At 41.3% G+C, this 144,179-nt stretch overlaps 9 protein-coding genes across 9 annotated transcripts in view; 5 read left to right on the top strand and 4 right to left on the bottom strand.

Moving 5' to 3' along the window:
• Positions 1-109, top strand: part of wnt9a (wingless-type MMTV integration site family, member 9A) — a 22,459-nt gene extending 22,350 nt beyond the window's left edge. Inside the window, exon 4 of the mRNA XM_028473555.1 lies at positions 1-109. This exon is cut by the window's left edge and continues 2,742 nt beyond it. The gene's annotated coding sequence lies outside the window, so the exon portion shown is untranslated.
• Positions 110-38,840: 38,731 nt separating this feature from the next.
• On the bottom strand, positions 38,841-47,915 carry snap47 (synaptosome associated protein 47). The gene is made up of 5 exons (XM_028473592.1): positions 47,799-47,915; positions 46,097-46,613; positions 43,866-44,362; positions 43,480-43,595; positions 38,841-40,430 (listed from the first exon to the last, which is right to left on the bottom strand). The coding sequence occupies exons 2-5, from the start codon at positions 46,600-46,602 to the stop codon at positions 40,284-40,286; spliced, it is 1,266 nt and encodes a 421-aa protein (XP_028329393.1). The 5' UTR covers positions 46,603-46,613; positions 47,799-47,915; the 3' UTR covers positions 38,841-40,283.
• Positions 47,916-48,792: 877 nt separating this feature from the next.
• On the top strand, positions 48,793-57,244 carry jmjd4 (jumonji domain containing 4). Its single transcript, XM_028473591.1, has 6 exons — positions 48,793-49,166; positions 51,240-51,405; positions 53,337-53,462; positions 54,169-54,436; positions 54,637-54,783; positions 56,477-57,244. Exons 1-6 carry the CDS (start codon positions 48,920-48,922, stop codon positions 56,810-56,812), a joined length of 1,290 nt encoding a protein of 429 aa, XP_028329392.1. The 5' UTR covers positions 48,793-48,919; the 3' UTR covers positions 56,813-57,244.
• Positions 57,245-59,747: 2,503 nt separating this feature from the next.
• On the bottom strand, positions 59,748-63,370 carry iba57 (iron-sulfur cluster assembly factor IBA57). Its single transcript, XM_028472858.1, has 3 exons — positions 62,981-63,370; positions 61,259-61,587; positions 59,748-60,637 (listed from the first exon to the last, which is right to left on the bottom strand). The coding sequence occupies exons 1-3, from the start codon at positions 63,286-63,288 to the stop codon at positions 60,252-60,254; spliced, it is 1,023 nt and encodes a 340-aa protein (XP_028328659.1). The 5' UTR covers positions 63,289-63,370; the 3' UTR covers positions 59,748-60,251.
• A 5,582-nt stretch (positions 63,371-68,952) lies between these two features.
• On the bottom strand, positions 68,953-93,999 carry gjc2 (gap junction protein gamma 2). The gene is made up of 2 exons (XM_028472386.1): positions 93,951-93,999; positions 68,953-70,426 (listed from the first exon to the last, which is right to left on the bottom strand). The coding sequence occupies exon 2, from the start codon at positions 70,395-70,397 to the stop codon at positions 69,147-69,149; it is 1,251 nt and encodes a 416-aa protein (XP_028328187.1). The 5' UTR covers positions 70,398-70,426; positions 93,951-93,999; the 3' UTR covers positions 68,953-69,146.
• A 5,810-nt stretch (positions 94,000-99,809) lies between these two features.
• On the bottom strand, positions 99,810-101,664 carry LOC114478995 (5-beta-cholestane-3-alpha,7-alpha-diol 12-alpha-hydroxylase-like). The gene has a single exon (XM_028472384.1). The coding sequence runs from the start codon at positions 101,625-101,627 to the stop codon at positions 100,089-100,091; it is 1,539 nt and encodes a 512-aa protein (XP_028328185.1). The 5' UTR covers positions 101,628-101,664; the 3' UTR covers positions 99,810-100,088.
• Positions 101,665-112,425: 10,761 nt separating this feature from the next.
• Positions 112,426-116,162, top strand: higd1a (HIG1 hypoxia inducible domain family, member 1A). The gene is made up of 4 exons (XM_028472387.1): positions 112,426-112,537; positions 113,351-113,425; positions 115,245-115,379; positions 115,597-116,162. Exons 2-4 carry the CDS (start codon positions 113,356-113,358, stop codon positions 115,668-115,670), a joined length of 279 nt encoding a protein of 92 aa, XP_028328188.1. The 5' UTR covers positions 112,426-112,537; positions 113,351-113,355; the 3' UTR covers positions 115,671-116,162.
• A 1,371-nt stretch (positions 116,163-117,533) lies between these two features.
• Positions 117,534-128,015, top strand: ccdc13 (coiled-coil domain containing 13). Its single transcript, XM_028472385.1, has 14 exons — positions 117,534-117,959; positions 118,312-118,349; positions 119,481-119,654; positions 119,726-119,874; positions 121,593-121,735; positions 122,569-122,628; positions 122,705-122,818; positions 122,917-123,021; positions 123,103-123,201; positions 123,275-123,451; positions 123,536-123,763; positions 123,853-123,953; positions 126,155-126,202; positions 126,669-128,015. Exons 3-14 carry the CDS (start codon positions 119,515-119,517, stop codon positions 126,670-126,672), a joined length of 1,368 nt encoding a protein of 455 aa, XP_028328186.1. The 5' UTR covers positions 117,534-117,959; positions 118,312-118,349; positions 119,481-119,514; the 3' UTR covers positions 126,673-128,015.
• A 9,914-nt stretch (positions 128,016-137,929) lies between these two features.
• Positions 137,930-144,179, top strand: part of tmie (transmembrane inner ear) — a 15,796-nt gene continuing 9,546 nt past the window's right edge. The window contains exons 1-3 of the mRNA XM_028473348.1: positions 137,930-138,177; positions 140,260-140,377; positions 142,026-142,175. Coding sequence (XP_028329149.1) covers positions 138,082-138,177; positions 140,260-140,377; positions 142,026-142,175 — 364 coding nt within the window. The 5' untranslated portion in view covers positions 137,930-138,081. The remainder of the gene's footprint in view (positions 138,178-140,259; positions 140,378-142,025; positions 142,176-144,179) is intronic.

Below are 144,179 nucleotides of genomic sequence, written 5' to 3'. Positions count from 1 at the left end.
GCCTGTCGGTATAAACAGATCACAGTGACTGCTAAGAATGTATTTAAGTTATTTAACTTCTTTGTATAACAAAGGCCAAAAATCTGAACAATAAATGAATTTTAAATGAGCTTTTTGTGCATTATTTGAAGTTATTCTGTGAATTTATTACAAAATCAAAAGCCATTGAAGCACACATAGAGTAACAACAATATTGTGCCATATTTATACAAACAGTCAAAGAGAATGATCTTAAAAGCATTTAGTCACAAACATCTGAAACTGAACTATATAGGGTTTAAATAATGAATGTTTTCCTATATGACTTCAACTGTGTTAAATCATTCTGAGGGCAGCATCAGATGCTGACGTGCATTAGTCAATGGGTAAATAATCACATAGCATCAGTTTAGGTATCTATAACTTGATATATATTACCTTAAGATGCTTGAAGTGTCTAATAAACATTGAATTATATGTGGAAGTGTTCAAATATAGTGCACAGTAAATGTGAAAGTACACTTGGAAAGAAATATTCCAATATGTATCCTCTCTGGCCTTTTTTCCATTAAGTATTTACAAATCATTTTAGTCTTATAGATATATTCATTTTTTAAAAAGACAATAAACAGTAGTAAACAAACAATTACATGAATACACAATCCATATTTATAAAACAAAAACATATATACACAGTATATACATAAATACATGATATACAATGACCCTATATATAAATATCTCGTGCTAAGCATACTTTGTAATGTGATGCAAAACTAGTCAACATAAAACATATGTCATTTAACTTTAGTTATGGAAAAGTGCTATATTTAATTTTAACATCTGGTCTCAAACAGCAGCACATGTCGGTACTTCTATTTTGGCGGGGAAAAACTTTTAAAAATAATTTTATCTAATAATTTCTAACACTCTTGTTGATTTTTGCAAAAAAAAAAAAAAAATAATGCATATTTGTTAAGAAAAGATTGCACTACATATCAACTTCTTATACATTTTCTGTAATTTAACTTTATATTATCAAATCAATAAATTCTAATTTATTTGACAAAGCTTGTGAAATCTGTGTGATGCAGGTTTTCTATATGTCACCAAAAGAGTTTTTAACACTTTATTTACATGCCCTGCATTTCCATAATCTAGATCAGTGGTTCTCAACTGGTGGGTCGGGACCCAAAAGTGCTTATTGTCTCACATGTTGTATTTTATTTTGAAAGAAACTTTTCTTTTGACAGGAATGCTGTTACACAGGAAAATATATAGATTTATGTTTGAAAAAAATATTATAGATGTGTGTTTTCAAAAGCTATTTTTGAAAAAATTTTGTTGGTTGAATTCTAAAAAAAAAAAAAAAAAAAAAAAAAAAAGAAAAAAGTGGGTCGCGATTTAATGTACGTGGGTCCCAGGGTGAGACCAGTTGAGAACCACTGATCTAGATCAGTGGTTCCCAAACTTGAAAGTCCTGTACCCCTTTAACCTGATGCCATGTACCCCTTTCTAATGCACTTAAAAAAAAACATAATAATGTAATGTCATAAGCAGTGTAGCCATATAATTTGTCTCTGAATTTGATCTATCCTATTGAGAAAAAATATATGATAATAAGAATAATTCTTATTTATTCTTATATCTTATCTAATTAAAAAATTTGTAAGCGCGCAAAATACATTTTTTTTTCCAGTGGGAAACAATCTCTCTTTTTATAGAAAAATAAATCTACCAAATATTTGTTGTGAAATTCGCTCCACGAACACACACACACACACACACACGCAGAACTTCCTTGATTTATTAGAGAAATTATCATTTTTAACTAACAAATCAATAAAATCTAATTTATCTGACTTTGAACTTTGTATGATCTTTTCAAGTTTTAAACTGATTATATATAAAAATGAAACAAAATATTGAAATTCTATTAAAGGTTAGGAAATCAATGAGAACTCATGACCCAACAATAAGCGGCGGCCAACTATTACTCTATTTTAAAACGTTGGAAGGAACTCTGAGGGAGCCGCTCCAAGCTGCTGTGCTGTAATGTTTGACGGCTGCTGGAACGGGATTAATAAAAGTTCACAGGAAGCAAACTGAACAGCTGATGCGATACACGTAATATTGCAAACAGCTTCTCTGACAGTTTTGGTTCGCTGGTATTTTTTAATGCATTTCAATGAAACATCAAAACATCAACGCCCTCGTCTGTTACCACACTCACTAGCTACGCTAACAGACATTGGTCTCCGGTTTAAAAACGTTTGCCACTTAAAACATAACACAGGCCTCCTCACTCTAAAGAGGTGATCGTAGTCTAAACTGTAGTGTCAGTGTCAGTGTTCATGAATCTTAACTTACACCACCCAGTGTTAATTGACACCAGTTTCAGAGTCAAGAAATTGAAGATGAGGTCAATTTACCACTGAAAGACTTATAATGGTGTTTTAATGACCTTATTTACACCAAACACATCATTGAAATGAATAAAACAACACTGCAATCCTTTTTATTTTTCACCAACACTGGAATATATACTTTTGCTGAGTCCGTCACGTCGCGTCAGGACAAATGAAAGCTGTATGGCGCCTTCAGTCACCGCTCTGCTGGCAGTGATATGAGGGGGGTTCACGTCGGGGGGAGCATCCAGCTGTCCACAGGATTACTGGGGTGCTTATGCGATCAGGAGGGACGGCACCACGGCTCGGACAGGTGCCTTTGGCCACAGAGCGAGGAAGCGAGGAGACGGGCAACAGTGGACAGCTGGGAGGAGCAGCACCACAAACAGCAGACATTGAGATTCAGCACGTTGTCCTGCTGTTACCTCGAGGGGGTCAGAGGGAGAGGCCATGGGTTTTTGGATGGGCCTCTTTAAATTTTGACAATTTTCCACTGATTTATTTATGTTCCACATCAATTTTAATAACTTTTTAGGATTTTCTCCAGTAAAAATTGCTGAATTTTCACATTTCCCCATCAATATGGAGACAAGCTGACAACCTCACCTTGAATGAAGCAATCTTCTACAAACTGTGCTGCAGCCTGTGAAATCAGTGTGAGATGTAGGTTTTCTATATGTCACCAAAACAGAGTTTTTTTCCAACACTTTTTTTTTTACATGCCCTGACTTTCCATAATCTAGATCAGTGGTTCCCAAACTTTTCACTGTCCTGTACCCCTTTAACCTGATGCCATGTACCCCTTTCTAATGCACACTTAAAAAAAACATAATAATGTAATGTCATAAGCAGTGTAGCCATATCATTTGTCTCTGAATTGTATCTTTCCTGTTGAGAAATAATATATAATAATAATAATTCAAAAAAATCTGTAAGCACAAAAGAAAATGTTTTCAGTGGGAAACAATTGTAGGAAAATTAATCTACCAAACATTTGTTGAGAAATTCACTCCAAAAACACACACACACGCAGAACTTCCTTGATTTATTGGAGAGATGATCATTTTTAACTTAAAAGAAACAATATAAAACCTCATATTTTCAATGCTTTTGTTTGTTAATTTTCTACTTTCTCTCTCTCATGTACAGCCTATAGTGCCATCGCGTACCCCCATTTGAGAAACACTGATCTAGATGATATGATCCTGTGATCTTTTGCGACATTCAAGATGGTGAAACACAGGGTCTCGAAGTGCTAGTAATCCATATAGAGATCATCCATATACAGCATATGAGAAGAGACTAATGATCCTCTGTTTTCTAAATGCAGGTCAGGTCTTAATAACACATGGAAAGATGCAGCAATATGTCGTCCAAAAGACCCACTAGATGGCGAATCTCCTAGCTTGATCACATGACGGGACCAATGTCTCCGAACCCACTGAAAGGTCAGATTGTATGTGTGAGAGATAGTTCTTATAATCTTGATTTGTACTTGGATTTTTTTTTTTAGTTGTGCACGCCAACGATATTTTACCCTTTGTTATTCCACTAAATAATTTCTTTTTTCCTAAAGAGCTCAGTTTGCTTTTCATATAAATGTATTTATATTGTAAAATGTTGATGTGCACTAAATTGAGGTTTGCTGTAAGCTTGATGTTGAGGTGCCGGTAATTATTAGTGCCCCAAATCTTGCTCTTTTCTTTTTTTTCATATATATTTACTTGTAAGCTTTGTAATATATCACATTGTTCCACAGTTACATGTCACAACAACCTAAACAGCAGCAAGAACAGCAACATTTGGAGGGGTCATGTACGCCGCAAGCAACCTCTGTATCCTCGACAACACTCACAGAGAACAAAGTGTTTCAGGGTTAAGTTTGGTAATCACCTCTTTGTGTGAGGAATATTTCTCACGGTGCCCAAAGAGCCTCGCATCTGTCCCTCTGCAGATTAACGGTGGGTGGTTCCTTTATGCCTTGTTATTGATTTTTGCTAGCTGCCATAAAAATCTTTAGGAGGTATTTATACTTTTTGGGTAGTTTTAAGTCTTCCCCAAGTAAAAAGTCAGGAAGAAGAAGAAATTGTTGCCTAAAACTCTCATAATCAAAGTCAGAACTTGTATGTTCCAGGATTGGGTTACTAGGTTATAATCGCAATAGAATTTTTTTTTGTCATAAAAGACACTTTTTAATTAATGGATGGATCTGCACATGGACTGTAAATACAACTTAAAATAACACCATGCAAAAGTAGATTTTTAAGTTCTTTAAAAATCAGAGCAATCAAGTATTGAATAAACTGCTCAGTTGTGTTTGTCTATGTTTGTAAATCTGATTCTAAAGCGGTCCGAGCCTCACCAGCCGTAAACCTCGCCTCCCGTCACTGATTACTCAGTGTGGTTTCAGGCCTGTCAGAGCTCGGCTGCAGGGTTAAAGTAGCATGTTCCTCGTGCCAGGCCCAGCTCTTCTTTCCTGCTCTCTCTGAGCGGTCATGGATCACAGAGCCGGAGAAGCAGCTCAGCCTGAGCTCTCACTATCAATGGGCTCTTTCTTCTGAAGGCCGCAGCCCGCTGACGGGTGCTCCTCAGCCTGAAACCAGAGCCAGACACAACACATAATACGTGTGTGACCGGCCGTCGTGGGCCCAGTTTGGTGCTGATGATGGCCTGACATCTGCACCGGTCCACTGAGCGTGCTTTCACATCACCAGGGTGCTGGTCCTGGTTCCTGAACCAAACTCTGAGTGAACCGTCATGTTTACACTGCTGAATAAATCTGAACACATCTGTGATAAGCTTTTGGATAAGGTTGTGCTCATGAGTTTACAAACATTGGCATAATTTAGACCAACGTATCTTTAGTCCTCTTTACTTCCTTGGTTTGTTGATTGTCTCGCTCTGAACCTCAGACTCTAGTGCTCATCAACGAATAGAGGAAACTCACTGGAAAAAGAGACGTTAACATCACACTAGCATTCATAGAAAATGGCTGTTTGACTGTGAAGTGACAGTTGCGCAACAGAATAACGTGAATATCTGTGATGTCACAAAGTCACATATAACAAATGTGACTTAATCCTGGTTCACCTTTCATGCCCCTGCATCACAGTGCATTGTATATCGCACTTTAAGTAAATATATTTAAGCGGTGTACAGTAACAACTAACAAGGGAAACTAAGGTTTACACAATTTTTCTTACAAGGCCTGCTTACATGGCTCTTGTTAGCTCCTACAGCATCAATGAGCTACAGTAGGGAGCAGAGGTGCACTACTATAGAGATGCGCTCACTGCTGAAGGCCCAAGATGCAGCCTTCAGGGCATGGGACACGACTGCTCTTCTCTCAGCCAGATCTGCACTCAATAAAGGGATCAAGGCTGCAAAATGCACCTATGTAGAGAAAAGCTAGGGACATCTCTGTCACACAGGAAACACCATACGGATGTGGCAGGGAGTCAAAGTGCTAATGGACTACAAGACCAGGCAGGGGATCGACGATGATGACGCTTCTCTTCCAAACAGGGTCAACAACTTCTTTGCACGGTTTAAAGCAGTGAACTCGACAATCAGAGAGTGGGCTGGTCCTTCTCCTTTATCTGTCGGGCTCTCACCATCAACGCAGCCGACACACAGCGGACCCTAACCAGGGTCAACCCACCAAAAGCAACAGATCCGGACAACAACTTGTGCTTCGGGGCTGAGCTGGCAGATGTCCTAACGGACATTTTCAACATCTCCCTCAGTCAGGCCATTGTCCCCAGATGCTTCAAAATATCTGTAATTGTTGGAGTGACAAAGAAAGTTCAAGTTCGGAGACTATACCACAGTGGTGTGGTGTACTGTGGGAATGACAAATGAACGTACAGGGCCAAAGAGGGCTGGTGCAGAGAGAACAAACTGCTTCTCACCATGGACAAAACGATAAAGATGATCATAGACTTCCAGAGGTCACAACCTGAGCATGCTCCAATCAGCATCAGAGGCTGTGCAGTGGATGGAGCAGAGAAGTTCCTCGTAGTGTAGATCTAACAGGACCTCAGCAGCCGTCAAACAATCCAAGCAGAGACTGCATTTCTGGAGTAAGATGAAACAAGCTTCTCTCCCCACCAGCATCCTCAGGACTTTATACACAGGTGTGATCAAGAGCGTCCTGACATACTGCATTTCAACATGGTGCTCCAGCTTTTATATGTTAGACAGAAAAGCCCTGCAAATAATAGTCAGGGTAGCTGAGAGGGTCATCAGAGTTGCCCTCCCCTCTGCTAGAGCAGGGTACTAAACATTGTCAGAGACTCCTCACATCCTCTCCATAAACTCTTTGAACTGCTGCCAAAGGTAGAACCACCAGACTGATCAACAGCGTCATTCCACAAGCTGTCAGGATGCTGAACAGCTGATCCAGATATATGTACACACTTTGCACCTCAATCTAATTTTTGTATTGTTGGTTTTTAGTTTCAGTATTTAAGATATTTTATTGTTAGTCTCAGTATTTCAATTATTATTCACAAGGTCACTTTAACTGCTGTGCACTCTATATCATTGGCTGCTGCTATTGACAATTAAACTGCAAATGTCAATTCTGCCATCTTGGAAAAAAAAAGACATCCCAGGGATGTTTGTATGTGAGATGGTTGTGAGGTGATTGCATAAATGTGTATCATCTTAACTGGATCCTGGATAAACGTTCTCTCATCTTTTCTGCACTACTGGTGTATGTACAGCAAAATAACAATAATACCTGATTTGGTTTGATTTTTATGACTGTAATGCAAACTAACGGTAGCTACGATGTCCCCAGCATCTCCTGCTGTGTAAATCCAGTCTGTAGGTTCCAGTTTATGTGCTGGACTCCCATCCATTTTTCCCAGAACCTCACAAGGAAGATCTTAACAAACGGTACCAGGGGGTGACCAGGACCAGTAAGATGGGTCAACACCACATGGATGCACACTGCGTGAGCAAATTAATAAATTGTAATTTAGAAGGACGGGACTGAAAATGTCTACGATTTTAATCTTTTTTTTGTCTCATTAAAGAAAACTATTAAACATTTTATTATAATTTCATCATCATATTTCTATTAATTTTTTATATATGTTGTCATTGTTTTCATTGAGCCACAAAAACGTACAGTAGTTGTAGGAGGCCATTACAGGCTGATTGAGTCGACTTTGTGTTATATGCATAAAGATGGTTACAAAACACGTTATATGTTTGAATATTTTAGAATGTGTTATAGAAGTGTCTTTTATTAGTGTTTAAAGTGTTTTGGAGGTTTATTTTAAGGCTTATAAAAAAAATGGCTTATTATATGGTGTAGTCACTTTGCCAATTTCAACCAATTGGTTGAAAGGTATATCCCACGTTAAATGGGGTTTCACGTTACACTGCACCTTTCAGGAGTTGTGGGGGATCTTTCTGCAGCTGGAAGAGCAGTGGCCGGCCTCACGGCCTCATGGGTGAACTGTGAGTGACTCTGTTTGCTTTTGGTTGGAGAACCTGCCCGAGTGCAGATTTCAGATGTGAACCACAGCCTGCTTTCCTGACACGACTCCACAAAAATGTCAGTTTCAGCTCCGTGATTCGGATTAGACCTCCTCTACTTTTCTTTGACCACAATATCGCTGCTGTCCCACCGCAATAAATACATCTTGGTGTCTGCCACTAAACGCTCCAGCAGTCTAAGGCTTTTGGATCGAAGATCAGGATCTGGATGAACAATCGGGAGAAAGTGTTTGCACATGCAGAACTGATCGTCCTACCTCTACAGATCTGTGGAGATCAGGGGCCTCATTTATAAAACTGTGCCTTCTGAAGATCACTTCAGCTGGCATACACTAAACACCAGGAAGTGCATACGCAAAGAAACTGTCAAACTTATAAACGAGGGCGCACGCTCGTCCCACACCTGTTTCCATCTATAAATGACAATCAACTCGAAAGTTGTCGCACATGAGGAAACACCTTGCTCCGCCCATATGGTGCTTATAAAAGGTCCGGTGAATGCCCTTATTGAATATTCACTAATACGAGTTTCATGCTGGACCGAGGGGGAAAACAAGCAAATTTCACTCAATGTGAGGTGGAGGTATTAATGGTTGAGGTGGACACAGAGCTTAATTTGGTGGCACTTTACTAATGATAGAAAGAGAGATTGCGTCGCGTTGCCTCAGAGCTTCAGACTGTGACTGAGATGAAAAAGAAATGATTAGTCATAAAAGCGGAGGAGAAAATGTGGATTACTCTCCATAGGAAATGGGTCTGTTCAACAGAGCGCGTCGGAGCTCAGCCACACACACTGAAAGCTGAAGGATCATTGGGGAACCCTTCTGTGTTGTAACGGAGGTTGAGGGGGACACAGATGCACAATGCTCCAGAAGCACGGGATTAAATAGTATTTCCTTGTTTGAAGCAATAAAAATGTACAGGTAGTAAAACACCTTTGGAACTATACGTAATTCACAATATTCAATTTCAAGTAAAACCATATTTTTCATCCGTCCCAGGGTGTTTAGTGGTCAGTGGTGCTGTGGCTGGGGTGAGTGAGGCCGGGGGCTCCGCAGCACCTCGTCCTCACGGACAGCTCTTCCTATAGGTCTCGCTGATCTCTACCTCGTCCTCCAGCCGTGCCAGATAAGCCATTGTGCGTCTTTACGCATTGAGAGTGTCTTCCTCTTTAAAACAGCTACAGGTGTTGCAGCCAGTTGATCAGCAGTTTTGCATAATGATCATGTGATTTTAATTACAATTATTATTCATATAAAACTGTATTTGTAGGCGGGCGCACTTCACTTACTTCCTGGGGCGTCAGTATAATTTTTTCCTCCTTCATTTTTGCAATAGATCCTTCATATTATATATGATATGTATTGTGAAATGTGCAGTGTTCAGTTATTTTACACAAATGTATTAATTTCACAGAGCTGTCTTTAATTTCATCCTTCTCCTGTTTGGGGCGGAGTTTCCCGTTTGTCATGACTTTGTGTGTACGGCAGGGTCAGAGCTGCCGTGAAGGTGCACACCATGTCTCGCCAAGTCCCAAAAGTTGCTTATAAGTGGCGTACGCTTTCTTTTGTACGTCGTACGCAGTGTTTACACATGAGGCCCTAGGAGTCACAACCTTCACTTTAAGAGCCATTTTAGCTCCTCCTACTAAACAATCTGAGACTGAAATCCACAATCACTGTTAATGAATAAATAACATTCAAAACACACACAGTGACATATGAGCCCCAAAGTTTTTTATAACAGACAGGTGTCCAACATAATCAATAAATGTAAATATTGATGTAGACATTATTGATATATAACCACCAACATACATAACTGTAATCTTCAGCATTGCTGGGTGCTGTTTAGCAGCCGGTTGTATAAGCTCATCATGAATCACCGTTTTTAAGGTCAACATCTATTTTGCAGTGGAAACAAAAAACATTTTCAACTTATCATCTACATCAGAGATGGGCCACTTCTATCACAGCAAGGGCCTCAGACGTGATAATATCTAATTTGAGTACCAAATTATTTAGATTCACGTAGCATTATGAATAATGACCAATCTGAGCATTAATACCATTTTTAAAAATTAGATTTGTGTGCTTTTGTTGCCATTTTTGGAGTCATTTTGTGTGTTCTTGTTGTTCTTTTGTGTTTTTGTTGTCGTGTATTTCTTCTGGCGTGTATTATGTTTATTTCTATTGTCCTTTTGTGTACTTTTCAGTATTTGTGTTTTGTTTTTGTGATTTATTTTGTCTTTTTGTTTATTCATGTTGTTATTTTGTGTCTTTCGGAGTCATATTGTATATTTTGTATAATCCTTTTGTGTGTTTTTGTCATTTTGGGCTGCACTAAATTACACTGAGGACTGCAGTATCACAACTCGTTCATTGATACTATACAATATCATTCACACTGTGGGTCATTTTTGAGGTGAAACACCTTCAGTTGGTTGGAACTTCACCATTCATGTTTTTGGTGAAATTTGTGTCCAGTATGACTGACCTGAGAGCACGATCATCAAACTCTCATCCACCAGTTAACACGTGGCCCCAAGTTATTACTCAATAGTAGGTTTGACATCATCAAACCTGATGACATTGACTTCATCAGCAGAGGCTAAGACCTGTGTTTAGTGGCAATGAATAAATCAAGCTGATTTAAACCAGCATCAAGTTAAACTACACAAATTTACAATGTATATTTCTTTTTATTTGAGCTGATTTCAGTTTAGTTTACTGCTTTCTACCTGGTGTTCTCTTTGACCTTCAGAGCAGGGATTATAGTGTGACTACATCTGTGCTGTGATTGTTGAACTCAGCTACTTCAGCTTTTCCTGAAGACGACAGACTGGGTTCAGCTCACGCTATCTGGGATTCCCACCCTGCTGGAAAGTGCTGTGACCTTCGGTCGGGCACATCCTGAGTGTCTGTCAGTCACTCTGTATTTCCAGGTTTTACACAGACGGGGGGGATCCCTGAGCAGAGCAGAGTGTTTATGAGTGGAGAATCAGACAGATGAGACGTTCCCACGTCGTCTGGCCCATTGTCGGCTTTGGGGGTCACAGTTTTTCTTTCCAGTGCTGCAGCTGGAGGTCAGCGGTCAAGAGGCATCATGTCCAGAGAAGACACGTTCATATATTTAATTTTTTAGCGTCTCACGACTGGTGACAATGTGGAGTTCTCCACCTACTCCCAGTTCCCACTGAGTCATACCAAGGAGGGAAAATTAAACTATAACTTCCTGCTATGCCCGGGGTGTCACCCTCAATTTAGTTCATACATGAGCAATCATCCCGAAATGCAACATTCCTATCAACACACAACTAGTTCTGATAATCTCTATTTATTTCATGGATTTGGGTGAATCTGAGTGACTTGTTAAATTGACCCGTTCATTTAACTCACAGGATGATCTTAATTGATCATTTGACACACACTCAGTTAGTCCGCTACTTAGTTCCTTTAACTGAATCAACTGATTGTTTCCGAGGAGACTGCTACCTGGATTCTACAACCAGTTCTTTTAAATCAAATGAACCAGATCACTACGTTTTCCAACTCTCTATGTTTTCTTTAAACCACATTGGATTAAACCTCCATCAGTCAGTGCCACACAGAGTGTTACAGTAGTAAATCAGTAGTAAATCCACTAGCTGATATGGGGTCAGCAGTAGCTCAGTCTGTAGAGACATGGGTTGGAAACCGGAGGGTGGCCGATCAAATCCCAATGTGGACCAAAATACGGAAATTGCTCTGGTAGCTAGCACTGTCGAGGTGCCCTTGAGCAAGGCAACACTTTCCCTTCATTGTAAAAGCAACCCCACTCTGACATCTCTCCATTAATGCATGTCCACAGGTCCTGTTTGTTCATGTGTGTGATTTGGGCCTGTGTGTGTGAGAAGCATGTCCCTAAAAATAACAGAGTGCAATGTAATTTCCCTCCAGGGATTAGTAAAGTAATTCAAAATGCATATGGGTTCCATTGCTGGTGTGCTTGATCTGTGCTGTTGTCAGTCATTTATGAAGCCTCGAACCGAGCTCTATTGACACCCAACGCCTCTGTGATCGACATTTTGGGAACCTCTGCACTCGATTACACATGTTACACACATATATTACATACTTATGGTTGGAGAAATGTGTAAAGAGAACCTGCAACTTGCTCTAGTTTTACAGTATAAGTATAAGTATAAGTAATTTATTTATAAAGCGCTTTTTGCAGATAAAATCACAAAGTGCTGTACAGAGCTGTGGTGAAAATACAAGTGCAACATCATAGTAGAATAATACATGCCTATACATCATAACAGCAGCATCATAAAAGGGTGAAAAAACATTTAAAATCAAGTTAACTAAAAGCTTTGCTGAAAAGCGAAGTCTTCAACAGTTTTTTAAAAGTGTCCACACAGTTAAGCTCCTGGAGAGACTGGTGCAGGTTATTCCAGAGTCTGGGGGCCACAGCCTGGAACGCCAGGTCTCCTCGGGTTTTAAATGTAGTTTTTGGGGTCTTTAGGAGACCCTGACCTGAAGACCGAAGGCATCGCCCTGAAATGTAGGGGCACAACAAATCTGAGATATATTGAGGGGCCTGGCCATGTAACGCTCGGAAAGTAAGAACTAAGGTTTTATAGTCCATTCGAAACTTAACTGGAAGCCAGTGCAGAGTATAAAGAATGGGGGTGATGTGGGATGTTCTGGGAGCACCAGTTAAAAGTCTGGCAGCAGCGTTCTGTATGATCTGGAGTCTGTTTAGGGTCGACTTATTAAAGCAAGTAAAAACAGAATTACAATAGTCAATACGAGATGATATAAACGCGTGTATGACCAGCATGCAGTGCAGCACGTGAGGCACTCGGGCATCTGCCTCAATATGTGTCTCAACTCCCTATTTTAATTGAAATGCAAAATGAAAGCAATTATTAATGAGGAAATAAATGGAATTGTTGAAATTATTTGTAAACCTAAGCCTTACCAAGCATTGCAAAAGGCGCCTCACCTGACCGCATGTCACTGGTGAAGGAGAAAGCTGACTCACTGCAGACCTACAAGTATAAATAAATGTACTTGTGTGTGTTTGCGTGTGTCTGTGTGTGCACAGCGACTCATGCACGTGTCGCACACTCTGCTCCGAGCCCAGCTGTTAGGTCCTCGGCGTGTTGTTTGTTGAAATAATGAGGCAGGATTTATGACTTCCCGTTGGAAAGGAAACACAGACACTTATTAAAAACCTCATAGTTGGACGCTCTGTGAGAAGACAGAGGAAAAAGCCACCCAGAGAAGAATAGGGGAGAGCGAGTGTGCCAGCGCTCCAGGAAGTCTAATGTGCCGACTCCACCCAGCGCCTGTCGAGGGGCTCCACGGAGGTCACAGCACAGCCGCGCTCCGGAGCCAAGAACCGAGGAGCAGTGAGGAAAACAGATGTGCTCCGTGAAAATGGATGTTTGTTGCTTTAAAAGAAGCACAACTCGGTGCCAGCGCGGACGGAGCAAAGGCTGCTGGGAAAAGCGAGGCTCGGGACGAGTAATTAGGACATCGGATGTGATCGGCTCCAGGGTTCAAAAACACGGCGGTGAATGCTGCTCCCTGATTGTTTGTGTGCGACCGCAGTTTGTCAGGACTAATCACAGATCACATAACAGTGAGATTTCCTCTCCGAGCAGACCTCAAGGAACCACAGAGGAACCGCGGAGTCTCCGACATCGGCCTGCGTTCAAATTAGAGCTCATATAAGTGCATATTTACATTTTTGTTTCAGTAACCACAGTTTGTCTGTGTGTGAGAGAGAGGAAGAGACAGAAAGAGGAGCACTTTTTAACCTCGTCCCATCACAGCTTTTCATGTCGTCCACACAATAGAAACCAAGCCCTTCAAAATCTTCCCTATAATTGAGAAATCCACACAGGAAATACAAAAGAGAACAATTAAACAACTGCAAAGGTCAGATAAAAAAAATTTTGCGACCCAGACTAGAATACCAATGACCTCACCTTAGAAGTTTATACATGTCAACCCCAGGCGGTGATCACCTGCACCCTAACCCAAAAACATCCTGACTTTCCTTGCAATATCCGTAATAACATGTTAGAATATAACTCTTCTTACCTATTCAAGGAAACAACACAAATTCCAAATGTAGCGTACATGATAAGCTTTTAGGTGTACCTCTATTTATGGGTCAATTAAAACTTTATTTGTACAGCACTTTTCATACAAGTCCCATCATTCCCTGACAACCATGAAATAAGACCATAAAACCAGCAGTACTCGATCCACTCAAATTTAAAACACAACACGTGTTTTGGGTAGCAAAAGTAGTAGTAATAGTAACTAGTAAATGCACTGGTATATCCGCACACAAGTCGCTCTGGTCTATAGGTTGCTCACCGGTGTGAACGTAGCACAAATTTTTGTGCCGCGTGCTCCGCGCGAAAGCTTCCGCAGGATTGAAAGACGTTTTCCCTATATTCGCTCCATATGCACGTCTGAAGCGAATATAAAAGCGCTGCCAACCAGACACCCTTTCTTTTCACCATCAACTATGGAGTGTCCCATTAAAATTGCTGCTCTTTACCTTCTGTGGAAGCTGAGGTGCCGTCAAAACGCTTGGCGTCGGCGTTCCTGCTTCAAATTGGCTCTGTGCAAAGCTGAATGCCATCTTCCTTCTATCCATTCATCCATTTTCTGACCCGCTTGCTCCTTTTTTTCAAGGCTGCGGGGCTGCCTATCTCCTGCTCTCATAGGGCGTTAGGTGGGGATACACCTTGCCAGTTCATCGCAGGGCAACACAGAGGCAACCACTCACATTCAGTCCCACGGGCATTTAGGAGACTCCAATCAACGGTGCGCCCTGAGCCAATAGAGCGCCTCCTTTTTACCATAGAGGTTGCGCTGGTGGTTGAAAAAGGTGCCAATCATTAATTGACTCAGCTAAACAAAGCCTCCATAAATTGGTATCTGTTCTCAGAAATTAAATGTCGGATATCAGTAAAAATAGTAAATATGGGATATCCATCAATATTTTGTATGTTATCTTTCTTAACCAATGAACTTGTTTTCAATGTTTGAGAATCTACTTCACTAAACTGTTGGGAATATGAATAAATAAAATAAGGCCATGAAAATAAAACCCTGTGAAGGCAGGATAATCGTTCATGAATTACCAGAATTCCTGTACACACAGAAAACCACTGTGTAATGTTCCCTGTATGTGTATCTAATTCTGTTGGGACCACAGGCTGCTCCACCATCAATGATCAGAGTATAGGGACAGACACAAATGCACACACACACTCACAAGCAGTCGCCAGGAAGGCCATCACTAATTAGAGCCAACGACAGGGTGGACCACTGTTTGGAATAAAAGTCCCCCTCTCTGACGTTACCATCAAACCTTAGATCAGAGACGGGCCACAAACGAGATTGTATCTAAAACGAGGACCAAATCATCTACATTCATGTCATCATTTAGAAAAAATACCAACCTGAGCAATAACACAGGAAAAAAGGGGTTTGTCTTTGTTTTTGAGTCGTTTTGTGTATTTTTATTGTGTTGTTTGTTTTTGGGGTTATTTTGAGGAATTTTGGGATGTTTCAGATGTTTCTTGGTGTCATTTATTGCGTGTTTAGTCGTATTATGTACTTCTGTTGTCCTTCTGACAACATTTGTTATCATTTATGTGTTATTGAAGTCATTTTGTGTATTTGTTTTTGGGGTTGCATGTGGCCCGCAGGCCTGATATTTATGATACACCTCCGAGGAGTCCGCACATGTTCCCCCTCCTCCTCCTTTGCTTCTCCTCCTCCTTTCGCCGACTTTTTAAGTTTTACGCAGTGAAATGAGACCAAATCTGAAGATAAGTCCTGCAGTCCCACCGGGTTGCCAGCCACCGTGGGAAAGTATACAAAAACTTGATGATCTGTCATCGGCAAGTGGGGCGGAGGGGGGGGTTAATGGTTCTGTCCGAACACCTCCCAGACGTCTGCAGTCTGCTGCAGTGTGCGCACTGTCCTATCTTAGATCAAGCTGTATTTGTGTGCATAATCATAAAATACAGGCAGAGATAACACAATTACAGATATGGCTGAATGATGCAAATGCTCTTCCGCTTGTTGTTCTTTTCTCTCTTTCAAGCACAAATGCTCAAACTCACAAAACCAAGACTGGGGGTATTGCATGTTCTCTAAGGGTTGAAGAACAGCATCAGATTGACTTTTGTTGTGCAGAGAGGCACAGATAGCACAGCTCACAAGGAGAGTGACTAGGAGGCAACATCACCAGGAGAACGGCCTCAAAAGTCTCTTCTAAACATGAAGGAGCAAAAACTGTAACGCTGGGTCTCTTTGAGAATCTTTGGTGGGTCATGACGTTCTCTTTGGGCTGTGTTCAGCTTCCAAATACAGTGATGCACACGCTTGAAATGTTTGTGCCTCCTTTTAATGTTGGTGCTTTTTGATTGGTACAGATGTCTATTTCCATGTATCAAAATATATAAAGGATTAATGCTATGACAAGCCATCTGTAGCCATTGATTAATTATTCTTATTTTCTTTTTTGATTTGTAGAAATATTATAATTGATTAATCACTTAATGTATTTGTTTTTTGGCAGAAAATGTATTAATTTTGGGCATGGAAACAAATATAATTTATTTGTATTTTTTAATTTTTTCTTTTATTCATCGCCATCCTTATGGGGTTTAAGGCTGTTGTTTACATCTGTTGTATCTTTTTACGCTGACAATTTGAAGTGGTTCAACTTCAGGTGAATTACCACCTCGTGGAGTGCAGTGTGAACCTTCCAAAGCTCACCTATTCTTTGGTTCTAAGTAAACTTGTTTGAAGATCAAAGTTTAGAGACTTCTGACACAAATCGACCACTGAACCATAACCGTTTATGGATGCTCCAGTATTCCAGAGATCCTCACCCTATCTGAGGTTCATGCCTGTTATTTCAGTGAGTTGTTTTTATGTCTTTGTGATCTTGTTCTTTCCATTATAAAGAGGTTAAAGCCGATCGATGAGGTTTGGAATGTAGATTGAGTGTTAAATAGATCTTCCGTGTTCCTCCACCACATGGACCTCATGAACCCTTTGATCACGTCCTTTCTCAGATTATCCTTGGGTCGCTGCTGAGAGTCGTTGCATGCTTTTCTGTCAATGAGGAGTTTCTGGTCTGACGCTTTGCCAGACCTTGGTCAGACTGTATTGTTTTAACAGCAGACGAAGACTCTGAGAAGATCCCTGCATACCAGACTGAGACCTCTTTAAAGAGCCTTATGGTCCCACAGTCTTCATCGCCATCAAAGGGAAGTTTTTGGATCAGATGTACGACCGACATGAGGAGCTCATTTCCCTCGCAGGGACATCCAAGAAAAGGAGAAACCATAGTTACATGTGTCCTGGGAGAGCCCGAGGGAAGCGTGCAGCCAGCGCAGAGCGGAGCTTTAGGACCAAGGCCTCAGACTTGGCACCAACATGCAGCACAGTCACGGAGCGCAGCGCAGGCAGTGAAACAGTGAGTCACGCTAACTTGTGGATCCAAGCTTCCTCCATTTGGCTCGCCCTCAGTCGCTGCCGTGTCGTGTTGCAGCGGCGAACAGGACGCGCACTGGTGACAGCATGCTGGGGGAATCTGTGGAGAGGCTGCCAGATTTCTTGACACTATGAATCCTCAAAAACAACAGCCTAGGCGTAGTGTTGTCGAACTCTTATCGGACCACCGACATTTCAGGCCGTAAACATTGGGCCGCCATATTTCCCTTTTACGACACGCCTGACCTCACACTCCTCAGGCATGACTGTGGAAACGATATAAAACTAAGGGTGTGATAAGTATAACCTTTTATCACTGCAGTTAAATATTAGACAGCTTTAGAAAGGGGTGGAAAGGAAAGGGGTGTTGCTTTGAATTAAGAAAAACTGATACAATGCAGCCTGGATTGGAGATAAATGATGGAACAAAAAGCCTGCGTGTAAAGAGATCGGGTAATATCGGAACAGGAAGAATTAAGTGTTGGATGACCTCGCTGTAAGTTTAAAGGCATTAAACAGCAGTCATCGATATCACATATCCTGCAGCTGGTGAGGCTATTGGAACACCACAGAAGAACCCGCAGCCAACTTTCTCCATCCTCCCAGTCCTCGGCCTCTCTCAGGGCCTCACCCAATATCATTTCTGTCCATTCTGGGATGCTGTCCTCCCTTCTCTCTTTCTTTTCCTACTTCTCTGTCTCTGTCCTCACACTGTACCCTGCAGGATTGTCTCGGTCAACCTGATGACCTCATCATATGCACTTTGTTGTTATTTTTGGAGTCAGCAGGTTGGAGCTTCACTGGTGTTTTGGTGAAACTGTTGTCCATCAACACAATCATCCAACCCAGAGCTTGCAAGAAGGCCTGGACAGGGACAGGAAATGAATTTAAAAAGAAAAAAAAAGGTGAAATAGTGAGTGGAGGAGGTCAGGGGGGAGTTTGCCCCGTCCCTCTTCCGGGTTGGGCCCCTCTTTCTCTCAGGACGCTAGGGCTATATATAGTATTTTTTATTATTATCTAATTAATTTAACTAATTTATTTGTTTTTATTTGCTTTTTTCTGTCTGTTGTCAATTATTTCTTTATTTTTTTTTTAAGTATTTCTTCTTCTCCCATCCCTTCCAGTTATTGTCTACACACACACACACGCACACGCACACACACACACGCACACACAGACACAGGATTTGTAAATATTGTTTTAAGTGTCTTTTCCGCATCTTACACTGTTGTCTTTGACATTTTCTTGTATGTATTGGTAGCATACTCAACTTTAAATGAAAAAAATAGTGCAGTCAAGGCTCAGCTTGCACTGCTCTCCCTGTCACTGAGGATGTGGGGCTTCACTGCGGCTCTGACACATCCAAAGATTCCTAATGTCTTTCAGTGCTCATTAAAGGTTCTACTCTCCCATGCATGTAAGTCAGAAAAGCCGCGCAGCAGTGCTGTTTTTGGCTGCACGCTATTCTCCCCCTGTACTTAAGTCAGTCACTGAGTGCCTTGATCCCAGTTACGCACTCTGGGTGAAGCGATACGGAAAAGTGGGCGTTCCCATGCAAATCTGGCCTTGCGCGTATTCTCCCGCCTGCTTAAGTTCTTGTCCTCTTGAGCGTTTCTGAACCTGGAATAAGTGCATCGCCCCAATTAGATGAAACATTATATTGCTCTAGGAATATGGACTTAGTTACAATTTAAGCTACACGGACTCATAATATTGCAAAAGCTACTCTCAGAAAGACTCTATCCAAAGTGACACTGTCACAGGGGCGGGAGAGTGACACAAGCACGCCAAAGGATTGACCATCAGCATTTCTAATAGGTTCACATTTACCAGCTCTGGATGGGACAAAATGTGTTACATTTAATTATTTTTTACCCCTTGAGGCTGGTGTGTGCTGCGTCGTGGAGCTGATCAGCGGTGTGATGAGGTGTACACGTCGGCTGTAGCTCATTACAATGAAACTCTGACAGACGTCAGACTGATGGTCAACTATTTTAACACTGCATATAACGTAAAGCCGTTGTTTGATCCACTACAAGAGTAAATAACAAGTGAAACATGACAGATGATGATGATGATGATGCGCACTGATCATTTCTGAATGCAGGAATGTAATAAGCTAATAAAATCAGGCTTTCCACACAAACAAACATTAATCTGTTGTTAGTATGAGGGGAAAAAAAACAGATTTTAACTGTGGTTCGGACAGAAGATTGCTGCCGACATCAACGAAGGCGTTTCAAATTAAAAGTGCGCTTTATTATTTTCATGGATTTCAATGACATTTACAAGCATTGGGAAAACTTCATGTTCCGTGCCAAAACAATGACATCATGGCCCAGTCCGCCTCCCTGGCTTCAGACCACCTTCATTCACAGACTATGCGCTTTTGGTTGATTTATGCTCGGTGGGCGGGTCAGAAACCTGTACAGGAGAATACGCGCAGGACAAAGAAGCGTAACTGCAGGCGCGTGAAAAAGCGCTTAAGTCAAGACTGGAGAATAGGGCCATAAATGCGCATCTCTTGTGTTTCCATGGCAATGACTAAGCTCAATGAAATACTTGCTGATTAAATAGACAATTTGCATGTTGAAAGAGAATGACGGGTTTCTTTTTTCATCAGTGATGAAGCATCAGCTGAGGAGCTAAAGAGCTGCATGTGGCTCAGGAGCTGCAGGGTTTAGATGGATTTCTGCTTCTGTGGGACATCATTTTTATCTGGACATCATGTCATCGTGATATGAAAGTGAGTCATGCCACACAAATGGCTCGGTGGTCCAGTGGGTGGGCTGGGAGGCTCAGCAGCACACAGGAAACAACCCGTGAGCCCACAGAGAAGCTGCTGCACTTTGGATGATAAGAGCGCTGAGGATGTCCAGAGCAACTCTGCTGTCCCCACGCAGATAAACAGCTTCCTGAACATAGCGCACACACACATACACACATCGATAAGTGCCTCGCTAATTAAAGCTTTCCAAGACTTTGAAGCTGCTCCTCTCGGTTTGACCCGAGTCTGTGAAGATGAAGTCCATATGCTGGAGGAGCTTTGAAGAGTGCACAGAACGGGATATTCTTTTCCTTCCACTGAAATGAGACTAAACAGGAGAACCTCAAGCCCTTCACATCACGCAGAGCGAGTCGACGAGATTGAGACCACATCAGAGGAGCCGGAAAACCGTTCCCAGCACTTCTCCTTCCTTCTGTGCTAACGCACGGAGCTGTCAGATGTTCGGTGATGTCACAACAACCATCAAACCAGACGGATCCTGGCGTAGCAGTCAGAGTAACAGAGACACATGTGGACACAATAACCCTGCTCTGCCGCCATGGCTAGTATCACTATTAATAAAAGGTGACATCACGGCATTGTGTGAGAACAGCTGTCAGGCCTCAAAGCAGCCCTCGATCTGATCCAGATGCTTGTCTGATTAAAACACGCACACTGAACCTCTTTCACCCTCAAACGACAACACATGGAGGAGAAGCTCCTACGTTTTCAACAGTAGCTCCACAGCAGCTGGTTTTCAGTCAGAGGAGAACCCTCCAACATCACCTCAACCTGCAGAGCTACTGGGACAACACAAAGCCTTGTGGTCAACAGAAACCAGTATTCCCTCAGAAGCCACAAGCAGGGAGACAACCCTAGGAACGTAGATATCCAAATATATAACTATATATGTATGTATATATATTATATATTGATATTTTAGTTAACTAATAAGAACTACAATTTCACCACATGGGATGAAATCCAACCCGAACCCATGTGATTATGTGATCACACAAATCCGTCTGTGTATTTACAAAGATTAATAACATCCAATATCAGGCTGATAAATTTAATTGAATCTTGAAAAAAAAAAAAAAAAAAAAAACACAAACTGTTATGCTCTATCCTTTAGTCCAGTGGTTCTCAAACTTTTTTGGCTCAAGTACCCCTTTTCTCTTATTTCTGTGCCCAAGTATCCCCTTTGTCCGACTACAACATTTTGCTTAGAAAACTGTTTAAAAACAACTATAGAGCGTAATGATGGAAGGAACGAGTGATAACAAAATATTTAAGAGAAGCTCTTTTTGTAAATAAGTGGAAAGAAACTGTATTTAGTGCAGTGGATCCCAGCCTTTTTTTGCATCGTGACCCCATTTCGATATAAAAGAATATCTGACGACCCCAAAGACATTTTTTTCTCTCGAATTTGTTTTTGATCATGTTTGAGCTGCATTTTAGTTTAACTAGATTTATATTTCACAAAGTAAAAGTATAGAAATACAGTTGTTTAAAATTGCGTTTTAATAAAAAGAAGATAAAGAATGATAATTAAAAAAATATCAAATATTAATTAAACTCCAGGCTACCCCACATGGGGTCCCGACCCCAAGGTTGAAAAATACTGATTTAGTGGCTCCTGGATAGATTTATTTTGTTAGTTTTTATCATTTCTGGTCATCTCATGCCTGGGGTGGGACCAAGACTGACACTTTATTTGTTAATTTTCCTCTCGTACCCCCTTTAGTCGACTATATCCGCAAAATATTCAATGGTTTAAAAATGTCATTTAGTTGACTATAACTGAAATAGTCCTGATGACAACATTTTCAAAAGACTGTGACTAAAACTAAATCAAAATTAGCCGTCAACATTAACACCAATATATATTCAATGAAAATCACTGTTATATGCCAACATTAGCATTTCTGGCTAAAGGTGGATGCAATTACACATCTGAAGAGAGATATTGTCGGACATCACCAGACAGCCACAGTTTTCCCAGAGACGTCAAAACAGAAACGGGCATCGAGAAAACAACAAAAACACAAATCAACAACAAAAACTGAAAATGCACTTTTGAGCCATTTTTGGCTGAAAACTTTTGTGGCAGATTTTTCTGTGCATCAATAATACAAATGCATTTATAAACTTAATTGGGCAACGAGCAGAGCAAAGACCTCCATCCTCCTGCTTTGCTCTCTTCTAACAGGGCAATGTTGAGCAGTCGGCCCTCAGAGTCCTCAGACCATTACCAGACCAACCTCGCCTCGTGTGAAACCTTCAATATTTATGGTAGTAAATGTAGCGTGCTAAATATTGGAGCTGATGTTGGTGAGACAACTACGGAGCGACACAACGAGCGTGTTTACATTCTCCCACTTCTAATCTCCATCTGCCATCCACTTTCCAAACGCTCCCAGTCTATTTCCTCCGTCTGAAGTTTATCTGACTGACCCCGCATTGTTTATTATGAAACAACACCTCGCTGTCCAGGAGGCCGCGGGCACCGAGGGTGGATGACGAGTCCCAGGAAGGCCTTCAAGGCCACCTCGTCGCAGAGGGAACCACACGGACTGTTTGACCTCCGTTTTCAGTACCAAGGAATCCAGGTGGAGACTGTGAAATTCCGCCATCGTTCACAATAGAGCATTTCACTGTCTGAGGATTCTCTTCCTCTGAGACATCTACTTCTCCAACATCACGACATCAGTAAACAGTTGACTGAGAAACAACAGGGTTCTACTACAAAGCTCGATTTACATGCCTAGGATATGTCTCTGTTAGCAGGCTTGACCTAACCAGATCTTGCAATCCAAGGTCAGATGTACTACAAAGCGGGTTATCAAATTTGTTAATTTGACCCAGAGGTTTTCCAATCTGGATTAGTGCACGATAACATAACATAAGTGATATTGGCAGAGTCTGACCAATTACAAACATGCAGAAATCCCGCAGAGCAGCATTTGTTAAATACCATGGAGGAGCAGACAATTATTCTTAAAAAATATGAAGAATTAAAATCCATAATCCATGCCAAAAACAACACTGTGGCGGCAGCAAAGGCCAGGAAGGAATAGTGGAAGAAAATTGCAGACTCTGTTAATGCATATATTTGGGACAATATAGAATAATATGTCATTCATCGGTACACAGAAGTGCTTCTATTTAAAGCAGAGTACACAGATAAAGATAATCGGGTTGTTTTTGTCCTGATTATCCCCCTTCCCGACCAAGGATGCAAACACCAGATATTCTTATGTCTTATAATATTATCTTATAAGATCCTGTGGTGTGTTAAGAGTGAATTTGTCCAGGTAATTGGCTCTGAGATGGTTCAGGTCCAACAATCACAGATTTTTTTCGATATTTACCAACAAGGCCCCTCGTGTGTGGGGAAAGTCGACGACTCCCAACTCATGATGTGGAACTGAGATACACCTACCGTATTTTTTGACCGGGTCTATTTTCATACATAAGGCGCACCGGTTTGTTGTTATTATTATTATTATTATTATTATTACTATTATTATTAAAGCTCATGAAGCGAAACAAAATAGTCAGGGAAGTCATATTTTATTCAACTCATTAACAATAATTCTCAACATTGTTCAGGTTTAACACATAAAATACAGAAAATTACACTCACTTTTTCAGTTCAGTATGTTGAAGCACAGTACTGGTACATATCACTCCACGAGGCGTCTGACTACGGTAGCCCTGAAGCGGCAAAAATCCATCAAGTGGTGCAGCTTCATAGTTTACCAAAGTTGTACTAAAACATTTCATACATAAGTCGCACCTGATTATAAGGCGCAAAGGATTTTAAGTGCGCCTTATAGTCCGAGAAATACGGTAATTCTTCTATCGAGGCAACTCAGAACTCGGCTTTTCCCGGTTGAAAATTACGATATCCGAGTTCATCCGAGTTCAGCAGCAGCACGTCAAAATATATCAAACAAGGCTGATCAGTTTAATAGACTTTTTCCTTACCAAGTAGGATTTCCGACTCCAGGTGGCGTTCTAAATCCCATTTTTAAAGTAGGAGGTGAGAAAATCCTGAATTATAAGTTGCTTGTAAACCAGCATTAGATCATTTGATCACGCAAGACTTCTGGTTTGGAGGAAGATCGTTGGTGGGACAGAATCGTTTTGTGTGTGGTGTGCTGTGTTGACGTTACCGGAGCACACACTCTCGCACGCACGTGACACAAACACACACACACACACACACACACACATACAGTACTATCATAACTGATCCATGCCTGATTTATATCTTCGTGTGAGGTCTATAAATAAATAATCTCTTCAGATTTTGAAAATCCTTATCTAGTCCACTTCTTTATCTGCCATACTTCCACAGATAGAATTTGATGTCATAAAGTGAACATTATTTGTATTTTATATTACCTATATTATCTTACAGGTCCCTCGCCACTTAGTGCTGAGGTTCTCAGGGTCACCAACAGTGTGCATATAAAATTCTAAATCAATTAAGTTCTTGTCTCATCTTGCGACCCATCTCGTGTCAGTTTGTAAGACGCAAGTCTGAATCAGTATAACCACTAATGTGTTAAAATGTGTTTGATATATTAATCCAAACCTGTAATGCACACAGTCTGCGGTACGTGAGCACCCGACCGCGTTACATTTATTATGTAGGCAGCGTTGTACAAAAAACAAACAAACAGGGTTAAAGCTGAAGTTACCTCAAGTAGAGAAAATCCAGCTTTGTAGTACAGGGCCCAGGGCCATCCGTGCAGTGTCTGTTTACACATGCAATATTTGAAGGAATTGCAGCTTTTAGGGATAGTGAAGTTCACACAGCTACAGCTAGAATTAGAGTCAATGTCTCATGTTATAAGGCCTTCCATTTTCCCTTTCAAATGTTCCCACATTTTTTAAATTTTGTGCATTTTTGTTATCATTTACTGCGTTTTTGTTGTCCTTTTGTGCATTTTTGTTGTAATTTGCTGTATATTTTGTCATTATATTATTTTTTTTTTGTTGTGTTGTGTACTTTTTGTGTAGATTTGTTGCCATTTTTTGTGTTTGTTTTTGGGGCCTTACAAAATTAGACTGAAGGGCCACATGTGGCCCATGGGCCACCAGTTGCCCATGTCTGTTTGGGCACTGTCCCACAGGTATTATGGGGTGTGGGGGCTTCGGACCACACATGGACTAAGCTTGTGTGTGTTACATGCTTTGTCAGATTAGCACCTACTGACTCAGAGCCACACACACACACACACACACACACACACACACGGCCACACGCAGCCGTTGTCCTGTGATGGTGTCCCAGCCAGCCGTCTTCCACCTGTCTGAGCTTTGGAGGTCCATGCAGGTGAGGAAGGTGTGAGGATGAGGACACATGTTGTGCTGTCTCTGATGATGACCTCACGGCGATGCCTTCTAAGTCTCCCTGTCAGCAGCCAGCAGGTCATAAATCAGAGGCTGGGACTCAAATGCTGACATTACCGACCGCGCTGTGCTCGTTGACCTCATGATCCGCCTGCAATGTTCTTGCACCACTGCTCAGCCAATCACAGAGAGAGAGAGAGAGAGAGAGAGAGAGAGAGAGAGGGAAGCATTTGTACAGCTGTGTGTGTGTGTGCATGGTTAGCATGGCCATGACCCGCAGTTGCCTTGGCAGCAGTGATTACTAGCAGGCTAATTGAGCTTTTAACGGTCATTAGCGAGACGAGTGCTGATCAGTTGGTGACCTTGCACTCTGCTTTTGATGAATGAGGTGATCCTGTGACAGACGCTGTGTTTCTCTGTCCCCTGCTGGCAGGAATGTGGAATGACAGCGTGATGTTTTCCATCATGTGCAGGTTGATGGACATCCCCCATGGTGTCCCAGTTTAGGCCTATGGGGTCTACAGGATGATCGGCCTACTCAGGCCCTGCTCTGTGGGGCTGCTCTGAGGCTTGATTAGAAACAGATGGGCCGCGCCACTCTACGAGCTAGGCCGAGGCACACTCTGGGCTCACTGCTCTGTCTGCTGCAGTGGAACGTAGGGCGGCCGGCCGCTCCACCCATTTCCTTTCCTTGCCCTTCCCAGGCATGTCAGAGAGGAGCCAAGCCAAAAACATCAAACCTTGCAGTGGCTTTTGGACGCCGCACTCTCCGACTGTGCTGTAATGGCCTAAAGGTGTGTGATGGGGGGTGGGGGGGTTTGCTGCCTGCCAGCAGCTCTAAAAGATCCACAAATGAACTCAGGGAAAACAAACAGGCATGGCAGCAGAGAGCTGACACTCTGCTGCACACCCGGCCTTTCCGGTCCCCACACAGTGCTAGGAGCAGGTTGCACCTGTGCTAAAGTCCCACACCTGCCTTTCCTGCAGGTGTGCATCCACACGTTCTCACTCTGCTATACCTCCAACCTGTTGTAGCCTCATGCACCCCCTGAGGCTTCTCATCCTACCATGAGGACCCTTTTGTTTTGCTATTTATTTTTGTTCAGTAAGAAATGCCATCAGATGTCGCTGTTGTGCAGAAGAGAATTATGCTCTCTGTGTTAGACACAATTATGTTGTTCAGCGAAACTTAAAGTTAGCAAACTGAACTTTGTTCGCCAAATAAAACATTAAAGATGTCATTTGCAGAGTGTATTTCTTCTCCAGACTTGTTTGCAATGTTGTTCAGTGTGGATTTGTCGGTGTTGCTCGCGTGTTTCCTCTCTATGAGGCACAGCTAGAGTTGGCACTCCCTGCAGCTCTGAATCAATGCACTGCTGCGCATGCACACTTCAGCTTGGCCAGTGAGGCCTGACAGCCAGTTCCCCAGACGCCTTCCTATTGGTCGATTTGGTGTGAGGCGGAACTAGGTATCGTGAGCTTGTCATGTATTGACCGTGTGCCGTTTACCACATCCGTGAGTTCTGCATTGTGTCGTAATCGTCAAGTTGTTGTTTGATTATTGATTATTTGATCCTGGCAGAGCTTTAACACTTGGTGGCAGTGGTGTTGATATGATAATAGGCTATTAGGTCTGATTGTTATGTAATTCTAGATGGTATTACAGAGCTGGGATTTGGTCATCAAATGTGTTGTGATCTACTCTCTTACTGCACTTTGTGTTGTGACGATAACATTTAACCATCTACTCATATATGCCTGTTTCCTGTTTTTTTTTTGTGTGTTTTTTTTTTACTGATGTTCTTTTTTTTCTGATTTATATTTCTTTGTTTTTATCACTGAATGTGCTGTTGTTGTTTTAACCTGTAAAGTGTCTTTGAGTTTCTAGAAAAGTGCTTTAAAGTAAAATGTAATATTAATATTATTATATAGAGTGATAATATGTTTTGATTGCCCCAGATTTTCTTGTGTCAATATAGTGAGGCCCCACCAGAATGTCCATACCAAAAACACCATTTGATGTAGCTTTTTCGTTGTGCTATGTACCTTGTTAAACATAGGCCAGAGATGGGCAGCTTTTATCACTGCATTTATGCACTAACAACCAATCTGGGCATTTACAAAGGAAAGAACAAGAGTTTGTGTTCTCAGCTCAAGAGATCAACCAGAATATTTGTTTCATACACGTGGTGCAAAATCTTTTAGCCTGTCAATATGATTTCCTATTAAAAGTTAGCATTAAGCTTATATTTAGCCACTTAACTTTGGTCATGTGGCATGTTTCATGTTTGAAGCAGTGGGTATTCATGGACGATAAGCATGTGTTTCATAGTTAGAGTGAATTTGAGGCACTAAACAAATGATCAACCCAAATTAAAAAGACAGCTGATCCAAAAGAATCATTATATGTAACCTTTATACTAGAAGGTGTGTGAGGCGATTTAGAAGCTGCATAGTCAATAAAAAGCACTTGAAACGCTTGTGAAGGTCAACATATTGCATACTCATGGAAGTGCGATAATCACATAACTCCAACTGGTTTTATGATGTTAATGGCTTCTTATCGTTCCCATCATAGTGTAGACTTTCCTGTTTTAATACTATGTCTTCCTTCAGCTAGAAGGCGTGCTTGGATCAGCAGTCAGATGGCTGGTAGTGATCACCAAACTCTACGCCCACTTGTGATTTCGAGTCCTATTTCTCCTTTTTTTGTGAGTGCAAGGTCAAAATCTGTCCACCGTTATGTTCCTGGTTTTCTTGGACATAACTTCATAACATCAAAGGAATAGGATGACACGTAGCTGAGCGCTAAAAAGTGGGATTTAAATGCATTTTTTCCATAAGCTTTCTATGGTAGCCTGTAGCCTGCAAGTTACGACAATGTTGATTGCCTGAAATTCAAAGGTGTAAAGAGTACTGATACAGTATATCCTACTCAAGTAGAAGTACTGTTACTTGAAGTACAAGTGAGTCATACATAAAGTACTCAAGTAAAAGTAAAAATTAGATGAATTAAATATTACTCCAAGTAAAAGTTACAACCTCCCTTTACGTTCTCGTGTCCAACACTGTGTTATAATCCTTGGAGAGGGTCTATACATTTTTTGCTAAACATTAAATAACGGCATTCAATGCTGTTTTGACACAGTGCATTATGTTAAATCTGATTGGTCGGCTTATGATGTGATGCATTTGACTGATGTTTGGTGATTACATTTTTGTAGTTTCACAATGTCCGTTGATCATTTTAAAACAAAAAATATTTTGAATTTACTCAGTAATGGTTGGGTGTAGAAATGTAACAAATTAGTTTTTTTTAAGCATACTATAAGTACAAGTAAAATTATTGATTTAGAAATATACTCAAAAAAGTACAAGTACCCATAAAAGCAACTAAATAACAGTAACGTGAGTACTTGTAATCAATTACTTTCTCCTCTGCTGAAATCTCCCAAATGGTGATGCCCACATATAAAGGGATATTATGTGTGTTTGAGGCTTAAAGGAGCATAGGGCAGAATCTAGAAATCAAACTCCATAGTGACACCACGATGGTTAGTGTAACCATAGCCGCTGATCTGATGTTGACATTAATAGTTGTTTGTTAATAAAATTGGTGCTTACCACTAAAACAACCGTACATATGTCATTTCTTTGAGTGAAAAAACCAAGGTTTTCACTGTTGGGTCAGACTCGGACGAGGAAATGTGGCCCGATCCGCACTCCATAACTATGACAGTTATTTGTTTACTCGCCGTTCATGTGACCGTTCACTGCAAGACCTGTGCGCATGCCTCTGCATGCATCTGTGGAACCAAACAGTAGTTTAGTCTACTGTGCTTGTCTTCTTTCAGTCTCCAAGCCGTCTTCTTCTCATTCTTTTTTTTTTCCGGGGTATTGTGACGAGCACCAGTGTTATTTGACTTCACCACCAGCGTCATTTGACTTCACGTCTGCAGAACTGCTGAAATTTATCACACAATCTTTTTAAAGCAATACTTGGAAATATTCTCTTTGGTTTAGAGCGCTTTATCACCCATTAGCATACTTTTTTTAAATGGGGATTTTTTTTTTTCAAATCTTGCGCTGTGCTCCTTTAAGGATGCTAAAGATTAAAGACATTTCTGACATAAATTAGTAATGAAGTATTTTTTTTCAGCTGTAGACCGATCATCTAAAGTGGACTCATGTGATGGGTTGTATCTGTAAATGTTTGACAATATTGGTTTATGGAGCATTGGCAATTTAACCTATATCGGATGTCGTTAGACCAAGCCATTTTCCATTGTTGCAGGAGGAGTCATTGTCTGTTTTGTTGGTCCAAAATCTTTCTCTCTGGTTGCGGTGCAGCTCTGGATCCTAACCCTGGAAGCACTCAGAGAAGTTTGTTTTCCTGAGTGGAAAAGTAGCGTGTGGAGAAAGTGCGCTGTTTGCAGCGGAGCGTCGGATGATGTAACGTCACGGCGTGTTGTTTAGGGTGGCCTCGAAAATCCCCCTGAAAATAAAAACAGACGCTGTGGCGGGAAAGCCCCAAACATAACTCACCACTCCACCAGAGGAGTTTCCTCCAGCTGCCATATTTCGCTGTGACATGTCTGCGTCTCCAAAGGATCAGGTTGGAGGAACGCAGGCCAGAAAGTGAAATGATTTACTCTGTTAGCTACTCAGCATTGGTTGGGGGGGGTCTTTGTTTTGTGGACGCAGATTGAGGAAACAGGTAGGACTCAAGGCTGAAAACTAAAACCAGTTCCTGCTGCAGGTCCACGAGTTACTGTCTGTGAGGGACACATGGAAATGGAGCAGAAACAAGTGCAGGCCTTGGGAGAAGCAGGTGATTTATCTGCTCCAGCTTCGTGCTCTGCTGCAGACTTGAAAGATTTAAATCCGTGCAGTGAAACCAAGTCCATGGAGGTTTGTTCTATGTGAGCCTCTTGTCACATCCAGGCCAGAACGCTCAGGTCATCAAGTGCGTCTCCACTGTCCCCTAAGACACTGTGTGTGTGTGTGTGCGCACGTGTTAGGTGTGTTTAAAGTTGTTTTATTTTGAAGGTCTTATTTACAAAATAAAATTAACATCCTGCGCATAAACTGTTAGCACATAATTTAATTTTCACATGTGATTACAGCAAGTGTCCTAACATTATGACCACATTCATAATACTGTGCAGGTCCTTCTGACTGCACCACACCTCTGAAGGTGTGCTGTGGGATCTGCAGCAGCTCCTTTGCATTGCAGACTGGATTCTTAAAGTAAATATATATTTCAAAAAGGTGTTAATCATAAACGGGGCCACGCCTGACAAAATTGGGGCCCAAAGCGAGTTTGGATCCTGGGGCCCCCAACTCACCCCATCCCTACTGGATCATTGGAACAAAATGATCGTATAACAACATGCATTTAACTTGATAACCCTTATTACTATTAATAAATGTACTCTATCTAAGTGTAGATACAGTAATTTGGCTTTTTGAAAAAATAATCAACCATTACAAGATAAATAGATAAACGTTAAATAGACAAAACTTCAAAGTGAAATAACAAAAAAAAATCTGAGTCACAAGTAAAACTAAACAAAAGACTGTGCTTTATGCAGCAAACTATAGAGCAAATGAGGCATGGGGTGGATAAGGACAAAATCCTGAGTTTTCATTGGTTGGTTTGGTCTGAGCAGCCAATAGGAAGCCTCAGTCAGTGCGCACTTTTCACAACTTATCATGATTTTTTGTTTTTGTAACTAGTTAACTAGTGCTTATTTTCCCTACACTGGTAAGTTAGTACACACTTTTACCATCATTACTTCATTAATGCTGTTGCAAATGGCTTTTCTAGTCGTTTCTAATCTTAATTTTACTAATTCACAAGTAAAATTGCAGCTCAGTGCGTGTTCTGCATGTAGGGAGTGGTTGGCCCTGATTGTAAAGTAAACCACCTTCTTATTGAGTTCCAAATATTTGTTACTAAATCTTTCTTTCCACCATGAACATGATCAACCTCATTCACTGTAAAATTGGCAATTCATTTGTTTTATATCTGGCCTATTTGGCAATAAATGAAATAGTTTGTGAGGCCCCTGCTTTGAGTCGTGGAAGTACAAAAGTTAAACCTCCGTGTATCTGACTTGTTTTTCCCCAAACTCACACAGGTGCTGAATCGAAACATCTATTACAAAATGGTAGTAGAAAATAATTATGAATGCCTACAAAAGAAACAAGGCCTACAAAACAGAGACGGAGCCAACCCAACAAACCAAGTTATGTCACACAGAGTTATTAATTCAAAAACAGATAAACCAGAATAATCCAGCTTTATTTAAACATAGGGAAGAAAGGGATAACCAAAGAGATATATGAACTATGAAAAATTAAAACTATCTGCTCAAGTTTTACCATTACATTGTATTTATTTTAAAATTCCTTGATTATGGGTGGGGGCGGGGCTCCTGGAGACGTTAAGACACCCCCAGTCTATACTATTAAATCTCCATAGAGCAATCTATGCTATGCTATGCTAACTACTTACTCAGTACTCACTGTATCTCTCTATTCACAATTCTCTCAATCCAACCTTCTTGCCACAGATTGCAGAGTTCACAGGTGCTAGTTTTTATAGGAGGGGCGGGGCTAACAGTGCTTGTTAGTGACGTAATTAGCCACCGAAACATCACAAACCACCATTCTCAGCCAATAGCACAATTTATCAACAATAGCCAGGTTTCAACCCATAGAGGGCAGTCACTCTTACATTTTCACAACAAAATATGCAAAATGTTAATACTTTGACTAAACGATCTATCAACACTACGACTTCATACCCAAATACATTTGTTTCCAGTAGTGGTTTTGGAGTTTAGTGACTCTTTAATGGTGTTTTCGGAACTCTGTCAGTGAATCAATTCATATGAATCCTTGTAAACCAGCCTAATTTATGGTGAGTTTGCTGACTTTATGTCCTTTGTGTACTCAGCAGCAGGAGCCTCTCAGAGGACTCAGAGGTTCCGGGTGAATGGACACAAGAGATCATTAAGTTCAAAGATTCAGTACAAAGATTTGACTCTTTAACCCAGATCGTTCTTTAACCCTCCACCTCTCGTCATGACAAATACCACTACTTACTGTCAGATAAGAGACCTGTCGCGCTAAAAGCAGCTGAAGCTTCTAAGCAACACAGCTTCCTGTTGTGATGAGTGATGTTGGACGCAGTCCCATGCGGGCTCACTGACTCATCTCTCACTGACTTTTGCTTGACTTATACGAGGTCAAAATCACACTGGACAACCTCATTAGTGTTATCGATGACGTCTCTTTCTGCTGATACCAACACTGCAGCTGCAATCCTGGACACCGAGCTACCACGATGTCAACAATCACTACGGAAATGGACACAATCATTAAGACGTACGATTGGATTAAAAATTTTGAGATATTAAACAAAAACACTACTAAGCTTAGAGCCAAGGTTCATCCAAAGCTGCTGTTATTTGCTCTTTTTTTCTTCACCCTGCTGTGTTTTTCATCATAATAACACAAAGTTTGTTGTAAAGTGACACATCTAAGCTTTCACAAACTCTTACATTTTTTTCCTATAGGGCAAATTTTGACCTAGTTACAATAATTTAAAATTAGCTACGAAACTTTCAATGGGAAACTCGGTGTCCCTTCTAATTCTTCCTAAATGCTGAGAAAAGTAAAGACTGAAACTGTATTTTGGCCTTTTTGTTGCACTGAATTGAATAAAGATGAATGAATCTGATCTGCTTCTGTGGTATAAATAATTTGTTGTGAATTGGTGTGTTGCTATATGGTTTATTGACAGGAAGTGGCTGTTCCCTTTCCTCAGGGCGTGGCTGGAAAGTAGAGGCACCCTGACGTCCAATCATAGGAGGTCGACCGTCAGGTTCTCCATGATGCCTTCCTAGGTGTGGGGAGAAACCACACGGCTGGACCTGGATCTGTGTGTTCCAAGTGATGTGACGTGATGTAAGGCTGAACTCTGGGAGGTTCTGCAGTTGCGGATAACAAGGTTAGAAGGCTTTATGAGACGCTTGTTAGAGAAGGAAAACAGTCAAAGTGAGTCAAACGGTCCTCCGAGGAGGTTAACGCGCCACGCCATCGTGACTGCAAATATTATTGTAACGTCATGCAGAGCAGGCCGGGGACCTCACATCCAACCAGCTGACGTGTGACGCTGATGTCACAGAGAGACGGCCTCTGATTGGACGGTTGAAGCAGAGAAGGAGTAAAGCGTGAAAACGGCTATAAATCATGTTAAAGATGGTGAACACCCAGGGAGGACTGAACATCAGCAAACATGTCAACCTTAGAATTAAATCAACAATTTCCAAATATTTAAGATAATATATTCAGCTGTGATGTAGAGCCTGAGCCTGTGTCTTCCTCATAATCAGATTTGCTAAGATACAGTATATGAAAAATACAGAGTTGATTTTTATTGAATAAAAATATGTTTTTATGGTCTTACATTTACATATGATTGAAGTTCATGTAAAAAAAAAATGCATGACTGCTCCCTAACACGAGGCAAGAGTACTTCACAACCACCAGGTCAACCAGTGTCTTTCTTTGCCCCCATGTTTGGGACTACACTGCTTTGGCACCCTCCACGGCCGTTGAAAAAAACCGACCGCTGACACCCCGGTCTTCGGCTCGTCTCACCACCTACAACTCGACGCTACCTCACGGCTATCGAGCACCGCCCTCGCCACCCCACGCGGTCACCAGGCCCTAGTTATCGGCCCTCTACTATCTTAGTGGCTAGTAGCCACGTGTTTGCGCTTACTAGCTTCTCCTTCCTGCCCGCACCCCAGCACAGAGAGGAAGAATGGAGGGAAAAGCCCCACACACCTGAGGGGCTGGAGGCTTGGAGGCTCGCCTCTGCAGGTGTAGCAAAAAGATGTCAGATGGGACACACATCGCAATTTACCAGGCCTCCCAATCACGGTTCAGAGATAACCTGGTGGAAGGTAACACAAGCCGACAGCGTGTTGGAAGTGCAAAAATATGGCTCGCAACTGTGATAAAAGCTGCGTGAAAGGATATCTGTTCATTGATGGGATGATGCGCTACTACCTCCGAGTGCCAGCAACTGACGGTCCCTAATGAACAAGTAAGTTCTCCTGATAGAGTTCATAATTTAGCCAGAAGGAAATAGAATAGGACTGTGATTATCATTAGTGACATCACAGCCACCCATAGTATCCCCTGTAAGCAGAAACGTAAACTGAACAATTACATCTACAAGCTGCATTAAAGGAGTTTCTGTGAAGGAATTCTATTGGGCCACATCTGGTTTCAGAAATAACTTTGGCTTTGTGCACATTAGCTTAGCCCTCAGATCCTTCTCGTAGCAGCTCAGCTTAAAGCGGTCACCGAATTTCGTCCGAACGCAAACGTTTCAGTGTGTATCCTGTACCGATATTATGGAGTCAAGGTCTGGCTAACTTTGTCTTAGTGTCGTTATTTGGCTTAGGGATGCAAAATAAATGTTTCTGCTATAGTAATATGTTTTACACTCCACCATTGTTCAGAAATGTGACCCAGCGTTGGACGATGACAGGTTTGCGATAGTGCTCTTGTCTGCTCCACAGGCATGACTAACCCTAATTTACTATACACCTTCATTTGATAGAGTTTCTAATTAAAATTCACTACAGGTACCTTTTAAGTGTTTAGGACTGTTTGCAGATTTTACATCCTCTTTGTGCTCAGCAGCAGCTTCTCAGAGGACTCAGAGAAGATCCATGAGTCTTGATTCAGTACAAAGATTCAACTCTCTAACTCGGATCGTTCATTACCCAACCAGCTTTGTGACGTGATGTGGGAGACAGAAGAGATGTGAAAGTTCTGCACACTTCACTTCTTCTTCTCCCAGAAACACAAACATGTTAACCGCAGGTGCCGGCCCTCTTCACCATTCCTCCTCTGAGTCTCTGTCAAAACAAACTGAAGGCACATCCGCGCTGTGATGGCCTTTAATTAAAGACAGCTCCGTGCATTTCCTTTGTGAGGGGAAAACAAGTGAAACCACACGTCATCGTTTGGGCCGTCGTCTGCTGGACGTGTGACAGGCTCTGGGGTCAAAGGTTCACGCTGGTCAAGCACATGTGGACTCAACATCTGCTGATGTGTTTGAGCTCAGCCGCAGGCCGCCGGCTCATCCCATGGACTCCAGGCTCTCCGGTTACACGGCCGCTGGCTTGCTTTACCGACACGCTGACGAGAACGCGGACAGTTTCGACAAAATAGGTGTTGTCCAAAAATTCCTCACAGTTATGGAAATAAACCCGGAGAGGCAGATGGAGGGCGTGTCTGAGGGAGCACGTATCTGTCAGCTGGTGATTGTTTGATCTCATAAAGTATAAAGATGAAAGCAGGGACTCCAGGCCTCAAATACCTCAATAAATAATCGAATTTTTTTTTATTCAAGTTCATCTTTATGAGTATGTCTAACCTTGGCATTTTTTCCAAAACAAATTATTCAAGTTTTTATATTTTGAGATCATTCAGTGTCGGCTCTAAGCAATTTGGCACCTCACGCATGATTTTAGGTGGCGACCATTTGCATCAAACTAAATTTCACTGCCAATTTAGATATTCTCACACAAGAACCTACACATAATCTTTGACCATTTATTATATTTTGAGAGAACAGGAACACAATCAAAATAGTTACCTAAAACTATGAAATAATAGATAATAATAAATGTAGAATAAACAAATAAATATTTAACATTATTTATACTACTGTCACATAAAGACAACTTTTGATCTGGTCCTGTTACATACATTGTGGAGATCTTTTCCCCTTTTCTGTTCTGACATTTAAAGTATAGATCTGTGTAAAAGTGAAATGAGTAAATGTACAAACTAGAACCAAATCCTCTATGATGGCACATTAACGTGTAGTTGTTGAGATGCAGAACACCTCCACATCTTTTCTGACAGTCGGTATAATGGCTGTCATATTCCTTTCAAATAATTCAAATCATTTGAATTTGTTTTCTAGGTGTGATTTTGGAAGTTTGTGTGGAGAGATTTAATGTAATTTTTGTGTGTTTGTTGTGTAGTTTTGTGTATTGTGCATTACTTCAGGGCTTTTTAGGGCGGGCTACCGGACTCAAAGCACCACTCACTCTGTTGTTGTTGTTCTTCTTCTTCTCCTTGTTGTTGTGTACACTAGTTAAAATGGCTACTCCTCTGTTATTCGTGAATGAATCGGGCTGAAATTTGGTAGTTATAATCTATGGATGTGTACGCATCGACGCTCGGAGCCCGATTTTCGATTTGGGGCCCAGGGGGAAAAGAAAAAAAACAAAAAGTTGATTTCTCATTTATTTCCGAGTCAAATATTACGACGGTTGGTGGTACCGAATCATTGGCACATACCAATATATAAATGGAGCCCATTACCCCACACGTGTCAGGGTTCCCATTTTTCAAATGACAGGTTCTCTGTTAGTTCTCGTTAGATCGGAAAGCAGTTTGGTATGAATACTCTATGAATGAATATGATAAGGGGCTCGGAGCCCTTTTTCTGAAATGGGGCCCGGGGGCCCACCCCCATTTCCGATGATTTTTACATTTTTGGGAACATAGTCGTGTGATATATTGTTTCAAAGGTAATTCAACATAGATTACGATTATGCCTCGCACAATTTTATTAGGGGTCTGAGGGGCCCACCCCCCTTTTTTCTGCAATTTCCATTAAAATGTATTTGTGAGTCAAATATTACAGTTGGTGGTACCACATCATTGACACATACCAATATATGAATAGGCCCTATTACTCCTATGTGCCACAGGGGCGCCAGGACTACTCCTCCGTTAATGCTCGTTGAATCGAGCTGTAATTTGACATGGATATTCAATGAGTGGATGTCAAGAGCCTCTCGGAGACCTTTTTTTACTCGTGGAACCAAGTCATTTGACTGAATTCATGGGAACAATATACGCACTATTCGGCACGGAGACGTTTCGCGGGCCCGGACGTAGTTCATCCAAACTTGTTCTGTCAGTCTGTGCAGCAGCTGTTTGATATTTCCACCGAATGTTGGCATGCTGATGGTGTTTTTCCAGGTTAGGGATAAGTTAACTCAAAGTTGAATCTTTACATTCCATGTTCTACATCCAGTAAAGGTGTTGTCTTCCTCTGAGACTGTGAAGGAAATTTATACCAGTAGCTAGTCCCACATTTTGGTTAGCTTAGCATGTAGCGCTGTTGGCTGAACGGGTGTAAAGGTGAAAGGAACAGGGTTATCAGGTGGACTTATTGTAAAAGTAACTAGTAACTTTTACTTTGAGTACTATGCAATTCAGCTACTTTTTACTTGTACTTCAGTATTTTTATACATGACTTACTTGTACTTGAGTACAATTTCAATCAAATAACAGTACTTCCACTTGAGTAGAATATATCAGTACTTTTACACCTCTGCTATTGAGCATGTTATCACAATTTATGTCCGTCCTTACTTCTGGACACTGTGATCAGCATGATGTGGGGTTCAGGTTCAGGTGTTTTGACATTGGAAACAGAGACCACAGCTGAGTTTGGATTGGTCTTAGCCCAACAGAGAGAGAGAGAGAGTGTGAGTGTGTGTGTGAAAACATGCTGTAATGTCCTGGTTCATTTCAGCATCTGGGAAAGTACCGGGGAGCAGAAAGAAACAGACTGAGAGACGGTTGAAAGCGTGACATGACGTCGCGTCCATGAGTTTATGGTTTAACGGCTCATCTGCGATCTTTGAGTTCTCGCGAGCTGCATCAAACCAGCCGCTGATTGCTAGACCGTCAGTGGTGATCCACCGACCGCACCGCCGTGATGTCAACAGAGCTGGAAGTCAAGGCTAGATCACTCCCTATCGTCTCCACGCCATCCACTGGCACAGCCGAGCCGGATCTAATGTATCTGTGGTCGGGGTCGACCGCCACCACTTCCTAATGTTGTGAAGCAGCTTGGGACCGCGCTTCCCCTTTCCCAGCCAGGAATGCAAATACTGATGTGGTGAGCTGCTACAGCCTGGGATTCCCAGTGTTTAGTCCCAGAATCTACTCAAATAAACGGTGTGCTAAGGAGCTTTCTGTCACTCGCAGGCGCCTGGTCATACGGTGTATGCCAGAACATTAGCACCACTGACTGGAGGGAGAGGGAGAACCACACAGTATTAGGCAGGTAGTTCAAAGTGTCAGCCAATACAATACATGAGGAATACTGTGAAGTGAGGAATTTGTGACCAATGACAGAAAACACACAATAAACTCACCAACAAACATACACAGTGTATTTATTCAGATGCTCCGGCCTTTGACTTTGTTTACTGTGCAAATGTGAAATAAAGACACATAAAAGGAGCAGAAAAGCTAAAACATGCCACTTTAAATCAATGGTTCATTGATAAGCAATCAATGAAGTCGTTGACCTTCCACCTCCTTGGCCATTGAAGGCTCTGACCTTTGACCCTGCTGCTGCGTTACATACCACACAATCAGCTTTAAAGCTCCTGATCCGTCTCAGAAAGACAAACTTATCTGTCAGTTGTGGTTAAAACTCTTGATTCTGATTTTACAGTAAAACGAGAACTAAAAACACTGCACATTAAAGATATTGCACACTAATGGCCCTCTTCCATAGCCAAGACCTACACCGCAACACACAGCGCCACAAACGTCGCTTATTATTTCCATTGGCCTATTGTAGGTACTAGCAGGTACCGTCAGGTATGATTTTTACTTGTCAACAGGTTCAGCCGAGGCTAAAATGTAATGTTGATTAGTTCATCACTTCTCTTTGCATCTTCGCAGCAGCAATCACGGTTCTTCTGAGTCAGCCTTGAGCCTCTAAAGAAACATTTGTTTTCGTGCAATAAAGTCATAAAGTAATAAGCAAATAAACCAGTCCTTCTAGTGATTCTGATGTTGGTTGCAGTCATCTCTGCGTGTGACATGTTTAGAATCGTCCTCTGATGGAAAACTGGTGACAGAAGTCGACCTGATGAGTGGAGCCATGCTGTGTGGTGTACGTACTACCAACATGTAACCATTACCCAAATTTTGGGGCTAACAATGTACAATTTGATCTTAACCCTGTCTGCGTCGGAGTAGACAGAAAAACTCTCCATCGTCCCATCAGTGTCTGATTGAGTCTGCAGACTCTCATTTTTTTCGTCTTGAATATACTGATCAAAACCTTTCAAACTCTCTATGACAACCTTATGTATTTGCTGACTAAAGCCTTCTGCAGACCAAAACCTTCAACTATTACATATTAGTGGATGGAAACCATCACGTTATGGAACTCTTCAGAGTAAAACCTTAACTCCTTCTATCTGCACAAACACCAACACCTTCAATCTCTCCATCTCTGCAGACGAAAACCCTAAATCATTCTGTCAGTACGGACTGGAAACTTTATTGGTCACATCTCCGCAGATAAAAACCTTCAATGTTCACGTAAAACCTTCGACTGGTTCGTATTCGCCGACTGAAACCTCCTTCATCTCTGCAGACTGAAACCTCCTGTCGTAACGTCTTTGTCGACTTTAAACCTTGGACTGTCTCATCTCCTTGGTTCTGCACCTCTAGAGCAAAAAGCAGCCCCAGCAGATGGTTTTGACATATTGTCCATTCTTCCACTGCTCCCAGTGAGGCTTTCGATTTGGTTCCCAATCCCTGATCCACTGATAGCTGAACCCCTGACCTCCGACCTCTTCTCTACAGCAGCCTCCTCATCCGGCCCGTCTGCCTCTCGATGCTCATGCTCACACGGTCCGTTGAGCTCGTCAATACGTCCAAAACTTCATCCTGACGCTCCAGTTCTGACTCTGCCTCCAGTGCCAAAGTCCTCAGCTGCATCAACATCTGCACACACGTGTGACGGTAAGGAGTCAGAGAGACAGGTACTGTGTGTCAAAGTGTGTGTGTTTGATGAGGTCGTTTTTACCACAACTTTTATGCCACATCATTTTGTAAACTTTTTATTTTATTTTATAACTTGACAAAATTTTTTGCTTTGCAACAAGGTGACGTTCATGTTTTTGAAATAAGCCCCTTTCCATAAAAAAGAAAAAAAAAAAAGACAATGACGAGGTAAGAAAATGGCAGCCAATTGAAATCACAAGGAATCTGTTTCAATTATCTATAATCCAGTGGTTCTCAAACTTTTTTGGCTCAAGCACCCCCTTTCTCTAATTTTTGAATACATGTACTCCCTTTTTCCAACATTTTGCTCAGAATACTGTTAAAATAAAAATAAAATTTAAGGGCATAATGATTGAATTAAAATAATTAAATAATCTCATTTTGTAAATAAGTGGAATGAAACAGTATTTAGTGCCTCGTGAATAGATTTTGTGTCTCTGCAAATGACTCGGCTTCTGTCTGGAGAGGGCTCAGGCAAATTACAAACTACAAGCCCAGAGCCCCTGCTGCTGCTAACGACCTCTGCCTGGCCAACAGTCTGAATGAGTTCTATTGTAGATTTGACAGACAATGGGACAGACCTGACTCCAACCCCCCTCACACCTCTGACCAGCCTCACTCCAACACCTTCACCCCCCACATCAAAGCTACAGTTTCACCCCAGCTGCCTACAGAGGCTCTCTCCCCTATCTTCCCCCCCTCCTCCCCCCCTCCTACAGAGACACCTTTCTCCATCAAAGAGAGAGATGTGAATAGACTTTTCAGGAGACAAAACCCCCGTAAGGCTTGTGGACCGGACTCTGTCTCTCCCTCTACCTTGAAGCACTGTGCTGATCAGCTGTCTCCAGTGTTCACAGACATTTTTAACACCTCACTGGAGACATGCACCGTACCAGCCTGTTTTAAGGCCTCCACCATCGTTCCTGTCCCTAAAAAGCTGAGGATCACAGGACTTAATGACTACAGACCCATCGCTCTGACATCTGTGGTCATGAAGTCCTTTGAACGCCTCATGCTCTCCCACATCAAGGACATCACCGACCCCCACCTGGACCCCCTGCAGTTTGCCTATAGATCCAACAGGTCAGTAGACGATGCTGTAAACCTGGCTCTCCACTTCATCCTCCAGCACCTGGACTCCCCAGGCTCCTACGCCAGGATCCTGTTTGTGGACTTCAGCTCTGCTTTTAATACAATAATCCCAGCTCTCCTTCAGGACAAGCTTTCCCAGCTGAACGTGCCAGACTCCACCTGCAGGTGGATCACAGACTTCCTGTCTGACAGGAAGCAGCACGTGAAGCTGGGAAAAACCATCTCTGCTCCCCGGACCATCAGCACTGGATCTCCTCAGGGCTGTGTTCTTTCTCCTCTGCTCTTCTCCCTGTACACCAACAGCTGCACCTCCTCTCACCAGTCGGTCAAACTCCTGAAGTTTGCAGACGACACGACCATCATCGGTCTCATCGCTGATGGAGACGAGTCCGACTACAGGTGGGAGACAGACCGGCTGGTGTCCTGGTGCAGCCAGAACAACCTGGAGCTCAATGCTTTAAAGACAGTGGAGATGATAGCAGACTTCAGGAAGAACCCAGCCCCCCTCACCCCCCTCACCCTGGGAGACTCTACAGTGAGCTCTGTAGAGTACTTCTGCTTCCTGGGGACCATCATCACTCAGGACCTCAAGTGGGAGCTGAACATCAGCTCCCTTATCAAAAAAGCTCAGCAGAGGATGTACTTTTTGCGGCAGCTGAAGAAGTTCAGTCTGCCAACAAAGATGATGGTGAACTTCTACAGCTCCATCATCCAGTCCATCCTCTGCTCCTCCATCACCATCTGGTACGCTGCAGCTACGGCCAAGGACAAGGCCAGACTGCAGCGTATCATCCACTCTGCAGAGAAGGTCATCGGCTGCAATCTGCCCTCCCTCCAGGACCTGTACGCCTCCAGGATTTTGAGGCGTGCAGGAAAGATTGTGGCCGACCCCTCCCACCCCGGTCATAAACTGTTTCAATCTCTCCCTTCTGGTAGGAGGTTTCGGTCCATCAGGACCAGAACCTCCAGACACAAAAACAGCTTCTTTCCCTCTGCCACCATCCACATGAACACACCCCAAGTCACCCACTGAACCCCCCCCCCCCCCACCCGATCACCACCTCCACCAGCTTGATACCTGCTGCACTGTATATATATATATTTATATTTATATTTATCCTATTTATCCTTTATTCTCTATCCTTTATTTATCCCTCATCCTTTATATTTATCATTATTATTATTATTATTGTTGCTGGGTTGTGCTTTGTTGTTCTGTTTTTATTTCTTTTATTTCTTTTTGTTGCTTGTTTTGTGCACCAACCACCAAGTCAAATTCCTTGTACTGTCCTCAAAACTGTACATGGCAAATAAAACATTTCTGATTCTGATTCTGATTTCTGATTCTGATTTTGTTGTCGTTTGTTCTTTTCATTATTCAGTATATTTTTCTCTAATTTTGTGTGTTGTTGGTATTATTTAAATGAGTCTCTTTCTCATTGCGTGTGTTTTTGGTGTCGTTTGGTTGTTTCTTATGTCGTTTTGTACGTTTCTCTGTTATTTGTGTGTATTCTGTAGTGATCTTGTGGATTTTTTTCTCATTTAGTGTGTCTTTGTTGTCGTTTCGTGTGTTGCTGATAACATTATTTTTCTCTCTTAGTGTGTGAGAGTTTGGTGACATTTTGTGTATTTTGTTGTTTGTTCTTTTTATTATTCGGTATATTATTCTCTTATTTTGTGTGTTTTTGTGAGTTGCTGGTAATATTCAGTGTGATTATCATTTTTAACTAAAAATAAACTAAATTATAAAACCCCATATTTTAATTATTTCATTTGTTAATTTTCTTCTCTCTCAAGTGCCCCCTGTAGTGCCATCGCGTACCCATATTTGAGAAACACTGATCCATGAGCTCACACATGAGACCTCACCTGTCTGACCCCACCTTTCTCTCCTTACCTGTTTGAGCTCCTGGGCCTCGGCCTGGCTCACAGTGGGGTGCAGGACCTGCAGTTGGGGAAGCTCTCCCGCTGGTACCTCCAGCAGCACCTCGCTGTCCTGCGTCCTCTGGAGTCCTGAGAGTTTGATAGAGGACAGGTGGGATACAGAAAGACAGATCATTACCGCCACCTGCTGGTCACATAATAACTAAACATGAAAAAAGACAACGCTAACAGTCCTCAACTCTGATAAATCAAAATGGGACATCATTTACACTCATAGTTTCCAATCATCAAAACACACATAGTTCTAGGGAAAGTTAGATTTGTCACTGTATAGCACTGTGTAGCGTTGACTTGTATGAGAAGCTTGATGAGATATAGTGTCAGAGGTGAGTTTCTCACCGGTGCCGGCGCCCGCCCCCTCTGACTCTGACGGAGACAGACGTGATGCGCTGAAGGCGGCATACTCGCCGGTGAACTCCAGCTTCTTCTTGTACTGTATCTCCAGCAGCGGCAGAGCGTGAGGCAGGCGAGCCGACAGCAGCCTGAAGCAGACGTCGGGCCGCCCGATGAAGCGCTGTCTGATGCTGACCTCGTACGGACTGTGGACCCTGACCTCGTCCACCTCGCTGCGTTCGAAGCGGTGCAGCAGCTGACAGCTGGCGTTCCTCACCTCCATGGAGGACACCAGCAGCAGCAGACAGCCGTGCCTCGGCTCCTGTCCCGGGACGGACACCACGGCGGGGATGCTGGCGACCACTCTGTTGCGACCCGATGTCCGTCCGGCTGCGGCCGAGGCTGCTGCTTTGATCGCGTCATCGGCTTTGGCCTCTGGTTGGGTTTTCCAGGACTGCTTACCAAAAGGCCACCAGGAGGGAGACTCTAGCTCTGACAGGAGTCTGTGAGACAGAAATACACCAAGTTACATATTTAACATATTCAACTGGTCCTGCTTCAGGACACACCATCACCTTTAATACCAAACTAGGACAAATAAAGACAGCCCTTGAAACTATCAAAGTTATCTATATCTCGATCACATTTTTGGGCCCCGATCCAATATTTTGGTTTAAAATACAAATGTTCAATAATATTGGACCTCCATTTTTGACCAATCTCAGCGTACAAATGATAGGGTGTTGATAAATACGGTGGCTGAATTTGATCATCATTAACCAACCCTAACCCTCCTAGGCCCCGCTCACTGAGGTCAAACAAAAAAAGAAGCTTTTCCAAGATGAAAATCGGCATCTCACATCTGAGGTGGTTTTTGAACGTGTGAAAACTGGAATCAAAGAAGCACATTTAAACGCTCTGTGGAAGAGGATCCGCTACTGACCAAGTGATGTCTGCCCCCCTGTGTGCACTGCGAGCAACTTCATAACAGAGATCCTGGAGACGCACAGATACGACGTTTATATCAGCCTCAAGCCTAATTTAAGGTTCTGCGTAAAATCCCCCGCTGTAGACGCACGTAGGCTCAGACCCCCTCCCCCGTAACCTTACGTGCGCCTCCCAAAAATCCTGACTACCCGTCAAGTCGACGCCTTGACGCGTAGTCAGCTAGTGCTGTGAATGGTCAGCTCCAAACCTCAGCCCCGGTCACTACCTTTTCCAGTCACACCGCCATGTTTCAACTTTTTGTGTAGTGATACAAGAGTTGTTTCTATAGTGGATTGAGTCAGAGAGAGAACCGAGACGGACTAAAAGTGCCAGAGTTTTATTACTTCCTTTCATGGCTGCAGCACGTGAAACACCGCCAAACGGAGTCAATCCGCACACATTAGGCAATAAATATCACATTAATCGAAATTTATGATTTAAACACTTTAAAAATCCTTAAAATGACTAAATTATGTCCCTTGACTGTGTTTATTATGCCTTCAGCCAGTTTCACCTATAATTTATTACATTAACGATTACTGCAGTGCATTTGTAAAAGTTTAAGGAACTTTTTACATTTAAAAGCATGAATGAGGTGCGTGTGCGTGTGTGCACACTAAGTGTGTTGCTCTGTAGCAGAGTTTATTAGGGGGTTTATACGGTATTCTGTCAAAGGTAATGTGGGCTTTTTTTTTTTTAATTAATTTTACTTTGTTTAATTTGTTTTAATAATCTGATTAGTTCTGTTCTGAATGTGTGTTTGCTTATGCTTAAATGACAGCTGAGGCTTGATTAATACTTTATTTTCAGTCTCAGTCAGATTTATCAGCTGAACCATAAAATCACTCACTCAAATTTGCGTACACGAGCTCAGACCTGACGTGAGATCTGATCGTAGCGTGAGCTCACGTCAGAATTGATAAATACCGAAGCTTGCGTGAATTTGGTCGAACGCTCAGATCTGAATGTACGAACGGTTGATAAATGAGGGCCAATCTTAATGATATTTCCACACTGCAGACATCTTCACTTGTGAGTAGTATGTTGGAAACCAGTAACTTTCACGCCTGCTGACATAAAAAAATCACCTAATTAACGAGCTACTTTTTCTGATCACCGACACCTTAAATTTTCTGATTACCGGCCCTGAATCCGATACAGCTGATGCTAAGGTTGACATGTATGTGATATATTCATACTTTAGTAACGTTGCTGTTAAAACTCCTAGACACATGACATGAGGATGTTACCTGTCAGCCACGCCCAGATCGGAGTCCATTTTCTCCAGTCCCTGCATTGTACTGTCAAACTGCTCCCCCTGGTGGCTCAGTGCCAGCCCTGCATCCTGCAGGCGTCTCTGCGCTCCAGCTACCAGACCGATCAGCTCCCTGCCTTTTGACGATGGTGGCTTGCCGTCCGCGTCCTCTGGCAGGAGCCGCTCTCTCCAGAAGTGCTCGAGCACATTGAAGACTGCCGCCCTGCTGGGCTTCAGAGACCCAAACCAGTGCTTGATGTTCCCTTCCTCCAGTACAGTGAGAACGCCGAAGATGAAGCTGGAGGACTCCATTTTTATCTCCACAATGCAGGATAGACGCAGGCTGGCCAGGACCTCCGACTGCTGTGCACCACTCTTCTTCTGACTGGACACGAAGGACAGCTTGGTCCTGCTGAGGGAGAGGACGCCATATTCCCACCGCCGCTCAGTACTCAGATAGTATGAGCCGGGCCAGCTGTGGATGGACGCGTCCCGGATCATGGTGAACCTACCTGGGAGACAAAGACAGGGAGCACCATGAAAGCTTTAATTCTGTAGTTACTGTGTCTGAGGAAAACATGAGAACTAAAGGTGGACAGATTAGTTTTGTTTAGGGAAGATACCAATTATTTAGAACCAATATTTATCCTGAGTTACCATGACTATCTGTCAACATTGAGCTGTTCTGGAAAGCTGCATTTAAGACAATTTAATGAAATAATATATAAACGGAATCATTGCAGTCCAAACAAATCCGACGTCGCACACCCTTGAACCAAGCAGCAGCCGTGTTGAAAGTCTCAGGCCAGTCTGAGCCTGATTCGCAGAGAAATTTGAGGAACACCAATTATGATTTTGTCTATTTGCACGGTTGCCATGGGGACAACCCCTGGTGCTATTGGTACGATTACCGAAGTACACATAAGTAGCGTTTTAGGGTTAGGTTAAAAACCCAATATTGCAACAATTTTTAAGGTTAGGGTTAGAGTTAGGTTTAGGGTAAGGTTGAGTCTTAGTCACGTGACCTAAACTGGCCAAATAGGGGCGCTGCGTATGGATAGAATGTCGGTATATTGATACGCTAACAGTACAAATAGCCACTGCCTATTATAAAAATGCCTAATTTCGGCCAATATTATCAGCTGTCGATCCAAATCCTTATCGGCATAATATGAATAAGAAGAATAAACATGGGTCTGACTTTGCTTTCATGGATGATTTTCTTCTCATCCCTCCAGGAGGAACTGGAAGGGAATTTCTGGGCTCGTCCTTATTGTCCAACATCAGTGCCTGACCCCATAAATGCTCTGCAAAATGAATGTGCGCAGATTCCCACAGTAACATTCCCACATCTGACAGAAAGTCTTCAGAGAAGAGTGTAGTCTGTCAGAGCTATAGAAAGACACACTTTATACTAAAAAAGATGGATTTGAAAAACATTGTGGTTACACTTCCTGTTGGTGAAACGTCATTAGTCTGAACACCTTCATCCAGATCGTGTTTACATACAACATATATAGACGTGTAAATATACTGCTACTACTACTGCTCAGAGTAAATCTGACAACACACTCAGGTTTATCTGCGGATCGTTCGTGTTCCCAGGTTTTACTGAACATCGCATTGCTTTGTTTACATCTATGTTTACGTCATTGCTGACTCTAAACAACTGAAGCACATAAAACGATCTGTTTTACCTTCTGTTACACGATCAAACGTCACGTCAGGGCCACTCTGTCTTCACCTTCACCCATTTATTACACATTTATTACGGAACCTCACCAAAACGGCATCTGTTACCAGCGGATGTGACGTCGCCCTGAAGCGCGTGTAGGTTAAAATGATAAATAATTATACTAAATTTTGACTGTGAGACCTTTTTATAAGTGTTTTTGTGTTTGTTTGTATGGACCCCGAGTCTGAAATAAAGCTATCTATCTACTAACAAGCAATAACAAATAAATACATTATCGAACAAAAATATTTTTACATTTACATATTAGATTTACAGTATTACTTGACCGTGCTTTGTTAGTTCATATAAAAAAGTAAAGAAAATATTATTATAGCCAAGAATATAGAAGATTTTAAAAAATATATATTCCACTTCATTTGATTCAAAATTAATTAAACAACTTAACGAAACGAAAAAAAAAAATACAGAAAGCAATGCAAAGTTAAAAATGTTTTACAAAAAAAAAAAAAAAAAGGTGACTAATACGCAAATATCACAAATTTCGTTGACAAACAAAAAGCAAACGGAAAAACAACAGTTAGAATGAAGTCAAATGAACCAATTTCTATTTGGGGAAATGATCTCCATAATTAATATTTAATTACACACACACAAAAAAAAAAAAAAAAAAAACTTTAATTTGAATTATTTCTAAAACACCGACGGAAAATTTAATAGCATCTTTCAGTAAACGCGTATTAAAAAAAATAATTTTTGAAAGTTTTACTCCTCATAATTACTCACATAAAAGTTACGCAAATAAATATTATTTTACAAACAAAAAAATCCAAACAAAAACTTTTTAAAGTACTAATTAACTTTATATTAATATTTTATAATATTAACTAATTAACTAAAAAGGAAAAAAAAAAATCATTTGATTTGATTTTAAAAGGTTTGGGTTCGTCTGGGTCGGAAGTGTCCGTCCATGTTTACAGCCTCACTGGAAACCTCGCTGTCACACTGAAAGGTTCCGTTGGTGAAAAACAGCAGCCAGGTTTGGTCCACATCCGAAACCAGAACCCAAAGAGCTGGATATGTGAACCCACGTCTCCTGGTGGTCTCTGGGTCGTTTCAGCTGCCATGGACCGGGAGGCGTACCGAGCCTGCAGCAGCCCGGTCCCGGTCCGCTCCTATGAGCCGTTCTTCTCCTGCCACTTCGTGGACTACATAGACCAGAATCTGAGCTATTCCCGGTTCTTCAGTCGGTACCTTCGGACCAACCACCCGTGCGTCTTCTCCCGGAGGTTCACCGACAGTTGGAGCTGCAGGAGCCGCTGGGTGACCGAGAACGGACGGCCGAACCTCAGCATTCTGCTGCGGGACTTCGGTAATTCTATTTCATCCGATTTTATTTGAATTAGTATTCTTTTTTTTTTCTCACTTGTATTCTTTTTTTTTTTTTAATTAATTAATTAATTAATTAATTAATTTATTTATTTATTTATTTAAAATTATTCCTCTTTCATTCTTCCATAAACAGCATATACAAATTAAATACGTAATATAAAAGGACTGTTTATTCTAAACTAAATCCTCACATAAGAGTTAAACTTCTATTGATAAGAGTTACTTTCTTTCATCACTGCCACTAAAATTAAACAATATATTTATGGAAAGACAATATATTTATGGAAAGGTTTAAACATGGTTTGAATGTTTTTAGGTAGTTCTTGGGTGATAATAATTCTTTATTAACTGATATTAGGGTCATTCCATGTCATTTCAACACATTTTAAGGACATCCCACGCACTTTGGTCTAAAAAAAATCAGATTTTTTAACCTATTGTTCAATAATTCAATAGGCACAGTGTACTTTTTTAGTTTGATCAGATGAATACTTTTTGAGTGAAGAACTTATAAACAACAAATGATTTTAAGACACTGAGGAAAGCTACAACGGCCTCGTGTAAAGGATTTTCAATAACGGCGAGTGGTGAAATAACCCAATGTTGTGGTCCAAAATAAAAACGAAGGAGTCACATAAATACAAATAGTTTAATATCCAAAGAAAAAGTAATATTTATACTCTAAATTAAAACAGAGATCAGATTTTTTCTAATATTCCCACTTTGGTTACAGTTTTTGTATAGCCGTAATGTTTACTGCTCTGGGTGACTTTGAATTGCCCGCCGGGGACAAATAAAGTTTTTTTTAATTGAATTGAATTGAATTGGAGGTCCAAACATGTTTGTGCCTGAAACCCTTATTTCCAGATTTGAGGGGCTGGCAGATAGGATGTATAGCAGATCTTTTTTGTATATTCTGAGATAGTAGGTGAAGCTGTATTACTATACCAAATATCAGTTTCCTATGTGATGCAGTTCCTTAGATATTGGAAGCTGAAAGTGGAAGAAAAACAAGGTCGCTTGAAAATCAACACATACACACCTCACTATTTTGTCCACATCTCAAAAAATATTCATCTTTTACATGTTTTATAGTAAGTTGACTTGACTATATTGTTATTTAATTGTTGGCACTGGTACTTATTAACACTAAATGGTTACATTGCAATAAATGGGCTTAGTTTTGGAGCCAAATGTTGGAGTTGTAATAATTATTTATTTATTTTTTTTTAGAAATAAAAGCCGAATGCATGATAATTTTACAGCCACATCATTTTAGTTATACATTATTTGTTTTGGTTGCTTAAAAACTTAAAAAAAATCTGATTCATCGATCGATAAAATACTAGATTAATTGATTCCAAAAAGATAGCTGCAGCCCTAATCCGATCAAACTGAAAATGTACAGTGTGACTATTGAGTAATTAGGGAACAATTGGTAAAAATGTTGGAATATTTTAGACAGAAGAAGTGCATTGGCCATTTGGGGAATGACATGGAAAGACCCGTATGAAATGGTTTGGTTAAGGGCTAAAGTTAAGGTTCGGGCTACCGTATGAAATGGTTAGGTTTGGTGGTTCTGATGATGAAAGGAACTCTTTCCGTTCTTTGTTAAAGTGTTTCAGGTAACTTGGGAATTGCTTTCAAAATTGTCCATTTATAAACAAAATTATACATTTCCTGTTTTATTCAATAAAAACACAGAAAGAGCTGAAAGTCAATAAGGATGTATTTATGAAATTTGTGACATTATAACTGCAGTGAAACGAGCTGAACAGATTGAGCTGGCGTCCATTCGATCCAATGATTCACTGTTAAACACATGCAGCTAATACTCAGACTCAGTCACTGGTTAACATAAGGCACCGGTTTAGTTTCATCACTTGTTTTACAAGCTTTACTACGATCTGATGTTTTAGCAAATTAGTCACTAGTCAATGGCAGGAGAATAACTTTCTCTGTCACTGAGGGGGTGGAGCTTTTACTGTAGCGCAAACACTGGTCAGTGATGTGGGAAACAAATGACTGACACTTCCTGTCCTGTGGGTCACAGATGAGACGCCCGTTCCTGTGGCCAACTGCAACGCCAAAGAGTACAACGCCAACCCCAAACAGGTGATGCCCTTCAAGGAGTTTGTCCATTACTGGAGGGAGTACATCCAGAACGGACATTCCTCGCCTCGCGGCTGCCTCTACCTCAAGGACTGGCACATGTCCAGGTACAGAAAAGGTTAAAGACTCCCACATACTTCAGAAGAACAGAGACCTGAGTTTTTGTCTTGCAGGCAGGTGTGTCTATCCCCCGTGGGGTATGCGACATTCGTACTTTCATAAAAACAAAAATGCACCCCCCCTCATTTTTTACAGAGGGATTCATTGTTGATCACGTATTGGTCCAGTTAGATTGATTGAATGTTGATCTAGCCAATCACAGCCAGCCATTTGACGAAGCCCTCATTCAGAGAAGATAAACAAGGAGTTAACAGCGATGAGTAAAGTGTCACTAAAGTGACAAAAAATGAGTAACAGGTGGCAAAAATGGTCCAAATGTCACAAAAGTGTAGCAAGAAAAGAGTGAAAAGTGACTAAAATGGGCCAAAAGCAGTCAAGAGTGGCAAAAAAATTGACAAAAAAGAGGAAACGAGTGGAATGTAATAGGGCTGAACGATTAATTGCATTTGCGATATTATCGTGATATCATAAAACACAATTTTCTAATTTTTACATTTTTTTCTCGCCCTGTCTTGTATTGTCCTATTAAGTTCAGCGAGCGTTTAAGAACTGCAGTCCACATGTTTACATGTTTCATGAAACGTGACGTTAGTTTGATACTGTATGTTGAAGAGGTAAAGCCACAGATTTGTTTGCTTTATTGTTGTAACCTGTGCTTTAAAATCTACATTTTATATGTATTTAAAGTTTAAATAAATCTGAAATTGTTTATTATGAAACAAATGTATTTATTGCTTGTGTTCATTGAAAAATACATGACAAGAGGCCCTTGAAAAAATAATTGCATATTAAATCGCAATCGTAATGTTGAGGAAAAAAATTGCAATTAGATTATTTTCCAAAATCGTTCAGCCCTAGTATGTAATGGCAAAAGATAGCTTAAATGAGCAAAATGCGGCAAACAATAGTGAAAAAGGGCAAAAATGTGGAACAAAAAGAGGCAAAATGTAGGGAAAAAGGGAAACAAGTGTTGTTTATTGGGCAAAATGTATCTTATTTGGATGAAAAGTGGAAAAAAAAAGGGTTAAAGAATCAAGAAAAATGAAGGAAAAGGGATATTTATTAGCAAAGGGAAGCTAAAATATGAAAAAACAAAAAAGTGTCCAGTTTTTTTTTTTTTAAAGGGGCAAAAAAGGAAGTTGCAAAATAGCCAAAAAAAGGAAAAAGGGGTTAAAAAGTTTTCTTGGAGAATAATAATTAAAATGAAGACATGAAGAGCCACATGTTGTGTATCACTGACTTAATAACAGCTTTATCATGGTTTTACTAAATTCATTTAATAAACTAAATGGGGAGTGACCCTCACTTTTAAAACCGCTGCTCCGCCCCTGCCTGTAGGTGTGTAGAACGACACTGATGTGGTGAAGTTAGTAAGTAGTTACCAAACCAGTCACAAGATAATATTCATACTCCACAAACCATGACACTCAATGGTTGAAGCATTTTCCTGCTCCCAAAGATACATGAGAAGACCGGAGGCACACATTTGATCTATTCCAGTCGTTTTGATGAGCGCATGTGTAAAATCACACCAATCATTTAGCGTGCATGCACACTAAGGGTGTAAGAAAAAATCTATTGGGTGACATCATGCTATACTTCACTGCATGATAATCGTATCGTTTTTATTAATTGTGTTTTTAAACAGAAAAAAAACATTTTATTGTGCTAACATACGCCCACTACGTCACTGTGTCAGTGAATCACATCAGACCTTATTAATCTACCACACTCCTCCATGCATATTAGCTTGCACTTTATTTTCATAAAAGTTCCTGGACACTTTTATAGATGTATGTGGTTACTTGTAAAAAAAAAAGAATTTAAGAACGTAACAGAATCTGGTTGAGCCATGGGCGGGACAACCACCATCTGCTGTGTGGCTGCAGTGATTGCTGTGACTTTCTGTCGTTCAAAGGGACTTCCCAGAACACAATGTTTACACCACACCGCTCTTCTTCTCCTCCGACTGGCTCAATGAATACTGGGACTCACTGGAGGTGGACGACTATCGCTTCGTCTACATGGGGCCCAAAGGCTCGTGGTGAGACCTTCAGCGCACAAACTGGGAGGCTAAGGAGATGGGTTTGGTAGTGCTGTCAATAGATTAGGAATATTGTGCCATGAATTAATTATGCTCTGTGATTGATTCATTCTATTAGTAATGAATCTATTTTTTAATCTCACCTAAAAATTGCTGAGAAACACCCTCAATTTGAGGTATTTTCATTTAAATTACATTATTGTGGCAGATCAAAACTTTTATGTATAACAAAATGGCTTCATAAAGTTTGTTTTTAGCAGACTTGAACCATTTCCCAAGGGATGCTGACACCTTTAGTTTAGACCATCAGGGGAAATATTGATGTGTACTTTAGTCAATCTACAAATAATAGAAAATACAAATGAAATCAAACATCAGGTTTATATGAAGTGCTAAAAGTTAGCACATCATAAACAGTAAGAACACTTTTATGATCAATACAATTATTGAACACCAAACTTGTTGCTTTTCCTCTCCTTCAGATAATAATAATAATAAGCGATTAACGGCTTTAATTTTTTTAGTGCGTTATTTTTTCCTGTATTCAATTAATCGCATTTAACGCGATAAAGTGACAGCCCTAGGTTTTGGTTAAATGCTGAGAAAAGTCGAGGCTGACTGACATTAAAAGAAATGCAGAATCCTGATGTTGGCAGCCTTAGTAGGGATAGATCGTGGTTCTCATTTCGTCCTCTTTCATGTCCAGGACGCCATTCCACGCCGACGTCTTCAGGTCCTACAGCTGGTCGGCCAACATCTGCGGCAGGAAGAAGTGGCTGCTCTATCCCCCGGGTCAGGAGGATTTCCTGCGAGACAAACACGGTAACCTGCCTTACGACGTGACCTCGGCCGAGCTCGCAGACCGCAGTCTGTTCCCGCACTCCGACGAGGCCTGCCAGCCGCTGGAGATCATCCAGGAAGCCGGAGAGATCGTGTTCGTGCCCAGCGGCTGGCACCACCAAGTCTACAACCTGGTGAGGGGGGAGAGTCCTTTGTGTGTGTGTTTTTTTTTTTTGTGGAGTGAAGTACCAGCATGGTTTGTGTTTTTGTTGTTGCTTTCTGTGTTATTGGAGTAACTTTGTGTATTTTTGCCCAGATTAATGTCACCCAGCAGGTTACAGTCAGAGTTTTTTCTTTGACTTTTATTTCTAAACCCGTCCTTCTGTGTTTAAAGGAAGACACCATCTCCATCAACCATAACTGGTTGAACGGCTGTAACGTAGACGTGATGTGGGCTTTCCTGCAGAGTGAACTGCAATCTGTGCAGAAGGAGATCGATGAGTGGAGGGACACCATGGAGTCATGGCACCAGCACTGCCAGGTAGGATACACACACACACACACACACACACAATACCATTTGACGCTGTTCAGCCAGCAATGCTACATGGTAAGCTAACATAAGCATGTGGAACGCAAAGATTTTATTTTACCCTCACCTGGAAAGAAACAAAACATGAAGGAATATGAAATGGCAGCTGCACAGAGTAAATTTGTTGCAGTTCTTAACTTTATATCAAACACAGCACAAATATACGAAATTGCATTAAAATCACACAAAACAACAACAGGACAACACTAAAAACAAACTAAGGGCCTATACTGCAACGCTAGATAATTATATCCTGGATTGATCTCCGTTAGCGGGCTTCACCTAACCAAACATTCTCCGTCAGACAAAACCTGTCCTACAAATCTCGATTACAACACGCTAAGTTTAGCGAGTTGATTTCAGCCTGCTACGTGCGCGCTCTTGTGAGAGAGGTGGATATTACAGCGTCAGACCAATCACAATCACCGATAAACTGTGCAGAACGATTTACGTCACAATTGAGGAATACTTCTTTTAAAATATGAAGAATTAAAATCCATAATTCAGACCAAAAACAACATTGATGAATGCAGGAATTTACGAGTGTTAATACGTACTTAAATTAATGAGATTATAAATGGAGAATAAACAAACACACTGATCAGTTTCACTTTTACTTTGTCTGTGGCTCTGATGCTGCGTTCATACAGATCAGCCTACATCATAAGGTGGACAATATTTATATTTTATATTGTCTTACAGTACTGATGCTCTCTGCATCACCACAGAATACATGAATTAATGAATTCATTCATTTATCTTTTATTTATTGAAAGTGTCCGATCAGCTGACTAATGTAGGTCAGTTCATCAGACATACTATAGAATGTCATTGGTAAATGAAAGGATTGCATCGATGTCTATATATTTTCTCTCCTGTCAGCATCACATCAGATCCACACAGCCACATGTTCACAATGATCCACCTTTGATTGGGCAGGTCGTTTTCCAAGAGATCTGATTGGTCAGGAGGCGGGACTTTCATACTCGCTAACATCCTAGCCAGAACAAAAGCTGGTCCCGACCAGTTTAGTCGTTCAGCCTAAGTTACCATGGTGATTTAGCCCCATAAGACGTTAGCCAGCTTCGTAGGACAGCACACACCGATTAAATCCCAGAAGTTAGTGTGATAAGAGGAAATCTATCTTCGTAGTAGATGCCCTAAATGGCAGTATAGCAATAGCTAACCATTCGAAACAAAAAAAACCATGCAAGGGAACTTTATTTTGTACATGCGTATTTCATTCACAAGGCAATTGAAATTCCAAAAAAGCACCAAAAACACACAAAGCAACAGCGTGAATACACAACATGACAGACAAAAATACAAAATGACATAAAAAGATACATACAATCAAAGATAAATTCACAAAATGACCACAAAAATAAAACTAAATGCCTCCAAAAATACACAAAAAAACCCACACACAAAACTACAACCAAAACAGAGAATACAACAAATGACACAAGAGGACAACAAAACACAAAACTAAAACAGAAATGCACAAAACAACACTAAAAACACACAGAAGGACAACAAAAATAGGTAAACCCTTTGTTGTTTCCTGCACTAATGATCAGTCATTATTCTAATGTTGATAGTGTGGCCCTCAGATCAGATACAATCATGTGTGGCCCCTCAGGTCATCATGAAGGCTTGCTCTGGCATCGACTATGCCGAGTTTGCATCATTCTTGAAGATCATCGCTGAGAACCGGATGGCGTTTTTGAACTCGTCTCCCTCTGGGGACCTGTCTGAGTTTTCTCGGCCGCTGTCGGAGACGCTGAGCGCCCTGGGGCCGCTGCACGCCACTTTTGATCTTCAGAGAGTGGCTCACATCTTGGAATGTCTCCTCTGCAACGAGGACTTTAAAAGACTGGATCCTTCAGCTCTGAGCCTGCAGCCTGAGAGCCTGCTGCAGCAAATCCACGACACCCTGCAGTCCACCAGGGGGCAGCACCTGCTCTACCAGGAATGAACACAAGTCATGTATCCAGTCCTGGTACAAGGTAATCCAAACTGGTTATCCTTTGCCTCATGTCTCCCAGTGGGATGTTTGAATGTTTTCACCTTCTTGATGGAATTGGAAAGCGACCTGGTCGTTTTTTAGTTTCTGACGGAGCAGGAAGTGAACCGTACACCTCTGTAACACTGTGATGTGCAGGAGCATCAGGCTGGGTGATATAGTGACATGTACAGAATGAGACAATATCACTCATATCAGAGATAAGCAAATAGTGGCTCACGGGCCATGTGCAGTCCTCACCCTATTTTTGTGCAGCTCCTCAAAACAAATACACAAAATGAAAAGAAATATAATCAAAATGACTCCAAACACACACAGAAATACACAAAATGACAACAAAAATACTTAAAATGACTCCAAACACACACAGAAATACACAAAATGACAACAAATATAATCAAAATGACAACAAACACACAAAAATACACAAAATGACAACACACACAAAAATACTCAAAATGACTCTAAACACACACAGAATAAACATGACAACAAAAATACTCAAAATGACTCCAAACACACACAAAAATACTCAAAATGACTCTAAACACACACAAAAATACTCAAAATGACTTCAAACAGACACAAAAATACTCAAAATGACTCCAAACACACACAAAAATACTCAAAATGACTCCAAACATGTACAAAATACACAAAATGACTTCAAACACACACAAAAATACTCAAAATGACTCCAAACACACACAAAAATACTCAAAATGACTCCAAACACGCACAAAAATACTCAAAATGACATCAAACAGACACAAAAATACTCAAAATGACTTCAAACAGACACAAAAATACTCAAAATGACTCCAAACACACACAAAAATACTCAAAATGACTCCAAACATGTACAAAATACACTAAATGACTTCAAACACACACAAAAATACTCAAAATGACTCCAAACACACACAAAAATACTCAAAATGACTTCAAACACACACAAAAATACTCAAAATGACTTCAAACAGACACAAAAATACTCAAAATGACTCCAAACACACACAAAAATACTCAAAATGACTCCAAACATGTACAAAATACACAAAATGACTTCAAACACACACAAAAATACTCAAAATGACTCTAAACACACAAAAATACTCAAAATGACTCCAAACATGTACAAAATACACAAAATGACAACAGAAACACACGCTCCAACCCTTTGTTCTTTTTATGTATTAATGCTCAGATTGGTCATTATTTTAAAAGCTGACATAAATGTTGATCACGTGGCCCCCGCTGTGATAAAAGTTGCCCAATCACTGCTTTGTATGGATGTAGATTTATGTAAAAGTTTGTTTTTTGCTAAAATCCTAGTTTTAAGTGTTTGTTTCTTAACCTAACCCTAACCCGTGTTCAACTGCTGCTGTAACACAAACTGTGGATAATATTGATATAGAGTATGAATACTGACACTTTTAATGAGACATTTGTCTAAAAAGTAAACACATGACCTAAAAGTCAGTGTTGCCCTGACATTAGAGCCTTTGGGTGTTGGTGGAATGTAGCATTTATTCATTCTGCCCACAGAGGCCTGTTGTTTTTCATACTGGTGTATCACTATTGGTGCTTCTCTGCTAACAAACAAAACCCAGTGGTGCTTGGGTCTGGTCCAGGAGAGCTGCTGTTCTGCATGTTTTAGATGATGGTCCCCCTGCTCCAACACATTTGATACCTAGTGATGGTCTAAACATGCAGCAGAGTTAAAGCTTTGTGTATTTTTATTGTCATTTTCTATATTGTATTTTTTTCTTCTTGTTTTGTGTGTTTTTGAATGATGCTGTGTGTACTTGTTTTGTGGTTTTTTTCTCTCCATTCTTTAAGTCCTTTGTTTTGAAGGGCTGCACAAAGTTAGCTACCAGTTGCACACGTCTGATCTAAAAAATGTGGGAACTGCTCAGTGTCCTGTCCTCACATTCGGTGATTATTTCAGGTCCATCAAAAACTGGTCGTTACCACCCTGTCACGTGTCTTGATTTCAGGTAAGGGTTGGGTCGACACACTGGGATTCACTTATCATACACACATTTATCTTTGTCCCTTTTATCTTTGTCCTTGAACCAAACAGTATTACCAAATGTTATCTCAGCATTTGTACGAGTCATGGTCACAGCCGCTCACTGGATTATAATGACGGATAATAATAGTCACCTCACTACAGCTGCTACCAGTTACTATTCAGAACCTTTTCCTGAATTGCCCTCTCATATCTCTCTCTCGAACCGAGCCTCGCCACACACCTTTAAACACTGATGGTACCACAGCCTCTATGTGGGTTTGCATGTTCTCTCCGTGCTTCACGTTTGAGTAAAAAGGTGTGCCTTTCTTCTCTTTTCTCACCCTCATCCGTTTTCCATTTACTGTATTTATTGTTTTATTGAATGTGAGCAGCTGTTTGACTTTCCTATGGACTCAATAAAGCTCTATCACATCTTGTCTTATCTAGTCTTGTTAAGCTGACGGGAAACTATTGAGATCTTTCTTCCCCTGTGTGAGAAACCACTAAATCCCATGCCAGGCCAGTCATCCTAAAGGTGGAGCTACACCAAGCCGCTAATGTTCAAAATAATTAGAATTGACAACAAATCAACCATATGTGCTACAGATTTGCAACTTTCACCAAAATGCCCCAACTATAAAGACACTTTTGTACATTTAAACCTACTGTAAATTATGGAGTCCATCACTGTTTTTTTTTTTCTCGTACCTCAATCTTTACTCAATTGACACCAAACTTGATACACTAAAGGTTCACACAGATTTTTGATTTATCAATAATTGAGCTTACAGTGCATCAAAATGTTTGACTGTAAACATACTTGAAAAATCTTTTTAATTTTCATTAAAAAATGACAAAACTTTAGGGTCAGTGTAGATGTTTGGAAAATATCAGAATTTTATTTCATAAACTGGATTTCTTAGTATTTTGAATTTCATTGTCATGCAATTAATTGGCGTTAATGCAAAAAATGGCATTTTAAAACACCAGTTTTTCACTTATGAAAACCCGAAAAAATATCTCATTATCTTGATGCTGTTCTTGAACATTTCTGCAAACATGCAAAAGCTTATATACCTATAAAGGAAACACTGAGTTTTTATGTGTGCTGTCACATTTAATGACTTTCACTGCTATGAAGTTATAAATGCTGGAATAAAAAGGCCACAAACAAAGAGATGAAATCCTGGCTCTGAAAACTAATGTGTGTGTTCGGATTAAACAGAGTTTAATTCCCTCCATTATTAATCTCATATGATAAATGATGGTATTGGTTTCAGCTCACAGATCATGCTATGTTCCTTTGAAGCACTTTGTTATAAATAAAGTTCCATCACTTAGCAGGGATTCAAACCCAAGACGATTAGCTTAGACTCAGCTGTCCTCTCTGGGCCACCACGGGGGCACCGAAGCCTCCAACGTTACAGCGACTCCGTCCGATGACTGTAAGGTCAGCGTCTCTTTGGCGTGAGCCGTGCGGACAAGGCTCAGACCGAGCCGTCCCATCGACGCTCTGTGCTTCCCGGCCGGCTTCCCCGACACCGTCTGCAGGGCGGCGCCGTCCTCAGAGTCCTGGAGCGCCGACGACAGGCGCACCGGCATGAGGCGCTTTCGCACCACGCCGGTGTGGTGCGTCCGGGCGGTGAGTTCCTGACCGATGTAGCAGCCTTTACTGAAGCTGATCCCCTGCAGGTAGACCAGGTTGGACTCCAGAGGCAGCGCTACTCCTGGAGGGAGGTCCCTCACTCCCTCTGGGACTCCTGCACAGACACAGGACAGTGGGTTCTTTAAATCAGTGGTTCTTTAACTTTTCAGCCCGCAACCCCCAAAATAAAGGTGCCAGAGACCGAGGATCCCCCCCCCCAGACGTACAATAGGTTAAAAGTGACCAAAAATGGTGGAAAAGGTGTTGAAATGAGGTTCTAAAAACCACAGATATTGGTTAAAAGTTGCAAATTAGAGTGGTCAAAAACAGACAGAAAAAGTGGTGAAAAGACAGGCAAATAATGGCCATGACAAATCGTAAATGTGGTTAAATTGGCAAATATCATCATGAAATATGGTGAAAAAGTAAAAAGTTACAATAATGGGTGAACATATTCGACAACAGGTGGGAAAAGAGTTTATAGGTGCCGAAAATGTATTGAAATTGGAAAAAAATAGTAGTAAAGGCATTGAAATTTGATGATAGGAGTAATGTAGCAAAAATGCATTAAAAGGAGCAAAAATATGGCAATAAAAAGTGATAAATAGGTTAAAATGGCAAGTTTGGTGTTGTTGTAGAAAATGGGGTCCCGACCCCATGTTTTAAATGACCAGCTAGGTAACATTTTAAGACTCCAATGTTGGTAGTTTGTGTTAGTCAACCTGCCAGCTCTCACCCAGGGAATAGCGTTGCATGTGGTACTTCTCAGTGTCGTCTTCCTGACAGGACGGGATCAGGCCAGAGGGACGGACATCACGGTGCAGAAGCAGCCTCCGTCCCATCAGAGCGGTGCGAGGGTCGGGCTCCCACGCCACTGCTTGATCCGGAGAGGTCAGCTCGGGCTTGGACTGTGAGCAGAGCACGGCCCACACGCTCACCTCCGGACACGGGCTGATGGACACCTTCCTGCGGATCTTGAAGGTCTTCAGGTGCTTCACGAGTGAATCTGTCATGGTGGCATCACACTCCAGGTAAACTCCATCACCTCCATCTGACTCTGAGAACCTGTTAGTAGAAACAATGATCCTGGATACTCAAAGATCTGCCTGTACGTTTTGTACAACACCTTTTCATCCATCACGTATGATGATATATTTGTGCCACATTTCTACACTATCAAAAACTCATTCTGCGCTCACGTGTGGATTCTCTCCATCATTAAACTCTGCTCAGAATGAGCCACAGAACTGGTTTGTGCTCATGCTTATCCTGATTATCCTGATGGAGATTTGTTCACCTTTATTTTGGATAAAAAAAAACTATTTCACGATATATCGCAATTTTTTGGGTGCCGATTTTTAATTTTTTTTTTTTTGTTAAATTGATTTTTTTTTTTTTTTCATTTTTTATATTTAATCAATATTTTTGTGTATTTGTGCAATACTTCAGTGGTGGTTACAATGCTTTCAATGTGTTGCAATGGTTGTTTGATGCACTTAATTTTATGATGACAGTGTGTAATGCCTGTAATATTTATATATGCATAGACATTTTATTTTTATATAATCTGTTCAGATCCGTGTTTAAACTGATACAATAGGATGAATGATTTTTTTCTTATTTTTGTGCATTATCAATAACTCAGGGTGATTTATCCTTAATGTTCTCACTTACAGTTGTTACAATTCCGTCATTATGTTGTCATGGTTACTTTGAGCCTTCTACACAGTACTTTCAGTGAAAATAGATTATTTTATGATGCCAGTGTGTAACACTGTATTTTCATTTTTTCTGTGAAAATGTGCAAAAACACTAATAATAAATAGGACGTTTTGAAGCAAATAGTTTTGACACAATTTATCCTCTGAATGATCAATATCTTCTGATGAACATATACAGATACTTCATTTTCCGTCTCTGTTTAGTTTTGATATTAACTGTGTGGAATATCTCGATGTATCGTAATAATATAGTATCGTGACCCAAGTATGGCGATACGTATCGTATTGCAACACCCTTGCCAATACTCACCCCTATACAGCAGTTTGGGGTTTTATAATGTAAAATGTAAAGTTCCTTCTAAATGCTATTTATGTTTAATAAATAAATAGACACTTTATTCCTCAGAAAGATAAATTGTTATTTCGAGCAGCTTAACAAGGGTGTGTGGATGCACAACGATGTTCATTGCTCAGCACAATAAAATTAAATCCTGAATGCCTACAAAATAATAAAATTACCTAATAATAATAATATTAAGCTGTTGTTGTACTGTACGTATTTAGGCAGTGTACAGTACTTTGTGTTTTTTCTTTTAGTTGTCATGGAAACATAATAAGACTTATATGATCCAAACCAGAACTTTTTTCTTATTTGAGTCTCTCACTTTTTTACTTGATTTTCTTCATAATTTGTAAAGTTTATTTTATATAAGTTTCACTAAAAGAAACTGGCTTACCTGTAAAGTATGACGTCATAGAGCGTCCGTCCCTGCACGTTGAGCAGGTGAGCGTAGAGGGCCGCGCGCTCACTCAGCAATGTCACGTCGTTCGTCACGAGGCCCTGGAGAAACGCACGCGTGTCCGCGCCGTGTAGCCTCAGCAGCGCGCGGTGCGGGAGCTGGTGACACACCGGAGGTGAATGGCTCGAGTCCCCGCTGCACGCGCGGACCGGTACACCGCGCACGCGCGTCACCGAGCGCGCTCCTTTAAACAGAAGAAGTCCGGCGGCCGAGAGCGCGCCTCTGGATGCGCACCACAGCCCCATGACGCGCACGGAGCGAAAACACTTTAAAAACAGTTACAAAAGCAGTCTACAAGTTGTCAGGTCAACGACGCCATGTTTAAATCCCATAATGCAATGCTCCAAAACAGAGGAGTCACGTGTGTCCGTGTCACCTCAGACCAGCTCCTGATTGGCTGAGAAGTCAGTACCATCAGATAAATGCTTTTTGTAACTTTTGGCTCATGAAAAGGCGTTGTCAAAAAACATTTGTAAGCGAAGTTTTCTTGTAATCTTTCTACAGGATCGCGAGCCTGCCATGTCATGTGATACAGCTACTGTGACATCACAAACTAATTTTGAATTGGTTTGTTTTAAACAAAACATGTCATACGAGAAATACAAAGACCATTGGCGACGTGATAAAAGTCCAGTCAGAAATGTAACTGCTTATTTAACACAATACAAGTTTACCCAACAACATTAGACATAATAATACATAGATTAAATGGTTAGAGGGTTGACTATCAATAAGCCTTTTCACACTCTTGGAAATCTCGCTTTTCAGTTCTTTTCGCGTGTGAGTTTAAAGGTCAAGAGGTAACATTGTCTGCCATTTTGCTTTGGCATACAATGAGTCTGACAGAGATTTAGATTATTTTCACCGTTAGAACACTTGATTCCTTGAAATATTTTTTGCGTAAACGTGGTATCGGTCTTCAAGGCAGAAATGCCGAGTGTGAAAAGGCTTGTAAATATCTGTATTTGTATATATCGAAGTAGCAGCAGCTACTAGCAGCCATATTATGCCCTGATGAGTCCAAATGATAAAACATCGGATACATGTTATTGTTTCTTGAAGACTGCAGAGCAAATATTGTTTGCAAGTGTTAATGATTTTTGTCTATAGGCTACGTTTGTGCATTCATAGTGTAGTTATTGTTATTTATCCTCCCGTTTTTAGACTATTCGTGGTTGTTTCTGCCGGTTTGGAATGTTTTTAGGACAAGTTATTTTCAGACGTGTCTTTCACAGTTTGAAGTTTCTTTCAGGAAAAAAAAACCCAATTGCATCAAAACAATAAATAACTCAAATATGCCATTAAAAATGTAGTCGATAGCCGTACCTTTAATCTATCTGAGCGTGCATGTGTGTGTAGTGTATGCCAGCAGTTGTAAAGCCTGTTGTATCATTTTCAGCAGAAAAGATTATAGTGATACCTGCACATTAGTGGTTAGCACAGTATAAATAAAATAGGCATTCTTAGACATTGTCACCCCGACACACTGTATGCCAAACTGCTATATTTGTAATCAAAATACAATTAATATTCATGCATGCAAATGGGAAATTGATCATTTTAGCACACCTGTCAAGTTTTGGTTTTGAAAATAAGGGAAATTTTCTGGCGCCCACTATCCAGCCGTCCCACCCGCCCAACCAAGCTCCACTATCCCTTATATTTTAATATAGGTGTACATGAAATCTGAAATAGCCACTTGTCAACCACTTACTAAATACAATTATGTGCTTAGAATCTGGTAGGTCAACCTTTTTTAATAATGAAATGCTGTGAACATTCCTACTAGGGCTGGATGATATGGATCAAAACTCATATCTCAATATATTTTCTCAAAATGGTAACGTATGATATAAATCTCGATAATTTTGTCAAATAAAGTCTGACCAGAAAGACAACTCTGGGTTAAATTTGCTGATGCTAAATGCCACACAGGGACATTTATTAACAAACAGTTGCACAATATGTGACACTCATTAATCATCTAACTGAACTTTACATGTTGTTCTGAGAAGTAAAAGCAGCAACTCCTAAAACTAGTATTTTGATACATAATAAGCTATAATATCTCTCTCTATATATATATATACAGTATATATATATTGATATATGAAATATTATAGTTTTCTATATAAAAGTATAAAATTAAAACTCAATACATCTTGAATATCGATATATCGCCCAGCCCTAAATTACAAAACAGCCTAAATAAAAACATAAATGTGTATATGATGAACATGTGTTTATTTAATGGTAAATGGACTTGATTTATATAGCACTTTATCACCACACTGAAGCAGTCTCAAAGCACTTTACATATCAGCTCATTCACCCAATCACTCTCACATTCACACACCAGTGGGACAGGACTGCCATGCAAGGCCCTAGTCAACCACTGGGAGCAACTGAAGGACACTTCAACACATAGTCAGGTACTGGGATCGAACCCCCAACCTCTCGATCAGAAGACAACCCACTACCACCTGAGCCACGGTCGCCCATAATATACTTACAGTTTATATACAAGTCAACACGTTGCATATTTACAGTTAATTTCACATTGTTTGTCTTTAAGTTAGACATTAACATTTTATTTTCATTATATACTTTTTTTAATTTCTCATGCTCACTCATGTGGTTCTCTGGTATTCACTAATGACTTATTAGACACATTTGTTGCAGAATTTGCATCCTATAACACTTTTTTAAAGCGGTTTATATTTATGGAGCTTGTGATTGGCTGATTTTTCATGGTGACTTACATGGTTCCTTCCGCTGTGGAAGACGTTAAAATCTCAGTTATTAATCTAACAGAACATGTAACTGTGTCACATCCTGCTGCTCTTTAGGAAGGTAAACTCTCTGTCACATTTCACAACGTATTTACATGAGTTTTTTGTTTTTTTCGCTGGAACGTCTTCATCCATCATCTTTCTTCTGAGTTGTTTCCGGGTTTGTTGCCGCTGTCAGCACTAATCTAGCGAGAACTGCCACCCAGGCCATTTCAGGTAGTAGTTCTCGCGAGGCTAGTGACGGCGTTCAGTTTAGTAAGGCATCTTTTAATTATTATTACATTGAAATACGGGATAGTTACGGGAAAATACTAATACGGGAAGATGGCGGGAAAGAGGGGTAAAATACTGGAGTTTCCCGGCCAAAACGGGATACTTGACAGGTGTGCATTTTACATACGTTTAAATGTGCCTTACCTTACTTACTCCCTTCCAAATATTGTTATCCAAAAAAGTAGCTGCCCAAACCCACTCAAGAACTTAATGTCACCAGTCACAGATTCTCTAACAGACTTTTGGAGCTTGTTCTGTGAAGGTGGATAAATGTGTGCTGGACATCTCGCCGTTTGCAGGCTTCAATTAACCAAACATACGCTGTCAAAGAGCAGCTGTACTACAAAGCTGGTTACCACATGTTAACTTAAGCCAAGGTTTTCCCTCCTGGATCAGTGCGCACTCAATAAAAGGGGTGGAGATTGCAGCGTCCGAGAATTTTGGTCATGTTGTTGATGTAATGTGTTTGTTGATGATTTTACTGATGATTTTAAGTGATTTTACTGATGATTTTAAATGTTCTTATTGATTTTAAACAATTGAATGTGTTATCATGTAAAGCACATTGAGTTGCCTTGAGTATGAAATGCGCTATACAAATAAATTTGCCTTGCCTTGCCAACCAATCAAAAACACAGAGATAACGTGCATAGCAACTCGCATCACAATTGAGGAACAACTCTTTAAAAATTTGATGACTTAAAGTCAATAATTCAGACCAAAAACAACACTGTTGCTTCAGCAAAAGCAGGAAGGAAGGAAATGCAGGCAAATAATTAACAACTATTAATGCGTCAGTTTGAGAGATTATACAATATTAATTCATCAGAGAATAAATGGACACAGATCAGTCTCACTTTACTAATACACGGACCTTGTCTTTGGTTCTTATGTTGCATTCATATGGCTCAGCCTACATCATAAGGTGGATAATATTGGTTATTTATACAGTCTGTATCTGTATCTTACAGGATTGAGGCTCTCAGTGTCGCCAACAGCGTATATGAGTACATAAATGAGTTAAAAAATGTATTGGGCAGAGAGCGCCTGACGCACGCAGGCTTTCTCAGCTGACTAATGTTGGTTTGTCCAGATTAAAATCTATATGTTTCCTATAGGATGTCATTGGGAACAAGAAAGGATTGCATCAATCCATAATAATTCTTTCTCTCCTGTCACCTGTCAGATCCGATTCACGAAGCAACGTGTACAAAAACATGAACCGCCCATTCTTGGGCAGTTCATTTTCGAGGAGAACTGATTGGTCAGGAGGCTTTTGTACTCGCTAATCTGTTAGCTTGAACAAATCCTTGTCCCGACGTTAGCAGTTCAGCGTAAGTTACGTATTATGGTGATTTAGCCCCGTAATAAGTTAACCAGCGTCGTAGTACAGTATACACTGAATAAATCCCAGAAGTTAGCATGTTAAGATGAAATCCAGTTTCGTAGTATAGGCCCTTAACGTTCAGTTGACCACTGATTGACATTTAGACTGAAAACACTGATTTGCAGATTTGATTTTGTTACAACCACTATACTCTCTCTTTTCCTTTAGTCCATAAACACATGCAATGGTCTTGTGTCTGCATATATGTGCATGTGCATACATACAGTATGTGTGTGGTAGGAAGTTCTCGTTTGTGCACTGGATTCAGACGTTGTCCACCTGAGCCACTCTCTTGCTTGTCATGAATCAAACGCTGTTTGACTTTGGAGGCACTTTGGACGTGTAAGGCAGGAAGGACCAGGACTGCTGAGGAAGCAGAGCAGATCTCGCGTCTGTCTAACAAACTGAGACTAAGAGGAAGGGGTTTCCATGGTAGCCCACAATTATTTCTGAAAGAAGGTACTGTCTAGGTAGTTTCAGACCATGTTTAGTTGTTCAGACTGATAAATGAATTGGTTCATAACCTAAAATAAGGTGATATAAAACTGTGAACAATAGGTTTACCTACAGTGGCATCCTTTTTTAAATATGTAAAATATGTTTTTTTTTATGTAATCAACTAACAAAACCGATGTATTATTAAAAGTCATCCAGACTAAACCGACATACCTCAAATAAAACTACTAATAATGGAAGTGTCACAATATACAAATAAATACCAAAATTCTAATGTCTATTTTTTCTCAATGGTACACCTTCAAAAACATTTACGTAACTGCATGACCGGCAAATAATTTACTGTTGTTTATATTCGCCACATTTGCGTCTCCTACTGATTGTTTAAAGGGTGTTTGACGTTACTGTGGGTTCTTGATGAAAACCTTGGGCCTAATTTCACTATATGCCCCCAGATCCTTCACAATGACAGGCCATGTGTCCTCACAAACGTTATTTGGTGCTATGAAATCACTGTATGTCTCCAACATACTGTTTTGAGTATGACTTTCAATATACACCCTTTAAGTAATGAACGGGCATTTCAACTGTAGTAGATTTATTGCCAAGAAGCATTGTTACAGCAAAGAAATAATCCACCAAACACACATTTGCTTACCTTTTGTGCTACTTTTATTTGTAAATGGGATTCTGATAAAGTCTGTGTCTTACCATACATGAACCTCACCGCATGTTACTCGCACACTCTGGTTCTGCTTAAAATGCTTTGAATGCTGGTTAATTCATTGAAAATCAGCAAGGTTCAGAGATTCCTAAAGCAAACTGGTTCCTGAACCAGATCACTGTCTAGAAAGGCCTCAGACATAAGAGTGGGATGTAGTTGAGGAAAGCTTTGACTGAACAAAGTTGCCCAAATACTGTGATGTAGTCTTTTTATGGTTTGGCTAAAGCTAGAGTCACACACGGTCCAGGTTCTTCAAGCCAACTGCTGTGAAGTCACAAGTTAAAATATTTTAGTTAAGTTACAGAGGAGGGACAATGACACACTATGTTGCTAGGATCGTCCCTCTCCTCCTAATAAGATCCAGGCCTGCTGAGTCTTTTGGAGGTTGTATGGCTAGATGATTGGATTTCCTCCAGCCAGGTTGTAGAGCAGGTCTACAGACTTTTAACAGTCTTTCATTGAGGTTTTACTCTAGATCCACACAGACGTCTTCCCATTTTTCACAATAGTCGAAGTCCTCTCTATTGACGTCTTGGGCCTTGTTCCTTGCTTCTCCTGGACCATGTTAGCCCGGTTCTGCTCTGCCATGGTTCCTGCAGACACAGGACTGCTGCTCCTGGAGGCTTGTTGTGTGGTTTTGGTTTGGTAGGTTTGGAAGGCCATGTCAAGCTGTTCCTGGGCCACCCGGAGGTGCTTGTGCAGGCTAGCCAGGTCGGAGGGGATGTTCTCATCAGGGCTGGTGCACGGCTGCTCCACGGCCGCGTTAGCCATGTTTTGCTCATGTGCTATGAGGCTGTTGGGTATCCTGCTGGTTTTCTCAGTCCTCATCACTAAGTTGTACCCAGGAGGGGAGGCGGGGATGTTGCGAGAAAATGGGAAACCAAACATTGTCCGACTGCGGCGGCTTCTCTTCATACGTAAAGTATCCTTAAAAGTACCGATCCCTAAGTGAAGCATCTCACAGACATTCAGCACGAGGCAGAGGAGGCTCACTATGTACATGATAAGGAGGAAGATGGTCTTCTCTGTGGGCCTGGAGATGAAGCAGTCCACCCTGTGCGGACATGGAATCCTGTTACACACATATGAAGGACTGACTCGAAAACCGTAGAGCAGATACTGACCGCCCAAGAAGGCGATCTCAAAAACTGCTCGCGACAAAAGCTGAAGAACGTAGATCCTCATCAGACCTTCCTGCATTATCCTTTTGCGGCCATCGTGCTTGTTCAGGTCCTTTCTGGTACTACATATGGTTTCAGGCTTTGTTTCCTGCACCTCAAGCGTGGCCTCGTAGATCATGGGCTCAGCTTCATCATCGTCCTCCAACACATCCTCCAGATGATGATTCTCCCTCCATCTGCTATGAGGAGGAGGTTTCCTGCGGACCTTCTGCTGTGTTCGGCGCTCTTCCTCAGAGGTGCGGGCAATCTTGTGAATGGCATAGCCCATATACATGATGGAGGGGGTAGAGATCATGATGATCTGGAAGACCCAGAAGCGAACATGCGACAGGGGAGCGAAAGCATCATAGCACACGTTGTCACAGCCCGGCTGCCTTGTGTTGCATGTGAACTTAGATTGTTCATCAGAGTAGATGGACTCGCCACCAACTGCCGTCAGCACAATGCGAAAGATAATCAGCACAGTCAGCCACACTTTCCCCACAAAGGTGGAGTGGTTGTGGATTTCTTCCAGTAGACGCGTGAGAAAGCTCCAGCTCATGATTCTGCGAGAAGGTTTTCACTTAGAACCTGTGGAGAACAGCAAGAACATAGTTAGATATAACCACTGGAAACACCTCAGTTGAATGAAAGGTGAATGAAGGTGAGCGTAGAGGGCCGCGCGCTGAATACAAGAACCAACGTCATTTTCTAAACAAACAAGCCAACATCATATTGAGTTGCATTGTGTCAGTCTGAGGGTTGGTCAATTTGATTCAGTTAGTTTAAAGTGGTGATATTCTGACTGTGTCTGAGTAAGTCTGACTGAGTCAGGTCAGGTTTCTTTTGTCTGCCTACATTCCCGAATGAGTCAGAGTCAGTCTGTGCTGAGTATAATTAAGTCTGATTCAGTTTGAGTCCATCCCATATTCAATCTGGTAGAATGTGTATCAGATTGGGCATGATATAGCCGAAGTCATTCTGATTAAGTCTATGCCAGTTTGATTAAGTGAGATTCAGTTTGTGTCAACATAATTGAGTCTCAATCCATCTGTAGGGCCCTATAAAATCTGTGTTAACTGAATCGCAGACAGAATCACGGAAACAAACAATGACAACTGTTCAACGCGGAAAGAATCGGCATGAAATACCGTCACTGGCTGCATTAAACAATGCCTAAACCACACTGCCTAAAACTGCCAAAAAACTACGCAAATCATCACTGACTCCTAAATACAGAGCCACCTGTGCCCGTGTAGCTTTGCTGTGCGTGTAAAGCTAATTTTGTTTCTCGTGTAGCGCAGCGGTGCTCCATGAAAACATCGGCAGCTTTAATCAGCCTCACCTGCTGAGTGTTTGATCAACATCTCATCAGAGCTACATAAGGTCTGTGGGGGAAAGTTGCGTGTTGTTATGGACGAGACCATCGATGCCAGGGACTGTAGAGTCTTAAACATTGTAGGTTAATGATAACTTCTGACTCTGGCCCATAGTGGCAAAATAACTGATGCATCCTTCTGTCCATTTATTTTTGCTTAGTCATTACGGTTTGGAATGATGTCATCAGGATCATTTAAATTAGGTTAATTTAAAGTACGTTTATTAAAACTTAATTAATAAACCTGCTCATATGACATATAAATAATCAAAAAGGAGCAGTCAGAATAATCCATGTCACCGCTACCTTTTAATTGGATCTTACTTTATTTTTGACATACAAAATAAATAAAACACAGTTTATAGGGCCCTACATCTGTTTGACTAAATCTAAGTTAGTTTAAGTCAATTTCATTTAGTCTGTCATGTACTGAGTATGACTGATTTTAAACCTGTCTGACTGAGTCTCATTATGATTAAATTGGATTTAATTAGAGTCTGTTTGATTCAACCTGATTAGGTCTGTGTCTGATCTGCTTGTGGCTTAGTCTGAGTTAATCTGTTTGAGTCTACTTAAGTCTGATTCAGTTTGAGTCAATCTAATTGAGTCAGAGTCAGTCAGTTTGATTAATTCTAAATCAGTTTAATTTTGTCTAACTGGCAGTTTTTTAGTCCCTGACTCAGTTTGACTGTGCCCAATTGAGTCCAGTCTAAGTCAGTCTATGTTGGACTGAGTGTGACCGAGTGTGAGTCAATCTATGCAAGTTTGATTAGTTTTGTGTCTAATTGTGTTTTAGTCAGTCCGTTTGATTCATTCTAAATCTGTCTGACCAAATCAGTCGGAGTTGGGTTCATTGTGATTTAGTCTCAGTTACGTCAGAATTATTCTGATTCAGTTTGAATGAGTCTGAGTGTGATTAGGTCAGCTATTGCTTGAATCTGTCTGATGCTAACTGTTTGAGTATGTCTGATCTAGTCAGCTACGGCCTCTGATTTTCCATTTGTAAATTTTCCAAATCACGTTTCAAGCCACGCCCGTCTCACGTTACACTTTTCTGTTTTGTTTCCTTTTCATCATCTTTCATGGGCAATGGTGGTGTAATGGTTAAGGAAGTGGGCTTGTCGTCAAAGGGGCATCGGTTCAAATCCAACAGCTCGTTTTGTACGTTACTTTGGATAAAAGTATCTGCTAAATGAAATTGTAATGTAATCTTTCCTCATTTAGATTGCTGGCTATTAAACTTCACAAAAACTTCACTGCAGGAGGCATTGTAACGGCACAAAGAGGTGCACTGAAACCTGGGCATGTTGACCAGCTTGTGTATTTTCAATAAAATCTAAAAAGAAAGTACAAACTTTCTGCATTTATTTGTTGTTCTAGGCATATACCTCAGTTAAGTTGCACAAAGTCAAAGTTGGTTTAAAAGCCACAGGCGGATTGTATGTTATTTATTTAATATAAGTTGGCACATGGCATGTTAAAGCCAATGTTTTTTGTGTAAAATATGCTAATAAAATATATTTTATACATTAATGTTCTCATGAAGGTGTACACAGTTACAGATTAGATGCTTCTTAAGTCATATATAATTTTTTTTTTTGTTGCATTAATCGCCTTATACTTTTATATTGGGATACATCGTATCGTATCGTGACCTATGTATCAGGATACGATATTGAGAGATGCCAGGCAATACACACCCCTACTATATAGTGTCAACTACTGTCATTGATTTTACATTTTAGGATTACAAAATCACAAAAGATTTAATTGCTACACTTTCGACCTTCAACCATGTATTTATGGGAAAAACACCATGAAAATGCATGATATGGTCCCAAAACAAGAATTGTGAAATCTTTATTTATTTATATACCGGCGAATCATCCTCACGCTTTGCACAAAATTCTGTCCAGCCAAATTATTTAATGCTTTCGCTGTGATGTCTCACCAGGTAAAATGATCACCAGTTTAGCTAATACACCATCAGAAAACCTGTCCTTGTACGGGTGCCTTTTCAGATTTTAATGCATTCAAATGAATCTGGACCAACTGCTTGGTCATTACGACACATTACAAACACACATCAGCTCTGCATTTTTTTTTTCAGTCACAGGATAATAGACACCCACATACACACAAGTACGGACACACGCACACACATGCACGGACACACACTCACACGCACCAACACACACACGCACAGACCCTTAGATGCCAAACTAGTCCAGATGCACAATGACTTGTGCCTTTGTGTTACTTTAATATGTAAAGAATGGAGCGGCTCAAACATCACTTCCCTCCAGCTTCATCTCAAACTAAGCCGAACATCACAAAGTCTGCTGAGGGCATGTGACTACGCCCTGACCACAAATGCACACCCCTCACCTGGTCAAGCTGCACCTGGCTCATGCAGTCCCCTTAGAAAGCACGTCCCTCCTTCATGTTGGAGCTGGTGCCAACTCCTGCTTTCACTTGTTTTCCTGCAGAGTTTGGGTTCTGCTACTGTTTTAAATGCCTCACATCATGCAAAAAATCCACCTCCAGCAAGTGAGCGGGATTCGAACCTCAGGGTGAGGATCTCGACATTAGCACCGACCGCTGGCTGAGACGCCTCACACTGACACCAGCACCCAGCTGAGACCAATCCCCGCCTTCATTCTCCTCCCCATCACTTCTCTCTCTCCGCCTCATGAAGCTTCCCACTGGTTCACATAGGGGAAAGGTCACATGGTCACACAGTGGTTGCAGGTTTGATTGCTCTTATGACAGACACAGGAAAGGTTTAAGGGGCGGGGCCACAAGCTACCTTTTCTGAGATCAAATTTGCCGAGAGCGACATGCTTCAGGGCTTGCTTACATCAAGTGTCATCTTATTCTTAATATTTAGATCCTTCTCCGATTACGCACGCGCACACACACACACACACACAGTGTCTGCTTTCCTTTAATAAAAGGAGCCAGCAATGTGTCACTATGATCACAACATTGTTTGACAAAGCCCTCAGTAACCCTTTGATTATGATCCGTGTGAAACAGACACTAAACAATGGGAGACTGGGAGCCGCTAATCAAACAAATATGTCCCCAGCAATGCAGTATATCACAGGAATGTGGCATATAGAGCAGTGGTGGCTATAATGGTTAAGGAAGCAGGCTTGTACCCGCAGGGTCATTGGTTTGATTTCACTGTGAGCCATCACTGTGGAACATTGAGCAAGTCCCTAAACACTCTGTCTGCTTCCAGATCATCATTGCAAACGAGAACTTTGTATGGCTAGGAGGATTAGGATGATGACTGCATTCCCACTGAACTATACTTTAAAGTTTCCCAAGATGTATTTGGAATCTACGACGACAAAAGTCTGAAACAAACTGGGGCTAAATATCTCCATTCATTCTCCACCTTTGAATGTTCTGAAAACATTTTAAGCGAGAAAGTGACCAAGTACAATATCAACATGTGGTCATTTGATCCATAAAACCTGCAGAAACACATTTCATGCCAACATTGCAGAGATCGTTGGAGATCCGCCATTGTGCTACTGACAAAACTTCAACTTCAGAACAAGAGCTCTGTTTACAAAAGTGTTAAAAACTAATGGAAGACAAGAAGAGATGTGTTTGTTTTAAAAAGGGGATGTTTGACTTTTAGCTTGAAACCAGTCCCAGGACTCGCAATGCATCATGGGACGGTTGAGTATGACTAGTGTGCTCACCGTGCAAACTTGAATGTTCCAATATAGTTAAACATCCAGGTATTTCTTGCATACTCAATCTTTACATACTATCTAATGTGAATGCACAACATACTCATTTTGACTTAGTATGAGTAGTAATATTAGTATGTACTTTCAAACGCAGCCGATGATTAATCTGGTTAAATAAAGGTTAAAAAATCAGATCAGTGTAGCACTCTGGGCTCTCTTAAGTGGTTCCAGCCTGTATACTGAGTGTTTGTTTGGGCAATAAACCTGTTTGTGTATCAGCCATTGTCCAACTCCTTGTGTTTGTCACTGCCCTGAGCTAAGCAGGACACAACGACGGAGCTTTGTCCAATTTCTGAGCGAGCTTAGAGTTGGGAGAGGTCCATGCAACTTCTGTAAAATGAAAGAGGCTCATCTGCCTGTTTTTTTTTTTTTTTTCAGCAATGGACTCATGGGGGTATTTCATCAAAGTGTTCCTCAAAGAATCAGGCTGATGAGTAGATGCCTGGTTTACCCAAGCCGTCTCTGACCACGCAGGCTTTTTCCAATTCATCAAACTTTTCTCAGCTTGAAGATTAGCGGTTCAGCCAAGCCAGATGACACTGTTTAAGTGAAGCACATGTGCACGGATTTCTGCAGGGTACCCATGAGAGTGACCACAGAGTTACTGAACAGAGACACGAGGAAGCAGCTTTTATACTCCATTAAACTGCCAATAGAAACAAATGCTGGGACGAAGAAGATGTGACGTCAATCGTCACTGAGCAGCAAGCAAGAACAGAAACAAAAAGGGGGCGGGAGGGGGCTGGGGGGAATCAACTGATACAATACAATGAAGGATATAGGCAGACAAGGGAAAAATGATATGGCCACGTGAGCCACTAGTGTGAACCAAAGAGTTTCGGCCTCAGAATAAATCTTTTTTTTTTTTTTTTTTTTTTTTTTTTTTTTCTCTTGTCTGCACATTCTGTCGAAGGTTAACACTACAAGAAGTGCAATCTTTAACAGCAATGCATATTTTGTTATTGCAATTAAATAAATTTATTTATTTCATTGCATAATTGTGACCATCACCAGCCCTCCCTAGGGAAGGGTAAGAAATACTTTATTAAAGGGAGGATGTAAAAAAAGAGAGGGCAGTGTTACACCAAGGTGAGGGGTTGGAGAGGGGTGGGGAAGTTAACAGGGAAGAGGAATACAAGATAGGAAATGGAATGGGTGGGGAGTAGTCGATAGATTTCAAGTGATGCGATGTGAAATTGTGGTTGTGTATATTGTGCTTATTGTTGAGTTATCAAGCCAGTTTGGTGACCAGTGTGCGGCTTAGGAATAATGGTGGTGGCTGTGAGCAGAGGAAGAAGTGAGTGGAAGTTACATAAAACAGGTATTTGGGAACAACGTGTCTGTGGTTGAGCCCAGTATGAGTGTTATCCCACAGCCCAAGGCCAGTGCATCCATGACAAATGTATTTCCAAGAACCGCCACTGCAAAACCCACGAGCCGCCCCCGGGCCCCGGAAGCAGCCAGGCCAGCAGCAAGAGCGGGTAATCCGGGGGCCCCCGGCGACCACCACACGGCCAAGCAGCCCCCCGAACGCCCCCAAGATCCCAAACCGAGAGGCAACCATCGCCCCCCCCATACACACCCGAGAAAGCCCCAAGGAGCCAAGGACCCAGCGCACCACGCCACCAATCCAACCCCCAACCCCCAGACCCCCCACCCCCCCCCCCCCCCCCCCCCCCCCACACCCCCGCGCCCAACCCCCCGAGGGGAGGGCCCAGAGAGCTCCCCGCCCGAGACCCCAGCGGAGGAGCCGAAGCCCACGCCCAGCAGACGACCAGAGCCACGCCGAACGGGCAGCCGGCGGGCACCCGCCGCCGGGCCCAGAGCCAGCAGGGACCCGACCCCAGGCCAGAGGGACCCGGAATGAACGCAGCACCAGGAGCAGCCCGCCCAGGGAGGACGACCACACCCCAAGCCGCATAAGGCACCAGGGGGCCGCCGGGAGTCTCCCCGCCGGCCCCCAGGCCCCCCAACCTAGCCCCCCATGGCGCCCCAAATCACCTATTGTTGATGTCGCCCGCGCAACGGGCTTTAGTTTTTTTATTTTTTATTTTTTTTTTAAAAGCCAGGGCCCCCTCCAAGGGCCAAGCCAGACCGCCTTGTGCATCCCCAGCACCCTGCCTCACGGGGCACTGCCCAAGCAGGGGCCGTACCACTAGGTATGCAAGGGCGCGGCACGCGGCACCCGCCCCGAAAGACCCCCGCCAGGACCGGCCCGGCCAGCCAGCCAATCACCCCGGGCCCCAGGAGCACCCCCCGGGACCAGGACCCCCCAAGGGCAAGTCCCCGGGCCAAGCCCCCCGGGACGCACCCCCCACCCCCGCCCAGGACCCGGCCACAGCCCAGCAGGACCGCACAGCCCCGGACAGCCCAAGGCCAGCAGCCCAGGGCCCGCCGCCCCCCGGGCAGCGCCAGCCACGGAGCAGCGCCACCCACCGGCCCGCGAGCAACCGGCGATCCCCACCGCGGGGACGGAGGCACCCCAAAGGCACACATCAAGTGCGGAACCGCAGCCCCGAGCCAAAGATGCCCCGGACCCACCCACCAGTCCGCAGATGGCAGGACAGACCCACCAGGCGGCCGACAGCAACCTCCACCACCGGAACAGCTAGCGCCGCCCCCCCAGTAAACAGCATCGCTCCGAGGCACCTAGCAACCCCGCCCCAACCCCGGTGAGGACACCAGCACACCCCCAGCACACCCACCCCCCAAACCGGCGAGGCAGGCCGCCCCAGGCCCGCACACCGCGGGGCCCGCCCCCAAGGCCACCAGCCGACGAAACAAGCACCAAGCCTCACCCAAGGGGAGGAAGCGTCCCCGCGCTCCACCAGGCCGACACCGCCCGGAAAGACCCCGCAAGGAGAGACCCCAGCAAAGCCCCCCCGAGACCCACCGCCACGCCCGACCACACCATCCTGATGTATTTTCACTCTATGTAGTGGCCCAGCCACCAACAGAGGGGCCAGGCCCCCACCGGAGAGGCCCAAATATGTGAGCCAACCCACCACCCTGTTATGGTGCCTCTCCATTCCCCAATGGAGAGGCACTTCCCTATCCCCTGTGTGAGTGTGTGTGTTCAGTGAATGTATGGGGTGTAATTAAAAGAAGGGGATGGAGGGGAGCGGTGCTCCCCATCCTACCTCTGTGGATATACGTGTATGTGGTGTAATAGGCCGGAGGGTGTAAGTGAGGGTACACCCTCCGGGGGGTGGCATGTTGAGGTGTGATTAAAATTGGAGGGATTAGTAGGGTAACTAGAGGTGGGAATGCCGCCCCCACGCCACTACATAGTGACACAGGTGGCGGCCCCCTCCACCCCCAGTCCCACCATCCAGCCCCCCAAGGGTTGGGTATGGGTGTGTGGTGCATATTGTGAATAGGCCAGACCAGCTGGGAGTGAGGTGAAGTGTACATGTAGGAGGACTGTCCGGTGCGAGCCGGGCCCGTCCGCGTGGCGGGCCACGCGAGATGGTAGATGGTGCAGACGGGCAAGCGGCACTGTGGGCCCCGGAGCAGCAAAGCCGGAGACCCCCCCCACGGCACCCCCCAGACTGCGACGGCCCCGCGGAGCACAGCGGCACCCCCCACCCCCGGGCGCAGCCAGGCACCGACCCCGTCCCCCGGTGCCCCAGGGGGCGACCCCCGCCGCACGCCGGCCCAGAGCGACGCCCCCCCGCCGCCAAGGAGAGCGGCCGAGCAGGGGGGAGGCCCGCACCAGGGCCAGCACAGGCCCACCCGGCGCCACGACACAACACCCTCCACCGGAAGGCGGCCCCGGCCCCCCCGACGAAAGAGGACACCATCCACCGCCAAGCAGGGCCACCCCGCCAGCCACGGACCGGCCAGCCCGAGTACCGAAGCACCCCCAGCCCGGTACCGCCATCCCACACCAACGGCGCCAGAAGAGCCCCCCCCGCCCCCACGGAGGGGACCCCCGACGACCCACGCACCGGCACGAGACACCCCCCCGACGCCAGCGCACCCCCGACGACAGCGGGCCCCCGGCCACCAGCCCCGCCCCACCCAAGGCTGCGCAGCGCCGCCACGAGCCGCGGCCGGTCCCCGGGCAGATGACAGGAGAGCACGCCCCCGGACACCCAGACCACGGATCCACCCCCGGGACACCCCCGCCCCGGAATGGCGCCCACGGCGCCCGGTGCGCCCAGCCAGCAGACCAGCCAATCCCGACGCGGATCCACCAGGCCAAGAGCCACGCGCCGCGCCCCCGCACACCCACCCAACACGACCCCCGGGGAGGCCCCATAGGGCCCGTCACGCAAGCGACATCCCTGGCGAAGGCGCGCCCCAGGGAGCCAAGCCGAGGACCCGCAAGGGCCGACGGAGCAACCCACGGCCACACCCCGCCACCCAGCAACCCAGGAGGCAATCGCCGACCCCGGGCAGCAGCCACCCCCAAAGCCGCCCACACCCCGGATCCCCCCGGACCGGAGCCACGGACCCCACCACCCCAGGCCCCCCAACGCGACCACCCCCCAGCCAACCCATCCGGCACGGCACCGCCCGCCCCCCAGGCGGGAGCAACAGCCCCCCCACCAGCCCCCAGGCAAACGGGAGCCCCCCAAACCCAGCCCAACCGGATGGCGGGCGCAAGAGCAAAGGAGGAGGGGGGGGAGGACGAGACAGGGGGACAGGGAGCAAGGGGAAGGAGCGGCAGAGGAGCACGCAGGGCCCCAGCCCCAGAGGCCAACCAGATGCGCATGCAAGGGGCAACAGCGCCAAATCGAACAGCCCTGGGACCCTGTGAACACCCAGAAGGAATGCACACCCGCGCCGAGGCAGCCAGGCACCCCGGCAACCCTCCCCAGCCAACCCGGCCAGGATTACCCCAGAGGCCCAAGGGCGGCCCAGGCCTACAGTTGGACTAGTGCGTTAGTAAAAAGTGGTGCTGGCAGTCGCTTGCAGGCTAGATCATGAGGCTTTAAAAATTTAGATTTAATGCAATTAAAAAGGAGTCCAACGCTCCTCAAAGCACATTATTTTTTTTTGTTTTCTGAGAGCAGACATCTTTTCCATGGAGATAAATTCTGTGAGGAGATTTTGCCATTGGTTTATGTTTAAGGATTTTTTGTCTTTCCAATTTAGTAATATTGTTTTTTTTGCTATGGCTAGTGCCGCAAGGATTGATTGTGATCGGTTTGCGGGAAGTTGAAGCATTGTCAGGTCTCCTATCAGACAAAGATTTAGAGATAAAGGAATTCTGCAGTCCAAAATGGAGGACAGTTTTTCAGTAATTAGAATCCAAAAGTGTTGCACTGGGGAGCAAAGCCATAAGGCATGTAAATAGGAATCCGCTGTATTCTGGGTGCACTGAGAGCAGATGTCTGTTGGGGAGAAGCCCATTTTATGCATTTTCTGTTGGGTAATGTGGGATCTGTGGAGGACCTTGTATTGAATATGACGAAGATTTGTGTTTTTCGTCATCTTAAAAGTATTACAACAAATTTCTGTCCAGAAATCAATGCTCGGGGTGATTGAGAGTTCGGCCTCCCACTTAGTGATTGGTAAGTAATTACAGTTGGAGATCGAGAGAGCTCTGTATATTTTTGAGAGTTTTTTTTGATTTTGTTGAGATTTTTTTCATATATATAGCCAGTTCTGGAGGTTGTAAGGTAGTTAAGTCTAGTGGAGTAGTTTTCTTTATTGTCTCTGTTACTTGTAAGTACTGTAGAAAGTTACATTTATTTATATCGAAAGCTTGGGTTAGATTATTATATGTCCTAAGCTTGTCATTTTCAAAAAGGTCTGAAAGCTCTGAGAAAATTCTATGGAAAAAATCAGGGTCATCATTATTGGGGGCATATATATTTAGAATTGTGAAACATTTGTTATAGATTTTTAACCCTAATGTTTAAAATTAAATGTAGGATATACAAATGAAATTAGTCACTATCATAAACTGTGGTTTATGCTTTTTGAGCCGTGATTGTGCAACGACAGACCCAGTGTGTGACGTCAGCAAACAGGTATTACGGGAATACTTGACAGGTACCCATCATTCACCAGCGTGTGGATTATTTAATAGATTAGGAATCTCTCTGTGTAGTTTGTAATGTAAACATTACTCAAGTCACTCATTTTACTTGCGTTCAATAGCAATGATATACCGAGGGGGGCAAAGAATGAGTCGAGTGTTACTCCATGGCCAAAACTAAGCAGATACTTATTATGAATTAGTGAATACTCAATGGCTCAAGATAAAACAGTCATACTCAGTCAACAGTCAAAATTACGTCTCACTGGAATTGGATTGGATAAAAATGCCTGTGCAATGGGAGGGACTGGTTATTTGTTACATCAGTGATAGGAGCTGCAGCCATGGTGCTAAAGAGCCATATGTGGCTCGAGAACCATAGATTTCCACTCGAGGGGAAACCAGAGAAGAAAACTTAAGCGTCAGACTTTGATGACTGCATCCAGACCAATCCCAGGCCCTCCAGCCTAGCCCGGCTGGATCAGGGAGGAGATGTGGCGTAGTGAGGAGCGGGCATGCTTCCAGTTTGAGCATGTGCTCATCCTCAGGGACCAATAGGCACATGTCACCAAGTTCCAAGGCAGACGCCTCTCTAAACCTTGTCGTCCGGCAGAAGGACGCAGATGATCGTAATGAGAAAATGCTATACTTCAGAGTGCGTCAGAGTGTCACACTTCCCCGGTGAGAGTGGATCAACATGAGTGTGCAGCAGTGCAGCGGCCACATGAATGAAAGCTAAAGCTGAGCATCTCAACACCAGGCTGTTCGTTGTCCTCGAGTTAACACTAAAATTACGCCGTCATGTGCTTGCACGCAAAGTCACAGATTATTATGTGTGTGTGTGTCCCCTTCTGTTCTGACTTTGGGAACCTTCACACTGATGGATCCTGATTGGAGCCCAAAGCCTGTAAAAAAAGCCCTGGGAGTCACTGTGTGACGCTCTCTGACTTTGCTCCGTGGCTACAAGGACTAGAATCATGTGATTGAGCACAAACAATGGCTTCATATCGATGCTCCTAATGTTACCAACTCACTGCTGTCATCTGAGGCAGCTGTGATGTGTAAACAACTTTCCAGAAATCTGAGGTGAAACTTCAGGAAAGACACCCACATCTGTGTGTGTGTGTGTGTGTGTGTGTGTGTGGATATATAAAGAGAGATTATGTCTGGAATAACCCAACCAGTATGACCTCTGTGATGGATTTAATGAATAACCAGATTTTCACAGGCAGGCAGGCGTTAACTATCACAGGTTTACTTACAGATGGCAGCAGTTACTGTCGGAGGAGATGTAGGCTGAACCAAAGACCATTCTTTTCTCATTTGTTATGAGCTTTCATTTGTTGCTTCTATCTGTCCATGTTTTCCTTGATATCCTCAGCTTTTCTTCTTGTTTTCCCCACAGTATTGACTTTCTCACAGAGAGTTTGATGTGATTCAAGAATGTGTTTATTCTTCTCTTTCACAAACAACTCCAGTTTTCTATTTTGCACTGGCTGCTCTCCCACATTCTCCATGTCGAACACCATAACGTGTGCAAACACCTGTTTTAATCTGCACAGGCATAACTAAACTAAACTAAAAACTAATGAATCAAATTTGTGAGTCGTGATTAATCTTAGCACCGATCCAAAAACCAGTAGTCGGGTTTAATTATGATGTTGCTTCATCCATGTGTTGTAAGGTAGTGTGAGTTCAAAGTGGAGAGGCACAGTGTTGCCAACATATAGTCTTTTTCTTAATAAAAACAACAACAGTGACAAATCTAGCACATTTTTTGGCAAAGATCCCCCTCCCCTCATTACTGGCCAGGTTAACAATTACAATGTGCCTCCTGTCCTGTCACCAGAGCCATCAGTAACTCCATCTGCACCTTTGAGCCATCATGCCTGTGTATTTCTCTTATCTCGTAATTTGTTCATTCACTAAAGTGCCAGATTTCTTAATGGGCTTCTGTGAGCCATTCAAGGGTGACTGCAAAAATTACATAAACAAGTGATGTAACCTCCACCCTGCTATCTGGAGAGTCTAGAAACTTTGTTTATCAAATAAAACCTGGAGACTATAATGCATAGGTTGAATGTGTTATCATTTAATTCAGTGCTATGAATAAAGGAGCATTCACTATGTAGCTTTAACCCAAAGACAAAAAAACAACTGTTGGCTTGACAATCTTTACTGCGGAAGGATTATTACTGTGACAGAATACAGCAACCTATTTTTGAAGCTCTACACATTTTTAGTGTATTTGATTTATTTATTTTATGTTTTTCTCTCCAACAGCTAAGCTCCTACAACAGCAATCTCACCAGTGTTTTGCAGTGCAATCTCCGTTCGTATGTGAACAGTGCTGCCAGCTTTGAGTTCACAATAACAGCTTCATAGACTTAGGGTTAGAATTTAATGAAACCATATCAAAGAAAATGTGTAATAAGCACTACAAAAACCTAAATAATGAGGAAAATCTAAGAAATCAGGTTGGACCTAATGTAAAGACTGCACCGGTATCAACGACGACGTCACATCCGTCTGAACATGGCTGCTCCCCGTGAATTGTATGTTAGCTAGAAATTATTATTTATTTTTTCCATTTTTAAGTGTTGTGGTTTTTTTTTTTAATAAATGTCCACATAGTTTGTTTATTGCTAATACATTAAACACATTTTGTGTTATACACGACAGGTACCCTTTAAGTTATGTATTTATTTATACAGGTAGTAAGTCCCATTGGGACAAAGCCTCATTTTCAAGAGAAGACATGTTTTGGGCAATTACATAAATAATTTAAAATGTGTAACATTTAAATTACAGACAGACATGTTAAGTGCAAAAAATAAATCATACAAAGTCAAGTGCATAGTAGTGCAGGTTAAAATACAAAAAAAATTAACAGGAAGAAGTTGACAGTTAATATTTAAAGGTTTATAACAGTTGCTTAAAACACCCCAATAAAATAAAACAAGTTCACTTCACATCTTGTGGCAAGTTGGCATGCAAATGATCAAATATGCAAATTAGGATGACGTCATCTAGCGACTTTTGGAACAGCCAATGGCGACTTTCCTTACTGGGGAGTTGGCAACACTGGAGGTGCTGCATTCACGCTTTGGCCCAGCAAGCTTTGCCAGTGTGAATCAGGCCCTGAGCGAATCAGGCCCAAAGTGAGGTCTGGTGCATTGTCCTGCGATGCTTTTGCCTCTAGTCTAGTTCCCTTGGTTGTTTTTGTCCTATTGTGTTGTTGAATTTGTACTATTCTGAGCTCCTTTTGTTTTTTCTTAGGCTTGTAATTTGATGAAATATGAACTATTATTCATTTGATCATCCTGCTTGCTTTCTCCTGTGCATTTGGGTTCTTGTTCACACCACCGATCACTCATTCTGACACTTAAAATACTTCCTCACTCGCTCTAATACTTCTCTGTATTTGTGTATTGTGCAAAAAAATTTAATCAGAGATTAAGCTTATTAACGTATCTTTAAATGTACAAATCCCAAAGTACTTTTTGAGGTTTTTTTGCCATTGAAAGTTTGTCGTCATAATTTCTGTGTTATTGTCAAAGCAGCAAAGACTGCAAAGTATCCTAGGGAGGGAGTGTGTGTGTGGGTGTGTGTGCCGAGGAGCAGCAGCATCTTTACCGCTCTCCTCAGTGCCCTCCACTGCCAGCAGCCTTGGTCGGCGTTAATGTGGGCAGACTCGGGGCAGCGCTGCTGTGCGTTTATGTAACGGTGAAACACGACACCAGAGCAGCAGCAACATGCCACTCTGCTCATATCCACAGCTTCATTAAAGATCTCCCACCAGGCAGCCTGTCAGTGCTGGCAGTCCCATCACATTTGCTCACATTCCTGCTGTTTCATGGGCGCGGCGTCTCCTACCCGCCGGTCCGCCGCGTCCGTGCCAACTGCACTAAGACTTCACTCTTCTGAAGCCTCTCGGATGGAAAGGCCTGGAGGTGGACTTCAGCAACTTTACCCAGTGTGCGTTACATTGGCTTGCAAATGAGAGGCAGCTCACTGTCCACACACACACACAAACAAACACACACAGTAACAAGCACAGAGGATGAGCTGTATCTTCTTGTCGGAGCTCCAATATTCCAGCTCAAAGTCTCGCAGATGAAGCTAAGCGAGTCAGTGTCGAGTTTAATTAAACATCATCCTAACGAGAGGCCTGAACACGCAAAAACAATGTGTGTGCGATTCATTGGAGTTTGTTCTCTCATTGGTTAGGATTTAAACCAATAGATCGGTTCTTTCAACCCTTTATTATCTGGTGTACTATAACACGTAGGCCTACATGTAATCAGTAAAAGTAATACCATCCAATACTGAGTGATTACTTATTACATGATGCCCTAGGAAGTACTCTTTTGGTCAGTCTGTGAACTAACAATTTAATGACGTTCTCAGAAACAAAGTAAAATTGCCAGATCGGCGACTCAGCTTTAGCTAATATTTGCTTTGCAACTGATCTTCAACTGGTTTGTTTGTGATCTCAACATCACATAAAAACATACATCTCTGTTACTAATTCATCTTTTGAACCATTTTTTTTTAATCAACCTTTAGCCTCAACATAAAATATCTCTTTATTTGTGCACGGCGTTGCCATTTTGGAGATTCAGACTAACAGCGTTCACGTACTGTATGTTGTCGTCATGTGAGGGACTACTTTTTGAATTTACGCTCCCATCAAGAGTTGATGGGGGAATACCTTTTCAATCTAACTTTTTAGTGCTTGGTTATGTGTCTTTCAGTTATTTGGACGCAATGACGTTATTCTAAATAAGGCCAGGAACATTACGGTGGATGGACTTTGAAAATGCTGGTCAGCACAGCATTTTGATGTTACTATCTGCCATTTTACTAAAGATCCATGCATACCTTTTAGCTGAACAAGGAAGACACTTTAAACCAGTGCACTGGTAGGAAGGAGGAGAGAGGGAGTGTTAACAAAGTGTACTTCTGCACTTATTGAGCTTTAATTAATTATTCGGTGTGTCTGTATTGCTGATATGAGCCTGTTGCCAGTTTGACAAGTGTGAAGCTTAGGTATAATGGTGGTGGCTGTGGACAGAGGGAAGGAGTGAGTGGTAATACCTAAAAAAGGTATTTGGGATCAACGTGTCTAAGGTTAAGCCCAGTATGAGTTTTATTCCACAGCCCAATACCTGCCAGTGCATTGTGCAATGTATGTGCAAGAACCGCCACTGCAAACCCAAGTGCCGCCCAAAGATGCAGCCAGGCCACCAGAAATAGTGGGGGCCAAGACGTCCCAGGCCACCCCCTCACTAGCAGCCCCCCAGACGCCACCAAGATCCCAAACCGAAAAGCAGCCACCGCCCCCCCACATACACACTCAAGAAAGCCCCAAGGAGCCGAGGACCCAGCACACCCTGCCACCGACCCCAACCCCCAACCCCAAGGCCCCCACCAACATCCACCCCCACACCCCCTCACCCAACCCCCAGAGACCCCAGCAGAAGAGCCAAGGCCCACATCCAGCAGACGGCCAACACAGCTCAATGTTGCCAGGTAGTCAAGGTAATCCTGAGTTTACTATGTTACCTTGACCGTTAGCTGAGCTGGAGCTGTTTGACGTAGGTCTGCGCTCTCCGAGTGCTTTTCTAGTTTACACTGTTACGTATCTCAGGGCAATTTGTAGTGGGTATACGGACATTCTGGGGCTTTCTTAGTTGTTATACGGCGTATACCTGCGAATCACGTAGATTACACCACTGAACAAATCCTACACGTACAGTTTTACATTGTGAAGTGCAACTATAGCTCTGTTTTCAGCTTCTGTTCTTCATTACAGTCACAGTTCACACTGTGTGGGTTGCTGTGCTCTCTGCTATTAACTGGCCACAAACTGGCTCGAGGGGCTGGAGACCTCAACGGGGTCATGTGGACTCAAGAGGTCTACTCCTCCCTCCTTCAGATGCCCACAGGCCTCCGCCTCCTCCGCCTCACTGATGCTAGCAGACTCATAGCATGGCTGCAGGAAGGGTGAGACCCATTAACGTCTCCATCCATGCTCTGCATCCACTTCTCTTGCTCAGAGAGAGTTACAGCTTAGCCAATGCGAAGGTGAAAACTAGGGATGCAAAATAGCTATCAGCTGATTATGGCTTATTTCGTTATGCGTTAACCCTTTGACCCTGTTCAGCTAAGACAGAAGATATCTGGCGTTTGCCATCCTTAGTCGTAAAGGGCTGAAATCGGGACAAAAACAGCCCAATTGTCTTCATGGTTTGTACCCAACTTTAGGCACAATAGAATTAACATGTTGGAAATATTCATTACCAGGCCGTTGTACAATATCTTGAGTCAAGGCTTTTATTTCAAAAGTTTTTCCCTGAATCCAAGCAAAACAGAAACAAATTTAATTCAATTATTTTACAAAAAAAATGCTCCCAGAGACTCTAGAGTGTACCCATTTCCAATTTAGTTTCCATTTCATTGGCTCAGATAAGATAAATCAAATAAGAATAAAATATACAATAGAATATAACTTTATTAATCCTTGTAGGAAATTATAATGTTAGCAACAGCAAACTACAGTATGGGCAGGGGTGAAAGTAATAGATTACAAGTACTCACATTACTGTAATTCAGTTGCATTTATGGGTATTTGTCATTTTTTGAGTATATTTTTAAATCAGTAGTTTTACTTGTACTTAAGTATGTTTTAAAGTAAGTAAAGTACTTAGTTACATTTCTACACCCAACCGTTACTCAGTAAATTATTGTTTTTGTGATTAATTTTTTTATTTACGTTTCATGGTCTCACATTAAAGACAATCCACACGTTGTTAGTCCTGCCATTTCTGATCAAAGCCCAGCCACTTTCTTGGGTTCAGGCTGTGGCCCAGTGGTAGAGTGGGTCATCCAGTAAGCGAAGGGTTGGGGGTTCAACTCCTGCTTTATCCGAGTCATTGGTGTTGTGTCTTTGGGCAAGGCACTTTACCCACATTACCTTGTATGAATGGGTATGGGTATTTTAATCAAGTAACAGTACTTCTACTTGAGTAGGATTTGTGAGTATTCTTTACACCTCTTTTATGGTGATATCAACATTAGCTGTACTAGTGCTTACATTTGTACATGTACTCAATTTTAGTGTACTAGTGCACTTCACTAATGAAGCAAATAGTGTTAATATTATTATAAGTAAGCATTTTATGCTAATAAGGGGCTGGGGGAAAGCAAAATGCTTCTGCGTTTGAATATTACAACCAATCAGGGTGCTGGGTTTAATTAAAATCCCTCCTACTTCATTTGCATTAGGTCTATTAGTACTACTAGTTTTTTTTGGCCTTACTGATACTAGTAGTAGACTAAGAGCAGTTTACTATTAGTACTAGTAATATTTTGAGCATACTACTGGTAAAGCTAGTAGCATTAGTAAAGCTTTGAGTTTTTACTATTAACATATTTTAGGTATACTAGTAGCACAAAATTGTGTAGTAGATGATTTTGCTTTACTACTAAGGTCTATTCACGCACTAGTATGCCAAAAACGTGATAACACACATATCTATAGATTCTACTGCTCATTAAAGAGTGTTCTGCTGCTGGGAGGAAAACGTCGTTCTCCACTCAGTGCTGCACTGAGCTGGAATAAGTCTGTGGCAATTTTTATCCCAGCCTCCTGATGGGCTGTCACCAGTTAAACTACAATGACAGAGCTCCTCTTTTTAATCCTTTTGTCATGTCAGTTTCTGACCCTAAGGTGAGGCACTTCTGAGATGTCTGTTGGAAACGGTTCTTCAGGCAAACAGACTCTACTGTTGTGTGCAGGTTAGATAGTCCATGGGGACTCCACTACCTGCATCCTCCTCATCTCCTAAATAGATGTCATACAGACTATTAAGTGTTAAACTCCGCAAATTTGTGCCAAGCATGCTTAATACAGTTAATTCAGTCAACTATTATGATTAATTTCAATGCTGCAGCACTGTGCCAAGAGCACACGCTGAAATCACGCTAGTCTTTGCTTATTTTTTACATCTGTCCTTTAAACGTATTAGACATTAGGGCTGTTCATCATATTGCATCCTATTACATCATCATGTTAGGATTTTTCCTGCCTTTTTGCCCACCTGTTTACTCGGATAAATCGCGTTAAAATGTGGGATTTTGTCCCAAAACATGCACGTGTGGATATATTTTGCGTCGTTTTGCAATTTCCACTTCATTTTTTGTTTAAAAGAACAATTGAAAAACACTGTTGCTGTTTTTGTTTCAGGAGGTGAATTTCATTCTTTCCGTTGGTTTTCATGATCACAGAAAATCCGAGGCCCTACGCCACTCTACACCTCTTCCATAGGCAGTGTCTGCTCTCCAAGATCCTTCCTTCCTTCCCACACCTTTTAAACCCAACAATTCAAATGAAGAATAATCAATTCAAGCCTGGATGTGGCCTGTTCCAACATCCTTCCCCCAGGAGGCACTGCAGAGCTTTACAAAACTGTACAGAGCCATGAATATTTGGCCTCACTCTAATTTACTGTTGTGTTTACTCTGAATTTAGTCAGATGCTGTTAGTCATTGGAATCCTGTGAATGTGTTTCCTCTTGTTGGGCACTCAGTCTTTGTTTAAACTTTAATCAGACTTTGCTCTGAGCTTTAACTTGTTTATAACATCTGATGTCTCTGAACGTACTGTCCCTCATTCTGTTAACCAAGATTTAACAGGCACACCAGGACCTGAACGAAGTATTCAAGGTCAGCAATTCTAAACTGGTAGGTCGGGACCCAAAGGTGGGTAGCGGACAGCTGGTCAAAAATAAATAAATACTTAGTCCCTCATGTTGGACTTGTCTCAGGACCTCAACCAAGTTTATCTTAAAGTTTTATATTTACAGTTTGCCTTCCGATACAATCACTGTTTTATAGAAGCGTATTCCTGCCCAAAGTACTAGTGTTGTAGTAGTCGAGACCGGTCTTGGTCTTGAGACCAAATTTTAAAGGTCTCGGACTCGGAAGCATTTTGACTCGGTCTCGTCTCGGACTCGGGCTGCCCGGACTCGGGATTTTCCCTCAAGACCGTTCGAGGCCAGCACTAATTCCTGCTATTTTTAAACTTTTTTATAATGTGATAATAACAGGGAGAAGAACGGGATAAAAAAAATCCTTTATTCATTCTTTAATCCACCCCGTAAAATGACCTCAACCTTCCTTAATGTGACTGAGTGACGTGTGTGACACACTCACACACACAAGCAGGAGAGAGAGGCGGAGCTAAACATGTCCGCCAACTTGTTGGTTGTGAAATTTGGTTTCACGAACCACAAATAATACATTTGTAAAAGCACAGGAAAGAGGAAACACTCTGCGGTGTGTAGGTGACCAGCCATGTTCTTTCTTGGCAGAAATACTTTTAAACTCTTGCTGTACATTCACCTCACATAAAAATCTTGTTTTCAGGTATGTAAGATATGTAGAATAACTGTGATTTTATCAGTAGTTGTACTAGTTTTAATATTTTAGTAATTTTTTTGCAGGCACCTTTTTTGTCCATCAAATGTATTTAAAAGAAACTAAAACTAAAGAGAGAATGTTATTTAACTGTTGAACCTTGTCATAATTTTATTTATTTATATATTTTTTTAAATTTGGTCTTGTCTTGGTCTCGGATAGTGTGGTCTTGAACACAACACTACAAAATACTACCATTGCAAGTCATGATTATTAATTAAAAAAAAAGTCACAGACCTGAACATAAGCTCCCTTTTTAAACAGAGGATGTTCTTCATGTGGCAGCTCAAGAACTTCAACCTCCCTAAGACGATGATGGTGAATTTCTACACTGCTTATCACTGAGACCATCCTCACTACATCCATCACCCCTGCATTGCATCATCCACTCCACAGAGAAGGGGGTCCACAACAATCTGCCATCCCTCCAGGACACTAAGGCATGCAGGCAAGGTCGGTTGTAGGTAGGCATATATGAGGGGGCAGTCAGAACAGTGAAGGGGGCATCATGTGCAGTGTTTGGAATAACGGCATTTAAAATAACGGCGTTTGTTTTTCAGTAACGGGGTAATCTAACTAATTACTTTTTACGCCGTTACAACGCAGTTATCGTTACTGAACGTTAAATGCGGTGTGTTACATGTATTGATTGAATAAACTTTTATCCGAAAGCATCCCCGGCTTCTTACTCAGCTGTAGTGAGGAGGTGGATTAAAAACAAGGTGAACGATTATGATTGGCTAAGGCGACGTGCCAGCACACACACACACACACACACACACACACACACACACACACTACAGATTTGATGAAGCAGCAGTGATGGCGAGCGTGGAGCAGTCTGATGAAAAGTTGGCATTTTTAAGGTGGCGATACAAACACTACTTTAAATTAATTGTGGTCAAAGGCAAGAACGTGTATGTGAAGTGTTCATTATATCCAGGAGTGAAGACTTTGTCCACATCCGTTGTAAGAAACTCAAATTTAATGAAGCACCTCACAACAACACACACATCTAAAAAATCTGAATTATTTGACATATAGCAACTTTTTTTTTTTTTTAACAATAATGCAAATAGTCACTTTCCTTGGTAATGATTTACTTTTGTTATAGAGTAATTTAGTTACTAACGCAGTTATTTTATGGAACAAGTAGTGAGTTACTATAACAAATTACTTTTTTAAAGTAACATTCCCAACACTGATCATATGTACACATCATGCTCCATCACTTTGTTTCCCCTGTGCTTATAGTAACAGTGTTTTCTTCATTGAATTGGGTTGTTAGCAAGTCTCCAACCCCATCCTAGAGAAGTGGATTGCACTTAGTCAGGCCAATACCTTCAGACATGTCCAACTTGGGTGTCCCACCTGAAGACTAAGCTCCTGCTGGTTTAGCTTTTAAGGTCAATGAGGCACGCAAACCCCCCAACTACAATAAGGTGGCAATCCCTCAAGGGGGATGGTGATGATGAGATCCTTTCTCCACCACTCTATCTGTGATCTCTCACCTCCTCCCCCTGCTCATTCACATCTTCTACACGAGATATGATGAGAGCTTCCAGTTGCTCCAGAGTCTCATTCTGTAAACACATCCCCAGGTCGCGTCTAGCCCAGGATGAGGCTGTCTGGAAGGGGTCTCACCAGTCTGCTGTGGGCATGCTCAGGAGGGCTTCAAACTCAGCCTCCATGGCCACCGTGTAATGCAGTGACGTGCGGTGAGGTTCGTGGCTGGTGAAGCACTGACTTTTTCAGAGTCAGATTTACAAATATTTGAACCCATTTATAGAATAGCTTAAATTCACCATTCAATTGGCAGCTTGCACATTGACTACTGGTTGTGTTTTATATCTCATATCAACATTATTACACACACACACACACACACACACACACAGACATATTTGACCATGGAAGAACATTATATTCATAGCACATCAGAGAAACAACTCATTTGCACTGCACCCTCATTGTTTTCTTAATTTTCCATTGCAATTCCACAATACATACTCAATAAAAATAAAACTGTGCTGTATTCATGGTCTTACCTTACCTTTAGTGTCTTACACACTGATTAAACTCAATTATGTTCTCACTTTATTCAACAACAGCAGAAAGGCAGTTTTAATGGAAGATTATTCATATTAAATGTTAATTTCACAGACAAAGGAATTTGTATTCATCATCATTCATTCATTCATTCATTTTTAGACCCACTTATTCCTGTTCAGGGTCGCGGGGGTATTCATCATCAAATTCTATCAAATTTGTTACAATCACATTTGAAGATATTTGCAGAATTAACCTTATGTTTTACCCCTCCAGCAAAGGTGATTCAACTCATGCAACTGTTACAAAAAAGTTGGCAACACATTCAATTCTACAGTAGCACTTCCAGTGATGGGACCGCTATAAACAGGAAACGTGTGTGTGCGGTGCTTGGTGCCTTGTGGAGCAGCCACACAAACTAGTGGCTGAAAGCCTGGCACTCTGTAGCCGTGTGTAGCGCAGCGGCCTCCGGTCCGTCTGACAGACGCATAGGTGTGCTGCTCACGGCTGTTATAGAAGCGGTCTGAGGATATCAGGCCGCTGTGATGTTTGTCACGCTCCTGACGGTAGGAGACCACCGTTCACCCTGCCTCATATCCCCGTCTATCCATAACAGGAGTAAAACAGTCAAAAGGACGAAAAAGCAAGCCGGTAACGCGATGTTTCAGTTCTTAACAGGACCTTCTTCAGGCAGGGTTGTTTGCTATTACACGTGTAAAAATGTGCAGGAACAGAGAGTAATAGATGAGGTCTCTTGTGAAATCTGAGCATGGAGTTAGGAATCATAGTTTTAGATTTAAGGGGACAAGACATTTATTTAAGGGGGCTCTGCAACCTTCTTGCCCCTGCCTAGAGCCGGCCCTGCATGCAGGTAAGATCACAGCAGATCCCTCCGACCCTGGACATGCACCGATAGAGCCGCTCTGGCAGGGCGCTGTGATCCATCAGGACACACAAAAACAGCTTCTTTTCATCTGCAGTAAGCTTTATTATCAGCAGACACATTCCTCAGAGATCCACCCTGAACTCACTCTTCCAGGTCACTTTTCACTTTAAAAATCACCATTTTTTCTGCACAACTTAGATTTTACTCTTTTATTTTTGTCACCATAACACCAAAGCAAAAACATACATGGCAATACACAAACTCATTTTAAAAGCAAGTAGTGGTTATAAAATATATTAAAAGCATATAATATAAGTAGTTCTGTGATCAAAATCATTATAATCAGTACTTGATCTCAGAATTCTCAGAATTATGACTTTCATCTCTGCTGATTATTTTTAATTTTCCAGTGGCAGAAACACGCTTCCATACTAAAAAGCAACAACTTTGTAAATTCCTTCTATGTTGATATTATTTTCTAATAAACTCCATCATTAAAGTAAATGTTAATGTTGTTTCCGAACGCTGTTGATTGGTGGAATAAGGAGAAGACCTACCTGCTCACGTACAGGAAGCAGGATCTTCGTGCGTGTGGTTGGAGCGTCGCGAGCCATTGTCTCAGTGAGGACAACAGGACAATGGGTCTTTTTTTCCTCTGAACCACCCACTACCAACCAATTACAGCTGGACATCTACTCTAATGGATTCATTGTTTCCCAGCTGAGCTACTGCTTTGGTTCAACTTTCAATAGGAAAACTCTGGAAATCTGGAAATTAACAATTTCACTTTGAATTTTTACTTTGAGCTTGCCAAAAAAAAAAAAGGGGGAACAGCTCCTCTGTCCCTGCACAGAGAGAGAGAGCGTCATATGAATGTTATGCACGGTTCAGAAACCATTAGACAGTGAAAACATGAAACAACAGAGCTGTCTAACTCATTTTAGCTCAGGTGCCACATAAAACCAAGTTTGATCCTCAATAGACCAGATCAAAAATAGTCGTGTATAGTGCAATATTCTTGTGTAGTATTTTTACTCAGGCCCATTTATTTATTTTTCGTCATTTTATACAATTAGAGGAAGAAAAAAAAACAGAGATTATCTCAAAAGAATGAAAAAAGAGAGTCTGACACAAGGCTGTGCAGGTTTGGCAGACGGGCCATGAAAAACATGGTCTTAATTCTTCCATTGTGTCTCAATGTGGTGTGAGGATCATGATGATGTCAGGATGCAACATGTACATTTTCTACAGTAATTCATTGTCTTTCTGTGTGCTGGTCTTTCACCCCCATGTCCACCTACAACTTTACAAGCTTTAGTCTTTTGCTGTGACCTTTGAGACAAGCATAGCTCCGGACATTGAGGATATACAACGTTCCTGAGTTTTAAAACAGGGTTTACTGCATTAAATATATGTTAGTGTCATTAATATGTGTTGATTTTATTAACGCTCAGGCCTACACGTTATTACAGTACAGCTGGGGGAGATACTGCAGGATATTTATGAGCTGACTCACACTTTTTGAGTGTTTCTAGGTTTTTACGGTATTTCTTCACTATCTCTGTTTGTGGTCAATCGTTAACCAGGTGTTCCTTCACCATCAAAGGTGAAGCAACTTTTACTGTCACCGCCTGTCTTTGTGGTCCTGCAGATCAGATAACTACATCAGTGTCTGAACCTGAAGACCCCAGTATATGATATATGATAAGTGTACAGATAACCTCCTGGACAGGCATCATGTTGTCACAGTTTTCGTCCACTATCCTTCTGCACTGAACTAAAACGAGACTAAAACTTTATGTAACACAATAAATTCTGGATATTTACCAGCGTTAACTCTGTCATAACTGATGTTTTATTGACCAAAACATCTGACCAAAGTAAAACTAAAAGAACACAAAAGAACAGAAGCACGACGACTCGAACAATGACCTATGTGTCGTTTTGTGTGTGTCTTTTTTTTTTTTTTTCAAAAATTGGCTTTTGATCCATTTTTGGTGTTTTTCTGTAGTTCTATAGATGTAGCTGCAGTTTTGCGTATTTTTTATGTTATCGTGTGTAACTTATTTTGTTGCCATTTGGTGTGTTTTTGTTTTGGTGGCTGCACAAAATTAGACAGCGGACCCCATGTCGCCTGCGGGCCACCAGTTAAAACCAATGTTTGCCTTAGATAAGCTTCTTAGAACTGTGTTTACACACTCCAGAACACTAGATGCTGTTTCACAGAGGAGCTCAGAAGCCAAATCATGTGGTTCCTATTAGAAAACATTGCGTAATTAGAAGACCAGAGACATGACTGAACGCATGTTACTACCAGTAGGCCCCAGGTTTGTCCTTTGCAGTACTTTACAAGCACAGAGGCAGAAGAAGACCAAGGGCCTTTTGACCCTAGGCTTTATATGAAGTAGAAAGTCAAAGGCTTCACCATTAAAAACAGTAATGCACTGCTTTACTCTAGACCATGGGTCTGCAACCTGCGGCTCTAGAGCCTCATGTGGCTCTTTGACTCTTTAGCAATGGCTCCCTGTAGCATTAAAAAAAATAAATAAATAATGAATTGTTTTTTTCTTACAGAGGATATTGAGGATTAGTGACATTAACTTCAAATAAAATTCTGATAAAACAATTGGTTAATCTAAAAATAACTCACATTGTGCAATGACTCAGCACCTTTCTACTTCACCTCCTACAACCTATACAGACCATACACTTTCCTGCACCTGTGGCTCACTTTAAGTTTTAAATCCCTGGTAAGATAACTAAACTAACAAAATTAGTATTTTGGAAGAAAATAGAGACTTTATTTGTGTGGGGAAAAATGTATTTAATTGCCAACATGCTGGTTTATGGTTTAATATGCATGCTTGTCATGTTGCATGAAATTAGCAATTAGCATGTGACATCACATGATCGTGTGTTATCAAATTCAAGTTTTTTTTTTTTTGTAGCCCTTCAAATCCATATTAACGCGTGAAATTATTCGATACTATTTTAATTGTATAGAATTTATTACACTGTATTGTCTTCATTGAGAAGGTATTTTTTGGCTCCGGGAGGACTTTAATCCAGGTGAGATTAGGCAAAATGGCTCCTTTGAGAATAAAGGTTGCAGACCCCTGCTCTAGACTGTGACATCATCATATACAATACCACATGCTGTCATGTTGGTTGAACAATGCTCCTCAGTTAACAAAGATATTAGTCAATCGTGTAAAGCACACAAGGTAGATAAAATGATACAGTACTGTGTACAAGATGATTGTATGTATTAAAGGTGTCAAGAGTACTGTTACTTGATTACAAGAGTACAAGTACAAGTAAGTCATACATATAATACTCAAGTACAAGTAAAACGTAGCACAATTAAATAGCACTCAAAGTAAAAGTAACTAATGCCTTGTCATCATGGGTTACATAGTGCTTGTAGAATCTTCTGACAATGCTCTGAGGAAATCATCGCCATTCAATGCTGTTATGGCGCTGTGCGTTACGTTTAATCTGGTTGGTCGGCTATGATGTGATGCATTTGATTGTTGTCTGGTCATTTCATTTTTTGTAGTTTCACAATGTCTGTTGATCATTTTTATAATAATTTGCTGAGTAACAGTTGGGTGTAGACATGTAACTAATGACTTTACTTCTTTTAAAATGTACTTAAGTAAAATGACTGTACCCATAAAAGCAACTCAATTACAGAAACGTGAGTACTTGTAATCTGTTACTTTCACCTCTGGACTGTACATATACAGTAAAAACACAATATGCGGCAATGTTGTTGCATATTTATAGAGAGCAAAAAGACCTTCTTTTTTACTGTACTTTATGTTGATTGTACAGTATGATAACTGTATCTGTCTGGCTTGATTCTTTTAAGTGTACTTCAATGTTGTTGGGAGGGGCATGTGCAATTTTGTTGATGTACTTTGTGCAATTAAGATAAAATGATCCTATTTTATTCTATTCTATTCTATTCTGAAGTGGAAGGAGGTTGCTCCCTATGCTGTTCCCTACATCAGTGGTTCTCAAATTTGTTTGGCTCAAGTACCCCCATTCTATTACTTCTGAATCCAAGTACCCCCTTTTCCGACGACTACATTTTGCTCAGAATACTATTAAACAACTATAGAGCTCAATGATGGAATGAATGAGTAAGAACACACATTTTAAATAATCTAACTTTGTAAATAAGTGAAAAGAAACAGTTTTTTTGAATTTTTTTTTTAGCATTTCCTGTCGCCTCCCACCTGGTGTGGGACCAAGACTGACCTTTGTATTTTTAGTTCATGTTCTACTCAAGATACTTTTTATCCTCATTATCTTGATTATCATTTTAAAACAAAAATACACAATTTAAAAACACCTTATTTGTTAATTTTCCATACTCTCACTCTCAGGTACGCCCTGTAGTGCCATCATGTACCCCTACCCCATTTGAGAAACACTGCCCTACACAATATTGTTTACTAATATTTATTGCACATTATCAAGTGTACTTGTGTGTATCTTACAATGTTAAGTTTTCTTTCATTCAAAGGAAGCTGAGCTCAGTCTTTAAGTGTTGTGAATCTGAACGCCATCCAGCTACTTAGTGACGCTGATGTTTGTGGTCACACTGTTTCACAATGTTGATGTTTTCTGGTCAGGTGATGGAAGCTAAGGGCAGTCATTGACCTGCAGGTCTAACAGCCTGTTAGTGATTCTGAAATGCTGAACGACAGTGAACTTCTGACAGACCCTTTAAATACACAACCCAGCCTCCACCCTATAACCTACTTTACACCAACCTGTGGGTTGGGTCAAATGTTAACTCACATTGACATGTTTTTCAGGGAAAATAGAGAGAAAAGTCATATTTCTTAATAGGTAGTATTTACTGTTAGGAGTGAAAAATCAAAGGCACACTATTCCCCTTCAAAGTAAAAGCAAAGTAACTGCTACGAAACATTTTTGGTGATTTTAGATTATCTATCTATCTATCTATCTATCTATCTATCTATCTATCTATCTATCTATCTATCTATCTATCTATCTATCTATCTATCTATCTAAACACATGGATTTCCTTTGATATCTGAACATTTGATCGCTCAATGTTTACAATAAATACAAAATTGTGCATGTTTCAATTAGTGCATGACATTATAGTTTTCCTCAGTCACTTTGGTGCTTTTCTCAGATCAGAATGAAAATTCTGATGTGAGAAAACATATAGTCATTTGTGCACATCATAGTAGCAATTTATCTTTCCTCTGACCAAATTGCAAATGCCTTTCTGACCTGTATCAGTTGCTTTCATACAGTTATCATTTGCTGATGTCATGTCAGTCATAATGAACTATATTTATGGATGCTGAATAGTCGTTCCCAATCAAAGTAATAGTCTGCATTTCATTGCTTGAGTCATTACATACAAAACTGTTGAACTAGTTATTGAATTCTGCCAAGCCAATTTTAAACCTTTCTTTAACATTTTTTACTAGAAATGTCTCTCCTAAATTGAACAAGGGATGATATCCTTTGTGATGTAGATGAAAATATGTCACCAGACAGACATTAACGTCTGGATGTGCCAGAATGATTTACCTATGTTCAGTTACATTATGTACTGTTACAGTATATTGTTCACATTTGTGCACAGCTCTATCAAAAGGGTGTTTCTCGTGTTTGTTCTAAGTAAGCTGTGGAATTGCAAAGAGCATATACAGTAAAAATGTGAAACATACGTATTTAGTGTCTTGTACTCACTTAATCCCCTAACTACAGTAATGTGTGACTTAGTGTATAGTAGTGTATAGTGCTGTCTTGAGCATTTTCAGGAACTGTCACCGAGTTTTGACTTAGCATTGGAAAACACTGAGAGAATAAACTGTCATAATGAAAACGTGACAAAGCCATTTGACTATTTTGTTCATAAACGATGGAGTCAAGACTTCTGCTTTTGATGACACTGGCAGTTTCATTGACATGTATACTGGCTTTTGAGGAATTGACTCTCCGTTTTGAGCAAGTGACGGGCTTTTGCAGGTTATCCACTAGGTTTTGCAGTTTGCACTAATTGTTTTGAGAACTGCTGTGCAAATGTTAATAGTGATGTGAGAAAAGCACCAAAATGACTGAGAAAAACTGTATTGAGAAAGGATTAGTCTATGGAGCCCCATGTCAGCTAAAGCATTAGGAATGTATTACTTCTGCTTTGATAGTAGCCTAAAAACTATTTGAGAGTTAAAAAGCTGCAGAGATGCAAACCAGAAGGCAGGTTTCACAGATACTTTAAAAAACGTTCTTCTTTATTATCTTTTCTTTATTAGCTCTTAGATAAAAACAAAAAGAACAATACAGAACAGATTAATACATCATTAAAAGTATACAGCATATTGATTAAAAAAAAAAAGGATATATATTTAACTATATATAGGCTATATGTAATTAGATGTACAAACATGTCGGAGGAACCAACAAAACCAATAGGGGTATGTCAAAACAAAAGACAAGCATTCAACATAAACAAATTAATCAAATAAAAGGAACTTACAAACATGGACATGAGCTGCGATTAAACTCAATCATGGCTCATATTTTCAGTCTTTATTTTGTAAATAGAAACAAACTTCAAAGCATGAAGGATCTCCAATGCGAATTGTCAAACCTGAGGAAAGCTGTGTGAGTAAATGAAAAGCAGGTAGCGGTGAGACGATTCAATATCTCAGTCTGTATCTGAACTGAACATCTTTGGTAGGCTGCATGGTTCCAAAGCCCCACCGCCCGAGGTCGATCTGGGGAATCTTCTCTTCGGGGTCCTTCAGCTCAAACTCGAAGTAGACCAACATCAGGAAGACAAACTGTTTCAGCTCGTTAGTGGCGAAGAACCTTCCGGGACACATGGAGATCCCAGCGCCCCACGGCATGTTGTAATACTTCACTTTCTTCCCGGCTTTGTAAAAGTCTGTTTTCCTGCTTCCGTCTGGGTTAAGGAAGCGGTCGTATTTAAAGGAATTAGGCTCCGTGTGGATCTCCGGGTCGATCTGAACAGCGCTGTAGGGAAACACTGACATCCGGTCACCTTTGCGGATTAAGAATTGGCGTCCGTCAGCCATCTTTAAGGTCAGGTCCTCCTGCACAGCCCGGGTGAGGATCGGAGCAGTAGTGAGCCGTAAGGTTTCCTCCACCGCGCTGTCCAGGACGGGGGTCTTCATTAGCATCTCCCGGGTCAGGTTCACCAAAGGACCACCAGGATAGACCTCCTGCCCAGCCTCCTTCAGAACCTTGTCCACCTCCGCCCTCACTGCCTCCAAGGCTTCCGGGTGTTTCATGAGAAAGAGAAGTAGCCAGAAGGAGGACGGTCCAGTGTTTCCCTGCGACGCCCACAGCAGCACGAACATGTAGCGACTGATCATGGCCTCCTTCATCCCGTGCTCCTCTTTAAACTGCTGTATGTCCCACACCCAGCGGCTGATGTTATCCTTGACCTTCAACTTTTGCACCGACAGAGCATTCCAAAAGTGCGCCTTCAGCCTCTCGGCCTTCCAGCGATCCACTGGAGGAAGAACACCATATGCCAGCTTGGGGAAAAACTGGTCGTACTTTCTGAACTCGTGAAATAACGCTTCTGATTCTACTCGGTCCTTCTCCTTGGCTTGATCTTCTCCAACCCCTCCTGACTTGTGTGGCTCATTGCCAAATAGAGATAAATAGCCAGCTCTGAAGACAATATTGTAGCTGTACATGTAGAGTCCATCTTCAGTCCAGCTCCTCTGCTCTGCAGAAGAGCCCAGGTTGAGCAACATCAGGTTCTGCAGGTTGCTCATCATGGCTTGGGTCATCACCTCCAGACCTCCCCCCATTAGATGCCGGTTGCTAGACTGCTGCAGGATTTGATGGTCGTCCGTTATGGATTTGTAACCAAAGACTCTCTGCACCAGTTGTCGGGCAAAACTGTTAAAGTTCAACTTCTCTCTGTTCTCTTTGGTGAAGGCGCTTAAGGAGAGCGGGTCCTGCAGGAATGTGAAGTAAAAACCTCCCAGTTGGATCGTGAAAACGTCACCATGCTTTCTCTTCATTCTGTCCAAGAACTTCAAAGTGTCTCTGCGAAACTCCAATACGTGGCCGAGCCAAGGGATGAGGCCTCGGTCCAGGGGTGGCTCACCTGGGCGGCGCTGACGGAATGCCCCAAGGAGGTAGAGTCCTCCGATAAGGGCGACGGCAAAACCCAGAAGCACGGACAGCAGCAGAGCCATGACTGAGTCCTTCAGCAGACACACACTGAAGTGGAGGAGGGAGCCTCCAACCATATAAACACACCCACGCTCCTCCTCCCCACATGTGCACCAGTTCCAGCTGTCAAAATCTAAACATCTGCTTCCACATGGTTCATGGCCATTCTTTCAAAAAGTAGATTACGTTCCCTGATTTGTACAAACTGTCCCTTAATTCTTCATTTGTTTTTCCAGAACTCAAATATGATGTTTAACTGGAAAACAGCAAATACATGAGTTGGTTCCAGTGTGTCTGGGTCTGCCAGTCAATCCGGGAGACAAGCTGCTTTCAGGTTAAACTTTCAATTACGGCAGCCCCAGGTTAACGTTTAAGCCATTTTACAATGATGACTGTTTAATGAGTCACATGGTGACGGACCCTGAAACCCCTGTGACATGTTAACATTGTGTAATAAAAATCCATTCGTCGCCACATAAGCCACCTGAGATGCTTGTAATGACATCACACTGTTGCATTAGCTTTGCCCTTGGCTCAAAGAAATCATGCAGAAGTCAATCTAAACACTGTACCGAAATCAAGAACATCTGGCGAAACATGGTTACTCCTCATGGACTGTATTTTAAGGTATAAAATCGTTAAACTTAAATTTAGTTTTTTTTAAATAAAAGTGCACACGATGTTTATTTGTAATACAAACGCATGCTTTATATAGTATATGACTAGTACAGGTACCCTTTAAATAAGCTTCCAGTCACTTCACAAACTGAAATCAAACCTTTCTTCTTGGCCTTTGACACACTATAAAGTGGTTTCACTATCATTGTCGTCATGTCTTCAGTTTCATCATTAAATGAATCATTACCACCATTGTCGTCTTTGTGATCATCCTCATTATCATCATCATAATGTCAATATAATTTTTGTTGTATCTTCATCATTGTCAACATCATCATTGCCACAAATGTCATCATCCCCGTCATCTGTACAGTGACTTTGATTTTCCAGTAGGTGCCTATTAATATAGTCACCAATATCATAATGTAAAGTGAGATATGACAATTTAAAGAAAGGATCAAAGAGCAATATATGAATATTACTGAAATACACTGGATTGTACACTGGATGTTCACTAGAGTGAACATTGCAATATGAATGTTATGGTGGCGCATCAGGTAAGGCAGTGCTCTTGGAACCGTAGGGACAGGGGTTTAAATCTAACTGTAGTCATTGTTTTTTTTTTGGACGTCCAGAAAACTCTGGGGACTACATTACATTCAAAATCAATGCGAATGACGCGACGTCAAGCGGCCGTCACCATCTATAGAGCTGAGGCTGCATTGAGAGGGCTGTTCACTTCCTTTACTTACTGGGACCAAATTAAAGTGTCATACTTCTTGGATACGTCTTTTAAATTCTAATTAGAGTGAACTCATCCTTTAACCCGTAAGTTGATCATTTAATTCATTATTACAAGTGGAACTGTCTATGATAAGTGTTGTAAAAGTACAGCCACATTCTATTCATATCATTTACCTGGAGCGATGAAGTGATGAAGCGACCAAAAAGCAAGACAATGTTCAAGCGACTCATCTCGGGCGATTTAAGCAACTATAATCGCTGAAGTGGCATTCTGTGGGAACACACCTTTAGAACAGGCTGTACAAGCCAGGGCAACCCAGTGATTCATTATTTTTTTCCTCTGCTTGATCTAAGAAAGCAACTGTTATTGACTACCACAATTTTTTTTTCTTGATTTCTTTTAGGGTTTCTTAAAGCCAGAAAATGTCAGGTTCTGTTTAGTTTGTGTTTAGCCCTTTGGTTCTGAGTCTTTGTTCTGTTTTCTAGTGTAACTCTTGTCTCTGTGGTCCAGGGATTCCTGCTTGTGGCCCCACCCCCCCAGGGACGTCTGTGTGCTTGGTTTGTGACTAATTAGCGCCCTCATGTTTCCACCCAGGTGTGGCTCATTCCCAATCAGGCCTCCTTCACTATTTAGCTGAGTGCTTGAACACTAAATATTTGCTGGTTCTTTGTGCGTTGTCAGTTCAAGCTGTCAAACTGTAAACCTCTGCTTCCACATGGTTCATGGCCATTTTTTCAAAAAGTAGATTACTTTTCCTGGTTTGTACAAACCGTCTCTTCATTCTTCATTTGTTTTTCTGAAACTCAAATATGATGTTTAACTGGAAAACATCAGCAAATACATGAGTTGTTTCCAGTGTGTCTGGGTCTGCCAGTCAGTGTGAGCGACAAGCTTTTTGCAGGTTAAACTTTCACATACGTGTTTAGCCCTTTGGTTCTGAGTCTTTGTTCTGTTTTCTAGTGTAACTCTTGTCTCTGTGGTCCAGGGATTCCTGTTTGTAGACCCCCCTGTTTGTGACTTGTTGCCATTTTATATGACTTCAGTTTTTGTGGTATGTCTGTGATCTACTTTTTTTTCTAAAAAATTAAACAACTGAATGAACATTCTCCAAAACTGGTGATTCCATATTTTTTGCCAGGGGTTGTACTCTCCAAACACCAGCTTATTTCAACCATCAGGGTGAATAAATCACTCTATTCCGGGTGGTTGCCATGGTAGTTTGTGTTATCTTTGCTCCATTTATGATGGCTTTTTATCATGCGCGTGCACGTAAGTAACCTAAGGTTTAAATACTCAGGCTTGATTGACCCACTTCATACCAGCTGTAATTGAATCGTATGCCCAGAGTTTCCCATCGCGGGGTATGGTGACGGATAAACTCCTTGTTGAACCTCCTTTCTGGAATGCCCCTCTGATCAGTGGCACAACACAAACATACCAAGCACACAAAGGGAAGCAGGCTGAGAGAAAAGGTTAGACCAACAAATCAAATCCTTAGAAATACGCAGGGATCCAAAAACCTTTCCAACATCACACAATCCGTATCCAGTGCAAACACTCAGCACTATTTCATTAATTATGAGGAATACTAAACTTTTAAAGTGTATCAATGATATGTTGTTGCTCAATCTTTGAAGTTATAACTTCCAGACCTGCACGAAGAAACATGTTCAGTGTCTTAAATATTTGTCTATAAAACGGATTGGGAAACTCCAGGCCTGTGTGCCACATGTGGCCCTTGGTCTCCTAAACTAATAGGCAAGGCAAGGCAAATTTATTTGTATAGCGCATTTCATACTCAAGGCAACTCAATGTGCTTTACATGATAAAACATTCAATTGTTTAAAATCAATAAGAACATTTAAAATCATCAGTAAAATCAATTAAAATCATCAGTAAAATCAACTAAAATCATCAGTAAAATCAATTAAAATCATCAGTAAAATCAATTAAAAGCATCAGTAAAATCAATTAAAATCATCAGTAAAATCATCAAACACATGACATCAACAACATGACCAAAAATCTCTCTCTCAATCATATGCAGTAGAGAAAAAAGTGCCTTTAACTTTGATTTAAAAATGTTCACATTGGATGCTGACTTCAGCTCTGCTGGCAGTTTGTTCCACTTCTTTGCAGCATAACAACTAAAAGCAGCATCACCATGTTTACTGTGAGCTCTGGGCTCCACTATCTGACCTGTGTCCATAGATCTGAGAGACCTGCTTGGTTCATACCTGACTAACATGTCACTGATGTATTCTGGACCAAACCCATTCACAGATTTATACACCAGCAGCAGAACTTTAAAATTTATTCTGAGGCTGACTGGGAGCCAGTGTAAAGACTTTAAAACTGGACTAATGTGCTCTGACCTCTTTGTTCTGGTTAAGACCCGAGCTGCAGCATTCTGAACCAGCTGTATCAGTTTGATGCTCTTTTGGATATAAAATCATGGACCAGTTTCTCCTGGATCTTTCTGAGCCATTAAACCTTTCACTCTGGAGATGTTCTTTAGGTGGTAGAAGCTGTTTTTGTGATAGATTTGATCTGACTGCTGAATGTAAGATCTGAGTCAATCAGAACACCAAGGTTTTTGACTTGGTCTTTAACTTTTAAAGATCGAGACTCAAGATAATTGCTGACAGCAGTCCTCTTTTCCTTGTTACCAAAGACAATCACCTCCATCTTGTCATGGTTTAGTTGAAGGAAGTTTTCACTCATCCAGCAGTTTATTTTTTCTAAACAGTCACACAACACCTCAATGGGACCATGGTCATCTGGGTTCAGTGATAGATATAGTTGTGTGTCATCTGCATAGCTCTGATAATCAACCTTACAGTTCTGTAAAATTTGTCCTAAAGGAAGCATGTAAAGGTTAAACAGAAGGGGTCCAAGAACAGATCCCTGAGGAACCCCACAGGACATTGATAATCTGTCAGATTAAAGTTTCCAATGTTTACAAAATAGCTTTGCTCCTCCAAGTATGACTTAAACCATTGCAATACTTTTCCATTTAGTCCAACCCATGTTTGCAATCTGTGCAACAAAATTGTATGATCTACAGTGTCAAATGCAGCACTTAGATCCAATAGAATGAGAACAGATACTTTTCCTGAATCAGTGTTCAACCTTATGTCATTGATCACTTTGATCAGAGCAGTTTCAGTGCTGTGATGAGAACGAAAACCTGACTGAAATTTATCAAATATTTTGTTGAATGTTAAGAATTGACTCAGTTGGTTGAAGACCACCTTCTCAATGATCTTGGCCATGAATGGAAGGTTGCTGATTTGTATATAGTTAGCCAGTATAGAGGCATCCAGTGTTCTCTTTTTTAACAGAGGTTCCACAGCAGCTACTTTCAGGGATTTTGGTACGGTGCCTGATTGGAATGAGCAGTTAATTATCTGACACAAATCAGTGACAATTGACTTTACAACAGTTTTAAAGAAGTTTGATGGTATTGTGTCAAGGCAACACATTGATGGATTCAGCTGTTGAACATTCTCCTCTATTGTTTTTGGGTTCACTGTAATAAACTCTAACATTGTAGTTGACTCATCCCTCGGTGGTTGAAGCTGTTCAAGGTTTTTGTGATTTTGCTGGTTTGTTCTGATGTTTGACCTTATTGATTGTATTTTTTCATTGAAATATACAGTAAATTCATTGCATTTTCCAGCTGACAGTAATTCAGGGGCTATCTGATCTGGGGGGGATTGTGAGCTTTTCAATTACAGAAAACAACGTGCGAGAGTTGTTGACATTTTTGGCAATAATTTCAGAAAAGTATTGCTGCCTTGCTTTGAACAAGCCATCATTGAATTTTCGCAGACTTATTTTGTACAGTTCTAGATGAATTTGGAATTTTGTTGATCTCCATTTACACTCAGCTCTTCTACAGTCAGATTTCAAATTCTGCATTATCTCAGTCCTCCTCCAAGGTGTTTTCTGTGTGTTTGGTTTTCTCTTAGTTTTGATTGGAGCCACCACATCTATGACATTACAGACTTTTGTATTAAACTCATCCAGAAGATCATCAACTGTCTCAGCACTCAATGTTGGTGTCATTGCTATGGCTTCCATAAACTGTGCACTTGTGTTGTCATTTATGTACCTTTTCTTTAAACGCACAGAAGTAGGGGGAACAGATGTTACAGTCTCTAGGTCAAAAAAGACACAGAAATTATCAGATAGATCTAAGTCTCTTGCATCAACAGCAGATATATCAACACCTTTAGAGATAACCAGAGCCAAAGTGTGACCTTGAGTGTGTGTCGGACCAGTCACATGTTGTGTAAGACCAAAAGTATCCATTAAAGCATACAGTTCTTTGGCAGTATTGTCCATGTTATTGTCTACATGAATATTTAAGTCACCTGTTATTATTAAAAAGTTGTATTTAGTGCAAACAACTGACAGCAGTTCAGCAAACTCATCCATGAATTCTCCAGAATATTTTGGGGGTCTATAAACGACTAAAAACAGAACTCTTGAATCACCCTTCAGTAAGAATGACATATATTCAAAGGAAATAAAATCACCAAATGTTATTTCTTTGCACTGAAATATTGATTTGAAAATGGCAGCAACTCCACCACCTTTCCTGCAAGTACGACACTTATTGAAATAAATAAAGTCTTGTGGTGCACTTTCATTGAGAATAGTGTTACTGATACCATCATTCAACCATGTTTCATTAAGAAATAAAAAGTCCAAGTGATGTGTCAAAATAATATCATTAATTAGTAGTGACTTGTTAACAAGAGATCTAACATTAAGAAGAGCTAATTTTAAAGACTTTACTGGAGACACTGGTGGACTTTTTGGATGACATGTTATAGGAGTCAAATTTTTACCTCTATAAAGCTTTTTCCTTTTCTTTAATTTCACAATTTTACCTGTGTTACCTGTCACCACAGGAATTAAAGAAGCTGCATTAACTCCATAAGGCCCTGACTTTTTCTGGTTGTTCCTAAAAATAGAGCTATTGCAGTCCGGACCCAGCACACATCAGACCTGTGTCGCTCTAAGATGAACACAGCTGGCCTGAGGAGAAGAGTGATCCTGGGCCTGGTATCGTCGAGGAGGGATGGGTGGTGCAGATTGGTTCTTTAGAGGAGATAAGATGGGACCATGGTGGCGTAAAGGGTGGGGTGTCAGTCCTGTGCCAGCCAGAACCAGCTCGTTCATCTGGGCAATTAAATCCAAGAAGGCAGGGGTGGGAGAGAAGCTGGATGAGGTGGAAATAGGTGAATTTTGGGGTGAAGCAGGTGGGTCCTGAGATGTGGGGGTTGGGTTGACCTCTTCATTTTGGCGATTTTGATTTCTGGCTGGAAGCTCATTGACTCCATGTTCTTTCCTTGTTGTTTGTTCTCCGATGGTACATGTTGTCCTCTGTTACTGATAGCAGTGTGACTGGTGAAGTAAAACAAGTTGGATGTGAAAAGTTTTACTCCAGCCTTGTTTAGACACAGTCCATCTGCTCTAAAAAGATGACGACGTTCCCAAAAAATAGGAAAATTTTCTATAAAATTTAGTGAAAGGGCAGCACAAGCTGAAGACAAAAATTTATTCAAAGAGTAAATCCTTGAGAATTTCAGATCTCCTTTGCGGACTGAAGGTATCGGGCCACTGATGAACACTTTAGGCTGCAAACAGCTCACAGTTTTTAGCCGATGGTTTTAGCAGATAATAGACCCCTGAATGGCTGGAAGCAAAAAGAGGAAACGCCGCTGGCGAAATACCGTGGAGGCCAGTAATGTCACAGCTTTGTTGTGTGTTTGGGTGCCAGAATAGAAGGATTAACATTAGTGGACGTAAATTAAAGTTTTATAAAAGTCCAGCGGACACTCGTGCTCGGAAAAAACGAAGACAGTTGTGGTTTTGCCTCCAGGCTAAGCCCCGCCCAACAAAATATGTTACAATGTTTACAAACAATCAAAGGGTCTATACACCAAAATGACTTCAAAAATACAGAAAACGACAACAAAAAATAGGCAAAACAACAGAAAAATACACAAAACATTCACAGGTAACTCCCGTGCCTGTGCCCCATGTGATATTTTATTGTTTTTCATGTTTCTTGGTCACTGAAACTGACGTTCCTAATGGAAAAATAAAGTTCTTTGAATTTGAATTGAATTTGAGCAGACAAAATAACAATACAAAATACATATAAACCCTTTGTTCTTTCCTGTTTTCGTGCTGGATTTGGTCCATATTATAAATACTGAACGTAATGTTGATAATGTTGCTGACATGTCTTACATTACATGTCTGGTACATGTAGTGGATTTGACAATATAGCTGACTTTGACGTTGACATTTTTGATGTGACGAAAGCCCATCTCTGTTCTAACGATATGTCTGTACTTATTTAAGTAAACAATACGTGTTCTATCTATTTTTAAATTGTGGCTTTTCAGCAGATAAACACTGGAAAACATTGTGTCTTGGAGAAACTTGGGTAGAATCTAATACTGGTTAGAATAGACTGATCTGCTGTATAAATAAACCCCCTTTTCCCCCAGAAAGTAATGATTATAATATTATAAATATTATATTATTGTGTGTGTGTGTGTGTGTGTGTGTGTGTGTGTGTGTGTGTGTGTGTTAATATTATTAGATATATAGCCTTAGTTCTGTCTCAGTTCTCAGTGGACCAGCAGCGCCACCCACTGGACTAAACTGTGGAGGACAACCAGTAGCAACTCTGGTTTAAGTTCATCCTTATACACACAGTATTTATTTTTTCATAAATATAGTCAGGGCCCCTTATCGCCAACAAAGGGCAATTTTTTTTTCTTTTTTTCTAACAATTTTTCTAATGATTTGTTTGTATATTTTAAATTTGTTTGTTTTTTGTTTTGTTTTTACGCATTTATAAATATACATACATGCAAACACAACAACATATATACAAATAAACTTTCACACATAAAAAGTTAACACAAAAAATAAACAATAGGTTAATTAATTAGGTTGGACAAAATAAATACATATTAAATTAAATCCGCAGAACTACTTTAATTCACTGCACTCAATGAGCGCTGGCCATCAAGAATTTCTGTCAAGTATCTGATTCGAAGGCTACATTAGTGTCAGCATTTAGAATAATGACAAATTAAAACAGAAACGAACAAAGCGTTTGTATGTTTTTGTTGCTGTGTTGCTTGGTTTTGGAGTTGTTATGAGTATTTTAGTTTTCAATTTGTGTGTCTCCTTATTTAATGTGTATGTTTTTGTTGTTTTGTATCATTTTTGTGTATTTTTTGTTGTTTGGTACGTCTGCAGTCATTTTGTGTGTGTGTGTGAGTTTTGGGGGCCACGCGTGATTAAACTGAGGGCTGCATGTGGCCCGCGGGCCACCAGTTGCCCGTCCCTGTCAAAGTGTATCAGGATGTTCTCGTTTCGTCATCCATAGCCATGCTTTACGGGGGATGCTGGAGCCTATCCCTGCAGACATACTGTAGGGCGTAATGGGCATTGTAGCCTATATTTGAACAAGTGTGCAGAAATGTATTAGAAATAGTTCAAATGAAATATTATCAATAATATATACTCTATTTTTGTGGATCAAATACATTTAAACCCACCATCTGTCTGTCTCTACATGTGTCCTTTGACTGCAGGTGTCTGATCCTGATGATCACATTAGGACACTTCAAAGCTGAGCCTGATGTTCATGGAGACACCACAGACCAATCAAGGAACACCAAAGTGGATTTGGATGTAACAGAGTACATTTATCAGTCTAATCATCAGCTGTGGGTGGGACACATGCATCTCTGTTATCAGATACAAAACACTACCACTATAACACTATATATGAATAAACATATAGACATAATAGAAAGATATGGAAGTCACAAATAAAAAAAAAGAGTAGCTTCAAAATGCATACGTCAACGCTCCCTGTTTAAAGATGAACTTTATATCCATAATATTTCTATGTTTTGATAAACATCAGCAGAAAATACCGTCTGTGTTGGGATCTCAACCAACTGTATTTCGTATCACGTATTTGACACAATACAATGTGTAGGTGAAGATTGTTTACACAGGATGAACCCCAAATGACCTCCTCCATTGAAAGGAAGGGACACATCAAACTTGTGAGGCAGGCCCATCATCTACATAGACCTCATCCATGGCCTACTCCTATGAAACGGTGTAAGTTCGACTAAAGTAGATTTAGGAATTGTTAAATGCAGAATTAGCATCACTTGATCATGTGGATTTAAATAAATAAACCTTATTTGATATCAGAAGCTGTGCAGCCAGTGGTAAGATTGTGTGAGAGCTGGGATCACATGCAAAGAACGTGCGCCCTCTGCCCCAAAAAGTCCTTACATCACTACGTATGTGTGACGTAATAGGAAGATGCGTTCAGGACAGCTCGGAACGGACACGATCAAGGCTGAAGGGTACAGCGCTAAGTTAAGTTCAGCATTAAAAGTGTCGTAGTTTAAACTAAAAAGAAAACGACTGTTACTACTACTGCTCAATCTACTACTACTACTACTACTACTACTACTACTACTACTACTACTACTTATTAAATTAAAATAAGAAATGGGTCAAATTTTCTGTGTAGTGTAAAGCTAAATTAAATTGTAATGTTATAAAGTAGTCACATATTTTGCACCTGAATAATAATAATAATAATAATAATAATAATAATAATAATAATAATAATAATAATAATACATTACTTTTTTTTCTAAACTAAAATGGCCAGTGTACGTAAAAAAAAAAGAAAAAAGTTTATAGTGGTGGTAATACCCTCTTTTAAACACAAGACTTGTTATACATCTGGACTAAATATAAAATATTAAGTAATAATTAATCAAAATGGTTTCTAAACTATTCTTTCAAATAGTTTCTAATGTTTCTTTGTTATCAATTCATACGTCTATTTGATACATATTGAACAGTGGTGTCATTTTAAAACCTCTACAACAGTGCATTATAGAGACGCTGTTTTATACCGAGCTGTCTTAATTTTTGTTAACTCTAAAATTAACGTCTGACTATGTTGATTCTGGTAATTCAACAGTGTTTGAGGATATTCTGATTTGAAATGTGAAAATATTAACAGAACAATAAATGTTAAGGAGTTTCTTCTTCTGTCTTAGTTAGAGAACATACTGCTCCGTCAATATTGACTCTCTCAAAAATTCGCTGCACGAATAAATATTATTTATAAAATAAATAAATAAAAAACAAGTAAAGCAGTTTCAAAATAAGTCGTAATTGAGGGATTTTCAAAAGAAAACTTACAAGTGCCTATATCGGAAAACTAAACATTTTCTTTTTTTTTTTTTTTACATTTTCGAAGATAAATAAAGATATTAAAAATGTTGTTAACATGTCCAATCAAATCTTAAGTTTTCTAAGCGTAAATCCCATTGTGCTTGTGGTTTCGAACGCAACACCAAGGGTAGATACGTCAGAAGGCGGGGCTTAATGTTACGCAAGAGTCACTTCCTCTGTACGTGCCGGTTGTCGCGCGGAGCCGTTTAACATCGTCATCGTGCTTATCTGAGGCGGATACAACATTAACAGGTGAGAAACATGGAGTTTAAGTTGTGGTTTTAGTTTTTGGTTCCTGTCTGTGTATGTGTAAATGTGTGTGTGTAAATGTGTGCGTGTGTGTTACAGTATAAGATTGTGAGTGTATGTGTGACCGGTGTGTGTCCGTCCTTCAGGTGCCCGCAGCTTTCATTGTTGTATGTTTAAATTTAAACTTTCAGCATTTCTTAAACAGACACGTTGACTGCAGCCTGATGACACTAACAGGAAAACATTAATAGAACAACACGAAAAACGGACTTTATTGTTGTTTTTTATTTACGAGTTTCACGGAGGATGAAATGATACAAAATGTGAATGTAACGTGCATGTTTCCTCAATGTATGATGACTCATGGTTCGATTGTAAAGGTAACTTTACTGATAACTGCTGTGAGTCAGCTTTCAGATTACTTCAAACTCGTGTTTGATATTTTAGAGAATGACGCCCATCAGTTAGAATATTAATGTTAAAAAAAAAAAAAAAAACCCTCTTAAATTAAGAACATATACTGAGCTGATATAATATTTATTAAGGTTTCATTTTTTCAGACAACTACTCATCGCTTTTATGTGTCTGCTAAGGACACATGAAAGTGATCAGTAGATGCTTTGATAGTTTCCTTATGACTTAAAGGCATATATCAAAGCCAAACCCTGAACAAATTATGACGCAAAAACTGAGCTCAGACTTTGGTTTAAAGTCACCAAATAAAACAATAAAGATGATTGAAGTTGGATAAAGAAACTGTGTAATTGAACATAAAAAGATCATGGTCCATAAAAACCTGTCCTGTGTGTCTTCTAGCCATCATGTCTACCTATGATGAAAACGAGTCTAAGTTTATGAGGAAGGCAAAGGAGAACCCATTTGTTCCTATTGGTGAGTACACACACACATACGCACACAAAACGAAATCGGATCCGCTCCCAATCAGGCGCCGACTCCCTGGAGTCCCTGGATACAAACCTGTTGTAAATGTAAAGGGGGGATATGTCCATTTAAATGAATACACATTCAAAGCCTGACAGTTACATGATTTCTTATGGTATTACAGCTGGGTGTATAGTTATCAACCATAGAGTTGATCACATAGTTTGAACGTGTGGCGCAGCGGGTAAGGAAGCACGCTTAGGATGGGGTTGGGAGTTGGAACTTAAACTGAGTCATCTTTTTTGTCACCTCTTTTTTAGCATTAAAAATCAATATATATGAAGCAACGTCAAGCGGACGTCTCTATAGCCGCTGTAGCGGGTGGGCTGTACAGCGTACACTTCTCCAACTTACGGCGGCCAAATGAAAGTAGAATACTCCTTGAATACACCTTTTAAATTATAATTATATGTTGAGTGAACTCATCCATTAGTAACTCTGTAAGTTGATCATTTAAACCGTAAGTACAAGTAGAGCTGTGTATGAAAAGTGCTGTAAAACTACGGCTGTAGAAGAAGTGATCAGCCCTCTCAGTGCGGCTGCCCCGGTTCCTCATACACTATTCATATTATTCCCCGGTCGTCAAGATTTAAGCGACTATAGTCGCTAAAGTGGCGTTCTGTATGAATGCACTTTTCGAACGGGCTCATATTCCATAAACTCCATTATTTCACCCATCAGGGCGAATGAATCGCTCTCTTCTGGGTCGTTGCCATAGTAGTTTGTGTTATCGTTGCTCCATTTATGATGGCTTTTTATCACACTTGTGCATGTAAGTAACCCAAGGTTTACATACTCAGGGTTGATTGACCCACTTCATACCAGCTGTAATGGAATCAGATACCCAGAGTTTCCCATCGTGGGGTATGTTGACTCAGAGTTTATGGATAGACTCAGAGTTTGTTGAACCTCCTTTCTGGAATACACCTCAGGACTATCTCCTATGTCACATGTGTCAAAATCAAGGTCCAAGGGGCAAATCTGGCACCAAATCGAGCATCTTTTTCGGTCCACTGGAGGAAGTGAAAATGTGAATCATGGTGTAAATTATACAATAATTCAGTTGTAATTTGTTGTCGAAAGAACTCAAAATTTTTCAAAACTCCTGAAATTTTTCTCAAATTATTTCACAAAACCTCCCTAAATTAAATAGAAATTGGTCCAAAAAAAAAAGTAAATCAAAGGACATTAAAGTATCTGTCACTTATTGCGTAGATAGTTGATGCCTTCCATACTTTGTCTGATTTATAACTAGAAGTACAAACTTGGGCACATTAATGTGGAAATTGTTTGTTTTCCCGCCTAAAACCTGGGGCCCACATGTGATTGAGCTGGTCCATATTTGGCCCTTGAACTAAAATGAGTGTGACAACCTTGCCCTGCTCTATGTTTAAACAGCCTTATAGCTTGGGAATTACAGTATTGTATTTACTATGACACAATCTAATGCAGTTTAAAGCTCTGAAAGCTGCACATTTTGGTTTTATTGTGAAACATGCTCAATATTGCCTGTGCTGAGGTTTGGCCAGCAGGCAGCGCCAAAGTCCATCGCAGACTTTGTATGTGTATGTGTATATACGTATATATGCATATGTGTGTCTTAAGACTGCTCTACTGTAAAGTGTCTTGAGATACCATTGGTTATGATTTGGCGCTATACAAATAAAAGATTGATTGATTGATTGAGAATGTTTTCAACCCCATTGTGGCTCAAGTTTAGTTTTTTTTCATCACCACACACGCGTATTTGACCCTGAACCTTTTACAGGTATGGCGGGGTTCTTTGGTATCGTGGGCTACAGACTGCTGAAGATGAAAAACCGCGGCGACACAAAGATGTCCGTCCACCTGATCCACATGCGAGTGGCAGCTCAGGGTTTCGTGGTGGGGGCCATGACAATAGGTAAGAGGGGGAGGGGCTACATGCATAAATCCCCCTGTTGGTTAGTGTGTGTGTGTGTGTGTGTGTGTGTGTGTGTGTGTGTGTGTGTGTGTGTGTGTGTGTGTGTGTGTGTGTGTGTGTGTGTGTGTGTGTGTGTGTGTGTGTGTGTGTGTGTGTGTGTGTGTGTGTGTGTGTGTGTGTGTGTGTGTCTTATTAAAGCTGTGCTGTTGTTTTCCAGGTGTGCTGTACTCCATGTACAAAGAATACATTGTGAAGCCCAGAGAGCAAGAAAAGGCCACGCAACAAAAGTGACCCTCACCCACTGTGCAGCCTCTCCTCATGTCTGTGCACGTCTTCACTGAATGAGTGAAATTAGCTGTGAGCGATGTCCTCCTAATGGACGCTCAGTGTGTGAGTGTATCTGCGAGTGTGTGTATTTGTGGCCGAGTGAAACCAGCTTTTGTTCAGTAAACACTACAGAGATTTTATTTTGGAAAGTGTCTCTGCAGAGGAGAGCGACAGTCTGAAGTCCACAGGGACGTCACAGCTGCTTCATGCCTGACTCTTTTTAAACAACGTCACTGACTCTGTTTCCTTCGTCTCCGATGGGGCTGATGCTGGGACCACCTCAGGGTTTCTCTGCGCTGTGGGACCAGATGTTGGACACACTGTCCAACAATGTGGACTGAGTACTAATGAGATGTTACTGACTTCACGCAGCGTGCCAGAAAATCACAAGAGTATTTATTAAAATTAAGGCTTTTACTTCTAATTAAAATAAAATTGTAATATCTGTTTAATCTCTCTCTGAGTTTTGCACAATGTGTGATTTACAAAAACTAAAGCTCAAATTCACACTCTGACCAATTTGAGGCCATCAGTGAACTCAATACAATTTAATCAGTCCTTTTAACTCTAAACTGGTTTAATTTTGCTTTTATGTTTTGACTTTTTTCTCTTATAGAAAAGAGCTACCAGCAGGGATGGATATTTCTTTTGTTTCAGAAAAAACACATTTAAAAAAAAGTGGGGTACAAAAATTGTCATGGGCGGTACATGAATAAAAAAAAAGGCAAATATAAATAGACAAATAGTCAGGAGCCTCCATGCATTGCTACAAATGACACATTAGCCGATGTAAGACTACCCATGGTGACGGAGAAACTATCTCATCAAAAAAAGCCCAGATATGACGAGAGCTGCATTGCTTTACCGATGTACATTATTTACAGATTTTTTTTTTTAATTTATTATTATTATACATTATTCCTCAACAGGATAGGTGAAATTCAGAGACACCACTACTGTAGGGCTTCATTGTATGTGACATTACATCAGTGATTCCCAACCTTTTTTGGGTTGTGACCCCATTTTACTATCACATTTTTTAGCCTTTTTTTTTTCTTTGTAGAATTAGCTTTTGATCATGTTTGTTGTTGTATTAGTATTAGTGCGCAAAGTGACAAGATGCATTTTATTTTAACTATATTTATATTTGAGAAAGAGAAAGTATAGAATACAGTTATTTAAGATTGTGTTATAATTTGAAAAATATATATATATAAAAATTCAATCAGTAATTTTGATTTTTATAAAATACTAGTCATTTCAGGGGACCTCTTTTGAATTCCAGGCGACCCCACATGGGGTCACCACCCCAATGTTAAAAACAGCATTACATTATTATGTCTTTTAAGTGTGCAGCGGTAAGGGGTACATGGCTTCAGGTGAAGTGTCTGAAGGGGTACAGGACTGTGAAAAGTTTACGAACCACTGTCTTAAGTAATCCACTTTATTGTTGCTAACTGGAGTTTGTAACTGTAAATTAATCGGATAATCAAATTGCTACTGGTGTTTCACATCAGTTTCATATTTAACTGTTAACTGACGAGGTTCATAATTATAAACGAATAAGATAAAGCTAAAGTCTGTTTTAATGAAAAAAAAAATAAAAAAATAAATCAATATTTACCTTTTAATTGCATTTCACGGGTTGCACCAGGAAGAAGAACACGAACTGCTCGGTCGTTACTTAAAAAGCAAACATTTCACAAACATTTTTTTTAACTACCTACAAACACATGGGATGCAGTATGACTGCTTTAATTAATACTTTTTTTAAAAAAAAAAAAAAACCTGAAGCTTTATATTTAAGCAGGCGGGGTCCTGATCTGTGTAGACCGGTTACCATGGTGACCGCGCTGCCTGGTCGTAGCTGTGCTGCTTGTGTTTTTGTTCTTAAGTCCGTCTGAGGTGAATGACGCAGGTCTCTGTCCGTGTAAACAACGTTGATAATGATCTCACAGTTGCGCTTTATGGTTGAAATACGTTCACAGTTGTTTGTTCGTCGCCAGTTTACTTTATAGGTGGAGGACGTTGCGATGCCAACGGGAGCCTTATCGTAAACAAATGGTCTGTCTATGACAACCTTTGTTTATTTAATAATGTTATTTACTTTGTGATGATTGTGAGGGGTTTGCTGTGAAGCACTATAAAGATCCCTTTTCTGTATTATTTCTCCGTCTTCCGTTTGTTCTTTTTCACAAGATTTAGGGTTATAAAATATGAATGTGTCCTCAGTGAACATTGTTTGGGACCAAGGTGAGTTACTTATAATATTGTACACTTTAATGACTAATTCATAGATATTCCTGAATCAAGAAAAAAAAGAAATATATATATATATGCTTGTTTTAGAACATTGTAAATATATTTACATATTCAGTGTGTATCCTGAGTGAATGAGCTGAGATTGTAAAGCACTTTGGAACTACTTTGTCATAAAAGCTCTATTTAAATGTAGTCCATTTTAACATTTACTATTTAGTCATGGTGGAGTAGAGGTTAGCATGTGCCTCACAATAAGAAGGTCCTGGGTTCAAGGGGTAGACACTTGGGTCCTTTCTGTGTGGAGTTTGCATGTTCTCACTGTGGTTGTGTGGGTTTTCTCTAGGCACTCCGGCTTCCTCCCACAATCCAAAGACATGACCGGTAGGTTGATCGTAGTCTCTAAAATGCCCATTAGGAGTGAATGTAAGAGTGAGTGGTTGACGCCCAATACGAGCTGGAGATAGGCACCAGCAGACCCTCGCGCTCCTGAAAAAAACGGAACACTCGGGTCAGAAAATAGAAAGATAGATGTTTTATTTCTTCAACTTCGACATAGTTTTTGCTCTTTTCCACAACCTTGTGATCATCTTCACTTATAGGAGAGATGCTTCAGGTTTGAGCTCCGTTCGTGGGATTGTCCGTCTGAGTTAAAGGGGACAGTTTTTTTCAGAAACCGTTTAAGAAAGGATAGTCAAATTTGGTGTGCAGCTTCAGGGTATCAATACCTTGATGGAGTTCAAAAATGAGAAGCGTGCAAATATTTTTTCCAGAGTTATTGCCCTTGTTCATTTTTTTTTACTCTGAGGTATCTTCAAAGGAGACAGCTCTTCTCAGAAACTGTTTAAGATACGATGACCAAATCAGGTGTGTGGCTTCAGGGTATCAATACCTTGATGGAGTTCGAAAATGAGAAGCGTGCAATTTTTTCTGGAGTTACTGCCCTTGTTCCTTTTTTTTGGACTGTGTTCAAGTTATCTTCAAAGGGGACAGCTTTTCTTAGAAACTGTTTAAGATAGTTAGTAATTTTATATTCTGATGTGATAATATTTTCTTATGTATACATCTAAGTTCTTAAATTTAAGACATTTAGGAAAAGGTTGTGAGTCATAATGAGAACCAATCTGACGGGGGATGTTGATGACTCTGTCTTCTTGTTCAATCTGCATTCAATAAAGTATTTCAGCTTACCTCATTCTCACTGGCATTGTCTTCAGAAATGCATTTTCTATATGGTTATGCAGAGTGAGCTTGGTTTGCGTTTCGGGTGTCAAGTTATTAATCCAATTACAATTCTTCTTGAATTACATATTCATCCAACAAAATTCCTTCAATTTCTCTCCAGTAATCACTAAAGCTGTTAAAACGGTAGAGCTATGTACTCTGTTGTACATCGTCATGTTAATTTTGTTTGTTCTTTCTTAACCTTACCTTCCACCCAGGCTTTGTTACGTGTTTTAAATGTATTCCTTAGCCATGATAAATGAATGAATGAAATGGTGCTGCTGCCTCCAGGTTGAAGGTTAACGTGGAGTACAAAGACAACATTATGGAGCTAAAGCAGAAGTTTGAGGCGCTTCAGAAGCAGCAGAGGAGGCTTTCGGGGCAGCAGAATAACCCAAGAGCTGTGGAAACACTCGGAGAAAGCCCCACGGTCCATGATCTGGACCACAGCGACCAACCAGACAGGTGAGTCCCGGTGCTGCTGAGCCACATCCATCCAAGTGCAGCCCACAAACTGTGAGGAACATTCTCTCTAGGCTTTCAGACGAGGACATGGATTCACTGTATGACCAGCTGAGGGAGCTGCAGGACGAGAACGGTCGGCTTTTCAAGCTTCTCAGTGAGAAGGACTTCGAGATCCAATACATGAAGAAGAAAAAAGAAGAGCAACAACTGGCAATAGCAGGTACGACAACTTAAACCAGTGGTTCTCTACTTGACGGACATCTGAATCAAGCATGAAGCCCCAACAACAAATGTCACACTATAGAATCATTCAGGGTGGAAAAGCAAATTGTCAGACAGGTAATAATGTAAAAAATGGAAATGATCCCCTTTACACTTAAATATCCTTTCTTTGAATATTCAAAAACAAAATATGCAGCTTGTTCTTCTGATTAACTTAACATTAGATACTGAAAAGTCTTTGCCTTGAAGTAAATAAACCAAATATTGCTCTCAGAAGTGTAATGGATAGATTCAAAGTTCAATGACAAATCCCATCAGAATAAAAGCACAGGATTTCCCTTGGTTATTTTCAGGCTAAAGCTAGTGAGCTTATTCGATATGAAAGGTTTTTATTCTCACGTATTTTGCATGTTCAGAATTTGCTCTGGTGTTTTGGTCACATACATGAAACATATCAAAATATTGGGCAGTATTACTATTTACAGTCACAGCAGGACAGTGACTCATATGGAGGAGTGAGTTCACCCCTCGATATGATGGGGAGAAGAAAAGAAGCTCTTTTTGTGGCTTGAGGTTTTTGTCCTGATGGTCTCACAGCCTCTTAGGGAGCAGCTCTAATATTATTCTCCCATTATTGCATAAAGAGTAAATAAACCCCAAAACCAATTTTTTTCTGCTGAACACAAGTATATTTGGGTATGAGGTAGTGTTGATTCATTCTTGTCCAATTCTTGACATTTTAGTTACTGTAAGTGTTATAATTTGTAACATTTTTTTGTAAAAATGTAAGAGTGACTGGATTGAAATACATTAAAATTGAATTTTTCTATTGGCTGAGAATGGTGGTTTGTGATGCTTTTGTGGCTTCTTATGTCATGAACCACACCTGTTGGCCCCACCCCTTCTATAAAAACTAGCATCTGTGGACTTTTCCAACTGTGGTGAGTAGGTTGGATTGAGAGGATTGAGAATAGAGAGGTATAGTGAATATTGAGTAGGTAGGTAACATTTACAGGTATAGATATTCTTCTTTGGAGATTTCATAGTAAAGACTGAGCATGTCTTAACCACTCAAGTAGCCCCGCCCACTTAATGTCAGATGAAGCCTGGGGATAAGTTACTCTTTGAGTGTGTGTGTGTGTGTGTGTGTGCGTGTGTGTGATTTTTTTTTTTAGCGCACATGTCATCTCCCATGGATGCTCCCGTCTTATACAAACTGTTTCTTTTTCATCAGAAAGGTAGGCTCTGGGACGCAATGACTGAATGTTTTTTTGGATGTCCGAGTCCAGTAATGAAAAAAAGTGTCTAACGTGCTCAAAATTACTTAAATCAATTTGCTTTACCCATCACAAATTAATATGTTTTTGCGTAACTGGAAAAAAGGTCACGTAGATCATAAATTGAGGTGGAGAATCCAAGTTGTGTGGCTTTTTCTCTTACATGCATGGGAGAATAGGGTCCTTGGTGCGTGTCCAAATAGTCCATAGTCCATTTTGCTGTGTCCGTCTGTAGGGAAACTGCAGGGGTCCAAATTCCAAAAATGGGTCTGTGGTTGATTTCAGATAGAAAAGCACAAGGTGCTTAAAGGACACAATCAGCACAGAGGTCAGGGCGACTGGTATGTAGTTATTCAATGGACCTTGGACTTTTAGGGATGAGGATGATGGTGGAAGTCTTAGAGTGATTTATTTAATTTTTCCCTCTCGTCATTCCCAGACTCCGCAAGTCTGTCCGGAGCAGCAGCTGCCACAAAGATTGTTGAACTGTCCAAGAAGAACCAGCAGCTTCAAGCAGCTGTTGAACAGGAGAAGATCAAAACCAAACAGCACAGCAACAGAGTCAGAGAGCTGCAGCGAGAGGTTCTGTATTCTGCACATTTTCTCTACATCCTCACAACTGTTGTTGATGTTGCTGAACATTTAGCATGAAAAAGAGTAAGAAGAAAATCTTTGCACTCAAAGAACTTTATTATTTCTCTTCCAAAAAACGTGATTGCACATTTGATGTTTTATGAGTTTTGAAGATATTTTTTTTTTACCTTTTTCAAAAAAGGTTACATTTTTAAACTATTTTGTTGTAATGGGGAAGGGGTCTGAAAAAGATTAATTCGTCAAAGTAGGGTACAACAGAAAAAAGTTTGGAAACCACTAATCATCACAACATCTACACAACTTAATCAATTTCCCCCTGAGATGAATAAAGGAATTCTGATTCTGATTCATCTCTACATCTGTACTTTAGAGCTGTAATCGGGCCTTCATTCATTTTCTAGAGACCATTCTTCAATTTACCTCCTCAGCATCCATTTGCGTATCTTTCTCGTACTAATCAAAAAGCATCACCTCACCGCTCATAGACAGCGCAGCATCCAAGCTCTTGTAAAGCGCAGCTATTAGTGCCGCAATGTTAGTGGATTCCCCACAGCAGGTGAGCAAACAGCGCTACCAAAGGATTTAGGGATGTACCTGGTTTACTACCCTTCATTTCAGATCTTGAATCCACCCCTAAGATGAGACCCAATGGGCCAGGTTGAATTCGGACAAAGATCTTCAGCTTTACTGCACATATGTGCAGCATCTTCACAATATGTTCACATCTGTACAACGCACAAGTCATCATAGCCATAGGTCGTACAGCACATGCACATAGAGTTGTAAGAAACCTGTGACATCATAGTGCTTCCTTTGTGCAGCTGCAGGTTGTTTCTGGACGACAAACAGACTCCAGCTCGCACACAACTGAGGATTCTGAGGTTGGTTTGAATCAAACCCACAATCTGATCCTCTCATGTTTCCAACTGAACCTCCCACTCTTTGCTGTCCAAACAGGAAGCTCACACAGTGAAAAGTCTGCAGGAAAAACTGGCTGCTGCTAATCTGAAAGTAGCCGAGTATCGCAACCAAGTTCAGTCATGCAAGCAGGAGCTGAAGGTGGCTCAGAAGGTATGAAGGTCTTTGTGTGGCTGCTCCAATGGAACCACACCCTGCAGAATACCTGTTGTAGGTTTCAACACACGTGCCTTTAACTCTGGATGCTGCAGGTTCTGGCGACTGAGCTCGGAGAAGACGTGAACCTTCAGCAGCTGTCGAGGTGCCCTGGAAGTTTCAGAATTCGCTCTCAGCAGATTCTGGCTCTGCAGCAAAGGGTTGGTGAATCATCTGATTCCTCACGTGTGGGTACACATGGGAACCAAAGCAGACTGATTTAACCTTGTTTTGACTTATAGGTCAAGGATCTGGAGCAGCAGCTGAAAGTGACAAACACTCAGGACAAACACCTCAACCACCTGCGCAATATGGAGAAAGAGAAGAGGTCTGAGATGGAGGTGGGTGTCGGCCCTGGTGACAACCTGCTCCGTGAAATTGATGATGATCTTACTTCCTTCTGTCTGTTCCCAGAGAACATCGGAGAACCATAAGATGCTCCTCAAAGAACATGAAGACACGAAGAAGAAGCTGGAAGCCTCGAAAGCCAGGAACACATTTCTGACCGCAGAGGTGAAAGGTCTGAAGGTGCAGATCAACTCGCTGATGGACAAATCTCAGCACGACAATGAGCTGGTGCAAACTCTGCTGGTAGGAAACACACTCACTCACTCACTCACTCACTCACTCACTCACTCACTCACTGACAGCATTTCCTTTTTTTACATCTGGCAGAAGCAGCACCACCACATGCAGATGAATCTGCTACGTCTCAGCGAACAAAAAAGAGCCCTTGATGAGAAGATCCTGCAGCAAGCAGTCCAAGAGCAGGAGGTCCATCCCCAGAGACCTGATTCTGTAGAGCCCAAAGCTATGATCACCAAGCTGAAGCAGGTGCTCTGTGACAGAGATGCAACCATCAAAGAGCTCCGTCAGATCCAGAAGAATCAAGAACCAGCAGAGGTGTCTCCTCTTCTCCTCTTTCATCTTCAGGATCAATAAGATCTGAATAATCTGACCTGCTGAGATCTTTGTGCTTCTCTGTTTTTAAGAAAAAAGGACAGGAGAGTAAGTCCAGCACAGAGCCTGCAGGGTGCAACTCAGGGATTTGTCCAGAAGGGGGCGACCTGAGCCAGAGTGACATTAGCTCAAGGTGTGTGTACTACGTGTGTATTTTTCATGTTCTTTGTATTTCGTGTATTTGATTTTTTTCTCAGTTTTGAATTTTTCTTTGTGTGAATTTCTAATGATAAATATGAAAAACTACTGTCTGATGCACTTAAAACATACACAGCATCATTTCATACCTTTTCAAGACATATACTGTGTTTATTAGCCACCAATGGACTTTATTTTATTTATTTATTTATTCATTAGGAAGGAACAGCACACATTCATGGAGATACACAATACACTAATGTAAACATGCTGGATTTAGCAAAGTATGCTAGTTTACATCTGTAGTCCCTCTGTCATTTTATTATTCATAAATGTATATAGAAACACAATGCACCTGAATGCATTGTTGCTTTAATTCACTTTGACTATCCAAACATTTATCACAGCAATGTGAGAAAAGTTACATTATATTTATGCATATTGTTTTTAATTTGTGTGTATACAAATATTATATGTTTAGATGAAAGGTTGATAAAAATCACAATTCAAATTCTTGTAAATATTATTGTTGTGTTTATACCGTGATAGTTCAAAATGATGTGAATATACATGTACTGGTACATTGCTTAGTTTTAGTGAAATAATAGCCTGTGACTCATTGGCTTTAGAAACAGAAAAACTTTACTCAAACAAAAAGAAGCCTGACATATTCTCCCCCTCAGCAGCACACTGTGTGTGCTAAACTAGCAGCTATAACTAATGAGACATGCACACACACACAGAATACTCACTTCACTTCGTCAGTCATCTTAATGCAGGAATATTGCGTGCACAAACCAATACTGCTGCTAAACTTACACGCTGGACCGTCATTGGTGTAAGGACTCCCTCAGGTCTCTAGTTTCTAGTCAAACAGTGAAGTGGCCATCTCTAGCACCCCCGTACTTGCTTGTGGCATACCCATGTGTGTATATTCTTCAATTATGTACACTTCCCTTTGTGTGTGGTTTTGTGTTTTTATTTAACTTTGTTCATTATTTGTACGTATGTGTGTTCTTTATTTGTATTTCTTTAGTTCTTTGTGGGCTTGCACTACGAAGCTGGATAAGTATATCTAGGATATCTCTCCATTAGTGGGCTTCACTTAACCAAACATTCACCATCACAGAACACCTGTACTATGAAGCAGGGTTTAAACATGTTAATTTAAAGCTGATATCCAGAGAAACGTGTCGATGTCTCGCCCTAAACAGCCTCACTTCCTCCCACTGCCTCTCCCAATCTACCAGAAGCCACGCCTCTACTTTTCTGCACGTGCATCGCGGAACATAACAAGATTGCATCAGGTCACATTAATATATGTCTATGGGTCAGGTAAGAGCCAAAATCATATTTACCTGTTTGCTGTTGTGACGTGCGGCCTTGTTTCCGTGCACAGTTCCGCATTCACTTTGATTGACAGTCTCAAAAACAGGAAGTCGAAGCCTATTGGCTGGGCACAGTCGGCGATCGTTTCCATTTGTATAGGGGTCTACAGGACAAAGGAGGGACTTATATACATTAATGTATATGAATGACCACTGGCAGTAGACCATAGTAAGACTTGTTAGGTATTTTTTCGCATTTCAAAAGAATCATACATAAACATAGATTTCTCAGAAACTCCAGATATCAGCTTTAAGCCAGGTGATTTAATCCTGAATGCTTGCGCCCTCACATAAAACAAGCAGAGATTGCAGCGTCTGACCAATCACACACGGAGAAACCGTTCAGAGCAACTTACGTCACCATCATTCTTTAAAAATGTGATGAACTGAAATCCACAATTCAGTACAAAGACAGCACTGTTGTTGCAGCAAAAGCAGGAAGGAAGGAATGCTGGCAGATGATTGATGACTGGTAATGCGAAGGACTGAGGCTCTGCATGCGTCGCCACAGTGTATATGAATACATTAATGAATTAATTCATTGGTCAGAAAGTGCCCAACGCACGCAGGCTTTATTAGCTGACTGATGTCAGGCAGGGCTTTTATACTTAGATATTATCCACATCTTAACCATGGAAAGTAGTAAACTAGCATCGTCGTACAAAAAAAAAACAGAATTAATGCCGGATGTTAGTGTGATAAGAGGAAATCCATATTCATGGTGCAGGCCTTGTATGTTTGTATTTCATCTTGATTCCTGTGTTTGGTTGTATTCTGTGTGTTTTCCCATCAAATGTTGTGCTTCCAGCTCTGCGTGGGAGTCGGATGGTCAGCCGCCTGCTGTGGGTTACTCAAAGTAAGTTTACACACACACACACACACACACACACACACACACACACACACACACACACACACACACACACACACACACACACACACACACACACACAGACCTCAAAACACGCCCTCACCACACATTAGGTATTTATAATAAAAATATACTAAATGAGGAAAATAAAACAAAAACTAAACAATATTTATACAAAAAGAACACAAAACGACAACAGAAATGCACAAAAATATACAAAATGATTCCAGAAGCCACACACACACACACAGTGTGGTGTGTGGGATAATCTCTGTTGTTGTCGTATGTTATCTGAGGCAAGAACTCATATACTGTAGATGTCTTCATTGGTCCTGAGATCTGATTGCTGGACACACTGCTTTATCAACCAAGAACCTTAACTTTTTATACCTCTCACGAGTCCTTATTCAGACACTAACAGTTTGTTTCTGTGTGTCTGTTTGTTTTGCAGCTAATTGAACACAAAGGGCCTATACTACAAAGCTAGATAATGATATCCTGGATGTATCTCCGTTAGCGGGCTTCACCAAACCAAACATTCACCGTCAGAGAGATGCTGTCCTACGAATCTAGATTACAACTCACTCGCTCAGATCCTAGCCAGAACAAAACATGGTCCCGACCAGGTCAATCGTTCAGCCTACGTTACCATGGTGATTTAGCACCGTAAGACTTTAGCAAGCTTCGTAGGACAGCACTCACCAACTAAATCCTGGAAGTTGGCGAGATAAGAGGAAATCCATCTTCGTAGTGCAGGCCCAAAGTGTCTCAAAAGTGTCTCCGTCCTTTGTTTGTCCTGCAGATAGAATTTAAAGGAGGAGCCCTTGTGGCCAACATGACAGATGGCCACGCCCACATGTTACGTTAGTTTCTGTATCTACTTTCTTGTGTGACCTGGATGCTGAATATTGAACCATTGTCTTATTGAACAAACTTTGTTCATTCCAACACTAGATAACTCTGTGCTTTGCACTGACTGCAGCTGCTTCCTTCTGTGTCATTGGGCTCTGGCTGTGAAAGCGCTTTAGAACATACACACACATCGTTGAGCTCATGTGTGTTTGCAGGCTTCCTCCCGGCTGCTCACTCAGCTGGAGGAAAGCAGGCACTCAGGTCTCTCCTGAGGACCTGGGTGCTCTGTGACGTCAGCCGACGGTGAAGCATGTGTTGCTGTGAGCTCTCTGACAGGCTGGACACTAAGCAGGTTCTCCGCTTGGCCTCACGCCTGTCACAGGTGACAAACAACATCAAGTAGATGACCAATTATCCCTCCAACTCAGCTCAGGCTTTTACTAGACCCTGAAGGCATCATGGTCCACTTGTGGATATTAAGTGCTCTGACATCAGGACTCACCATTAATACCCAATAGCAAGTCATAACCCCAATCTATGAATGATGTCAGAGCTCTCGAATATGATTAATGGATATGTCAGGAAGTTTGGACATTAGGAAAGCAAGTGGTGATGACAGAGAGGAAATTACTCTCATTTACTCTTTCTTTACATCTCTTAGTGGGGAAACAATCATCAAACTTTCTTCCTATTACTTTATTACTATGTAAACAGTGAAAAACCTCATCAGAAAAAGCATTACCTGTAGTTAGAGTGGTGAGTTAAAGCTGATATCCAGAGTTTCTGAGAAACGTCTCGATGTCCCGCCCTCAACGGCTGCAATTCCTCCCCCTGCGTCTGCAATCTACCAGAAGCCACGCCTCTACTTTTCTGCATGCGCATCGCGGAACATAACAAGGTCACATTGCTATAGGTCTATGGGTCAGGTAATTATATTTACCTGTTTGCTGTTGTGACGCGTGGCCTTGTTTCCGTACACAGTTCTGCATTCACTTTGATTGACAGTCTTAAAAACAGAAAATCGAAGATTGTTTCCATTTGTATAGGGGTCTATAGGACAAAGGCGGGACTTATATACATTAATGTATATGAATGACCACCGGCAGTAGACCATAGTAAGACTAGTTAGGTATTTTTTTTTTGCATTTCAAAAAAATCATACATAAACATAGATTTCTCAGAAACTCCAGATATCAGCTTTAAGGTGACTGTATGTACAGTGTAACTGTACACTATATACTATACAGCATCTATGGTAAAAAGGGCAACCTAAAACAAATACACAAATTTACTCCAAAAACTCTCAACAAAAACACAAGAAATGACAAAAAGACAAACAACAACAATGAACATGCAAAAAACACAAAAAGACTCCGATAACATGGAATTGTACCAAATGTACTAATGTTGGTCATTATTCTAAAGCCATCGGATCAGACAGTCCCATTTTTGTGGTCCCTGCTGTGACAAAAAATGCTAATCTCATAGAATTATGCCATCTTTAGTGTCCCTGCGTTGTCTGTTGCACTGAGCTGAGGCCAAAAGCGGTCACACAATACAGAAAAAAAATATTCCACTTTATCTGTTCCTTCCTAACACCAGCAAATCTTCCTTTGAGTAGACAATCCTTCTGACATTGCTTTGTTTCCTCCTGGATCAGTTCAGTCATGAAAACAAAAAACAAACTCAAACACAGACGGACAGACAACAGTCCCCTTGCCGGGCTGATCCATGCTCAGAGGAAATTAATATTTGTAAACTTTATGGTCTGTAATAATGTGGGGGCACGAAAGTTGAGCCACAATCTGGCGGGGGCACACTGAACTATGAAACCAATCCCCTTCAAAATAAAAACACATGAATGTGCCTGCGACACACTTGTAAGGGCCATAAAGTTGCCATTTTATTAATAGTAATATTTGTGTTTAAATATACATTTTTTTTTAGAATGTTAAGTTTAAGTTTATCAGAATTTTTATGTTTTACATTAATACAATCTTATTTGTTGAAGCTGAATATGTGATGAACGTGGTGTTAAAATTTCGGTTTACACGGTGGTACAAGAGATGAACTAACTGAGTGTCACTAGCCCCCCGCCACCTAGGTACCCTGCAAGAAGGCGAGTTCAATGTCTCCGGAACGCACGCGTCTCGAGGGCAAAGAGAATAAACACTGTGTCGCGGACTGAACATTATGGGATCCCTGCTCTATGGTCTCTAATGGAGCGTACACTCACACACATGAGAGTGCCACTGCCCCCTACAGTAGTGAATGTTCAATGAAGCTTTACTATAGTACAGCAAAAAAGAAGCATGTTCCCCAGGGTCACACGTGCCCCCCTGGCATCACCCCACTATTTGAGAAGGACTGGATTGGGCCCATGTTTTTTCCATCATCAAGTTGTCTTTTGTAAACTTCGGGGTTTGAACCCCAACCCAAGCACCCAGCGTCATCCTTTATTTAGCGCCGTGGATGCGTCAGTGTGGGCTGTCAAAACCACACTATTTGTTCCCGGAGCCCGCAGGGATTGGCAGGTCGGCCTGGACAGAGCAAGAGAGCACCGCAAGACAAAAATATCAGAGCGTGTCGGTAATAAGGAAAGCCTTTATGCCGTGGAACAAAAAGCAGTTTGTGATATTTTAAGGAAGGTTCCGCCGCAAGGAGCGATGCAGGAGATAATCTTGCAAACAGATGCTGCCGGTCGGATGGTTGAGGATCGAACCCACTCCCACAGCTCCTGAACGAGTTTGGAAGTTGGATTTTATAGGTTTAGATTTGTTTCTTTTAAGAGCTGTGTTTACCTTCCAATGAGATGCAGTGATTTTACAGCGTCATCACACTAATAAATCAGCCCTCACCAGTTTGGAATGGTTTTATGGAGCACTGTTACGCAGGAAGGCCCAGATTTATTCCAAGATTCCCAATAACCCACCAAACCAAACACACACTTAAGTAAACATGGCGTGCGTAAACAGCCGTCCTATTGGTCGCTCCGGTTTTGAATGAGTCCTTTCTCCATCCTGCTGCTCTGAGGTATTCCCTCGTTCCGGAGCGCTGCTTCCTGCTCCCCATTGACTGCATCCAGGGACTAAAGTCAACACAGCAGCTGAGCGCACAGAGGTTAAAGTTAGCCATCATCGCAGCCATGCCAAACAGGCTACAGGCCAGAAATACATCTCTGAGTCGAGAGTCACCGTCGTCTTAGTACTGTTAGTTTGTCCTCCATTGAACCATGTGCTCACCAACTGGGAAGTGATTTAGGGAACCATCTCAAAACTAACAGTAAAGCCTGTTGATGGAGAGCTTCAAGGACAGCCCCACACTAGAGATGCATGATAATTATCCTCCGATAATGGCATTTTATTAACTTTTCACCCAATGCTGTTACATGCTAAGCTAACACAGATGTGTGGGATTGGTGGTGTTGAGTTCCTTCCCAGTCTCAGAAAAAGACAGCACATTTACTGATGCAAAGCAAGATAGCGTTTTAAAGGAATATGAGATGGCCGCTGCATGCTTAAAGATAAATTATTGTCATGTTTATATGAAACACAACATAATACACAAAATGACTTAGAAACAACCTCCAGACTACGCACCGACAGGACCACAAAATAACAACAAAGATATGCAAAATGACTCCAAAAAAAAAAAAAACACAAAACAAGTTTTTTTGTGTAAGGCAAATTGTGCCCTACACACTTTGAGTTATTTTGTTTTTTGTTGTTGTGGTTTTTGGAGTTGTTGTGGTCATTAGTTTTTGGTCACAGAACAGCAAGACAAAAATTGTCAAAAAATGCTAACCCATGGGGAGGTAAAATATCTTTGTTTCCTCATCCTTCACCTGAAATGACAAACTCTTCGTGGTACTGCACAACTGTGTGTTTCTGTGTTTTTGTGTGTGTGTGTATGTGAATGTGTGTGCAGCGATAGTAAAGGAAGGAGCCAGGTGTGTTTGACCACACCTGGTGATAAGTTTTTAGGTTTAGTTGGTCAGCGACTTCAGAGTTTTTTGGGCTTTCCTTTTCAGTGTTTGTGTCTTTAACTTAAATAAACATCTGGTTTAACTGCACATTATTTTGTGTCATTTTTATTTTGTTTTTTCATTACTTGTCTAATGAGTATTCTGCATATAAACCCGGAACATACATTTTGGGCTCAATACACACACACAAAGAGGGAATGGGAAAAAACAAAACAAAAATGGGATACAAATTATCAAAATATAATTAACGCCTACAATACGGCATGAAGTAATGTTAGTAGTGTTGTGGCGGTTTTGAATGAAATGAGACGGAGTCAAGTTGAAGGGTTTCAGGTCAAATGCGGACACAGGGTTTATTTGGTCAAAGAGGTTTTGAGGGGGACTGATCTGGGATTCAAAAGTGTGTGTGTGTGTGTGTCCAATTAATCTGTAGTTGTTCTGTGCGCTAAGCATAACAATGACAGAGTCTCTGAAAAGAGACCTTGGCAAATGTTATCAGTAAGTATCTGGCCTGCTTAGGGTTGTTTGACCAGAACTGAACAGGACATATTTTCTTATCACATATCAATCCCTCTTTTGTTAAAAAAACAACTTTTTTTTTTTAACATTATTATATATGAATTACAGAATCACCAGAGAGACACCAAACACACACACTCACCTTCAATCAATCACATTAATAGTCTGTTTCATTTCCTATTTAACCTAAGTTCCTGCTCTGAGGGTCATCTACAGTGGTCACTGTCTGGAATATCCTATCCCCCTAATTAATCAGTCCTACATCCTAATTAACAGATAAGCATTCGTAAATTAGCATACCTTCAGACAGTGACCATTGTAAATGCAAATTTCACCGCCAAACGCTTTGCCTGTCCCTAAGTGGCAATAACCAAGCAAGCAAAAGACGATTTAACCCGTTTATCATCCCTAATCAAGATGAACTAAACCAGTAATGTGAAACAGTACATTACAGGCAATACAAGTTACAGTTTACAGTTCCACCATCATTGTATAACCTGATAAAACCATTACATTACCTTTCTTCTTCGACCTTCCTGACACCCAATCCAAAACATTGTGGAGAACGCTTAAATTAAAATGGTTAAGTGAGGATTAGTTCTGTTAGTAAATTAGTTGCCAATCAATAACATTTTCATTTAGATTAAAGTCAAAACCCAAAGGAAACATTCTCAAACACATATAAAATCCATACCTTACTTATAGGGGGAAAAAAAGTTGCAAATTTTATTCATCATTGTCATTCTTGTAAATCATTGTACAGGAACAAAAATACATTTTCACACTCGTAAAATCTAACACAACTGTTGCTTTATTAAGAATCTAATATGACCTTTGTGTTTACGCCAATCATATTCATAATTTATCAAAATTTTAATTTGGTTCAGTGTAAATTGATTTGACTCCTTTTTTCCCTTCTTTTCCCCAAAACTCCTGTTGCCTCTCTGATCACAGATCCTTCACAGCGGTCTCAGACTCCTCCCTCTCCATTCCTTGTTGTCTCCGCCAGATTAGAATTTCCCATTTCCCTGGAAACGTGTTATAACACCGCATTTTCCCAAATGTCCATTCAATCAATTTTCAAATCTTCCATCAGTCCTGCAATGTTCTGGCCATGAGCTGTTGTGGTGAAGCTGAGAATTCGTCTGTGAAGGCTCTGCCGATCCAGTAACTTAAAGAAGAAAAAACGAAAGAGGAAAAACACATATCCCAGTCAATATTCTAATACTGTATCATTTAAAATCTCCTATTTCTCTTCTTTCTTTTGCTTCTCCCCTTTTTTTCCCTTTCCTTCTTATACCTATATTTTAAACCATCTTATCAGGAGATCTACTAACGCACTAGGGTTAGACATCACCACCCTCGGAGTTTTTAAACCTTTTATTTGCTGATAACACCTTCTTCCCTTTCTCTTCCTCTTTTTTCCTCTCTCTCTTTCCTATCTCTTCTTCTTTTAAACCATTTGTCTACCTTCTCTCCTTTTTCCTTTTTTCCTCCTCAAACCAAACGTCAAGTTGTCCTTTTCTGCTATCAATAACTTATTTACTGCAGACGCAAAACATCTGATCTAATCTCTATAGTCTAAATGTTGTCTTCCTTGTTATAATCCTTGACCCGTGTGCTGCTCTCAGCCACAATTCATTGTAACAAAAGTTCATAATTTAAATTTAAATATCCATTTCCCTAATTAAACCAATTAGAGTTTCATATATGATGTTATCTTTATTTACAGGAACAATGTTTCCCTAAGAAAAACTTTTAATGTTCAAATGTACACAAAAATCTAACAGTGCTGCGTCCCTCTGAGGAATTCTAGAATGTAACCCAGTATTCTTTAGGATAGAAAACATGAATATATTTTACCCATATATTTATACTTTTTTGTTATCTATTTATAAAATAAGATTTTGATCAAGTATTGCAGTTGAAATTGGCATGAATTCTTCAATCAGAAATAAATGCAGGTATACTCAGACTGAGGAGAAAAAATGCCCCAGCTTTTCTCTGTTGAAGAAAACTGTTTACTCATTGTTACCAGTGTTGTACTGTGTGTTCAGGAGCACAAACTGATAACAGGCTGCATTTCCGTTTGAACCCAGTCACTTTCTCTTCGTTGATTTGCTTTTTCCCAGCACAGTGTGTGTCTTCCATGAAGTCCAACTCTCACAGAGTTCACAGGTGTTGTGCCTGGCTTATCAGTCCTTCGTCTCAGTTCTTCCTTTGGACAGCAGAACAAAAAGTAGTCAGTTTTCAACAACATCTTAGCGTCCACCTTCCGATTTATGGGAGCATCTGCTTATCTCCAAACAATCATCCTACAACTGGTTCATTCTATTGACTACTTCTCCGCCAATTCAATTTTTGCAATACCTCTAAAACTAACATTACTTTACAGTAACATTCTTATTATTATATCTGAAGCTTTTTTGCTTTTTTCCGTGATTGCTTCCCTCTTTGCAATGACCTTCGTCTCAAAATATTCTCAAAATCAACTTCCTTTTTTATTCCTACTGTGTCTACCATGGCAACCACCGACCATGTTCTTTCACCCAGCTTTGTTTCCCAAACAAGCACAGCACAACAAAAGACTGTTAAACTCAACTCGCCTCTCATGTCTGAAAACAAGCTTACACGTCAATGACATTAAACTCTGATTGATAAAAATTCAATGACCTGAAGTGCAGGTTCACAGTGGCCTTGGTTCTCCTCAGACCAACCAGAAGGGAACAGGAAGGAGAGACTCAAGGTAAGAAATGGAAAGGGTGGGGAAGAGTTGATTATTTTAAAGTGAGATTGAGATGTGAAATTGTAGTTGTGTATATTGGGTTGTGTATTCAAGCCATTCTGGTGACAAGTGTGAAGCGTAGGTATAATGGTGGTGGCTGTGGACATACGACAGGAATGAGTGATAATACCTAGAACAGGTATTTGGGATCAACGTGTCTAAAATTAAGCCCAGTACGAGTTTTATCCCACAGACCAGGGCATGTCAGTGCATCGTAGACCAATGCATGTGCAAAAACCGCCACTGCAAACCCAAGCGCTGGCCCGAGCCTGAAGATGCAGCCAGGCCAGCAGAGCGAGCGGGGGCCAGGGAGCCCCAGGCCAACCCCCCCACGGCTGAGCAGCCCCCCAGACACCCCCAACATCTCAAGCTGAGAGGCAGCCACCACCGCCCGCATACACACCCGAGAAAGCCCCAAGTAGCTGAGGACCCTGCGCACCGCAACCACAACCACCAACCCTAAGCCCACCCGCCAACATCCACCCTGGTTTAGGCATCGTTTACACTCAGTTCAGACACTATTTTGTCACATTTAGATCAATTTTAGAGCCCATTATCCCTCTCTTTACAGATTTGTCACGAAAAACCTGGCTGGGGAGCACTACATCTCCTGTTCAGCTGTGCTGCCTGCCTTGGGCCACCTCTTCAAAGTCATGGAGCCTTCAGACGATGATCCGGTGAACATAGTTCGGCTAAAAAAGGCCTTTTCTGAGGACCTGTCTCAACGAAAACAAAATGCCAATCTCTCTTGCCTCAAGATGGCTCTTGATCCGAGATTCAAGGACTTAAAATGACTGCCCAAATCTGAGCGAGTTGAAGTGTGGAGTTCTTTAACAGAGCTACTAAAAGAGGAAGAAATCCCCCAGACCCCTGAAACAACACGTGCCAGCAAAGACAAAGAAGATTTTCTTGCAAGCATCAACTGATTCAGACACGGACGAAGAAGCGGAGACCATCCAAATGATGTTGAACCGCGACAAATCAGAATCAAAACTTGAGATGGATGAATGCCCTCTGCAGTGGTGGCTGAAGAGAAGGGGCCCCTACAGTGTCCTAGAGCACCCCTTGCTTGCAAATATCTCTCTCTTCTCCTGCCACCACTGTGACCTGTGAAAGACCGTTCACCCTCTCAGGACATGTGATTCAGCAAAGGAGGACTTCTCTCTCCTCCGCTACTGTAGAGAAACTGGTGTCTCAGCAGTTGGCTCAATGTGAAAGAGAAATAGGTTTGGTTAAACTAGAAAAGCTGACAAAACAAATAAGCTAACTGCAGATTTGGTGCAACATTTGAAAGCAGCTAAACTAATGCACAAATCAAATACATACACAGGATTAACAGGTTTTACAATTTTTTTAAGAATGCCAGATGACAGGTTGTTAATTTGTTTGCAGAGTTTTTTGGACCGCCAAAAAATCTATGGCAGTTATGGTGCAAATTTACTGATGGGAGCCAATTAATTTTTGTGACAGATGCTCTAGTGCGGCTGTGTAAAATGACTAATGAATAATTGCATTTCAAACAAAGTTTTAAATAAGCTAATTCTGCCAGCTTTATAGCTGAGGTTCTAATTTGCTGTTCATCGTTTACAATATAGAATAGTACAATGTTGCACAAACAAGAAATGTTTTTGTTATAAGCTTTGTCTTTTAAAGACGTATTAAGTTATTTTTTGTTTCGCCTCAGAGTTATGCGCTTTCTATGCAAATGTTTGGTTAAAATAAATATTTTTTTCTACATTTTTGCATGTTTATTAGAAACTGACAATGCAATAAACTGCAATTGCTGGCACTTTTTGATCTCGATTAATCGGATTAATTTTTTCAAATTTGCGATTCATTTGTAAAAAAAAAAAAAAAATGAATCGATTCCCGACCCTAGTAAAAATGTCAAACACCCAAAGAACAGTGGTAATATAGTGAGCCATAAAAAAGGGAGAAGACAAAAGACACACAAAAACAGAGGTAAGAACAATGTGAGGCATATAAAACTGCAAAAATACGCTCCACAAAATGAAGGTAAGGCTATAGTCATGCTTAAAACAGGACATAAAAAAACACTCGAATATAGAGATACGGCTATAGTAAAACATAAAATAGGGTGGGAATATGATAAACACACAAAAATGGAGGTAAGATTATATAGAAAGTCATAAAAAAGGGAGAAGATGTAATGTAAAGCCAAAAACAGAGGTAAGAACATAGTGAGGGTGGGTAAAAATATAGTGATGCACAATATATTCGGCCTGTTATCCGTAACTGCCAATATCTGCCTTAAAATGAGGTATCATGTATCGGTCTTCCCATCAATATATCGGCTTTCTTCCTTGATCAACCCATAGACATTGTATTTGTAGATGCCTCATCGCCGTGGAGAAGCGTAACTTAGCGCCGTTATCTTGTGTTTGGGGAGCAGACTGCAGAGGTGTATTCCAGAAAGGAGGTTCAACAAACTCTATCCATAAACTCTGGGTCAACATACCCCGCAATAGGAAACTCTGGGTATCTGATTCCATTACAGTTGGTATGAAGTGGCTCAATCAACCCTGAGTATGTAAACTTTGGGTTACTTACTGTACATGCACAAGTGGGATGAAAAGCCATCACAAATGGAGCAAAGATAACACAAACTACCATAGCAATGAACCGGAAGAGAGGGATTTATTCACCCCGATGGGTGAAATAAGCAGGTGTTTGTGGAATATGAGCCTGTTCTAAAGGTGCGTTCACACTGAACACCACTTCAGTGATTATAGTCATTTAAATCATCTGTGATGAGTCGCTTGAACATTGTCTCGCTTTTTGGTCGCTTCATCACTTCATCGCTCCAGTGACGACAGGGGAATTATACAAATAGAATGTGGCTGCAAGGGGTGGGGCTGCTGCGTAGAGAGGGATGATCTCTTCTTCTCAATTTGATTGATCAATTTACGTGTTACTAAAGGATGAGTTCACTCAAAATATACTTAGAATTTAAAAGATGTATTCAAGAAGTATGACACTTTAATTTGTCCTCAGTAAGTAAAGGAAGTGTACAGCCCTCTCAGTGCAGCCTCGGCTCTATAGACGGTGATGGCCGCTTGACGAAGCGTCATTTACATTGATTTTGAATGTAATGTAGTCCCCAGAGTCGTCTGGACATCCCAAAAAAAAAAAAAAAACAACGACTAAAGTTAGATTTAAACAGAGATAATGCCATAGTATTACATCACGTTTTATTTTGAGACATTATTGTTGCTACACTATTATGTCACTGTTAATACAGTGTTTGTATTTCACTGTTTTGGTATATGCAGGACAGTGAACTTTGCTGTATTACGTCACAGCTGTTGTTGTTACAGTATCACATAACAAAGGTATTTTTTTATCTTCTTAGAGTAAACACTCAGGAAGGCTTTATAGTGAAGAAAAGCAGGTAGTTTTGGATGTTGGCACCATATCTTAGATTTCCACATGTCCACCCTGTAAGGTCGTAAAGAGGAGCTGCCCCTCCCCCCTCAGCCTCCTCCAGGAGGCGCCGGCTGTAAAGCACACCAGCCTCTAATTAATTAATGGTCCAGCAGCAGGACTCCTCCTCGCTGGCTAAGCAGGTTTCAGCCTCTGCTGTGTCGCATGATGGTGGGAAACCTGTGGTTTCCATACTAGCACTGTACTGGTCCAGTCTGCAGGAGGTTCAGCACTGCCTGCCCTTGGCTGGGAGCCTTGGGGGGGCTTGGAGGAGAAAGGATGGAAAGCCCACTTCAGCCGAGACCGAGGGGTCTGGGAGCCCTGCTGCTGCTGCACTGCTGCTCCTGCATCGTTTCCCAGGTCCCTGATCCTGAGGTAAGACCTTAGTCCTCCACAGGAACAGTCCAGACGTCCTCTCCTGATCTAATGTATAGTATTTGTTTCATGTTTTGTGAAACTGGATCCTTCATCTTGTCCATAAAAAAACTGTACAACATCGGCCGGGAAAAAAGAGACGAGTCTGAAGCATTAAGCAGAAAAAATATGACTTCTGCCTGATAGTGGCAACAGAAACACAGCTGAGGATGAGAAGAATAAATAGACGATTAGATTTTTTATATTAGAGATGTCTCGATGCCAATGATTTCAGTAGAGAGCTGCCAAGATAGATAGACACTATAATAATCCCAAAGAGAAGCTTTTTACTGTCACAAAGTCAGTAAACCAAAAAAAAAAGCATGAAAATAGATTGTTACAGTATTGCAACAATAACAATATAAAAAATAATAAACCCTTCCTGCTTCACATCACTGTTGACTTCATTCAGCTTAATGTGGTTAAGAAACGTAAATATACTTAATTACCTCCCAAACCATTCATTCAACACAACAAATTCAAACGACAAACACAAACATTCACAGTAAACATGTTGACGCACATATGTTTCCCTCTAGCCCTGCCCTCTTGTCTCTCTGCCTCATTTCAGGCTTGATTTTCGTCCCAGAGGATTACCGATCACAGCAAATTTGATAAATGTCATTCTGACGATCGATTTTTCACTCCGTGTCATCGTACAAAGGTTTGATGGATAAACAAAAGGAAAACAAGGTTTCAGCTCAGATCCTACGAGGCCTGAACTTTCTTTCAGGCTCTCAGACGTCTGCTGAGTGTGTGGCAGGGGCTGTGATATCAATTAATTGCCCCCTGCAGCTGTCTGATCATATCGGGTTCTTTTCATTCATTATAAATTACAGTTAAATTGATGTCAAAGAGCCAACGTTCCCAGGAGCAAGCAGGTAATCTGAGCATAGTGAGCTGCAGCCTGAAAAAGCTTCAAACTGGAGTGTGATCCTTCAAATAGCTCCACATTAATGAAACCATCATTAAATATGCATCAAATTCATCTGATGTCAGAAATATAAGTGTAACCAGGTGTGAGTTTTCTGGTCTAAGGGGTGTGAAACAGTGTAAATAAGACATGTGGCACTTTAAGAACAGGAACAGGACATAGTGTGTATGAAGGTTTGTTTATTAAAAACTCAGATTTACTATGACATTGTTGTAAATGTGGAAAAATGACCACAAGGCAAGGCAAATGTATTTGTATAGCAGATTTCATACACAAGGCAACTCAATGTGCTTTACATGATCAAAAAGTGCAACAGAAAACAGTCAAAAGCTTAAAATCAATTACAACATTGAAGTCGGCAACAAAAACAAAAAAAAACTTTTAAAATCATCAACAAACACATTACATCAACAACATGACCGAAAATCTCCCTTTCAATCATACGCAGTAGAGAAAAAAAGTGCCTTTAACTTTGATTTAAAAAAGGTTCACATGTGCTGGTAGCTTTTTCCACTTCTTTGCAGCATATCAACTAAAAGCAGCATCACCATCTTTACTGTGAGCTCTGGGCTCCACTATCTGACCTGTGTCTATAGATCTGAGAGACCTGCTGGGAGCCAGTGTAAAAACTTTAAAACTGGAGTAATGTGTTCTGACCTTTTTGTTCTGGTTAAGACCCGAGCTGCAGTATTCTGAACCAGCTGTAGCTGTTTGATGCTCTTTTGGGTGATTCCTGTCAGAAGACCATTACAATAGTCCAGTCTGCTGGAGATAAAATCATGGACCAGTTTCTCCTGATGAAGGCTGTTTTTGTGATTTGATTTGATCTGACTGCTGAATGTCAGATCTGAGTCAATCAGAACACCAAGGTTTTTGACTTGGTCACATGTCCTGGTATTCAGTATGAAGATAAATGCTTTATGTGTTCCCTTTCAGTTAATTATGGAAATTTCTGTTGTGGTACAAGTCCATATAATTCCACTGTCATATAATGCTGTTATTTTTCTCACTTTTTTGTCTTATTTTTCTCATATTTTTTTGCTGTCTAAACACAACAAGCTATAGACTTTCTCTTCTCATTTCTGTTTCTTTTCTTTTTCTTGTCACAGCTTCTTCCCACAGATCCCCCAAAAAAGCCTGACCCAGTCAACTCAGAGACAGTAGTGTTCTGGGGGCTCCGCCTGTGGCAGGTCATTGGCATCTTTTCAGTCTTCGCTCTGGCCGTCAGTCAGTATCTGAACCTCCATAATTACCTTTCACACACAGACTGAAGACCTGATGGATGAATAGATGGATGACTTGGTTTTTTAAATGGATGGATAGATAGATGGATGAGGTGGATGGATTAGTTGGTTTTTGGATGAATGGATGGATGGATGGATGATGGATGGATGGATGGATGGATGGATGGGCTGTTTTGTGGATGGACAGATGGGATGGATGGGTGAGTTGGTTGGCTTTTGGATGGATGGATGAATAGAAAAATGGATGGGTTATTTTTTGGAAGGATGTGTCGGTAAAATTTTGAATGCATGGATGTGTGGATAGATGATGAGTTGATTTTGGATGGATGAATGATGGATGGGATTGTTTTTGAATGGCTGGATGGGATGGTTGGCTTTTGAGTTGATGGATGGATAGATGGTGATGGGTTGGTTTTTGGATGGAAGAGTTGGTTTTTGAATGATGATAGAGAGTTGTTTTTTGGATGGATGGGATGGATGTATGAATGGATTATGAATTGATTTTGGATGGATGGATGGGATGGATGGGTTGGTTGGCTTTGCACTTGGCTGCGAACTGATCCAGTGAGAGTTGAAGGTCACAGCTTGATGGAGCTGACAAGACCACATCATCTGCAAAAAGCAGTGATGCAATCCTGGGTCCTCCAAACCAAACCCTGTCCATAAAAGACGAAGCTCTCGATTTACCGGTCAATCTAAGTTTCTACCCTCACCTATGGTCATGAGCTTTAAGTCCTGATCAAAAGAACAAGTGGCTGAAATGAGTTTCCTCCATAGGGTGGCTCTGCTCTCCCTTAGAGATAGGGTGAGAAGCTCAGTCATCCAGGAGGGGCTCAGAGTAGAGCCACTGCTCTTCTGCATTGAGAAAAGCCAGATGAGGTGGCTTGAGCACCTAATTAGAATGCCCCTCGAACGCCTCCCTAGTGAGACGTTCAGGGCACGTCCCTACGGAAGGAGACCCTGAGGAAGACCCAGGACACGCTGGAGAGACAATGTCTCTCTGCTGGCCTGGGAACGCCTCGGAATCCCCGGAGGAGCTGAAAGAAGTGGCCAGGGAAGGGAAGTCCTTAGCCTCTCTGCTAAGGATGCTGCCCCCGCGACCCGGCAACGGATAAGCGGAAGGAAATGGATGGCTAGATGGATGGGTTGGTTTTTGGAACAATGGATGGGTTGGTTTTTGGATGGATGGATGGATGGGATAGTTGGCTTTTGAATGGATGATGGATGGATAGGTTGGTTTTTGGATCGATGACGGATGGGATGGATACATGGGTTGTTTGGTTTTTGGATACATGGCTGGATGGAAGGGTTGGTTTTTAGATGGATGATGAATGGATGGATGAGTTGGTTTTTGGATGAATGGGTTTGTTGGTTGGTTGAATAGATGGTTGGTTTTTGGATGGATGAATAGACAAATGGATGGGTTGATTTCAAATGGCTAATGGATGAATGGGTTTTTTTTTGGATGGATGATGGATGGGTTGGTTGGTTGGATGGAAGGGTTGGTTTTAGATGGATGGATGTGACAGACTGGTGTCCTGCACTAAGTGAACCTTCCACATTGCCCCAATGGGAGCTGGTCCAGACCTTGATGCAGACCTTGTGTTTATCACCTCCTATGTCCCCTGCAGTCATCACGCTGTGCTGCATCTTCAAATGTCGGATCCCAAGGACTAAGAAGGAGATCGAGGCTCGCAGCGCTCAGCGTCAGGCGGCAAAGAAATACGCCAACACTCTGGAGACGGTGCCGCCACTGAACGAGCTGACAGAGATCCCTGGTGGTAAGAAACACTCCTGAAACCAGCAATGAGCAAACACTAAGGCTGCACGATTTTAGCTCAAAACAAAATCCAGATTTTTTTACTTTGGACTCGATCCCCCCACTTTAAAAAGAAACACTGGATTAAATTATTTAAAGTATTTTGTTTTAATTTAATTTATTTTTTAATAATGAGAAACTTGCAATAGCAAAAAACTGAAATTAGAGAACCTCACACAAAATTCACATTTTAAAAAGAAGAGGTTATAGCGGGGGTCACGTGTTTGAAACCTGTTTTTTCAACAGTTTGTAAAGGGACCATGTCCTTAACAACATGGCATGTCACCACATCTGTATTCCTTTTCGGCATTGCTTGGGTAGCACTAATTACTACGGTGTCCTGGAGGAACACAGCCCAAAGACGGCCCGGGGAGAGAGACTAATGCCACGTTTACCCTCGTAAATGAAAAAAAAAATCGATTTTCCAATTTTTCCTTTTTTTTTTTTTTTTAATCGCCCTGAATAAATTATCCAATTTCAATTTTATATCGATTAATCATGCAGCCTTACATTACATACATGTTTTCCGCCAGTTCTATGAAGGTATGCTGTAGTATCTGCAGCTCATTTAGGTCCTTTAGGTCGTCAGGTTGAGTTTCAATGGATCAGACTGGTTTTATTGCCAAAGCCCTCAAATGCTGGATTAGATTCAGATTCCAGCAATTTGGAAGGCAAGTCAACACTTATAACCAGTGGTCCCCAACCACTGGGACGCAGACTTGTCCACTGACCAATTGCAGGAGTGCTGCACCCCATCAGCCATCAGCCAAGCCACCGCACATCAACTCTTTAGCTCATACAAAGTGTATCACACAATCTGTTCAAGGCAATAGGGAGAAATGTGTGTGGGCTCATTCTCTTTGGTTTTGAGCGCTTCATCACCCATTAGCATTAAAAGATTTAAAATTAATGTTTATTTTTTCACAAATCCTGCTCTATGCTTCTTTAAATAACTGCATTTCTATAGTTACACTTTGTGAAATACAAATCTAGTTAAACTAAAATGCAATAGTAAAACAAAAAACATCTGAGTTCAAACATGATTAAAAACTAATTCTAGAAAAAATATGTCTTTTGACAAATTCTTGATATCAAAATGGGGTCACGATCCAAAAAAGGGTAGGAACCACTGCACTAAATACTGCTTTAAGGGTGCAACGATTAATCTATAACAGAATTAGTCACCGACAAATATAATAGTCAACAATTGTTGATTACATCATCACCCATCTTTTTCAAGCTGTGGACAGAGCTGAACATTGTTTTTAATGATGAGTGGCTCATCTCACCTTCTATATATCTTTGCTCAGAGCTGCATGCACGTTACACCCTCAATTTAGCCAAAAATTGCCCTAAAAACCTTGTTCCATGGGACAAAATTTAATTTTGTCAACAACTTATTCTCTGGAGCGCTGTTTATGGAAGTTCCTCCGTCAGATCCACCCAAAGTTCCCACAAACACGTTGACAGAGATGATCCTGCAGCAACAATTATCAACTGGAAACTGGACTAAAGCTAACTAAGCTAGGCTAACCCACCAACACAGAGTGGGCTAAGAGCTAAGGCTAATGACTTCATAAAAAAGTTCATATTAAAGAGTAAAAAGACTATTCGAGTGCGTTGTCTTACAGCTGATGCACTAACTGCACACCCCTTCTCTTCCAGCTTCTCCTCTGCAGTCAGTTTGTGATCAAAGTCAAACTCTCAGAGCTCAGAGGGTTGCAGAAGCACCCAGCTCAGTCAGTCTGCCTGAGACCACCTGATGTTCCTCTGCTCTCTCCTGGTTTTGCTCCTCTGGTGTCTCCTCTTGTCTTCAGTCTTCTTGAGTCTTCCCAGCTCTAAACTCACCTGATTCTGTATTTCCGACCTCATTACGTCCTCCTTGAGTTCTGGACCTGTGCAAGCCCTCAGACGGCCTCACAAAGACTCAGCAAACTCCTTGTTTCTTTCAGTTTCTGTCTTATTT

The sequence above is a fragment of the Gouania willdenowi genome, chromosome 17, assembly GCF_900634775.1.
Source record: "Gouania willdenowi chromosome 17, fGouWil2.1, whole genome shotgun sequence".
Lineage (NCBI taxonomy): Eukaryota > Metazoa > Chordata > Actinopteri > Blenniiformes > Gobiesocidae > Gouania > Gouania willdenowi.
Note: the sequence above shows the minus strand (reverse complement) of the source record. Positions and strands in the feature narration are given on the sequence as shown.

What these genes read in the sequence shown, in the direction of transcription:
- snap47 (XM_028473592.1), bottom strand. Translation starts at nt 46,602, where the DNA reads ATGATCCGGGACGCGTCCATCCACAGCTGGCCCGGCTCATACTATCTG. An exon ending in GGGGGCGGGCGCCGGCACCG is followed by an intron (nt 43,596 to 43,865) that starts GTGAGAAACTCA and finishes TCAAACTCTCAG; the next exon opens with GACTCCAGAGGACGCAGGAC. An exon ending in AGGCCCAGGAGCTCAAACAG is followed by an intron (nt 40,431 to 43,479) that starts GTAAGGAGAGAA and finishes ACGTGTGTGCAG; the next exon opens with ATGTTGATGCAGCTGAGGAC.
- jmjd4 (XM_028473591.1), top strand. Translation starts at nt 48,920, where the DNA reads ATGGACCGGGAGGCGTACCGAGCCTGCAGCAGCCCGGTCCCGGTCCGC. An exon ending in CATTCTGCTGCGGGACTTCG is followed by an intron (nt 49,167 to 51,239) that starts GTAATTCTATTT and finishes TGTGGGTCACAG; the next exon opens with ATGAGACGCCCGTTCCTGTG. An exon ending in AAGGACTGGCACATGTCCAG is followed by an intron (nt 51,406 to 53,336) that starts GTACAGAAAAGG and finishes TGTCGTTCAAAG; the next exon opens with GGACTTCCCAGAACACAATG.
- iba57 (XM_028472858.1), bottom strand. Translation starts at nt 63,288, where the DNA reads ATGGGGCTGTGGTGCGCATCCAGAGGCGCGCTCTCGGCCGCCGGACTT. An exon ending in TATGACGTCATACTTTACAG is followed by an intron (nt 61,588 to 62,980) that starts GTAAGCCAGTTT and finishes TTCTACTAACAG; the next exon opens with GTTCTCAGAGTCAGATGGAG. An exon ending in CATGCAACGCTATTCCCTGG is followed by an intron (nt 60,638 to 61,258) that starts GTGAGAGCTGGC and finishes GTGTCTGTGCAG; the next exon opens with GAGTCCCAGAGGGAGTGAGG.
- gjc2 (XM_028472386.1), bottom strand. Translation starts at nt 70,397, where the DNA reads ATGAGCTGGAGCTTTCTCACGCGTCTACTGGAAGAAATCCACAACCAC.
- LOC114478995 (XM_028472384.1), bottom strand. Translation starts at nt 101,627, where the DNA reads ATGGCTCTGCTGCTGTCCGTGCTTCTGGGTTTTGCCGTCGCCCTTATC.
- higd1a (XM_028472387.1), top strand. Translation starts at nt 113,356, where the DNA reads ATGTCTACCTATGATGAAAACGAGTCTAAGTTTATGAGGAAGGCAAAG. An exon ending in GAACCCATTTGTTCCTATTG is followed by an intron (nt 113,426 to 115,244) that starts GTGAGTACACAC and finishes AACCTTTTACAG; the next exon opens with GTATGGCGGGGTTCTTTGGT. An exon ending in GGTGGGGGCCATGACAATAG is followed by an intron (nt 115,380 to 115,596) that starts GTAAGAGGGGGA and finishes GTTGTTTTCCAG; the next exon opens with GTGTGCTGTACTCCATGTAC.
- ccdc13 (XM_028472385.1), top strand. Translation starts at nt 119,515, where the DNA reads ATGGAGCTAAAGCAGAAGTTTGAGGCGCTTCAGAAGCAGCAGAGGAGG. An exon ending in ACACAACTGAGGATTCTGAG is followed by an intron (nt 122,629 to 122,704) that starts GTTGGTTTGAAT and finishes CTGTCCAAACAG; the next exon opens with GAAGCTCACACAGTGAAAAG. An exon ending in AGAAGAGGTCTGAGATGGAG is followed by an intron (nt 123,202 to 123,274) that starts GTGGGTGTCGGC and finishes GTCTGTTCCCAG; the next exon opens with AGAACATCGGAGAACCATAA.